Source organism: Podarcis filfolensis (assembly GCF_964270895.1).
Source record: "Podarcis filfolensis genome assembly, chromosome: 1".
NCBI lineage: Eukaryota > Metazoa > Chordata > Lepidosauria > Squamata > Lacertidae > Podarcis > Podarcis filfolensis.
The window spans coordinates 19,592,086-19,736,264 of record NC_139604.1 but is presented as its reverse complement, the minus strand read 5'-3'; the positions used below and the strand labels follow the sequence as shown (position 1 = coordinate 19,736,264).

Below are 144,179 nucleotides of genomic sequence, written 5' to 3'. Positions count from 1 at the left end.
GAACCAGACAGAGGGCCTTGTCAGTAGTGGCGCCCGCCCTGTGGAACGCGAACCCATCAGATGTCAAAGAGATAAATACAACTACCTGACATTTAGAAGACATCTGAAGGCAGCCCTGTTCAGGGAAGTTTTTAATGTGTGACATTTTAATGTATTTTTAATCTTTGTTGGAAGCTGCCCAGAGTGGCTGGGGAAACCCAGCCAGATGGGCGGGGTATAAAGAATAAATTATTATTATATTATTATAGTCATTTTTTGTTTCTAATCCCACCTCCTACCCTGATTTTGTGGAAGATGTAGTCAGGCTTAATGGTACTAAGTGGGTAGTTCATTTTTTTTCTCTTGTAAAAGTCATACAGAGAGAGATTGAGAGATCACCATGTAGCACAAAATGCCATTGCCATGGCTTTCTCTAACAGCTGATAATAAAAATAATACTATTTATGTACATTACCAGGTTAGCCAGAAATCCATTTCTAACCAGCAGTAAGTCCCATTTAATGGTGTTCACTCTCAGGTAAGTCGAGTTAGGATTCCACCATGATTGCATTTTTAAAAACCAACTGCTAAGTAAGTATCACATAAAAACTCAGCCACCTCTGCCCTCTTTGCCATTTTATTGCTTGTTTTGAGACTATAGTAAGAAAAATATATATTTGTGATTTGAAGGGCACGGGATTGCTCTGTTGGAATGGCAGTAAGCCGAGAACAAAGATACCACAATACAAACAAATTGCAACCACTGGGGACATGCAAATGGACGCTTGGTGGTGGTGGACAACTATCAAAAACAGTAGCAGGACTGCATATAGTGAAAGCCATCACACATGGAGTTCGCCCAGCTCAGCCTGGAGAATGGAAGCCAATTACATCATTTTTGCAAAATGCCAGAGTAAGCTGAGCTGATGTGCGTTGTACAAGTTGCAGGTGGAAACAGCCAAGTTCAGGCAAGGACAACGTGAGAAGAAAAAAATGAACAGGTAAATGAACCTCTTCACTAATGAGATGAAATATGAACAGTTCTCTTTTGACCCTTGATTCTCTATGAAGTTGACAAGGGGCACTCACTGCCTCCTCTACAACATTAATACAGGTCCCAATTCTCTGAGCAGACCTGCAGTTTGAGTTCTTAAACCCAGGTACAGTGGTACCTCGGGTTACATATGCTTCAGGTTACATACGCTTCAGGTTACATACGCTTCAGGTTACATATGCTTCAGGTTACAGACTTCGCTAACCCAGAAATAGTACCTCGGGTTAAGAACTTTGCTTCAGAATGAGAACAGAAATCGTGCAGCGGCAGCACAGCGGCAGCAGGAGGCCCCATTAGCTAAAGTGGTGCTTCAGGTTAAGAACAGTTTCAGGTTAAGAACAGACCTCCAGAACGAATTAAGTTCTTAACCCGAGGTACCACTGTATAGGGAAGCTTTGACCCTCCAGATCTGGCTGAACTATCATCCCTGACCATTGTTCATGCTTGCTATGACTGAAGGGAGTTGTGGTTTAGCATGATCTGGAGAGACAAATGTTCCCAGGGGTGCCAACTTGAATAAAATATTGGGGGGGACGACAGGTAAGCCCCACCCCATATAATTGTTCACATGCTGCAGCACACACATACCATTTGAATGGCAATGCCCATTAACGGGGGGCGGGCCCCTCAAATATTTTATTGGGGGAGCAGAGACCCCTTGACCCCTAGGAGTTGGCTCCTATGAATCTCTCCAATTCTGACACACACATCACTACAAAACCATCCTGCTCCGATCCAAAGGTCTGCATCGAGTCATGTTGCTGTAAGAAGAAACTGGAGCCCACCAAAGATGCTCTTAAATATGATCAACATCGTTAGCTGAGACTAGGGCTACCTCAGTTCAGTGGAGATTTCCCCTAAATTTGAGAATTGCTGTAGAATAAAAAGTCAATGTTTTAGCTGTTGGTATTTGTTGAAAAGCACTTTAAATTTAGCTGGAAAGAGCAGTCCTAGAGAGATTGAAAATGCCCCCCTATTGGCCAGCGTGTTTATGACGTTAGCACTCTGCTTCCCAGCAACTGTGAATACATTAATAGATATATCAACAATTAAACAATACTTAATCATTTCATTCAACAGAGTCCTTGAAATTGTCAAACCTCGCTCCTCTCTGCTTAAGTGTCATCATAAAAATCGTATAAAGTGACCTTCCCAACACCCATTTCCACACCAGTCCAGTCAGATTCCTGCTGGGTTGCGAAGGTTTCTTTATTAATTTCATTTTTTTATTAAACTGCTTCCCAGCCGTAATGCCTCCTGAAGCATTACATACAATGAAGTACAATGGGATCAAATAATGAAAACATTAGCAAAATATATACACATTACAGTTCCGCAAACCGTCAAATAAACTGTCTATGAATCCACCATCAGAGGACACAACAAAGACAAAGGACAACAGCAAAACATAAAGAGCATTGGAAACAGAAGTGAAATGGCAGGCTGGGTGAAAATATTTTAACTCCATCCATTTGAATACAAACTGAGCATGCACAAAGACAGGAGTTTTACCAGCATATGCACACATTAAAAAAAACACACCAAAAACCACCCTAGCAAGGGGAAATTGCAGAATCATTTAACAATTATTTATTTTCATTGCGATCCTGTTAATTGTTTTGCTACTTTATCATTTCTCCTAGTGTCTAACAGAGCGCGAATATATGAAGGCTTGGATGTGGAAGCACGTAGGCAGAAGTTAGCACAAAGCAATAAAGGGGAAAAAAGAATAACATTTAGCAGGCCCCACCCCCCAAGTTGGCGATTTCAACAATATTAAGCATTTTGCCGAAAGGAATGACAGTGGGACTGGGGGAGAGTGGGGAGGGGAAAAGATATGGTGTTTTATTAATCCATTCCACCCCCCCCCCTACACCTCCCAAAAAACCTGATGCATAGTGTCCACTTATCAGATTACAGTATTCCTGGATCAGGAAATCCACATTTGGGCTCCACATTTTTACTTACTACAGTCTTTTGTGTACATAAAAGAGACCGGTTCTGTCCAGCTCTGCCCACTAGTTTGGATGGCAATTGGTGGAATAGCAACAGATATTAATGGTTGAAAATGAACCTGCGGTAGGTCATGTGCCAGTTGCTCACTGGATCTGAGTGGCTCATTTGTGATACTGTCTGGAAGGACTTACAGCATTTGGACAGAACTGGAGTCTCTTGTAGGCACAGAAAAGGCTCCAGCAAGTTTTTTTAAAAAATGGAATCCACCTTGCAGCAGCAGATATTTCACGCAATGTCTGTGCTGATGTCCACCACATATACCTTCGTTGGTTCCAAAAGCCGCCAGCTCTTTCCAAGCACTTTCTGCACTTCTGCAGATCCTATCAACTGTATTAAAACTTCTGTGTCTACAAATAGCTCGGGGATATCCATGCTCATAACATATTTTCTCCATCATAATTTTATATATATATATATATATATATATATTACTTGCTCAAAAAGAGCAGGAGCTTCTTTTGTAGCACCCTGCTTGTGGTTAACGCTTAGCTGGAATGAAATATTCAACGCAGCAATAGAGAAATTAAAATAATAATTTATTTGTCAGACAAATAAATGTGAGGCACAGTGGTATAAGGTTACCAAGCTCTGGCCTGGCCTCCTGCCATTATGGCCAGCACTTATATTCCCTCAGCTCAGCCCCCTTGCTCCTCCTTTGGCTGCCTCTGTCCAATCAGCCTGGTTGAAATTCCTATTGGCTGTTTGCTAGAACCAATCATAAAAGATACACCCATTTCCTATTACCTTTTATGGGAGACAAAGAGCTATATTTCCTTCTATTTATAATTGGCAAACAGCCATTAACCTCTACAAGGCACCTTAATTTCCAGATAACCTTTTGCCCTAGACTAGGCGCCTTAACTAACATTTCATCTTTTGCCCTATTGCCCTATTCACTCCAAAACAGATGGTGGCTAATTTTATCTGAACAGATCTTTTTGTTCACCTTCCCACACATTATCAATGAAAGATCTCCTTCTTTGGAGGTCATTAAGCAGAGGCTTGACAACCATATGTCAGGAGTGCTCCGATGGCGTCTCTCTGTCTGGCAGGGGTCCGGACCCAATGGCCCTCGTGGTCTATTCCAACTTCTTCTATGATTCTATAATTTCTTACTTTCTAAATCCTTTGCATAATTACATTTAAGCCAATATTTCATACATAACATATATAGATTTTTAGAAGCAAAGATCTTGTCTAAGTAAAAAAAGAACTTAGTAAAAGCTAAGTTCTATAAGTTCTCTAAATTCTCTGAAGCTTCAAAGCAGCTTCAGAGAGAGAGGCCTCTTCCCTAGCCAGCTGCTGTTTGTATTAGCTCTTGCCCTTTTAACCTTAGGAAGATGTGGCTCAAGTTTAATGGGAGGCACAATAATTAATTGTTTTTGCAACCTTGATTGTATTCTATCATTTGTATGGTCAGTGTGACCTTTTGCTCCCAGCCTGTTTTATGACCGCAATAAACCAAAGGGGCCTCTGACAAAGACCTTGCCTGCGACAAAGACCTTGCCTGCTGGTTTCCTGTCTCGAAAGAAACATGTGAATTTAAGCTCATTTTTAGAATACAGGAATCTGATCAAAATATAAGCCTTGATTAAAATGCAGGCTATGATCAGATGCCTCACTTTCTTTCTTTTTTAATAGTCAAGGATGGACAGAAAGATGAGAGATGGATTTTCTGCCACGCGTCAGTTTGAAATGTCAAGGTGGGCTTGCCTTTCTCATCGCAGATGACAAAATTTCTAACATCGAGTCAAGAAGTGTGAGTCTGGCCCATAGCTGTCAACTTTCAGATTTGAAAATAAGGGATCAGCAGCCTCGAAAATAAGGGATCAGCAGCCTCACCTGTCCCAGGGACAGTCTACAGGATATCTAACAATCCGGGATAGCAGCGGGAAGCAGCGGGAAACAGCGCTGGAATAAGGGAATTTCCCGCAAAAAAAGGGAAGGTTGACAGCTATGGTCTGGCCCTCACTGCCAGATAAAGGACTTCCAAATCTAAAAAGCAGGTGCGGCCTGGTCTCTTTTGCTGCCTGAGGTGGAAGGGAAAGGTGTTGCCTCATCTGGCTGCTGCCACCTTTGTTTCCAGGTTCTGACTGTGCCCCCGCTACCATGGGAGAAGCAGTACAGTGGTACCTCGGGTTACATACGCTTCAGGTTACATACGCTTCAGGTTACATACGCTTCAGGTTACAGACTCCGCTAACCCAGAAACAGTACCTCGGGTTAAGAACTTTGCTTCAGGATGAGAACAGAAATTGTGTGGCGGCAGAAGGAGGCCCCATTAGCTAAAGTGGTGCTTCAGGTTAAGAACAGTTTCAGGTTAAGAACGGACCTCCAGAACGAATTAAGTTCTTAACCCGAGGTACCACTGTAGTACTTCTGAATACCAGTGACATCTTGCCGGAATGTGGAAGCCAATGATGCAACACCTTTTCTGGTGGTGAGGTGGGAAGGAGGCGCACATGACGGTGTTATGAGGAGAAGCGGCAACAAGATCTCACACAGAACTCTGTGAGAGCTCGTGGAAGTTCCGGGAACCCCTACCGCTGCCTCTCATTGCTTCTGCGGCTGCAGCAGTGGCAGCAAGGGGTTGGACTGTAACGATCGGCGTACTAATCTTGTGTTACTAGCAAAGTATAATTATCACCTCTTGTAAGAAAGAATGGAGTTCTGCACGGACAATGGAACATACCCTCCAACGCTTCTGCTATGAAAAAAGGGGTGCTCTGTTCAATAATAATAATTACAGTAGTACCTCGGTTCTCAAATGCCTCCGTAGTCGAATGTTTCGGAACTGGAACGCTGAAAACCCGGAAGTAAATGCCTCGGATTTCGAACGCGCCTCGGAAGTCGAAAAGGAAACGTGGCTTCTGTTTTGAGTTTTCCATATTGAGGCTTTGGTTTTGAGGCTTTCACTTTCAGTTTTCGGTTTTTGAACATTTTGGAACTTGAACGGACTTCCAGAATGGATTGTATTTGAGAACCGAGGTACCACTGTATTATTATTATTATTATTATTATTATTATTATTATTATTATTATTATTATTATAGGCTGCAACTATACCTTTGAAGCACATTTGATGCGCAGTTTGTTCATTGTAACTGTGAGGAGGAAACTACAGTCCCCAGAATTCTTTGAGGGTAGGAATGTGCTTTGAATGCGCTTTAAAGAATCTGCGCAGCCTGCATACAGTTATGTGGCTGATATTCAAATCTGAGACCTGAGGGAAATCCCCATTGTTTATAGCCCTGTCTAGTGTTTGGCTTGCATGTTACTGGAACCCAGATAACAAATGTTACCAGACCAGAATTCCTTCATTTCACCTCTGTTATCTGCAAAGCCTTCTTTCATGTTCTGACATGCCGACTTCACGTCCCGTTTTCTCCTATATTTTGCACACCAACCCATCAAAACACAGTCCTCTTCCTTTTCCTTAACTTTCACAGCATTTTGGAACCTCCCCTATCCTGTAGAGTCTAAGTTTGTACCAAAAAAAGCACATTCGGTCATGCACTGCCCCCTGGTTTGAATGGGATACCAAGGGTAAAAAACACAAAATTTGTGCAGGTGTTGTAGTATCCCACATTCTGATAAAAGTAGAATGAGGGGGGAAATAAATACAAAGAAAGCTTCAAAGTGGAAGCACCCATAGTCAGGAAATGAATAGCTGAGTCTTCTTCCCTACCAATCCTGTAAAATTTTCCATGACCTGCCATAAGATGGACACATAGGAGTAAGATATTTGCTTTCAGCTCACTGTGCTTTGCTTCAGTAAATTAGCTGAACTGACATAAGGAACGATGTGGTCTTCATTCTTGTTTTAAAACATTCTCTCTCTCTCCCTCCCCCTCTCTCTCTAATTTTATTTTAAAATATGTATTGTGATTGCATAAACATATGCAACATGGAGAACAGCATGAAAGTACAAATAATTTAGGCGAGATAAAAAGAATGGAGTCAGGTTGCAACTTGAAAATTAATCATATAGTAACTTAACCACCATTTACATATCTACCACGAAGCTATTGAGCTTTATTTTTTCTTTTTTAGAAACAAAAATGCAAAAACCCACAAATGTGCCACCATTCGGAAATTACCCCTGGACGTCAATTTCACCTTTGAAATCCCAGTAATGTCCAGGAAAATGCAGACGTACAGCAGCCCTACTATTTCACATATTTGTCAGGAGGCAATCTTTCGTTGTCCCTTATATTTGTAAAAGAAATTAATGTATGTGAAATATACTCAGAGTCGCAAGGTGATTTCATGCTCTTTATTCAGCTCATAGTGGTGAGGAGGAATGAATGAAAGTCCCCTCAAGGTATCTGCTTTATATACATTATTTACACAATGGGCTGCACATGATTGGCTAATTCCGGAATTCTACTGTAAGCCAATCAGGTTGTGGATTCACTTCTATCTGGAGCATGATTGGGTGGTTCCTGCCAACCAATCATATTGCTGCATTGTTCTAGGACCAATCTGACTGCTGCATTCTGAATCCTATTGTTCTAGGACCAATCAGACTGCTGCAGTTTGGATCCTATTCAACTCAGTACATAACACCCCTCCCCTCTAAGTTCCAGTCCTGCCCGGGAGGTCGCATTCATAGTCCTCGAGGTACGCCGGTGGCCTACGTGTGCGTTGCGGCCTGGGGTGTTCCCTGGTCCGGGGTTCAGGTTCTGGCTCATGTTCCAAGGATGCTGGCTGTGATGGGCCTGTCTGGTCTGGTGCAACCGGCTCGCTCAGTCGTGGTTCTGGTTCCGGTGTCCTTTTGGCTTCGCGGGTCCTCTCTGTATTTACTGATTCTGCCTCTCCTGCTGGCCCCTCCTGCTCTATGGGCCTCACTGCCCCTCTGTTCCCTTGGGACTCCTCTGACCTTTCCTCCTCCTGGTTTTCTCCCGGGAATCGTCGCCGTATCTGGTCGCAGTGGCGGCGCCAGCATTGCCCCCCATCCGTTAGCACCTCGTACGACACGGGACCAGTGACCCTGGTGACTGTGGCGGGTACCCATGCTGGGCCTGCCCCAAAATTCTTTGCGTACACTGGGTCCTGGGCCTCGAAGGTCCGGGGGTTCCTGCCTTCCCCCACCACTACCTCATCCTGAGCTCTATCGGGGTGAAGGCGGTCCAATCTGATTGCAAGGCGCCGACCCATTAGTAGTTCAGCGGGGCTCCGGCCAGTCGTTGAGCTGGGGGTGCTGTGTTGTGCTAGGAGGAATGTGGCAAGGCGGTACTCCCAATCCCCTTGCGTCATGCGGCGAAGGGTGTCCTTGGTGGTCCGCACCATGCGTTCTGCTTGGCCATTGGTGGCAGGGTGGAATGGCGCCGAACGGATGTGGCGGATGGCGTTCTGCGCTGTGAAGGTTTGGAATTCTCCTGACGTAAATGCAGTCCCGTTGTCTGAGACGAGAGTGTCAGGGAGCCCGTGGGTTGCAAACAGCCTGCGTAGTACCCGGATGGCTGCGGACGTAGAAGTGGACGGTACCAGTGCGACTTCCAGCCATTTGGTGTAGGAGTCCACCACTATGAAGAATGTTTTCCCCTGAAAGGGGCCAGCGAAGTCCACATGCAGGCGTGACCATGGTGCTCGGGCGGACTCCCAGGACTGGACTGTGGCCCTTGGGGGATCTGGGCGGGATTCTTGGCAGGCCTGGCAGTGTTTGACCCAGGCCTCTATCTCTCCGTCGATCCCCGGCCACCACACATAACTCCTGGCAAGGGCCTTCATTCTTACTACCCCTGGGTGTGTCTCATGTAGGGCTGTGAGGACCCTTTTGCGGAGGGGCTGGGGAACAACGACCCTGCTTCCCCATAACAGGCACCCCTTGTGGGCTGACAGTTCATGTTTGCGGGTTGTGTAGCCGGCGAATTCTGGCCCGGGGCTGCTGCTGGGCCATCCCCTCCACACCCAGTCCAGGACGCGGGAGATGACCCTATCTTTCTTGGAATGGTGTGCAACTTCTTGTGCCTGAATGGGGCGGTCGGGAAGCAGCTCCAGGCTCATAACCTCTTGTGCAGGTGCTGGGTCGGGGCCTGTTTCCGGTAGTGGTAGCCTGCTGAGGGCGTCCGCATGGCCCATCGCCTTCCCAGGGCGGTGAATCAGTGCATACTGGTAGCTGGCAAGGAAAATTGACCACCTGAGGACACGAGGAGACAGCACTTGGGGGGTCTGCTTTTCGGAGGCAAACAAGCCAAGCAAGGGCTTGTGGTCAGTCACCACGGTGAAGGGCCGCCCGTACAAGAAATCATGGAATTTTTTTACTCCCTTCACGATTGCCAGACCCTCCTTGTCGATTTGCGAGTAGTTCCGCTCGGTTGCGTTGAGTGTCTGGGAAAAGTATGCCACCGGTACCTCTCTTCCATCCGGGAGTTGGTGTCCCAGGACAGCGCCAATGCCATAGGGTGAGGCGTCGCATGCTAGCACCACCGGCAGCCTCTCGTCGAAGTGTGCCAAGACCGAGTTTGAGACAAGCAAGTCCTTGACTGCCTGGAATGCGGCCTCCTGGCGCTGGCCCCACACCCAAGGGGCCCGCTTGTCCAGGAGTCTGTGTAGGGGCTCCGCTACCGCCGCCTTGTGGGGAAGGAAGGAATGGTAAAAGTTCAATAGTCCCAAGAAGGCCTGAAGTTCAGTCTTGTTCTTGGGCGCTGGGGCATCACAAATGGCCCGTACCTTGTCCCCAGTCGGGTGGACCCCTTCTGCGTCCACCATAAATCCCAGAAAGTCCACCTGAGGCACTCCTAGTAGACATTTTTCCCGCTTCACCTTGAGACCCGCCGTCTGGAAACGGTGCAGAACGGTGCGGAGGCGGTCCTCAAACTCCTCTGGTGTGGGCCCGGCAATCAACACATCATCGAAGAAGGGGGTGACGCCAGGAATCCCTTTAAGGAGAGAGTCCATTAGATTCTGGAATATGCCTGGTGCCACGCTGACACCGAATTGCAGCCGCTTTACCCTGAATGCTCCTCTGTGCGTCACAATCGTCTGTGCCTCTGCTGTGGCCTCATCTACTGGCAGTTGTTGATATGCTTGGGCCAAGTCCAGCTTGCCAAAAATTTTCGACCCAGCCAGGGTGGCAAGGACATGGCTGACCACTGGCACTGGGTATGCATGGGCCGTGAGGGCCTTGTTTATGGTACATTTGTAGTCTGCGCAGATGCGGACCGAACCATTTGGCTTGACGGGTGTGACGATTGGGGTTTCCCAGGGGGCATTAGGCACCGGCTCCAGCACGCCTTGCTCCACGAGTCGGTCCAATTCCTCGTCTATACGGGGTTTCAGGGCGAACGGGACCCGGCGGGCCTTGAGCCTGACTGGTCGTACTGCGGGGTCAAGCTGTAGAGCAATGGGGGGGCCCGTATACTGTCCCAATTTCCCATCAAAAACCCCCGGAAATTCCTTGCATATGGCGTCCACGTCCACTTGTAAGCTCGTGTGGTTCACCCCGGTGACGGCTAGCCCCAGTGGTCCAAACCATGCCAATCCCAGTAAGCTAATGTAGGGGCCCTTGACCACAAGCAAGTCCAGTTGCCGCGTCCGCCCTCGGTATTGCACCCTGAAGGTCCCCACCCCCATTGTGGGGACCTTACGTTTCTGGAAGTCCCGGAGGGTGAATGGGGCCGGCCTGAGTTTGGGACCCCCAGTAGGACACAGTTTCCTTAAGGTCCTTGCCGAGATTATGGATAGAGTTGAACCCGTGTCAAGCTCCATGCGGCATGGGGCCCCCTCTATCTGTACCTCTACATAAATTTTCTCTACGTTGGGGTGGGGCAACTGGTATACCTGGAAGTCCGTGAGCTCCGTCGAGTTGCCTTGGTGTGTTGGGCCCCGGGACCTGGGGCTCTTGGATTGGTCATCTGATGCCTGGCGTCGGGTGGGCCGAGCTCGACACACCCGGGCGATGTGTCCCAATTTTCTGCACTGCCTGCACTCTGCGTTGCGGAAACGGCAGGTCCTCCTCTCGTGACTGTCTCCACAGCTTGCGCAGTTCCCTGCTTCTCGTCGAGGCAGCTGTGGTATGTGGGCTGCTTGAGTGCGCTGCTGTACTCGGTGCACCTCCTCCCTGTTGGATCCTGAGTCGTCGGTGAGGTCTTCGTGGTGGACCCTCGGTTGGGACGGCTGGCTCGGCCGTGCCTCTTGCGTCGACCTCTCGGCAGCTTCCGTTGCCAGGGCCTCCTCCAGAGCGACCTGGAACGTTAGGTCCTTCTTAGCGTAGAGGCGTCGTTGCAGCTTCTCATCCTTCAGGCCACCGACGAGGCGGTCACGAAGCATGTTCTCCAGCTCTGAGAAGTTGCAGAACCGGGCAGCTTGGCGGAGAGAGGTCACAAACCCAGTTATGGTTTCCCCAGGGGCTTGCCGCTTTGCATAGAAGGCATTTCGACGAGCCACCACAGAGGGCTGTGGCGAAAAGTGCCCCTTCAGCTGTTCCATTATTGTTTTGTATGGAACAGTAGCGACGTCTTCAGGTGCAAGGAGAGCCCGGGTGATTTCAAACGTCTCCTCTCCGCAGACGCTGAAGAATATCGCCCTCTTCTTGGCGTCTTCTTCATCGGTGACCCCTTTGGCTTCTAGGAGGAAGGTGAAACGGGAGGCATACGCTTCCCAGTCTCCAGATGCTGGGTTGAACGGCGAGAAGCTGCTGTCGGTTGCCATTCTGAGTTCCTTGTGTCCCGGAGCTGAAGCCTGGATACACGGTGCGAGGCAGCGGTGCGGCAGGTGGCGGTGCTGCGGTGCTGTGTGTGGCAGTCAGCTCAGCGGCATCCCACCTTCGTCGCCAGTGAAATATACTCAGAGTCGCAAGGTGATTTCATGCTCTTTATTCAGCTCATAGTGGTGAGGAGGAATGAATGAAAGTCCCCTCAAGGTATCTGCTTTATATACATTATTTACACAATGGGCTGCACATGATTGGCTAATTCCGGAATTCTACTGTAAGCCAATCAGGTTGTGGATTCACTTCTATCTGGAGCATGATTGGGTGGTTCCTGCCAACCAATCATATTGCTGCATTGTTCTAGGACCAATCTGACTGCTGCATTCTGAATCCTATTGTTCTAGGACCAATCAGACTGCTGCAGTTTGGATCCTATTCAACTCAGTACATAACAGTATGCTATGTGGCATCAAAGGAGTCCTTTACTTTTTGTCCATGGATTAACCGAATCTGAGTGGTTACTTTTTCTGATGTTGCCTTTATCCTGTATTCAAACTATTCCATTGTTTCATTTCATTACAAGGAAACAGATACCTCATGTTTCTTTACAGCTAGAAGAAAACATTATTCATGAGTGTGATTTTTGGAAGGAAAGTAAGAGTGAAATCACAGAATGAACCACATTCGGTTCAAAGCTAGTATGGTGATGTAAGGCGCATATTAAATCAAAAATAGATGTGCCCTGCCTGAATTTGAGGATGTTTTTGTTAGTTTAAAGCAGAGTCCCGTGCACAGCAGAAGGATGAGGAGTACGTGCTGCATACTCTATATTGCTTTATTTAAAGTTCAAAGCGATGATATTACAGAAAGACATCTTGCCTCTGCCGGAGCAGAGAAATGCATCCTCTCTCCTCGACAGCTCGGAGAGAATCACCAAAGTGAAACTGCAAAGAACAGTGAAAAACAGGAAACCAGTGTACGTCACATCCAGTCTCCCTTTCCCGTGAGAAACTCCAACAGTACAGACTGTGGAATGTAAACACCTGTCTCGTGACAAGCCCTTTCGCTGCACAGTGAAGGAAAGCAGAAACCAACATCCTCCCCCTTTCTGTGAACATCACTGGGCAGCGTGTTCGTACAATATCAGTACAAACCCAACTTTTGCACATAGGTACAGTGTTGATCCCTGGATACAATCTTGGACAATACATCAGCAGGAATTTCATTACCTGGCATATAGGACACCGTTACGAGTCCCTTCTGAATACATTCCCTAGCATGCTGCAACTTTAATTGCAAGTGCTTTGTGCTTTGCTTACAACCTTCAGACTTCAGCAAAGCTAAACATGCTTTGTTGTCCTGGTAAACCCGGATTGGACATTTGACAGGAATTTTCATATCTTTGCACAATTGTATTAACCATTCACAATCCTTAAGTGAATAAGACAGTGCATTCAGTTCGGCTTCACAAGAACTTAAGCTAACTGTTGTTTGCTTCTTGCATGACCAATCAAACAGACCCTGATTGTACATGTAGCAAACTCCAGACGTACTTTTCTTGTCTGTAGTGTCACTTCCAAAACTTGCATCTGCAAATATCTCAAGACCACCAGACTTTCGATTGTTAAATCTCAGTCTGTAATGCATAGTGCCTTTCAAATACCGCGCTATGCGTTTCAGAGCTTTCCAATCCTTGATACTAGGATTGTTGACTTGTCTGCTCAGCAAATTACAGCTAACAGCAATGTCTGGTCTTGAACATCTGGCAATGAAGTTTAGCTTGCCTAGCACACTTCTGTACAATGTAGTGTCAGAAAATGCTTCTTCAGTGTCATCTATCTGATAACCTGTTGTCATCGGTGTGTCTACAGGGTTAGCATCCATCAGATTTAGTTTGCTTAACACATCAGCAATTTTCCGTGACTGGTGTACTAGAATGATACCATCTTGATCTCTCTCTATTTCCAGAGATAGGTAGTTGTTTACCTCACCAAGATCTTTCATGTCAAAGTGCTCTTTCAGTTGAGCTAGGGCGTTATTGTACATTGCGACATCTTTCCAAAAGAATAATAAATCATCAACATAAAACAAACAGTACAGTTTCTTCTGCCCCTCCTCTTTGACAAATACACATGGATCAGCTTTCCCTTGCTGAAAACCTAGAGAAAACAATACTTCAGTGAGTTTTGTGTGCCAACACCGTGCACTTTGTTTGAGACCATAAAGGGATTTCTTCAGAGCACAAACAAATCCCTGTTTTACCTGTACGCCATCAGGTGGAAGCATATAAAGTGATTCATCTAGAGATCCATACAGAAAAGCTGTATTAATATCATGGTGACTAATGTGTAGATTTTCCTCTGCAGCTAGCTTGAGCATAAGCCTTATGCTTTCATACCTCACTGTGGGTGAGTAGGTCTCGTGATAGTCTTCACCTGGTACCTGTGCAAAACCTCTGGCTACCAATCTGGCTTTGTGTCTGACTATCTTGCCATTTTGATCTGTCTTCGCTTTGAAGACCCATTTGCTTCCAAGCAGTTTCATTCCTGGAACTACTGGAACTAGCTCCCATGTTTTGTTCCTTTCTAAGGAATCAAGTTCAGCCTTCATGGCATTTAACCATGGCTCAGCTTCCTTTGAATCCAAACCCTGGATTTCTTGGAAACTAGAAGGTTCAAATACCTTCTTGGAGCTTTTAACAGCTGTTACTGCTATCGTAGCAAATTCATCAGCAAATCTCTTTGGAGGTCTGCCTTTTGTGGCTCTCTGTGACCTACGAATTAGCCTTAAGTCTTCAACACTCTCCTCTTCCTTCTTAGGAGAAAAACGACCTATTGTGAACAATGGTTCCTCCAATTCTTGATCAGAGCTTTCAGAGGGTCGCATAGAGGCTTTCGCACTCTTGAAATCCTCTGAATCACCCGATTCAGTTTCAGATTCAGACTCAGAACCTTCATCAGTGGGTGTGGGTTGTTGTGGCTGCTTTTGACTTTCCTCAGTCTCATCACCGTCATCAGGATAACATTGGAAAATTCCCACATTCTCCCCCCACTTTGCATTGTACTCAACACTTCTCGTGAGCTTAATTGCCTTAGAGTCAGTCATCATTATTCTGTAAGACCCTTTCTGATAACCTAGAAAGATACCATGCAATCCACGCTTGTCTAACTTGGAATTTTGTGGTGAATGAACCCACATGTCAGAACCAAAAATTTTCATGTGTTTAATGTATGGCTTCTTGCCAAACATCTTCTCATAGGGGGTACAACCAATCGCTGAAGATAACCTGCGATTGTAACTGTAAACAAAACACGAGAGAGATTCGGCCCAATAACTCTCTGGAAGATTGGCATCATGCAGCAAGGTTTTTAACCCTTGAAGCAATGTCTGATTTGCCCTTTCCGCAAGTCCATTCTGCCATGGCGAGCGAGGACTAGACAAATCGTGTTGAATTCCTTTCTCAGTCAGAAAAGCTTCAAACTGCTGAGAAGTGAATTCTCCCCCGCGATCACTGAAAAGAGTCTTTATCTTCTTACCATGCACATTTTCCAACCAAGCACAGAATTCCTTGAACCTAGGAAAAGCCTCTGATTTCTGCTTGAGATTGTACACAAAAATATATCTGGAAAATGCATCAATGAGAACCATGAAGTACCTATTGCCACCCAAAGAGGGCGCTAGTGGTCCAACCAAATCTGCATGAACAATCTGGTATGGTTCCGTAGCTTGCCTACTAGACACCTTACCTTTCGCAGCCATTTTTACCTTGTTTGCTGCGCATGCTTTGCACTTCATGTGGTACCTGCAGGGTTTAATAGTCATACCTTCAACCAAGGCAGGCATTTTAGATACTGCCTCAAAATGCAAATGACCAAATTTTCTATGAAAATCATGAATACATTCTGCATGCAAACTTTTGTTAGAACCTGCAATGCAACAAGTGTCATCCTGCACAACATCATCATAATACAAAACAAACAAACGATCAACATATTCAGCATGCAATACATAATCATTTTTCTTTGTGATGATGCACTTCCTGTTCTTGAAGGAAACGTCAATGTTCCGCTCATTCAGCTGTCCAACGCTGAGCAGATTATGTTTGGCATCTGGCACGTAAAGCACATTCTGTATCGATAAGTCCAAACTGTGAAGAACAACAGTTCCGTAGCCTTTACTGGGAATTGTGTGGTCATCCGCCTGGTGAATCGCACCTTCCTGCGGTGTAAAAGACACAAACAGTCTCTTATCGTTGCACATGTGGTGGGTCGCCGCTGAATCAACAACGAAGAAAGATCTAGACGTCTTCTGGACCTCTGCAACCTTTGGAGTGAAGCGTGAAACCATAGCCTTGTGCTGCGTTGTCCTTGACACCGGACCTTTGCCTTTGCCTCGGCCTTTTCCGCGCGATGAGCTTTCGCTGCGCTGCTCTGTCTTGGCCCTGGGATATCTGCATTCCCTCTTCATATGGCCTAGACGTCCACACGAGTAGCATTTCACTGCCTTCAAAGCTTTGGCGCCATCTGGTGGTTCCACTGCACTATGGGACGACGTCTGTGAAGACTCCCCCTTGCCCATGCAGCTAGCACCCCGGCGATCTGCTTCATTTAAAATCACGGCAGTAACATAATCCACTGTTAGCTGAGCTGTTGGTTGCACAGCAATCTGGGTTGCAACAGACTCCCAACCTGAACCCAAAGATTGTAGTATCATGAAAGAATACACAGCCTCTGGAAAGTTGAGTCCTCTCTGTTGCAGCTCATGTCTCAGATTTTGCATCTCCATCAGATGTAAACGCACATCTCCACCTTCAGCAAGAGCCATATTATGCAGCTTGTTGAAGTAAAACATAGTGGATCCAGCTTCTGTCCTTAAGTGAGCCTCTCTCAAAGCGTCCCAAATTTCTCTGGCTGAGGTCTTATCACGCAACAGACAGAGCTCTTCCGGGGATACTATCAATGTAAGAGTTCCCCTTGCTTTGGAATCCTTAGCTGCCCATACATCTGTAACTGGAGCTGGGGGGTTGTCTGTAATCACCTCAAACAAACCCTCTTTCCGCAGAATTGCCTCTGCATACAGAACCCAGTCCGCGTAATTCTTCTTATTGAGCTTTGGAATCCCACAAGCATCCTGAAGGGCCATCATGACTCTGGCATTAGCCTTCAGCGTCATATATGCTGCTTTAAATCTTGCTGCGTCACTGCTGCAGCTGCCTTATTCCAAAAGCGCACTTAAAAGTTACTTTCGATTTCCCCAGCATAGTAACTTGTGCCTGGGAGCCTTTTGCCTATTCCCAGCAAAACGGCTTTAAAGTTAAAAGTCCAGCCATAAGGCCATTAACTAGAAGCTGGCAGGCTGCCCGGAGCAGTAGCACATACCTCATCAATCATCTTGACACGCAGAGCAGATTCTGATCCGATCTGTCCCTCTGCATTCCGATCCCTTGCCGGCACTCCGATTCGACTTCTGGGCCCATAACCACGTGTTAGTTTAAAGCAGAGTCCCGTGCACAGCAGAAGGATGAGGAGTACGTGCTGCATACTCTATATTGCTTTATTTAAAGTTCAAAGCGATGATATTACAGAAAGACATCTTGCCTCTGCCGGAGCAGAGAAATGCATCCTCTCTCCTCGACAGCTCGGAGAGAATCACCAAAGTGAAACTGCAAAGAACAGTGAAAAACAGGAAACCAGTGTACGTCACATCCAGTCTCCCTTTCCCGTGAGAAACTCCAACAGTACAGACTGTGGAATGTAAACACCTGTCTCGTGACAAGCCCTTTCGCTGCACAGTGAAGGAAAGCAGAAACCAACAGTTTTTAGATGTCACGTTGGAAGAGAGAAATCAGCTTGGGCTGCAGCCATTTGTAGAATTTCAATGTGCCAATTACCAAAGCTGACCAGAATTTTTATTCATATAAAGTTTCTATTACACAAATAATGAAAAGCAGATTTTTATTTCCCCTCTGGAAAAATGTACTGTTTGTGGCCATGGATCTTATGTTTTGAATTAGAATTCCTCTAGTTTACTGTCGTCTAGTCTCTGCGCATCCCAGAAAATATAAAACCAAGATAAAAGACCGGATTTTTGTTTGTGCATGTGCGAATGCGCATGCGCTTAGACACACACACACAAAAAACTCTTTTATATGCTTCCCATTTTCAACAGCAAGCTGAATTAGGATTTAATTGTTTGCTGGAATACTTGGAAGGCTTTTTGCAGTGCAATACGTTATAGACAATAAAACATTTGACATTCCAAGGCACAGCTCTCTAGGAGTTATAAGAAGATATGTGATGAAATATTCATGGAATGAGTTGCCTGGATAAAAAAACGTTGCCAAGCCAAATTGATAAAACAACAAGAGCAGAGTGGACACTCAACTGCCTCTGTGTTGATGTTCCTTTCTTATGAAAATGTATCATTGGGATGAAAGGGTGAGCCTGATATAAGCATACTATATGACAAGATACATAAAACACTCTGAGAAATCCTGTTATGCAATCGGAAATGACACGAGTGAGCCTTTCCAAGCTTCCATTGTGTATTCTCATTTACACCCTCAAACAAGGGAAGGTTTTCATCTCCTTTATTTTGATTTTGGCCAGTTTTTACGAGCTGCATCGTTTCTATCACTTTTGCATATTCCCCTAGAAAATGAACACTTGTATTTAACACCGGTCTTGAAAGACCTACGGTACATTGGCTCCCAGTACGTTTCCGAGCACAATTCAAAGTGTTGGTGCTGACCTTTAAAGCCCTAAACGGCCTCGGCCCAGTGTACCTGAAGGAGCACCTCCACCCCCATCGTTCTACCCGGACACTGAGGTCCAGCGCTGAGGCCTTCTGGCGGTTCCCTCATTGCGAGAAGTCAAGTTACAGGGAACCAGGCAGAGGGCCTTCTCGGTAGTGGCACCCGCCCTGTGGAACACCCTGCCACCAGATGTCAAAGAGAACAACAACTACCAGGCTTTTAGAAGACACCTGAAGGCAGCCCTGATTAGGGAAGCTTTTAATGTTTGATGGATTACTATATTTTAATATTTTGTTGGAAGCTGCCCAGAGTGGCTGGGGAAGCCCAGCCAGATGGGCGGGGTATAAATTTATTATTATTATTATTATTATTATTATTATTATTATTATTATTATTATTATCATCATCATCATCATCATTTCTGAAATGCAGATCTTTTTTGTTTGTTTAATGTTATATACACCCGCTGGTGTTTGCTGCAATAAGAGTCTGCAAGTTGGGTGTGTGTGGAAAAAATGGAGGGCACAACTGGGACACAGGGAGCTACTATATGGACAACTGGAAAACTCCTACTGGTTTGGTGCCTACATAGTATCTCTGAGCAGAATTTGACAGCTAGCACAGAGTCATAACTCAACCCTATCCATGTTTATTCTACTGTAAGCCTTGCTGAATTCAATAGGACTTAGGCCCAGGATTGCTTCATTTTGTTCAGGGGTCACCAACGTGGCAACTGTGCGCCCACCAGTACCTTCTGTGAAAGGCCTTGTCCACCAATAACTCTTTGTTCTTCCTGCTCAGTTCCTGTTTACACTGGCTCATCATTTCCTGGGACTGCTGGAGAATTGTGGGTGAGGCGGGTGCTTTGTGGAAGAGACCCATCTGGGACTCCTGACCGCATTTGAGACTGCTTTCTTACTTCTCTCGCCTCTCTATAAAGCTGGCATACCCTCCAACATTTCTCCGATGAAAATAGGGACACTCCCTTCCATAATGATAATTTTACTATTTATTCCCCGCACATTTTACTGGGTTGCCCCAGTCACTATGCACAGCTTCCAACATATATGTTTTTAAAAACATCCATATATATGTTTTTAAAAACATCCACATACAGGAGAAGTTTGAAGCGTTAGAATCGAGATGTGGAAAATATGGAAACAATGAGAAGTAGCAGGACTGAGATTTGGAGATATGCTTCAAGGTCCAGACTATGGGAAGCCCCCCAAAATTCATATTTATAATTTGGATGATAATTTGATCTTTTTTTATTTTTTATTTTTATTGCATTATGATTTGATATGCTACTTGGATGTTTTTTATTGGAAAATTAACAAAAACGATTTAGCAAAAAACCCCGTCCATATACAGGATTTCCTTCAGACTGTTAAGTTGTGGGTGAACATATCAGACGACACAGTGATTCTTCCAAAGCAGCTCTTTATTTGTAAGCTGGAACAGAACTGAACTGAGGAGCTCAGTCAGCCTGCTTATATAGAGCTCCACTAGAACACAACAGTAACCATTTTCTGTAACTAGCCAATCACTGAACGTCAGTTTCGATCCCTTATTTGCATATGTGGACCTGAGTGAAAACTATCTACAGTATCCCCCTGCTGGCCCAGGGTGAGAACTTCAGTACATAACACAGGCGGCTCAGGGGTCGGATAACTCCATACCCTCCAACATTTCTCCAATGAAAACAGGGACATCCTAAGGAAAAGTGGGACATTCCAGGATCAGATCAGAAACCGGGACAGCTTCTCTAATAGGGACACTTTGAGGGTCTAAGCTGGTACCTGGACAGGGCATGAACCAAAGGGTTTTCCTCCTGCAGCTCTCAGCTAAAAGTGAGCAGTTTGAAGATAAGGTGGAGAGAACATTAACAGAGTGTCAGTCCAGACAGGATGCATATGGAAATGGAGGAGAGGAAGAGCCCAATGGCTCTAGTATGACAGTGTGCCCCACTTCTGGAACACCCTCCTGGATAGCTAGCTACATGTTGCTTGGGAATTCACTGTTCAATGGAAATTTACTTGTGCCCCCCCCCCCAGCTTTTGGTAGTGTTATGTACTGAGTTGAATATGATCCAAAAGGCAGCAGTCTGATTGGTCCTAGAACAATAGGATTCAGAATGCAGCAGTCTGATTGGCCCTAGAACAATAGAGTCCGGAATGCAGCAGTCTGATTGGTCCTAGAACAATGCAGCAGTATGATTGGTCCGCAGGAGCCACCCAATCCAGCTCCAGGTGGAAGTGAATTCACAACCTGATTGGCCTACAGGAGAACCCCAGAATTAGCCAATCACGTTTGGCCCATTGTGTAAATAATGTATATAAAGCAGATATTTTTGGGGAACTTTAATTCCTCACTACTATGAGCTGAATAAAGAGCATGAAATCCACACTCGACTCAGAGTATATTTCAGGTAGCTATGCTCAGACTGCTTTTGAGCCTTGAGTCTGTTTTGATTCACAGTACTGATGAAGTGGTTTCGTTAATGATACAGTACTGTTGATGATACTGTACTGTTATCTTAATTGTATTCCGTGAGTGGCATAATTTATTTTGATGTAAATGGTTCTGAGGTCACTTCTGAGTCCTGGCAAAAAGTGGCATATAAGCGCATTGAATAAAATACTGTAATAAATTGGACATGGGGTGCCAGGGCTGGACTCTTACCCTGCTCTCCATTCTGAACAGAAGAGAGAAACATCCCCTCACCATTTTGTGGCTCTGTCTCTCTTTATGCTCTTTCAGGCATGGCAGCCATTTTGTATTCTGCCGTGCTGCTGCCATTTTGTGACTGGTGCCCAAAATTCCATATATGCTCCAGTGGCCCCAAGAAATTGGCACCCCCCTTTTGTTGGTGTATACAAAGCTTATGCTCCTAACTCACATGAATGTACTTGATAATTTTTGGTCCTACTTATCCTCCATCATGGAACTCAAGGCGGCAAACATGGAGTTTTTAGGCAGTCTCCTCCTATTCAAGCATGGACCAGACTTGGCTCTTTTGACTCAGCTTCACCAAGGTTACCATGTCAGGTGGGGTGCTGCTTGTAGATTACTCTTTCCTGCCTGCTGTTCCATCTTAGTCAAACCACCCACAACCATGGCAGATTAAAACGAAACAAGCGACTGAGAACATTACCGACATGGGTAATTTAATATCGTTCTTACCACTAATAACTTATACAGTCACTATACACATTCCATGGATGAAGCTAACTGCTTATTCAGTTTGACAGATGGCAAGAATATGTCTGGAGCATGTAAAAGCAGCAACAAGCTTTTCCGCGGCAATGGTAGATCCCTAACCGTGCTTGTACTCTGTCGGAAAATGGCTTAAAGAGGCTCTGTAATGAGTATCACTCATGGTTTCCTTAAATTCTTGCGAGTTTAATGTGTCTTTCCCTCCTCCTTTTTCATTGTTCACTTATCTTTGGCATGGCCCTGTGTGTTTGTTGAGCCCATACCCTCCAACATTTCTTCAATGAAAATAGGGACATCCTATTCAAGAAGAAGAAGAAGAAGAAGAAGAATTTTATTTAAACCCCGTCCATCTGACTGAGTTGCCCCAGCCACACTGGGCAGCTTTCAACACACACACACACACACCAAAAAAAAACCCACATTAAACATATTAAAATTTCCCTATACGGTGCTGCCTTCAAATGTCTTCTAAAGGTTGTATAGTTACTTATCTCCTTGGCTTGGGGGGAGGGTCACATAACTCCATAACCTCCAACATTTCTCTTATGAAAATAGGGGGGAAACAGGACATTCTGGGATCAAATCAGAAACTGGGACGGCTTCTATAAATCCGGGATTGTCCCTGGAAAATAGGGACACTGTGAGCCTTCTGGAACTGAGAACTTCATTAGCTGCTTTAAGGGCTGGAGACTGGGGACCAGCCGCCTTAGCAGTCAGAATACAACCAACTTTTGTTTAGACTATAGCATTTAAAGAGCATCTAAAGCACACGACATCCCCCCAAAGAATCCTTGAAACTGTAGTTTGTTAAAGGTGGTAGGAATGGTAGCTTCCATGATTCTTTAGGAGAAGGTATGTGTTTTAAATGTGCTTTAAATGCACGGTGTGTACACGGCCTTTGTTCCTGCTGAGAAGAATTTCACGTTCAAAGAAGCCTGGTGATTTATGTTGCAGTGTTTGGTACAGACATAAGCTGACGCAGAGAAACCATTCAAGAAAGTTTATGGAGATCTTGATTGATTAACTTCTGTAGAATAATAACAGAAACCATCAGTGTTGCAATTATATCACTAACAGTGCAATAATAATTAGAATACTTATGTATTTCTAAAGACTTAGAACAGATCCATCAAAACCAACAGATTTAAGTCAAATAGCCCTACTCTAAGTAGATGTTTGGATATATCACCCAAATATTATATATATGTCTTGTCTCCAGAACTCTCTGCTCCAAAGGAAGCCAAATCAAGGAATCCTACCTGAAATTTCTGATCAGGGCTGGAAGTGGGGAAACCATTATGATTATGCTAGCAGTGGGATTAAGTTTTATTGGAGAGAAACTGTGAACTGGTGAGACTGAGTCAAAGGGGAGGTTACAGCAGCAGCTACCCATGCAAAAGAAGCTTTCATTTGAACAGTAAATCAAGGCCTCATAGCACCACAACCAACAGTAGTGGCAGTAAAACCAATAGCAAAGAATAACATAAGGAAGTAAGAACATACAAACAGCTAGATGTGGATAAGAAGGCTGAGCGATTGTTTTTGGTGCCCCTCCGATTGATGGAGACGCATTCCCATGCCAATTTTGAGGTCCTGTCTCTTGTTTTGCTCTTTCGGGTGTGGCAGCCATTTTGTGCTCTGCCATGCTACTCCTGCAGCCATTTTGTGCCGAGTGCAAGTGGAGGACCTGAAAGATGGTGGCAGAACAGCCATCATGGTCAGTAGGCTTCACATCAACTGATGCTATGCTTGAAGTCTTAACATGAGACTCAAGAGCCCTTAAGGATCCAAGGCTGGCCAAATGGGAGCGTAATAATATCAAGAAAAACCGTAACTGTGGTTTGTAGCCAATGTAGCGCTAGGTTAAAGTCACTTGGCATTACTGTATACTTGTTGCACCGGTGGAACATTGTTGTGTAAGGGGAAACCCAAGTACATTACTCAAGATTATTGTGCAACAGATTGGCACAACAAGAACCAACTGTTGCACCAGTTTCTGCTAGTGCAACTGTTACGCTGGATTCCTTTGCTGCAGAACCTTTAAACTCTGCCGTCCACATTAGCATAGAAAGGTTGATGCCCACAATGAAATGATGGGAGCGGGCCAGGGAAAGCTACAGACTTGGCTTTCACATTGCACAAGAAGAATTATGATAGGAACAAAGAATTCGAAGGAGAGCTAAGAAGGCAGGAGAGGCTTGGTTCAGTTCCTGCTGTCTCCAGCAGGATTGGGAACAAACATCCAGCCAGTTTCATTTCCCTCCATAGGTGGGGAGTGGGCAAGAGGGAACTTAGGAAACTGACCCCAAACAACAAGTTTTATCAATTTTATGAGATGGAAGAGGTGAAAGCTTCTTCTTGGTTGGCTATTGGGAAATGGCTGCTTGAGTTACCATGCTTTGTACAGTGGTACCTCGGGTTAAGAACTTAATTCGTTCCAGAAGTCTGTTCTTAACCTGAAACTGTTCTTAACCTGAAGCACCACTTTAGCTAATGGGGCCTCCTGCTGCCGCCACACCGCTGGAGCACGATTTCTGTTCTCATCCTGAAGCAAAGTTCTTAACCCGAGGTACTATTTCTGGGTTAGCGGAGTCTGTAACCTGAAGCGTATGTAACCCGAGGTACCACTGTATACATAAAAAAATTTCTATTCCACTTTTTCATATAAAAGTTCAAGGCAGCTCTTTTCTACTGAATTGCTTCATGATGATATTTCCTAGTGAGCTGAATTCTCTCTAGAACCGGGATGGGTGAATCTCGAGATGTTGTTGGACTACAACTCCCATCAGCCCCAGCCAGCATGACCAGTGGTCAAGGGATAATGCATGTTGTAGCCCAACAAGATCTGGAGGACCAGAGGTACCCCATCCCTAGCACAGAACATACTTTTTCAGCTTGTAAGCCAAGACCCACCTGCCTGGGTGGTGGCTGCAGCATTTTGGAAATATCATGTGGTTAGCCAGAAAGAAACAGAGCTGAATTCTGCAGCTCACCTATAGTCAGAATAGCTCTGGAATTACAGAGCTCAGGCTGATACTTTCTTTAAAATGCAGACAGGTAAAGCCAGGCTTCCTCAACCTCGGCCCTCCAGATGTTTTGAGACTACAATTCCCATCATCCCTGACCACTGGTCCTCCTAGCTAGGGATCATAGGAGTTGTAGGCCAAAAACATCTGGAGGGCCGAGGTTGAGGAAGCCTGGGTAAAGCATTTTTCACACTCATAGCTGGCAGATTTGTAAGTTTGGGACAGGACTGGGTCCAAAATAGAAATCCTAGTTCCACCTGCGACAATAGCTCCAATAAAAAGGCAATTGCTGTAGGTGAATCAGGGACAATTCCCTCCTGCCCAGAATGGAGCAAGAATGGTGAGTGTGAGACAGACTTTCTCTGCCTTTGAGATTTGTCTAAACTCAGCTGGTTGGGGATGGGGGCGGGGAGAGAAAGTACATCTTGTCTGTATCTCTCTGACGGGCTGCTGTGATGGTTTTGTGAAATTATGGTGGGGTGGGGCTTTTGCCTGCATGTACCTGTCTCGGTAAATCCTGGGATCCGTAGCTTACCCTCCACAGCGCTACAATTCCCAGCAGCTTTAACAAGCTACAGTTTCCAGGATTCTTTAGGTGGGAACATGTGCTTTAAATATATGGTGCCTTAGTGCAGAGGTAACCTTTATAATGGTCAAGAAGACAGGAAAAGAGTCCCTTGCTGCCTTACCCAGTTGAGGCAGTTGTGGTCAGTAGGGCATAGGTGTGGCTAGGCCTCTCCAGCTTCAGACCTGCAGCATGAGGATGGAGGAAGGGAAGGCTGGCTGTGAGTAGGTTAGGCCCTAGGCTGCTAGGTGGAAAAGCAGGTGGAAAGAGAAGGATCGGTAGGTTAAAGAGACTGGTAGGCAGACACCGTATTTTTTGCTCTATAAGACTCACTTTTTCCCTCCTGAAAAGTAAGGGGAAATGTGTGTGCATCTTATGGAGCGAATGCAGGCTGCACAGCTATCCCAGAAGCCAGAACAGCAAGAGGGATCACTGCTTTCACTGCGTAGCAATCCCTCTCGCTGTTCTGGCTTCTGAGATTCAGAATATTTTTTTTCTTGTTTTCCTCCTCCAAAAACTAGGTGCGCCTTGTGGTCTGGTGCGTCTCATAGAGTGAAAAATATGGTAATTGCCTTCCCGCAACTCTGCATCCCGCAAGTAAATTTCTGCAGACTTTTAATGACTACTGTGAAGTTTGTGCATCACTGTAAGCGGTTGCACCACACATATCTGGTTGTGAGGTTCCACACAGCATGAATGCACATAGGTTGCACTGATTGCCAGAAATGTATTCTATCAGCGCAGGTTTGCCTGCTAGATGGCTCCATCACCTATTTGGTGATGTTGGTCCTTAAGTGGCAACTATGACCATTCTCATACAAAGGAACGTGACTGGCTAGTTCAAAAAGAGAATCCTCCATTAGCTTTTAACCCTTCCTAGATCCAGGACCCCAGGAATTAGAAGGGACCCACCCAGGCATCATGCAGGCTAAGTCCCCGTTCCTCCCCCTGCCCCCAGTGCACAACAGTATAGCAGTATATTTCTGTGTGTGCATACTGAGGTTCAGTAGCAAGGAATGAAGGTGTCCGATCTGGCTGGAGTTGTGCATATCTGATGGGAATCAGTAGGTAGATTGGGGAGGATCATCAAGCACAGGCATGTTAAGAGTGCAAGTATATAATCAAAATACTTGCCCACAGATTTCTTGCTCTAGAAGTCATTTTAACTTCTACAATGTAGCTTGCAGTACCTTTTATCATCAGCTGGGGTACCAACTGTTTACCTTCCTGGAGAGTGATAGCAATCTGTACTCTAGATTCTAGAAACATCCTTCCTGGATTATTGCCCTTGAAGACTGCCCAGAAACTGTCGCTGGTTGAAAATGTGACAGCAGCAGGACTGTTCACTGGCATTTAATGCTGCAAACATACTATGCCAGGAGGTTCACCGGTTATCAGTCTGCATCCAGGCCTGATTATAGTTACTGACTTTGCCTTTTAATTCCTTAAATGGCTTGAGATCAGGGTACCCAAAGGACTACCTTCTCCAATGAGTCTACCTTGTTATGCTATATATAGGGTACCAATTGGAGAATGGGTACCACCACTGAAAATAACCCAGCAGTGGAACTCCCTCCCAGCACCCTTTGTTATTTATTGAGTGTCTGGCAAAGTTTGTCCTGCACTTGAGTTTTTAATGGCCTTTCATTGCTTTTATGATTCTGGTATTCCCCCTTGAATTAGATCTGTGTTTTCTTTGCTGCTTTTTTTCATTGTCTTAATTTCAGAGGTGTTTATTTGTTTGTAAAGAACAAAATACCTAGCAGTCTGGAGGCTTTGACAATAGGATATAAATCTTGAAAACAGAACAACAGCTCCTTCCATTTTGGTGCAAGTTTAGTAGCGAGTCGAGTTGCTTTACTGGATGAGATTTTGCATCCTGTTTCCTGTGACAAGCAGGGCATGAAAGCGACAGCCTCCCTTTGCCACCCACAACATTTAGTATATGGTGCCTTTGGAACATAGTTCCACCTTTTCTTTTGTGAAAGTGTAGGACCCTCTTCAGGTCATTCCTGCATATGTTTATTCTGAAGCAGGCCCCAGGCTCCGTTCGGCACAGCTTGCTTCCTAGCCTCTGGAAAAAAACCACCCTGACTTAGAGCATCTGTGAAGTGCATCTGGTGGCTGCGGATTCCAAGACTGCTCAGTTGGTAGAGCAAGACACTCTTGACCTCAAGATCTTGGGTTTGAGGCCCACGATGGGCAAAAAGATTCCTGCATGGCAGGGGGTTGGACTAGATGACCCTCGAGGTCCCTTCCAACCAGAGGTGTACCTAGGCTCCTTTGCATTCTTGGCAAGGAGCTGTATCAGCACTCCCTCTGTCCCTTGTGCCAAAATACTGACCACCCGGAGCAGTCCGGGAAGTGGTGCCAACTTGAATAAAATATTGGTGTGTGTGCAGGTAATTGATCACGCACACCATTTGAACGGCAATGCCCATCAACTGGGAGGGGCAGCCCCCTCAATTTTTTTGGGGGGGGCTGAATGGACCCCAGTCCCTCGGAGTTGACTCCTATGTGCCTGGGTACCGGTGGGCTCCTAGCCACTCCAAACAGGGCACTGTGGCTGCACCGGGCGTTGCGCCACATGGGGTGCCCCGACAACGCTGTAGGACGGACCACGAGAGTCTGGGGGTGCCAAATTTTAGGGTGCCGCTGAAATTTTGAGTGCCCAAAGCCGGTCACTGCTCCAAGCCAGAGCAGAGGGGTGTGATTTCTGCACACCCCCCTGGACTGGCACCCTTGCTGGGGGGTATGCTCCAGGGGTATCCACTTGAATAACATATTGGGGGGGTAGGGTGGGAAGTAGTCCCCACCTCACATAACCGAACACATGACACTATCTGAATGGGAATTCCCCTCGAATATTTTATTGGGTGAGGGGAGCGTCAAAGCCCCCTTAGCTCCTATGATAAGTTGACGACGACTCTGGACACTTATAATGGGGTGATGGAACCGGCGTGAGGCGACCAGGCGGAAGATGGTTCCGCCGAGGGCGCCCATGGCCGTGTGCGCGCTGCTGTATTATGTGCGGCGTGAGGGGCCGAGAGGTGTAAACCGCCACCAGGGAGGAGGAGGGCCTTGTTGCCCTCTCTCTCTCTCTCTGCCGAGTGTGTGTTTGGGAGAGCGGGGGAAGGCCAAAGAGGGCGCGTCGCTGGCGGCGCTACGGCCTGCTGCTGTGAGGAAGGAGAGGCGGCGGGAGGAGGAGGAGCAGGTGCCCATGCCGGCTTGCGAAAGTGCCTCCTTCCCTCTCGCAGGCGGGCTGCGGGTGCCGACGCTGCCGCGGGGCGGCGACAAGGCCCCCCCCCTCGCCATTTGCCCGCCAACGGCGGCAGCGGCGTTGTGTGTGCCTGACCCCTCCCGGCAGGGGAGCAGCTTAGGCTGGCGGAGAGGCTTCCCCTTCCTCGCCCCCGCCTCACAGTGGCTCCTGCTGCCGCCGCCGCCGCTCTGAGGCGACGCAGTGCAGAGGTGCGGGCAGGTTGCTCCGGCCCGAGCCGCGGCTTCTCCTCCTCCTCCTCCTCCCGCTTGGAGGGCGCGGGAGCCCCTTTCCTCCTCCCCGCGACGCCCCACGGAGACTCCCCCCACCTCCGCCGCGTTCCCGCGCGTGGGGCCGCCGCTGCCCTTCCCTTCCCGCGGCGCCCCACCCCCGGCCATGACCACGGCGGCGGCGGCGGCGGCGGCGGAGACGACGGCGTCGCCTCAGCAGCGGCGGCTCCTGGTCTTCTCCGCGTCGCCCCCCTCTCCGCCTTCTCCTTCTCCTCCGCCGCGCCGCCTCTTCCTCTCCCCCAAGTGCTGCTGCCCCCGGCGGCTGCCGCCGGGCTCCAAGAAAGTAGCTTGATGAGTGTCCAAAGTAGCAGTGGAAGTTTGGAGGGGCCGCCATCTTGGTCCCGGCTCTCCTCCACGTCCCCACCGAGCCTGCAGGGCTGCTCCGCGGCGGCGGCGGCAGCGGCGGCAGCAGCAGCGGCGACGGCAGCGGCCGTGGCGGCCTCAGCGGCGGCGGCGGCCTCCCTGCTCCGCAGCGGCGCGCCGCTCAAGGAAGGTAAACAGCCAGAGACCGGGCAGGGGGAAGGTGCTTCTCGGGGCCTCTCCTCGGCCGCCGGGGGGTGGAGAGGGGAGGAAGGAGGAAGATGACGGGCTCGGCGGCGGCGGCGGCGGCGATGGGGGAAACGGGCCCTTGGGGAGGGAGGGGCACAGCCGTGTCAGTAGCGGCGGCGGTGGCAGCAGCAGCCGCCTCAGCAGCAGCCGCCTGAGGCCAGTCCCAGGCTTCGCGGGGCCGAGTGCGCGGCGAGGGCAAAGGGAGAAGAGCCGAGGCGAGACATGTCTTCCTTCTCTTCTGCATCCGACGGAGGAAGAAGGTCTGGGCGCCCCTTATCTCTTTCTCTCGACACCCCCCTCCCCAAATTACTCCCGAAGTCGGGGGGGGGAGCCCTGAAACCTTCCCCCCCCAGCCTTCTCGCACAAACTCAAGCCCCCCAACCCTTAATCTGTTTTATTTATTCGAGGCACCCCCCTCTTACCCCAAAAAATGTCGCCTTGAATTCCTCCCACCCCCGCCGCCGTTTACAGTAGCTGCTGCTGGGAGGGGAGGGAGGTGGATGTTCATAATGTTTTCCTAGTTCCACGGCGAATCGATCTCTTTTAACATCGATCTCTTTTCTCCTCTTTGTTTTTAAATGGCTTATTTTTTTTAATTTTATAGATGAAAATATTTCGTAGGTTTCCTTTCCTGGGGAGATGGTTAATTCTTTCCTTCCTATTGTAAAGTGGGGTTTTATTACTGGGAAGGAAGAGAAGCGGGTGCTCCTTTTATATATCTATCTGTAGATCTATATATAAAAATATACATATGTAATTTCCTGGCTTTTCCTGGTTGGTTATGATGATGAACGTGGCTGTTTTGCTTAAAATGAAGAAGAAGGAGGAAAAAAGGGTCGAGTCGCTTTTGGCATCATGGAGGTAGGATGGTGGAAAAGAGACAAAGATCGAGGCACTTATTTGATACAAGAAAGACACTTTCTTCAGCCATTGGCTTCCGACAAAAGTGACGGAGACACGTTAAAAGCCAGTACAGAATGACTGCAACTTTCTCCTTTTCCTCCATCGCATCTTGGATGGTTTCCCCCCTTCCCTCCCCCTTTCTCCCACCCCTCTTGTATTAGAACGACAGTGAGAGAGAGCAGGGTGTTGTGGGTGTTTTGCAGAGAATATCTGTATGAAGGTTATGTGCAAACAAGTCTTTTTTATTGTTTGTCCTTTCCTACCCCCCTTGTTCCTTGCATTAAACTATGTAGCCACAAGATGTAGCAATTATACAGTTTATGAAATGATTAAAGCTCTCTTATTTTACTCGAAATTATGGTTAGCGAGGGAGAGAGGGGAACTTTCATACAACATATGGTATTCTGGAAGAATGAATATTGCATATTCATGATTTTTGAAATGCGATTGTTCTTTGACTATAGTGCTTATCTCAGGGTATTGAATGGCTCTTGCCTTTTGTTTTCATTGTGGGGGGAGGCTTGGGTTCCCCTCCCCCTTTCCTTAAGCACTTGCTAGGCAGCATTAACTTTCCATATGAAAAATGTTAAGATTTTTGAGAAATTAGATGCTGCCAATCTAGAAGACACTTCACATGTCAGGAATATCATTATCAGCAAACATTCTTAAAGATTTCATTTTAAAATGCTTAGAGCCGTGGAAATATATAGTGGACGTGTTTGCTCTCTTTCTCCATTCCAGTACTCAGACTTGCATCACTCCTTGTCACTTTTGCACACGTTCCTAGATAGGAAGCTGACAATAGGAAGCTCAGATTGGCATGAAAACCAATACCTGAAATGGTTGGATATACAGCATATGTTAAAAACACTGATGTGGTAGGCATTTTGGTGCTGGCCGTTACTTTGGGAAACTTAAGCTCAAGGGAGAAGAGACAAAGTTTTATATGTGAACCAAGTTTATTAAGCTACTTGCTTTCAGATATTGTTTAACACCAGTAGTGTGTGCTACCTATTTTTTAAAAATACTAGGTCAGTATTTTTAGACTATGTTGTAAAAATCTGATGGGAAGTTTTTTGTTAAAGCTGCTTCAAATATATGAGTAGAAAAAATGCTCATTTTAGAGGTTATATAGCAGCTAAAGTCCAGTATACACTCTTAGATTGGGTAGAACAGATTGTCATTTATTTACTGTGCTGAGGTGTCAGTCCTGTGGTTTGTTAATTCACCTTACAAGGCTACCAAGGAATGCAATTGGTTTAATACTGTTTTAGAAAGCAAATTGGTATTTGATTTTTTAACTCAATGGGAAGCAAGATGGTATTCAGTAAAACTGAGAATTTGTATGTCACATGAAAAGTTTAATCCAGCTTCCCACAACCTTCAGCACTTGTTATAAAACTGTATGTTCTCTTGTTGTATTTGTTTTGGCTGTCTGATTTTATGTTGTAACCTCTAAAACAGAGCACCTCCAAAGAGAGAACTTTTTGCTTTACTGTATGAGAGCATGTGTAAATGTAGTACTTTCTGGCTGTATAGTAGGGATGTAGGATCTCAAATTTTCTGCTTTCACTTTTAAAGCACCTGGAAAAATGTACAGTTATGGCAAAACATGGACAAAGGCTCAGAATCTTAATATATGTGCAGATTTCTGATTTGCTGAGCCAGTGTTTCGTTTGAAGTGTTTGTCATCTTAATCTAGACAGTTGTCATTCATTGGAGGGCACTAGTTCAGCCTAGTTTGGAAGATGCAAACCCCTGAGAAATGTTTTCATGTGTTTCTCAACAGAAGACTATCTTCTTGAAAATGAAATACTTAATAAGGTACAGAGTTAAAGATTTCCTAGTAATTGAAACTGAATTTGAAGCCTTCACATTATCAAAAGGACTGTCATTGTCTGAATTACGTGACTCCATTGTTGAATAATCTCTGAGTATGTACAACCACTGCTCAAGATGGAGTTGATTGTTGTGTAATCATGATAAAGGCAGAATAACAAAGTTCATCGTTTAGAATCTACTCTGAGTTGTCTGAAATAGATAAACTTTGTGCATCTTGTTTAAGGTGCGTTTTGATTAATACAGATTTTAGCGGTATAGTTGGTGCCCACTTTGTATAAAAATCCTATGAATGTTTAATCGGAATTAAGTCCCAATAGTTTCAGTGGGACTTCATGCTGCAATCGCAATGCAAACTTACCTGAGAGTGTCAGGTAGCTGCAAAACACTGTAAGAACTGCTATGTGTCTTACACTGGAAGAGACATCACAAGATAAGAACAGTAAGTCCCCCAGTAAGCAATAGAACATGATAGCATATTTTATGTGACATAAATTTTGTTTACAAGTAAACAAATATGAAAAATAGTTCGAGCTTGCTGAAGTTCACTTTTTAATGTATGTCTTTTGGTGCTGAGTAAGACTTCTAGCTCTATGCTTGGTGTAAGCAGACAGTGGCTAGAAATGTGTTTTACTGTTCTGAGACTTCCAAAAATATCTTAGTACCTTGTGACGCAACTGCGTGTTACTTGCTTAATTTTCAGGTAAACCTTGGCTACTTATTTCCATGTTACCCATGGAAGATGCTTATGTTCATTTACAGTAGCGTTTACCGGTATATTTTTGTTTGGATCGCTGCAGGGCAGACTATCCCATTAACTTCAATGAAAACACTACACAGTAAGCTGTAGTCTTTTAAGGCTACAATCCTAAGCACACATACTATGGAGCAAGACCCACTGAATACACAGGATTCAACTTCTGAGTAAACGTGCCTAGGTTTGCACTGTAAGATGTGATATGTTATCCACTGGTACTTTTGTTGTTGTTGACCAGTCTTATGATTTAGTTGCTGTTGAAGACAGTGCTAATATTTCTTTATTGTATGCGGTATATCTTCTGTCTTGGTAACAAATATATTCCCACTTTCCTGAGAAATGATACCAGTTCTCAAACCTGATCATAATTGGTATCTGAGTATCAAGGTTCTCTGTAATCCCTGCAAGCAAGACTTGGGCTGGGGTGAGAGAATGCAATAGTACCTGACTTGAAGATACCATTGCTCTAGCGCAGAGATTCTCAAAACTGTGTCCATCAGATCCATTCAGGTATTCCATGGGAAGGTTGTAGAACAGTAAAAAATATCCACATTTGATCTCTCCCCCCACCCCACCCCCTGGACTTGAGATCAAGGCCATTCTGACTTGGGCCCGATTATCAAAGGGGCAAAAATATTCCCAGCCTAGGTCAAATGTTTTTGTAATGCATGCTGGTATAGAAGGAAAAAAGTTTTCCCTTCATATTCATTGTGTTAGACCATGGTTGTTAAAATATGTATGTGCTTTGATTAGTGGAATATTAATGGTATCCTGAGACCCCTGCCAATTTTCAAGTGATCTGTGGAGGAAAAAAGTTTGAGAACTGCTGTTCCAGAGGTATTGGCCCCCTGCCTTTCTATCTGCAAGCTGTTAAACTGCTAAGACTTAGTGGTAGTAGAAGCATGTCCCCTCTCAGAATTTAATTGGTGCTTAATGTTTGGGACATGAACTTAATTCATTGCATGGGCCGCTATTGCTCGTGTCAAAACAATAACTTACAAAAAGGTTATCTTTGGGATAAGGTGGGCTTGTGAATAAAACTCACATTGACAGAAAGGGTTAGTTTTCTAACAAGTAGATAATATGTGTTTAATAACTACTTCAGGCTCTTCTTGCATAACTGTTCCAAAATACTTTCTTACGCCAGTGATGGAAATGAAATGGGTTCTAGAGTATGTGCATAAAAATACCCTATTAAAACCGAGGTGACAATTACCTTGAGGTAACTTGAATGGGGAAATAAACAAATCCTCTAGAAGTATTTTTGGATTTGTGTAGGAAGTACCCAAATTGTCCTTTTTTTAATTTAAAAAAAAAGGAATGAGGTGAGTTTTCCCTCTGACAATGATGCTCAAGTTTCCAGAGGAAGGTCAAGCAATTTATTTTTGATTAGGTTCTAAGCAGCTGCTTTCTGCACTTAAATTAACTGCAAGAACTTGACTTTCACATTTTAATTGAAGTCTGGAAGAATTATCTGATTCATACAAATCCAAAGCTCTTCTGTGTGATAGCCTCTCTTTATCTTATTTTGAAAACTCTTGAGGCCTCAGCTGTTCCTGGAAAAGCTATACACCTTGAAAGCTATATTACTGTTTCTTTACTGAAATTCCAAATGTTAACGTTGTCTGACTTACGGTAATCAAGAAGTCTGACCCTTCCAATTCACCAAACCAAAGTGAATTGTAGCTGGCCATGTTTACTTAACAAAACTTAGTTTGATGTAGGTCATATGTTAGTTTGCCTCCCTAGGTTTCAGCAATGCCAAACTCAGCAATGGCCTCTCCATTACAGATGCTAGTTGTTGTTGGCATCTATAGTTCTCAGGAGGCAATGGAAGTGAAGTCAAAGCGTTGGAAACGGGATGAAGTCAAATTGTTGGCAAGTTGCAGTGTCTGCTTTGGCTGTAGAGACTGATATGGGAGAGCCATGTTTTGTTGCAGCTGGGGCAGATGAAAGCATCCAGTTGTGCTGCTGCAGATGCACCATGGTGTTTCTTCTCTCTGCACTCTTCCTAGTGGTCATTCTTCATCTGGCCAATACAATGGATATATGACCTGTCAGTCTCCAGGCACTGTGGTTGTCTGCAAGAGATGTTGCCAGCCTTCAGGTCACCTTACAGATACTAACTCACATTGCAAAACCCTTTAGTAATTCAGTTAGGAATTATTGTCCAGCACACTAAAACTAATGTTAAAGAAAGTATTAGTCATCAGTATTACTCTATAGTTATTAATGCAGGTTATACCACCTGAGTATCATTGCTGTGTTGGTGTTTCTGATAATATGCTACTCAAATAGAAGCCTATTATATGCATTGTACTTAGTAAATATAATAATAATTAATTAATAATAATAATAATAATAATAATAATAATAATTGCTTATACTCCACCCATCTGGCCAGGCGTGCCCAGCCACTCTGGGTGGCTTCCAACAGGATTATTAAAAACACAACAAAACATTAATAACTTCCCTAAACAGGGCTGCCTTCAGATGTCTTCTAAAAGTCAGATAGTTGTTTATTTCCTTGACATCTACCGGGCGCCACTACCGAGAAGGCCCTCTTCCTGGTTCCCTGTAACTTGGCTTCTCGCATTGAGGGAACCACCAGAAGGCCCTTGGAGCTGGACCTCAATGTCCAGGCTGAACGATGGGGTTGGAGACACTACTTCAGGTATACTGGGCCGAGGCCATTTAGAGCTTTAAAGGTCAGCACCAACACTTTGCTTGGAAACGTACTGGAAAGTGGCCCAGTTTAGATGTCTTGGGCTTTAGGAACATGCTTTATTATGTGCTCAGATTCCCTTCTGCAGTTTCTGGTAATTATAGTTTGATATCATAGCTAGAACAGAACTCACTACTTGGAAAGGATTCTCATGTTGGTTTGGAGGCAAGTTATTGAGTGCAGAACCAAAGTTTCCCTGATTTGGATAGCTACTGCAGGCTGCACATGACACAGGTAGCGTGGCATGGAAGTGGAGGAAGCCAGTGTGAAATCAAAGCATGTTTCCCAGCCATGGTTGTGATGTAATGTCTGAACTGAGTCAGTGGACTGGTTTGTATGTACCGTTAGGCCATGCCTAATAAAATGTGAGCTGTTCCCAAATCAAAACAAACCATGGCTTGTACCGTAAAAATTGGGTTGGTTTTCCAGCTGCTTTTGTAGCTTGATAATCATGTGGGTATGGTCAACCCTCACCCTAGAAAACTTTTTTTAAAATGACATTGGAAGTTACAAGGGGTAGAGAACTATCCCATAAAACTGGCAATTTAGTATAACATTGAAAAGGGTTGTATTACACTGAAACTCACATAATAGTGTAATGGAATATTTTCTATCCCAAGCCAATTCAAATGTGTATTGATGTGGTAAAATGTTACAAAACAAAGCCATTCTGTGTCAGGAGGACACTTATTTGCCTCCCCTGGATAGTGTTCACTTGAACAGCAGCATGGGCATATCTATCTATTTTATCACATCCAACTGGGAGGGGTAGTCAGTGCCACTAAAAATGGAATGTGGATTCAAATTGACTTTAACAGATTAGAGGTCTGGGCCCAAACTACCAAAATGAATTTCAATAGGGACAAATGTAAGATTCTGCACTTAGGCAGGAAGAACCAGCTGCACAAATATAAGAAGGGGACACCTGGCTTGCCAGTAGTGCATGCAAAAAGGAGCTAGGGGTCTTAGCAGGCCACAGGCTTAACTTGAATCAACAGTGTGATGCAGCAGCAAAAAAAGCTAATGCTATTCTAGGCTGCCTCAGCAGAAGTATAGGTGTTCTGATCAAGGAGATAAGAGCTATTTGACAGTGGAACAGACTTCCTCGGAAGGTGGTGGACTTGCCTTGCTCGGAGGTTTTTAAGGCAGAGGTTAGATAGCCATGTCATGGATGCTTTAGTTGAGATTCCTGCATAGCAAGGGGTTGGGCTAGGTGACCCCCAGGTTCCCTTCCAACTTTACAATTCTATGATTCTGTTATATCCTTTGAGGGAAAGGTGTGATTAATAATAAAAATGAATATAACTATGCCTGTGTCTCATTGAAACACTACCTATTTACTCGATGGTTCTCTATAGTGGTGCCCAACCACTGTAACTAAATTTTGAGGCCTTGCCCAGTGATTCATTGCTTCCTTTATTCCCACTCCCTTTCGCAGGTGAGGTGGGGACTCTGTCTCTCAGTCAATCTCTGTCTGGCTCTTTTAATGAATCTGTAATTGACTTGTTGAAGATTTTGCAGGCTGATAAGAGATTTATGTAGGTTATGGTAGCTGCATCTGCACATCACAATAAAGCATGGTGCCAGGCCTATCATGGTTTTATTATGAATGGGCGGCCTGCAGATTCTTGCTGCCTGATTGTTCTAGTTTCATTCCTTCCCTGGTGCAAGTGGGAGAAACAGAGGACAGAATTCACCGAACGAACCCTGGGGGGGGGCTTCTGCTTGTGCTTTCCACCTTCTCCCCCTGCATGGACCCCCATGTTGCCCCTGAAACTGGCACTAGAGGGATCAGGAGAACCCCCAAAACAGCACATGGGGGGATTGTTCTATTTGGCAAGCTGATAAGTGTTGGACCCCAACAATTAAACTCTGCTTCCTGTTAATAGTTAATATCCAGACATCATAGTTGGTTGCTTCCTAACAAGCCATGGTTGATAACCAGCCTTGAAACCATGGTCTGTAGATTTAGGAATTATGACTTGTTAGGAAGCAGCAAACCATGTCAATGCAGAAACCATAGTTTATTGCAGTAAGAAAGCAGAGCCATTGTCATAGGAAAAATAAAAGTGTGTTAAATATTGATTATTGTATATACAGAGTGTAGAATCATAGAATCTTAGAGCTGGATGGGACCCAAGGGTCATCTAGTCCAACCCTCTGCAATGCAGGAAACTCAGCTAAAGCATCCATGACAGATGGCCATCCAGCCTCTGCTTAAAAACCTCCAGGGAAGGAGAGTCCACCACCTCTTGGGGGAGTCTGTTCCACTGCTGAACAGCTCTTACTGTCTGAAAGTTTTTCCGAAAGTTTAGCCGGAATCTCCTTTCTTGTAACCTGAACCGTCTAACATACAATTATTGGTTACAGAAACTAAGTAGCATTATATATGTCGCTTGATAAGTTTGAAGCCTGAGAGCTGTTTTTATTGCTAGTGTACTGAAGTGATTGGGAAGAAATGCACTGTAATTCTCTGTGTGAATTAAATTTCAATTTCAAGTATGCTTGAATAATTTTCTGCTGTTTTCTAGTACTGTGACTTATAAGAATTACATAGTTCAACAGCTACATACCAAATACAATGTTTATTGTCCATTGATGTCTGTTGCGATGAGTTATACTGCTGGGGTGTGCCTTTAACTGTTCAGTTGTAATAATCTTTGCTGGACTGCCACAAGTGTGATCCAAAGTAGTTTGAAATGTGAAAAAATTAGAACCAATAAAATGTTCCTGATACTACTTTGGCTAGGGTCTTTGTACCATTTGCATGCATAATACAGCATACTGATGACTTCTTTTTCCCCTCTGTGACAAATGTCCACCCAGCCATTCATTTAAAGCTTACTGTATGCTAGACATTGACATAGTCAGTGTAAACTACCGGTAATTCACACTAAGTCACAGAATTATTGAAAGATGTCTGAAGGAACCAGTTTCAAAAAGTTCCTTAAATATGTATTTAAGAGTGACTAATTTCTTCATGTACTGTGATTCATCTAATTTTTTGTTTAAAATCACAATTACATGTTTGTTCCTAGTGTTAAGTCGTATAAAGGTTACTGTAACTTGAATGCATCTTCTGTTTTTCTTACTTAATAACATATTAAGATTTGTCATAATATAGAACAATAGCAGAAATGAAAAGGGGTTATAAATAAAATGACTAAAAAACTACATTTTGAAATTAATATATTGGCTTACATCCTAATTATTTGATCCATGAGTAGGAAAATAATGCTTTTAAAGAAATTTTCAACAAAACATTGGTATCATTGGACCTTTGGGGGTTAAACATGATGACCAGGAATAAAATGCATGTTCATATCATATCAACATCTCAGTTAACATTTCAGTCCATTACTTTGGAAAATGTTGGAACAGAAGATTCTGCTATCTCCTTGTAACACAGTTTCTTTGGGATGCATTCTGTTTGATTATCTCAATACTCTAAATATAGTTAAATGAATACTACCCTTTTCAGCAGTTAAGCTCTTTTGCAATGTATAGATTAGTTTGTATCACTTGCAGTTTGGATTAATATAGATCAAGTGATACATAACTGACCAAACTAAAATTTCTCACTTTTATTTGGTATTGGGCGCTGCTTTACTGAAGCTTCATTTTTTTCTTTTCAACAACATGTGACCACTGCTTCTTGGAAATTTCATTTTCTAGCTGAAGAAACCATTTTGCAAAGTTTTGGAGAAATGGTTCCAACCCATTCTGGAATTTGATGAAGGCAGTTATTACACATTTTGGTTAATACAGAGTTGAGTCCAATAACTAGACACTTCTGCTGACTGAAGGAGATGGTGGCGAGAGAGCGAGAGGTGGCTTTTGCTGATGTCCCTTGCAGTTCCTAAAAATCTGCTCCAGACTCGCAGGCATGTCCAGAGTTCGTTTCGGGGGCCTAATCTGGCCTGCCGTGGCAGTATATGTTCTGGGGTAAAATCTTTAAAAAGGCTCAACAACTTTGGTTGGCCCTCACTCATGTTTACGTTATCAAATCTGGCCCTCTTTGAAAAAAGTTTGGGCACCCTTGCGAGGGTTGGCAGACCCTCCAGAACAAGGTGTGAGGTGGCACAAGGGGCTGCAGGGGGAAGGGAGAACTGGTAAAAGCAACTCCCCCCCCCCTTTTCCTCTACCAGGAACATTTGCTGGATCTGATTGACTTCCACAAATGGAAGGAGCTTTTCTCTTCACAGAACACCAGGTCTGGATCCAACTCATTGTATAGAGGTTCTGGTAGTTCTGGGCTGGTTAGTGACTTTAGCTGTTGGTATTACACTTGTTTACATTTGAATCACATCTTTCAGGTTTGTTAAAATCAAGGAAATGCCTAACCTTTTAATGTGGATGGGTGGGCAGGTGCGGGGAGGTAGCTAATCATACAGTTGTGACCGTGATTGCTGTTGGGATGTGAGTTTGTCATCTGTGGTCAGTTAACCACAGCATGACTACTACTCCCACACTGACCAGTTCATTTACAAGGATATGAAATTCTGTTTGACATCTTTTTAAATGGTTCATGGGAATTAAATCCTTGCATCCTCCTGAATGGCACTGGAATGGAAAAGTTGATTATATTGAATAGCGCCTACTGGTTTTGTAAACTTTAGAAAATGATGCATATGATGATGCCAGGTATATATTGGTGCTTTTGAATGTGTTCAAGTGTAGTGTGACATACTGATCAGTTTTGGGTTTAGTTTCAATTTTAAATGCTAGAATGGAGTTGTTATAATCAAAGTACTTCTTGATTATTGAAAATAATTTGTATACTTTGTTGTTCAAAATGGTATTGGTTAGAAATAAGAGAAAAGGCTTTTAGCAAGTAGAAAGAACTTGCATCCAGAATTCTTTCTTAAGTAATCTGTTACTCTTCCACTTCTGACAAATTGAGTTCTACATAACTCAAAGGCTTGCATATTCTTATACAATAGAAACCATCAGTTTTCAAATATATATAAAAAATGAAATTAATGTGGCAGCAATTGTTCCTATTCCCTGGAGAGAGAACCCAGTATAAAATTCCTGAATTAGAATGTGTTTTTTTAATGTGACACTGTGAAATTTTGTCTCCCTAGGAAAGTGTAGCTTCTACAGAAATTTGTTGTCTCTAATTATTGTTATATTACTGAATTATGGTTATTCAGTATCGGTATAATCAGGAGTGTTTGGATTCTGGTTTTGAGTTGTGTTCTGCATAGCACTCTAACAGACCTAATGCTGTATCTTGTAATTGACTGATTTTGGTATCATTTTGTGTAAAATATATTTTTATTTCTCTTTACTTGGTTTTCAGTCACTTGATGGAAGTACTCTTTGACCCTTGGAAGCTTATGCCAAATTAAGTTTAATTTAATAATACTATTTAGTTAAACATTACTATTAGCTATTTAGTTTTGATTCTGCAATTTAATTTTGTGTGTGTTTCTGTGCTCCCCAGATTATTTAGTAAGCCTGGTTCTAACTACTCAAATATTTGGTGCATCTTGAAAGAGTCAAAGGATATGACTGTCATAAAAGAACATTGTGATGTCAGCACATTAATGTCTATTGCCCAATGTATATTTCAGTGAAGGGAATTCATCATCATTGTGATAGTTGTCTACAGGTATGCTGTTTTATTGTGCTGTTAAGTTTTTCTAAAATGCAAATTCTGTAGACTAATACACATGCTAAATGCCATCAAAGTGAGGTTAGTGTACAACATTTTTGAAGTTTTATATGTTCATTTCTCAAGCTTGAAAAAGTCTAGTTCTATCGTATACTTCTGGGCCATATTGAAGCTAAACACGTTGACTGGTATTTTAAATGCTCTTTATGTAGTACCAGATGTGGACATGCTTTATAAAGCAACACATTTAAAATAGGCCCTTGTCTTGAAGCTTACAATATGAGTGAAGCAACAGGAAGATGGGGACAAGGGTAACAGAATAGGAATAAAAATTCTTACTTTAAAACATTAGATTCTGCCTGAAATACCAGAACATTGTTGCTCGATTCAGATGTAATATCAAACTGTGGTTTGTCCAGGAGTGCCGCTCATGGCATGTGGGATCCCTCTTCCACTCTTGCAAGCTGGTTGCACCATAAATTGTTTTCCCTTCTTCCCTAGCTGTTGTTTGCATTGTGTATGCAAACTGGATTTGGGAGGCTAGCAGTATGTAAAGTTCGCCAGTTTGGACATCATAGAAAAATGATGCTTAGTGAAAACTGAAGCAAGGGAAGGAATATTTGTATCTCTGGGGGTACTCTGGACCATGGTTGTACAATGTGTCTCATGTAATCAGGTGTTTGCAGCAAGTCAGGGCCAGTTTGTGAAATCTATTGGTTCTCCTCTTGTGTATGCATGCAGGTGTCTCATATAGTCTGTACTGATTATATGGGAATCTCTCTGTTCTTGATTATTTTTGACATTATTATAGAAGTTTTAAATGAGTTGAAAATCCGAAAAGTACCAGTGTGGTTCTCAAATTTGTGCTTTAAAAATAAGGTTTTAAAAGGATTTGGGGTGGATAGGTCACTAGAACATTATGAAAAGCTATGATGTGCAGTTTTTTGTACGATTCCTAAAAAAAGCATATAATTATTTTGAGGTGAATCAAAATGTGGGTATAATATGGAATTAGTATGTTGGCAATGTAGACTTTGCATTGCTGGCTATATTAGCTGCCTTGGAATGTATTGAGGCTTTCTGTAAGCTGAGCTTGGTTTAAGAATCCAAGTTATACTGTAGTTGGTGGCATCAATCAACAATCATTCATAAGTAAAGGGGGGGTTTGCGTATAAAATTTGTCAATCATCTAAAAAGATAAGTGCAAAAGAATAATACAGAATTTATAAATGTGACCACAGGTGGCATGCAAGAAGGTGTGCAACTGTGTTGAGCTGTAACCTAATTGTTGTCTCATTTTAAACTTTTCTAAGAGGCAGAACTGTTCAGGAGTTTTGTAAGCTCCCTTGAATGCCATTTTGGCAGAATAAAGTACAAATAATAAAATATCAGAGTTTCTATGCATGGTAGAGGGTGCCTGAACTCAGGGCTTGCCCTACTTCCTGTTACATATTTGCAGAGCAAATGTCTCAAACCAGGAACACATTAAGTTGTCAGAACACAGTTTGCTTTAAAATAAAAATTACAAAATCTGTCTGGCTTCAAATATCTCTTTTGGAGAATGATAAATTATTATTAGTGTCTTACCACCCAGTTTCGAATCTTTCGTACCTGGGTAAGGTAATTGAGAGTGGTTGCTGAACAGCTTGGTAGGTTTCTGGAGGAAACATCGGGTTTGGATCCATTCTAGTCCGGCTTTCACCCTGGTTACGGGACCGAGACGGCTCTGGTCGCCCTAACAGATGATCTCCGTAGACAACTGGACCGAGGCGGGTTGGGACTGCTGATTCTTTTAGACTTGTCAGCAGCCTTCGACGTGGTTGATCACGATCTTTTGGACCACCGCCTTGCCGACGTGGGGATTCAGGGCACAGTCCAACAATGGCTGCATTCCTTTATCTCAGGTCGGGGACAGAGGGTGGCGCTAGGGAAGGAGATGTCGTCGCGGCATCCCTTGGTGTATGGAGTGCCGCAGGGTGCAATCCTTTCCCTGATGCTTTTTAACATCTTTATGCGCCCCCTTGCCCAGATTGTCCGGAGTTTCGGGCTGGGTTGTCATCAATATGCTGATGACACCCAGCACAATCTGTCGATGGATGGCCATCCTGAATCAGCCCCGGACACACTGAGCAGATGTCTGGAAGCTGTGGCTGGATGGCTGCGTGGGAGCCGGTTGAAGTTAAACCCTTCAAAACAGAGGTCCTCTGGCTGGGTTAGGACGTCATGGGGTTGTGGGGCCAACTCCCATCTCTTGTGGGGTCTCAACTTGTGCCAGTGCCTTCTGTCAAGAGTTTGGGTGTAATCTTTGATGCCTCCTTCTCCATGGAGGCGCAGGTTGCAGCTACTGCAAAGGCGGCATTTTTCCATCACTGCCATATCCAACAGTTGGTCCCTTACCTTTCCCGCCCTGATCTGTCCACAGTGATCCATGCGACAGTCACCTCCAGGCTTGATTACTGTAACTCGCTCTACGCGGGGCTGCCCTTGAAGTTGTCCCAGAAACACCAGCAGGTGCAGAATGCCGCGGCAAGGCTCCTTAAGGGGGTCCTTGCCGCGGGACCACATTCACCCAGTGCTTTTCCAGCTGCACTGGCTCCTGGTGGAGTACAGGGTCAGGTTTAAGGTGCTGGTTTTGACCTTTGCGGCCTAGGACCCTCGTACCTACGGGACCGCCTCTCCTGGTATGCCCCACGGAGGACCTTAAGGTCCATAAATAGCAACACTCTAGAGGTCCCGGGCCCTAAGGAAGTCAGATTAGCCTCAGCCGGGGCCAGGGCCTTTTCAGCACTGGCTCCGGCCTGGTGGAATGCTCTGTCTCATGAGACCAGGGCCCTGCAGGATTGATTTCTTTCTGCAGGGCCTGTAAGACAGAGTTGTTCCGCCTGGCCTTTGGCTTGGAATCAGCCTGATTCCCTCACCCTCTTTCCTTTTCTTTCTGTGATGGAACCCCTGTTTGGGGACTACCCTGGCTTTTCTGGCCCACGTAGGACCAGTCTGGATAGTTGGCCTTGGTGAAGATTTGACGTTTTCTCCCCCCAAACAGTTTTTGATCTGGGCTTCCACTGTAATAAGGCTGCATTTTAAGTTGTATTTTAATCTTGTTTTTCAGTTGCATTTTAATCAATTGTTTTTATACCTGATGTTAGCCGCCCTGAGCTCGGTCTTGGCCGGGGAGGGTGGGGTATAAAATAAATAAATAAAATTCAGATATTATGCATATGGAACTGTGTTTAAATTATCCAGATGGTCACTATAGGTGTGGTCATTGTATATGTTGTCCACAAAGTTTGAAAGATTGTTTTCCTCCTGTTGATAATAAAAAAGTATATTGAAATCTTTAATTATTACATCTCTGTGTTGTATATGCCATTATGTGTCCATGTTCAAAATTATTTGTTGGTCAGACCACAAGACCTCTTTTTGAGGATTACTGAGCACAAATCTGAGAGTCATACTAGAAATTCAGAAACTTCATTAACCATGCATTTTCTGGAATATTATCACAAGCCTTCTGATTTAATTGGTTGTTTTTAACAGAAATAATTTATTCTGTTAACATACAATATTCTTGAACTTTCCCAATGAGTAGTCTTTTGGATGCACAACTTAAACACAATTTCCCTTGCTGGTTTAAATGACAAAATGAATTTAGCTGTATTTGCATTTTCATAAACAATTTTATCTCAAAAATAGTGGATATAAAGATAGAGTTTCTTTTCAGGTAGTAGTTCTACTAATGTATAATTTTTCTGCTTGAGTAATAGCATATTTGAGAGACACATCTTTTGGTGAGATATGGATTGGCAGCTGATTCCCCCTATATTGAATTTCAGTTATGCTTCATTTTGTGAGCAGCAATGGCATATTTTGAGCAACAACATAGTTGGATTATAGGTTTGTATTTTTACTTTATACAAACTTTTTATTCTATGCTAGAAGGACTTATAATAAACTATCCTTTTAAATTACAGTCTTTGGAGCAACAAATCCCTTGTGGTGTAGCTCTAGTCATTAAAGGTCTTATATAAGAACTATATCATGCAATAAATTTATAATGGTAATTTATTCCTTTATCATTTTTGATTCCATTCAAATGAATGACATAATAGACTCTATTATTTATATATAATTAAGTTGAAAAAAATGAATACAATTTGGAAAAATCAAACGAGAGGCTCTAGGGGGATCTACAGCTGTCAACTGCAAGGCCAATTTTGTTTCTGCTGAAACATCTCTAACATCTGTACTGTTTGGAGAAAGTGTAATCGTAACACAATAGTGGCTACCATTCATGTTTGTTTATGTTCATTTTATATGTAGTCTTAAACTGTTGACTCATAAATCACTTTTTATACATTTCCATTGCTTTAGGGCAGTGGTGGCCAAACTTGACCCTCCAGCTATTTTTGGACTACAACTCCCATCAACCCTAGATAACAGGACCCAGTGGTCAGGGATGATGGGAATTGTAGTCCCAGAACAGCGGGAGGGCCAAGTTCAGGTGATCTTGTTTGTTACTCATATGCTTTGGGACCTTCTCCATTGTTTTGGTTGCTTTTGGAGAATAACTTCTTAAAATAAGCCAATTGTTAGCATAGCAGTGCCAGACCTGTCTTTTTTATTAACCCAGGGAAAACATCATAGAGGTAAATGTGTTGAAATGTTCACCCATCTACTGCTTTTCTCCCTGCAACTCTTTCTCAAGCTCTGCTCACTTCCATTAGTAGCAGGTGGGGATTGTGAGGCGGGGGTGGAGGGTGCTCACCTGCTGCTTTTTAAATGGAAGTTGGTGGGGGGGAGGCTCTCTAGTTTAATGGCAAGTTCAGTCTTGTGCACAATACGCAGATCTGCTGTCAAATAGGTAGGTTCTTCTCCCCATGTCTTTCTAGATTCATAGCGTATTTGTAGTAGAGAATCCACAAAACACTTGAGGGACCCAGAACCAATCTTTCCCCCATACTTTCCTGATCAAGATTCTAAGGAAGATTGTTTAAACAAGTGATTACTCAATGTTTCCTTCTGTGCTCTGTCCGTGGTCCTATTTCAACGTGAGACAAAATAGCACTCCTATCTCTTACACATGTAAAGCGGGATCTAGATTTAAAATGCTGGTTAGGAACAAACTGTGTAGCCTTAAGTGTGCCCAACCCTCTATCAACATGTGCTAAAATACCTTTGCTCCCCTAATAGCACTGGGGGGAAACTCCTAATAAAACTTCCACAATTCTTGTTCCAGGTAATCCTCAACCTTGATGAGGTATGAATTGCTATGTGGTGTTTCTCAGGGCCCCTCTGTTTAACTTTCTGAAAAATAGATGTTTTTACACTTGCAGTTTTTGGAGTCAAATCTACCACAATTGGAAAGGCTGAGGGGGGAAAATGCATATAAAGGGCCTTGGTATTGGTTGCCCTGCATAATGCAGTTTAAACCTCTTAGTGACATGCCATATCTACAGATGCTTTACCCAGAGCCTGTTCTGTCTATTTCAACAGAGGAGAAGAGCATGACCGGTAAAACATCCCTCCTCAATATTTAGCCTATTTTCATAATAGACTGATCACTCCCTCCCTTAGGATTATGTGCACGAGCAAAGACACTGGGTGGGGGAAGCCTGGAGTCAGTACTGAAATGACATTAAGCATTACTTGAAATCTTGCTCATAAGGAGGAACAATTGTCATATTTTATTTAATTATTTGACCTGAATGAAGTATAATTACACTACCATCAAAAGTGTGTAGCATCCTTGCTTTTTCTGTTTGGATAGCTAGATCAGAATACAGACCAAGACCACAAAGAAGAAAACCTATTTAGAAATGATGGCACCTCCAGTTTATGTTCCATTGAAATATTTGGTTTGGTGGATCACTCTACAATTTTTACTTAATTCCAAAGTTTTTGCTGAAATGTCTTAAGTTAGATTTTAAAAACTGATAGGAAAATGCTATGTGTTAATCCTGCTGTAAATAGTGCATGCTATTTTCAGACTTGATATTGTATAGCTTGGATTTTGAGAGCCATTTTCCAGATTTTGGCAGACTGAGTTTATTTCCTTGCGGTAAATATTACTGTTGCTAAAAAACACTACCTCAGAAATGCCATTTATCTATTCTTATATTGTGCTCTTAACCAGCTGTATCCCTTTCAGCTACTTTTAGCACAACATCTTAATAGTATTGGTATCTTACAAGATGGTTGAGAAAATCAAAGTGTTCATAATGGGCAGAGTAATTCAAGGTTTTCTATTTTTTAAACAAATATTTGCAGTGTCACAAAATGAAATGCAGGTAGTCTGTAAATCTTCAACAGAGGCAAGCTCTTTAAGATGTTAAGGTAAAACTTATGAAGGAAAATCTAAGTAAGAACTTCAGAAGCTGCAGCTAGTCAATTTTTGGGTGATAGAACATGCTGCTTCTACAGGCCAAATATGGTCTTGCAATACATGGGAAATATTATGTTTACAGGAAGAGATTGTCCTACATTTTTGGCAAGGACCGCTGATAAAATTGAATAATCTATTCTAATAGCCATGCAACTTAGAGGAATTTTTTGGGGGGCCCAGTAGAATGTCCATTCAAAGATTGCAATTTCAAAGTATTGCTTGTCAGATGGTATAAATTAACTTAGCTTTCTGTCTGTGCTTTGCTTTGAATTCCAAAGAGATATACTTTGATGTTTATAGGGCATCACACCTTGCTCTCTGACTTGTGGCAAGGAAATATAAATAAAGACAGAGCACAGATAATCTCTGACTTGAGTTCTTACATGTGCTAATATTTCTAGAAAAATATTTTTAGGAACTAGTGTGTCCAATGAGCTTATACCACTTGCCCCCCAACCTGTTTAGGGAGTCCTCAGGACTCTTTAGTTTCAGAGAGGGCACTCAGGAGCAGTTATGTCAATGTGCCTGGCTGTCATTCCATACCAAACCAAGACCTTGACAGTATTGCTGGTTCTGGATTTTTGAAAATCCCCAAAGCACATTCAGTAATACCTTTGACTTCCTAAGTCTTCATGGGTGGATCACCCTAAAGGGTACCCTACACTTGCAGCAGGTGGGTGAGTTTGTAATACCCAACTTCACCAGATAATAATCTGACAATGGCAACAGGGTTAATTCACCCCCTCCCAATACCCAGATGCCCTCCTTCACAAGGTGGCGAAGTTTCCTGGTGAGCAAAATGGAAATATTACAGACCACATCCACTTCTCCCTCTCTGATCCTTCAATCAAGGTTGATGCCTTCTGGACAAAGCTGAGTCAAATCTATTTAGTCCAACACTCCCAGGTCTCAGTAATACAAGCCAGATCATAGAATCATAGAACTGTAGAATTGGAAGAGACTGCTAGTGTTATCTAGTCCAACCCCTTGCTATGCAGAAGTCAAAGCTCCCTCATCCACAATCAACTCATGGATGAACATGGTTTTATTAATCCCCTGGCAATAATGGATTAGCCAGTTGTGTTTGACTTGAGATGCTTTAAAGACATTTACTAATGGTTTACCAGTGTATTTCCAAAATAACAGTTTATTGAGTTTTCATAGGAACCTGGTTGAGCCAATGTTTTATTTATTATTTTTAGTTACATCTTGCCTTTCAAATACATAATCAGGATGGCTTTCAGTAAACTATTAAACACATCTGAAGCCTTGATGTATGAAATAATGTGTTGACCAAACCCGTCCTTCATCGGTTGGTATGTGAAGCACTAAACTTTGCTTCAGGAAGGAAGTTAGGTATTCCAGGAGAATGAAGTAACGTATTTGCCCCTTAAATAAGTGACTGCAGTAGTAATGTCCCATTGCTGTTGCACTTTCGTAATGCCTACCATCTCTAGCTGTGAGGACCAAGATGCAGGATGAACCCCAGTCTTGAACTTTGTGGGAAGCAATCGCAAGGCTCATGAACTGAACTTCTGTCAATGTTTGTTTGGCCTTTTGGAAGGCTGTGGGAGACTGGTTTTCATTTCAGTAGTCAAAATGTCAGCAGGTGAAAGGTGTCTTAGGAGCTGGTTGGTTCAGGGATATTCTGAGGCAGAATGGCTTGGAGTTTATACTAGTGTTCCTTCTTACAGGAAAATGATTTTTATGAGCAAAGATTTGTAAGTATTTCAACCAACATGAAAACAAAAGCTGCTTTGTATTGAAGCAATTCCTGGAGCAATAGTGGAAACGCACTCATTACTGTACTGTATAGGACACGGACACACCACAAAAACACACACTTGGAGCTGTTCCCAAGCAGTTCAGTGAATTTCCAGATACCATTTGTGTCAACATTCCGTAGCCATCTACATCAAAAGTTGCAGAAAACTCTAATATATGTATATGTCAATACTTGATGTGCATTTCAGAAGATGATGTATTGCAAAGTATGTTGTGGTTCGTTCATGTTTAAACCTGCCATTACCACTTTTGCTCTCCCATTAGTTGGCGTTTGTGAGAATGGCTTTATGCTTAACTAGTATTTGTAGCAATCGAGCTTTGCATATATTTTCTGAGTTCCTAAAATACGTTAATAGTAGCATAATCCACCTTTGCAAAAAAACTGAGAAAATTGCAGTAATGATCTTCGATTATTTTAGAGAACAAGGCTTTAAGACCTTCCTTAACTGCTCTGGATAACCTGTCATTTGCTTATTTGCTCTCTAGAAAAAAACCAAAACCATAGAATTTTAGAGCCTTTGTATCTCTGTGTGTGAAAGTGGGAGAATGAAACAACTGGATATGTTTTTGCCTGCTTCTCTGAATTCTAAGGGAGGTCAAATAACTTATTGATATTTATTATTGATTTTTTTTTAAAAAAGAGTCTCATCAGTGTGGGAATGCAGTAAGAGTTGCATAAGAGAAAAATATTGGCACCCTACCTTGAAGAGTTTAAGGTTCTAAATTAGAGTGACCAGGAAAGTTCAAGGGACAAATTTTAACTGTGTGCCAAATCTCTTGCATGAAGTTTGCTCTTACGGATTGCCCTTGAAGCTAATATCACAGTCCTGTATAAAATAGGCATTTCAGTGTGGAGAGTAAAATATTTTTATTATAAAAACTTGGAATAGGTTTTTTCATTGTTTGGAGCTTTATTACAGTGGTACCTTGGGTTAAGTACTTAATTCGTTCTGGAGGTCCGTACTTAACCTGAAACTGTTCTTAACCTGAAGCACCACTTTAGCTAATGGGGCCTCCTGCTGCCGCCGCGTCACTGGAGCACGATTTCTGTTCTCATCCTGAAGCAAAGTTCTTAACCTGAAGCACTATTTCTGGGTTAGCGGAGTCGGTAACCTGAAGCGTATGTAACCTGAGGTACCACTGTACTTAGATATTTTTTTACTGTTAGAACTTGGTCACCAGCAAGTTGTCTTTTATTTATTCTCTTTTATTTATGTTAATACCACATGTGGCTTTGACAAAGTACAAAGTGGCAAGTATAATGCCTTTGCTAAAACTTTCATGCCCAGTAATGTACTCAGTAATGTTCTATAAGTATGATAAATAAAAATTGCACCATATTTTGAAAGTTGTGCATGATTATTTTTTAAAAAAAGTTTAGATATGGCTTCATTGTAGTTTTTCTGAAGTTTTAGTAAGTCTAATGGAGGCTGTTATGTCTTCTGTGTTATCTCGTAAAGGGGTCAAAAACTCTGACCACTCCGCAGGAAAATCTTGATAAAATTGAGTGAATGTATATTGAAACAAGTCAAATTCTTCCCAACCCAGTCTCACGGGTTTTGGTGCCATTTTAGGCTACTGAGAGTTGGAGAATATTGAGGGGGTTTTTTGTTTGGTTTTTTTGCAAGTAACATACCTGGGTTAGGGTGGGAGCAGAGAACTATCAGCCCCCCCCATGTGTTGCTTAATTCTTTATATATATATTCTGGTAGGTGTTACCTGTGTCAAAAAACAATAATAACAGAAAATAATGTTGATACAGAAAACACGCTGCTTCTGATTTTTATTGCTGTTTCTAAATTATAAATCACATGTAACATTTTAACCAATATCATTTTTAAAAATACCGTGGTACCTCGGGTTAAGTACTTAATTCATTCCGGAGGTCCGTTCTTAACCTGAAACTGTTCTTAACCTGAAGCACCACTTTAGCTAATGGGGCCTCCTGCTGCCACTGTGCTGCCGGAGCACGATTTCTGTTCTCATCCTGAAGCAAAGTTCTTAACCCGAGGTACTATTTCTGGGTTAGCGGAGTCTGTAACCTGAAGCGTATGTAACCCGAGGTACCGCTGTATGAGCAGTTCTGATTGATAGTCTTCAGAGATAATGATTATAGTGGTACCTCGGTTTACAAACTTAATCTGTTCCGGAAGTCGGTTCTTAAACCGAAACCGTTCTTAAACCGAGGCACACTTTCCCTAATGAGGCCTTCCGCCGCCGGTGCCCTTCCACCATTTGGATTCCATTCTTTTCGCAAACCGGGACTCTACTTCTAGTTTTGCGGAGTTCTTAAACCGAATCGTTCATAAACAGGACTGTTCTTAAACTGAGATACCACTGTAAAAAAGGTAAAGGTAAAGGACCCCTGACAGTTAAGTCCAGGTGCAGATGACTCTGGGGTTGCGGCACTCAACTTGCTTTACAGGCCGAAGGAGCCGGCGTTTGTCTGCAGACAGTTTTTCCAGGTCATGTGGTCAGCATGACTAAGCCGCTTCTGGCGAAACCAGAGCAGCGCACAGAAACACCGTTTACCTTCCCACCGCAGCGGTACCTATTAATCTACTTGCACTTTCTGGCGTGCTTTCAAACTGCTAGGTTGGCATGAGCTGGGATCGAGCAATGGGAGCTCACACCGTTGCAGGGATTTGAACCGCCGACCTTCTGATCGGCAAGCCCAAGAGGCTCAGTGGTTTAGACCACAGTGCCACCCAAGTCCTGAGGTACCACTATAGTTGCCAGTGTATATCCCTTACTAGTCTTCCTTGCATAGAATTCAAATCCTGATGACATTGAACGTTGAAAAATTCATTGAGTTAATAAAAATCTAGGTATAGTAATTTGGTCATATCAGGTTTGAGAACCTTGAGTTTTCTCTCTCTGTGGTGCATCACCTATATCACGTCTGCAGAAATATTGTAGCCAATCTCTGGTATCCAACTGGTAGCCAATCTTTAGCTGCCAGTAGCTCTATTTTTAGTACCCAAGTCACTAGGGTTTCCCCTCTGTACTATTAATTATTCTTACCGGTATATAGTTCAAAGTCCAAGGTCTTTGACCTATGGGTCTCAGATGTAGGTGATGAAATGCAGTGTCTTCTCTTGATTCAGGTGTAGCTGGTCGGAGGGCATAGTTGATTTGTGTATTAGTGAATAGATAACGGAGGCTAGTCGAAGTGTCTTTACAAGCAAGTATGAATAAGCTGTTGTGGGTAAATGATTATGTATGAACAAACACCAGACTAATACTGCCTGCCGCATCAAAAAAGGCAATGTTTTCCTTGGAAGAAGTCATGTTTTTATCTGGATACAGTAAGGTATTTAAAAGCAGTTGAGACAGTATTGATCTTTTTATTGGTGCCTTGTGTTTCCATTGGCAGTGGGGATAATATATCAATGAAACGATATCCTGCTGACACCTTTATGAGCCAGTTTTGCTAATTCTTCTGATCTGCTTTCCCCCTTTAACTTGCTATTGTTGAACAGATTGAGGGAAATACTTTTTTATGATCCTTTGATTCCTGAGATGCTGCTGCTGCTTGTATCTAGTATCAATGCAAGGTATTTTGAAGTTTGGTAATTCAGCAGATGTCAAAGGCACCAACTAAAGACATGTTGCTAATGAAACAGTCACCTGGGGGCAACTAGACATGTTGGTGGCATTCTTACATGTTAGAATTCCAATCCCTGCAGAATTCTTTTAAAGTGGAGGGAAGAGATAGCAGTATTTGAAGCACAGAAAGGGTAGAGAGATTTCATGTTTACTGAACCCTCAGGCTTCCTGAGCACTTCTCCCTGACATTTCCTTCTGTCTGTCTGTCTGTCTGTCTGTCTGTCTGTCTGTCTGTCTACCTGGCCCAGGTCACCCAGTGAGCTTCATGGTCAAGTGGCAATTTGAACCCTGGTCCCCCACGTCCTAGTCCGACACTCGATAACCACTATACCACACTGGATCCCCTGTTGGGGATCCAAGATAGAAAATAATTCTATGGATAGGAAAACACTGTAGCTCACACCTGGAAATAATTTATCCAAAGGCAATGCCACATATTTCAGTTCTGGGTAGAAATTGAGAAAATGGTTCATTATGATGGTGCAGATCTCCATATTCACTCACTGATTTTAAAGAGAGGAGAAATTTACATGTCTTTTGGCACAGAAGCATGCAGAATGGAGAATTAATGCTGTAAACAAGATGATTAGCCTGCTCTCTGGGTGTGTACATGCAGAGAAATGAAAAGAGCTAGCAAGGAAAGATACTACAACCTTGATTTTTATCAAGCCAAATTAGAACCAAATATTGATCATTTCAATGCAAGCTTCTATAGTCTTATTGACAGTGGGTAGTGATTAACTGTTGGTGTGTATGAAACATCTGTCGTTGCATTATATGAAACAAGTTTTTTATATTATACGACTCCTGAAATTGTACAACAGTGAAGACGTGTGTAAGAGGATGCATGGGTGATATTTATAAAATTAAGCAGCTTGCTTGCCCAAAGTTGAAGTGCAATAAAATACATCTGATTGTTTTTGAACTTGTTCCCTGAGTGCTGCAAATTCAGTGGAAGGGTGGGCTATAAATACTCTTAGTAGATAAATACGCCCCCCTTGTACTCATTTGGATAAAAGTCAAATTAAATTTCAATATTTTTAGAAAGCAAAGATAAAATTTGGGCTTATTTCTTACAATTTTTCATGGCACAATCTTAGCACTGGTAGATGATATGGAAGCACAAGTCCATCCATTGGAAGAACATATATACTGTACTTTCCTTCTCTACATACCTGAGGTAATAAGACCTATCCCAGTACTTATTATTTATGCTTTTCCTGAAACACGAAATGGCCCCCTTGGCCATTGGCGGCACAGCAATATCCAGCTATGCTTGTACTCGTAACAAAGATTACGGCAGTTCTGAGTTCATGTAAGCAGATGTATTCATTACTACAGGAACTTGATTATACTATTCAGGTTTTTTGAGAATACTTTAGAGTAGTCCAAGTTTAGTCATGAATCAAATTGAGGAGCTGTTTGATATTATTTGTAAGGTGCATAGTTCCGCAGTAGATAATAGTTCCTGTTATTCTTTTGTTCTGCATGGCTTTAGTTAGATTCCTGAGCAACAGCACAAAGATTGGCTTGTAGATTTTATATAAACATAGCTTGCATTTACAAACTACTTCTGATGACAATGAAACACTAAATCTAAACTCCAAACATTTTGCTTTAAATGGGTTGTTGTAGCGTGAGCTGCCTTGAGCGCAGATTCTAACAGCTCAGCTTAACTGGGTTGTTCTGTTGTTTTAGTCTGCTTGTCTGGATTTCAGATAGAGTCGTACCTTGGATCCCAAATGCCTTGCAAGTCTAACGTTTTGGCTCCTGAACGCTGCAAACCGGTGAGAGTTGCAGTGAGTGTTCCTGTTTGCAAACGTTCTTTGGAACCTGAATGTCTGACACAGCTTCCAATTGGCTGCAGGAGCTTCTTGCAGCCAATCAGAAACTGTGCTTTGGTTTTGAAACATTTTGGAAGTCGAACGGACTTCCAGAACGGATTCCGAGGTACCACTGTACTTCAAATTTTAAAGACCTTGTGTAGAAATGGCTGGCTCTTCAAATGCTCATTTCTGTGCAAAAATTCATGGTTAGACAGTGCCTTTTATTTGTACCAACCAAAACGTAGATTAGGCTCTACTTGGTGCTATACAGATTTTTCAGCGAGAGCACTGGTCTGTTCCTCCCATTTTTGTAAATATAAAATGCAGCTGGACCACCAAAACATACAGGAGTTTGGGTAGGCGGAAAACAAAAAAGAATTCGCTAGTTTTAAAGTTGACAAAATTGCAGATTACTTTTTTAAGATGTGTCAGGTAAAAAAGTAAATATATTACAATTATTCACTAGCTGAAGAGAGAAGGTAAGAATTAGAGTCTTATCTTCAGCAAAGTTCAGTATTCTCCAAGACATAGACAACGGAAAGAAAGTCAGGGTATTTGTGAAAAAAATCTGGGTAATGACTGGATTCTACATTTTCAGAAATGGATCAGCTATTTTTTTGTATGCCCCAGCAGCCTTTTGTGCACATTGTAACCTGTGTAGTACCTAATAGAGCCTAATCTAATTAAGTCTGCTATCTTTTCCTGTACTCCATCTTTAGACTGTGACTAATGCAGACACCATGGCTTCATTATCACAGCAGCTTTTTGACTATTTAACATCCAACTTAATGAAGAGCACTGGAGAACTTGAAAGATATCTCACTATGCTGTGACATTTTTCTTGGTTCAAATGAAGGTATTGCCTGATAGAGGATTTTAGATTATTTTCTCATGGAACAAAATGGCCTTTCTTCCTTTTCCCTTTTTTTCTTTTTCCTTTCTGAATAGTATGTGTTAATATTCTACAAGCAGTCTGTTGTTAGTATTGCAACTAGTAGAGAGCTGGTTCAAACTGGCCACTTTTCATGCATCTGCCCTTTACTATTTCTTTTCTTTTTGTTGCATGTGTTGAAGTAGAACAAAAGGTTGTGCTGCTTTACTGTTTGGTGCTGCAACTTGAAGGATGCGTAACGGGTCATTAGATTTTCAGTGTGTGTTAAGCATCTAAACTTAACATGCTTTGACTTAGCATGCTTTGAAAAGTGATTACAGGACTGAAATGCTGTCTCTTCCACACTGGAATGGACTAATAGGCAGTCTTTTGGATGGCAGTAAAAAGGAAAAAGCAGGCAATTTTGGTTTAGGAGGGCGATTATCCAGTGTTGACAGTGCAGTAGAAGAAAACACTGGTAGGGCACCCAATTTTCATCAGCTTACCCTAGCTACTGTTGAACTTTGCACCGTTGCCACATATTTTAAATCCAGAGAAGAATCTAAATTTATTGGTAAAAGCAAAAGCGTTTCTGATAAATAAAAGCTGTTCTGTTTTCAAGGGACAGTTAATTGTAATAATTTAACAAAAGCTACCAATATGACTGTGCCGTTATAGAAATCTTGAAAATGTATGAATATGATGAAGTAGGCTGTTGACTACAAAAGCTTTTGTAACAGTTGGATATCCTAGTTAAGACAAATTTAAAAATAAATTCATATAAACTGCTTGTTTTCTTAACTAAACTTTACTGATTTAATAATGTAAAACGAAACATTTATAACCATGGAATATAAAATTGTTCTGTTTGACATATTTAAGAAATTTAAATCCATAAATGCCTTAGTTTAATACAAGCAAAATTTCAAATATATCTGGTTGGTTTCTACTTCCTTCTGTGAGTCTCGGTTTGTTGGAATTTAGTTGTCACCCAAACTTTCAGATTTTTCATCTGAGGCTTGGGCATCCACAGCAGGTATTTTGCTCTTTCTGCTGCACCTACTTCTATCTTTTTATTCTCTCAGCAAGGCAATAAGCTGCTTCCCCCCTAGTCAGTACCAGTGAATTGTGGGGAGAGGTGAAAAGGTAGACCAGGGGTCAGCAGACGTTTTCAGCAGGGGGCTGATCCACTGTCCCTCAGACCTTGTGGGGGGCCAGACTATATTTTTTTTGGGGGGGGATGAACGAATTCCTATGCCCCACAAATAAGCCAGAGATGCATTTTAAATAAAAGGACACATTCTACTCATGTAAAAACACACTGATTCCTGGACCATCCGTGGGCCAGATTTAGAAGGTGATTGGGCCAAATCTGGCTCCCTGGCCTTAATTTGCCTACCCATGAGGTAGACTATGAGGGAGGGGTCAGGCCGAAACGACAGAAGAAGCAGGATGTTCTCTTCCAGCATCTCCATCAAGAGCAGAGGTTACCAAAAGAAGGCAAGCAGCAATTCACAAACAATGAAAGCCCTGTACAGCATGTGTCTTATGAAGATCTCTAGGATTGATGTATATGTCAGAAAAGTACAGTGGTGCCTCGCAAGACGAAAAGAATCCGTTCTGCGAGTCTCTTCGTCTAGCGGTTTTTTCGTCTTGCGAAGCAAGCCCATTGACGGATTAGCGGATTAGCGCTATTAGCGGCTTTTAGCGGCTTTTAGCGGCTTATCGACTTAGAAAAGGGGGGGGGAGGGAAAAAAACCCGCAGGAACTCGCAAGACATTTTCGTCTTGCGAAGCAAGCCCATAGGAAATTCGTTTTGCGAAGCACCTCCAAAACGGAAAACTCTTTCGTCTAGCGAGTTTTCCGTCTTGCGAGGCATTCGTCTTGCGGGGCACCACTGTAAATCTCTAATTACAATACTTATTCTTGGCTAAAGTTCATGGTTAGCTAGGAGAGAGCTTAACCATAAGTTCAGATGGCACACTGGGTTCAGATGGCATTCTAAGCCAACCCTTCGCTCAGCACAGGGTTGAAGAAAGCAGCTGACTTACAATGTGGTCTTGCGTACAATGTTGTGTGAACAAGAATCAGTGGCTACTAGTCAGGATAGCTGTTGCTATGACTTAATTATCATTTTTTACATTCATTTCAAGGCAATTTGCAAACATACCGTGAAACAGCTAAAATGTTATTTTAAAAATAGAAAAACAGTAACTAGAGAGAGGTTTAAAAACAATAAAAAATGAATGCTTAAGGCAGGTTTTCATTCGGCTGGAAAAACAAAAATGTCTTCAGTTATAGAATCTTAGAATTGTAGAGTTGGAAGAGACCCCAAGGGTCATGTAGTTCAACACCCTGCGAGGCAGGAATCCTGGGTGGGCTCGAACCACCAACCTTATGGTTAAAAGCCAGACTCATTGTGCCACTGAGGGCTCCAAATTGTTTCTGGAAAGTACAGATATTGGGCACTTTTCATATCACAACAGGGATGCTTTCCTACAAAATGGGCAGTGCATCTGAGAGACTATGGAGTGGGCCTCTTCTTGAGACGTTAAGGTGAAATTCCTGCCGAATGCAATGACCTACTGGGAATATAAGGGATAAGAGGTTTTCTCAAGTAACCTGCTCCTGAGCTGTATAGAGCCTTTTGAGTTACCACCAAAACATTGACTTTGATGCAGTAGCACGTTGGCAGCCAGTGCAAATCTCACAAGGCAGCCCTGTTTAGGGAAGTTTTTAATGTCTGATGTTTTATTCTGTTGGGAGCCGCCCAGAGTGGCTGGGGAAACCCAGCTGGATCGGTGGGGTATTAATAATAAATTATTATTATTATTATTATTATTAGTTGTGTGCAGCTGGTAGTTTGCGCCTACAAGCAATACAGAATGCATAACATAAACTTTGCAGCATTTTTGAGGCCTAGTGGCTTTGCTTATCTTCTGAAAAACATTGCTATTGAGCATAGATATGCAGTTCTGTGTAATTTCTTTCCCACTTTAGGATAGCATATATGGCAGGTATATCTTGGATTGTGCTCAAGATGGGCATCTATGCAGATAGAGCACCAGTGACTTTACTTGGAAGAAATAGACACTTTTCTGAAGGAAGACTGTGTAATGTAGTACATGCGAGTCCCGCTATCTGCCCGTTCAGTGTGCAGAAATTCACTTATCTGAATGCAAAGAATTAGGCCTAGACCTTGCTATACAACCCACTGGAAGTTGTCCAGTTCCTTACTTCCTAGCTTGTTTGTGCTTTGCTGGTCAGTGACAGCCATTTTCGGGCAGAAAACATGCAGGGAGGGAGCGAGATCAGGCAAAATAGAGAGCAGGAGAGATCAGACAAATCAGTTTTCCCTTTGTCTCTCTTTTGCTGGTTGGCTGCAGCCATTTTAGGAAGAAACCGTGAAGGGAATGGGGACAGACATTGAGCAAATCGTGGATTAGATTTATTCGCATAAGACTCAGTGGAAATCATGGACTCGTTATGCGAACTTTCACCTAACAAACGATTTCCAGGGAGCACATTGTGTTCCGTAAGCGGGAACTGCATGTACTGATTTAAACTGTAGGAAATCTAAGATTGCACGTGGTTGCAGTTACACATTCTATAACATATGAAATGTTTTCTTCTAGGTGCAATGGATGAGCTTCATAGCCTGGATCCAAGAAGGCAGGAATTGTTAGAGGCTAGATTCACAGGAGTAGTGAGTGGAAGTACTGGGAGTACAGGAAGCTGTAGTGTTGGAGCAAAGGTAAGTAGAAATATTAGCTGTACAACATAAAGTGTTCTTTTTCAACAGAGTGGTGATGATCTACCTCAGCAAGTGTATTAAGCAAAATGTCACAATGAGGTACAAGAGAAAATGCTGAAGTTCATTCAATACCTGGAGTTCCTTTTAGCAGCATCTTCTGGAAGTAGTTGCACAAGCTATTGGCTATGCCAGAACCTCTAATTATGTTCACATGGTGACCAGAATATGCATGTAGGTGGTAGTTTCTGGAAACATAGACTCTGATACTATCTTAATATTACATAATTTCTAACTAGCTGTTTGAAACATATTATGCCAAATAGTGTCTCTTTTTCTCAACAGGCCTCAACAAATAATGAGAGTTCTAATCACAGTTTTGGAAGCTTGGGATCTCTAAGTGACAAAGAATCAGAGGTATGAAGTAGTTAAACAACTAAACTGACACTTCTTATGTAAGATTGTTGTAACTCTTTTTCATACTTGTGTACATTAGGCCTCATTCTTGAAATGTGCATGCCCGTGAGATTTTCCTGAATGGTTCTACATTGAAGATCTGGAAAGAACCAATATTTTAATGTTTGTGCAGGAAGATTATAAATGCTGTGCTGGTCATGTATGAGTAGATTTGGTTCTATTCAAATGGAAGGTTTGCTAACCACTTTTAGTTTTCTGTCGGATAACGCTATCTGAAATATTAGGATATTGTCAATAAAACACTTTTTTAGTTAATGCAGATCAATTATTCATCTTTAAATTCTTTCAGTGCATAGTGGCTTCCAGAATTACAGCTGCACTATTATGTGTGCAATTTTCAGTGATGGCTTCATTTCAAAGACTAATCAAATGTCTGTCTATTTTATTATGAGATTGGAGTTGATTGGTAATACCTTTTATTCCTAAGCTGTGACCCTTAAATAGGACTATATACTATTTAGCAGCTGTACTGCTAAAGGTTCCTTTCAGTTCTTGGAATAGCCAATTCTGTACACCTCGGAATTTCTCCAGCTTGCGAACCTTTCCATAAATCTACGTGGAAATGACATGTAAAACTTCTGTTGGTGAAATTCAGCTGTACGTATGTAGACGCCTGCCCGTGTAACGGGAATTAACTGTCTTCTCCAACTCCCTGCAGCCTCCCTGGGTGCCTCCAAAGTCTACTCTTATGGGGCCCAAACCCTCTAGAGCAGATGCTGAGCGCACATGGAGGACTGCAAGGAGGAGGACAAGAAGGTGAAGTCCCTGTTGTGTGAGCAGATGCCTGTTCTGCTAATGCACAGACAACATTGGTGCGATGGCTTTTTTGCAGTCATACAAATAGCTGTTTCCTTCTGCCTATATATAACGTACCCAAAGAGTCCCTTCATCGAAGGCCCTGATCACTATGCCATCTCAAGTGAAGTGTAGCAGTGGCTATAAAAGGCAGGGCCTTGTCAGTTCTGGCACCCTGATTATAGAACAGCCTCTGCAGAAAGATAATTGCCTGGCACCTTGCTTATGATCTTTGTGGCAACAGGTGAAGAACTTTTTATTCACCCAGGCCTGGTAAACTTTTGTTTTCAAAACAAACCATAGGGGCCATATCCAGTGTTGCAGCTCCACTGGCACAAGGGCTTGAGTGTGCACAATGGAACTCCTGTTCCTCTCTTGTCCCCTCCAGCCTCACCCCCCTGCATTGTCAAAATCGGCTCCAGATGATTGACAGACCCTCCAAAGCACATTTGGGGGCACAAAGGGAAGAGAGAAAATGGAAATCCCATTGCTCCTGCAGAACCCTGCTGGTGCAGCATTAAATACAATCCTAGGTGTTTCAGTACATTTTCAGATAAACCTTTTGCCCCCTGCTCTGTAAGCTGTTTTGTTCTGCCTCTGCTAAGAATTTTTTTGTTTGTTTAATTGATCTTGGTTGGTTTTAATAACTCTATTTTTAATTTTTTTAATGTGTGTCTCAATTTCGTAAGCTGCCTAGATACGTTCGCTGGTATATTTGAGCTCTAAAACTTTATGTGTGCATTCTCTTTTTCTCAAGATTGTAAAAAAATATTTGACAATAGAGCTTCTGTTAGGATGTGGTTGTAGGGTTGTAATTTCAAAAAGGCAACAGCTTTCTGATTACTTGTGATTTCTCCAAAGTACTTGACTGTAAAATGTAGGTTATGCCTGGGATTCAAAGAATGGTGCAGCTAGTTTCATGTGGGGTGGGGGTGAGGAGTGCGCTTTTTCAAGCAGCAGCCTTCTACGTTACATGGCAACTACGTCCGAAAAAAAGGGATTTCTAAAAAGTTGAGGACCCATCATATCATATCAGCATAAGAATTCCCACTTGACACCTATAATCCCTTGTGCATGCCTAAAAGTAGATCTTTGCATCAAATTCTTCGCATGAATGTAAAACACACATTTGGAAAGATAAGGTTTTTTTTAAAAAAGCTTAACTCAGAAACAGGACAGACTTCATTTCTCCTTCACTTTGTCACTGTAGTTGTCAGTGCACCTAGCAATTCATCCAGTACATAGATTAGATTTGGCACAACAACTTCTAGCTTGAAATGGGCTTGCTTGTATTCAGGAGCGTTCCAAAATGATCGAAGGGTCATCTGTTTTCGATCACATTGTTGGATTGTGGTTGAAATGTGAAGAATTCAGAAAATGCTGTTTTGACTCAGAATTACTTAGCAGTACATTTCCCCCCCAAAAGCTATACTTGGATTTCAGCTGTATATGGGAAATAGTAATGACTTCTGCCTACTGTTTTATGAGCAAATTGATTCCAGCGCCTTTTGGCTTCTAACTTTTCTGTGTTAAACTGTGATTAAAATTTGCTGACTCTTTATATTACACCATGGGTTGTTTGATTGTGCTAACCCTATCCAGCAGCTTAACTTGGGTTACAGGCAACAAGCCACAATCTGAAGCCATGGTTTGTTGGCTCACAAACTTGCTTTGTTTTTTAACTATGGTTTGGTGTTGTGTGCAAACTGAGTATCCTTTCTTAACAATCATTTTTTTGGCCTCTTCACCCCAGATGCTTGTTGAACTATAAAGACATATAGAATAACTCATGATTTGTTAAACAATGGCTTAGCATTATGTGTAAACCTGGCCAATAAGGAAAATAATCTTAATGTGTAATTGGGAAATTGCAGTTTGCTTTCTTTTGAAACTTAGTGGTGGTGGTTTGGAGCTTGTGTCCTAGGAAAGCATGTATTTACCGTAGCTTTGATCCAGAGTTATCCCATCTGTGAATGGAAATGTTCATTCTGTTCACAAAAGGGGTTGAGATCCTTTGAAGGCACAGGTTGGAGGAAGGCAAGGAGACTATTTTTTCCAATTCCCCCTTGCCACCATGAACACTGCTCACCCAGTCCTCTGTAGCAGCTCTTGGGGGGTGTTGCTGCTGCTGCTGCTGCTGAAAGAAGGAATAATTTTGCAAGAAACACCTCTCCCCGCCCCAATTCCCTTATTCCACCTGGAGCATCTCATGAGTGGAGCTTTTTGTGTGGGAATTCTCTATCCAACTCTGTGCTCTTGTTTACATTTTTAAGAATACTTTTTAACACTACCTTGAAAGTCAAATGAGAGTGTACAAAATTAATGGCTTGTATCAATTCCCACGCCCAACATACATAAGCACAAGGCATTTCACATCTTCACAAGGGTTGCTGTTGATCCCTCCATTCCATTCTGGAGGGTCTCCTGTTTATTTTGGCGGGGGGCTGTTATGGCAGATGTAGGGGTTGCCTCGGAAAGGGAGTGTGTGCAATAGGAAGGTCATGTGACAGTTCTTTAACCCTGAGCCAGTCTTTTCTTTAGCTCGTAGTTGTTACAGTCAGCTTGTAGAGATGTTTTCAATATTTATATGCAAGCAAATTAAAGAATAAAATAATATTAAAACAACCTGGTTTACTGGGGCGATAGAATGAAGTAGCTGCAGTAACTTGATGCGAGTAGGGATTTTGTACAATTCCTGAAAAAAAAAAACATTTTATGTGTCACCTTGGAGATAAGTGAAGCTGCCTATTGGTTGAGCATCTCTTTTTAATGCACATTTGTGCGTAGAACTGTTGCTGGCTCCTTTTCTATGCATTAAACAGCATGATTTTGTGTCTGGCAGACTCCCGAGAAAAAACAGTTGGAACCTTCTAGAGGAAGAAAAAGGAAAGCAGAAAACCAGAGTGAAAGTAGTCAAGGTATGATATATATCATGTACAGCTGATTTTTTTTTAATTGAATCATCTAGTAACATTTCAACTTCTTGGGAAAGAAGTCCTCCCTTTTTGAACGTCACACCGTTGCTTTGCATTGTCAGTGGGCATCTAGCTGCACTGAGTAAAAATTCCACTAAAAGTTGAATTTGGCTTATGTGTAATTATGGTTTTCTGCTTGCCAAATTGTAGTCTCTAGCAGCACTTTACACAAATATGGCCCTAGGAGTTAGTTTCCTTCTTGAAAAGACAGGGTGGAGTCAATTTTGTAGTTATGCTGTCTTCAGCTGAACAGTCATCCATTATGGTTGTTTTAAAAACCAGCATTCTTCCTTGTTGCTCTTTTCAATTCATATCATTTTCAGTCTGTATATCACTTTTCCACATTACTGATCTCGAAGCAGCTTACAACCTGTTGAAATGACAAAATATAGAACAAAAAACACTGTGCTGTTCTACACACATTCAGAAGATAATGAAAATTAACAAAATCCAAGAATCTACTTTACATATAATAATACATATAATATTCAACAAAATATTAGCAAACTCACCCTGTCAGTTGCAACAAATTAATAATTGCAAGTATTGTTAACGAAGCAAACAGCATTTTTTAAAAAATAGTTTTATAAAAGTAACAAATTTCGCTTGATTTTGTCTTAGGGCTTTTCAAAGTAGTCTGGAAGGGACATGCTGCAAGTTTTATTTTGTCTTTTGACAGACACTCGAAGGATCAACGATTCCCTATGGATGTCAGTAAATACACTATCTCAGTTTGGAGATGTGTTCACTCGAGAGCAAATAGAGTGTAATAGAAAAATGTTTTAAAGTTGAGGTGGTCTATTAGAATTTTTAAAAATAAACTAGCATTGGAATTGATAAATAGCACTCTGTATTGCTATGAAGATTTGGAACAAGAAATAATATCTGGTTGCTTCATTTGCTTATATTTGATTCAATTGCTGTCAGTAATTAGTTCTTCAATCCCTGTCCCGTCATTCTAAAAGGCTCCCAGCCCTCCTTTGGAAGAGAAAGTGCTTGGTCCTGGATAAAATGCTATTTTTAAATTACATTTTCTTATCTTTGTAGACTTTTGTCCAGAGTACAAAAGTCAATGTGCTCAATACACATTGATACATGCACATGCAGAGTAAACATGGCTGCTTGTTTAACTTTACAGATTTGATGCTTTTAAATTAAATTCAAAAATATCAGAAGTTGATTTGCATTGTTTAACCATAGCACAAGCTTTGAAGTGTGTTTGTGTGGGTGCTTCACAGAAGTGCTGCTAAACAGAAATTGTATAATAAACTTGTAAATGGCTTATTGTTCCTACTATCTGAAATAGAAGAGAAATGTATTTTAAGAGCAGTCCACAAATTAGCTTTAAGCAACTGTTTTGTTGGAGGACTTATTCTACTAGCTCTAGTGACTAATGTGTTACTTTATCAAACTTGTCTGAATGGGTTTTGCAGAGCCCTATTTTATTTTCGTTGGAAGAAATGGTAGCTGCTAGTTAAATAAAGAGGAGTGAAGGACCATCTTGCTTTATTGTTTAGATAAATAGGCATTCCTTTCATAAACCCATTAGAGATGTGCTGTTGTACGACACACCTTAGAAGTGAGAATAGTTTGAGGGTTATAGTTGACACACAAACAGCCACACCTCCTAGTTCGTTTCCTGCTTGGCAGGGGGTTGGACTCGATGGCCCTTGTGGTCTCTTCCAACTCTATGATTCTAGTCTATGATACCTTCTTTTGGACTGCTGCTGTTGTGTCTTAGATTGCTGTCTTGTCCGTCTTCCCAAAAGATATCAGGGTGACAGGCTCTGCTAGATGTTATTGGCATAATTTTGCACTTTACAGTGGCTTGGACCCAGACACAATTTTCTGCCATCTCACAGAGAACACTCTCCTGGAGTGTATGGTTGGTGGTGCTCCAATGCTTATTTTGGGGTGCACACCACAACTGCTAATTCATGGTTCAAATAATAATAATAATAATAATCCATAGAATGTCTGGTAGACATTTTGGAAAATGATTTCTGTAAACTCCATTCCAAGCTATGGCCAAGTGGAAATTGCCGTCAGTAATGAATTTTCTATGGAAATAGGCATGAGACTAGTGCTCTGGAACGGTCTCATATTACTCTTCATGTGATAACTTTAGACAAATTTACGGCTTTAAATAATATTTTGGAGAGGGAAGAAAGCATTTCATGATAAAAGGAAGAAACACTACTTTTTAAAGCCAAAGCCTGTGTGGGTGAGAGACATTCTCGGTCTTTTTTTTCTGTACGTGGGAGATGGTCGTAATGACTTTGAAAGCTGTCTCAAAATTTCATAGGCCAGTATCAACAGCATCTTGCAAGTACAACTGATGATCCTATACTTGACTTACAAAGCAGTAAAAACTAATCTAGGCTGTGTGCATTGTTGCGAAGTGTAAGATGTTATCTATACCATATTTATATGTAGAGAGTGTTCAGAAAGTTGTCTGTCTTTTCCATTCCTTGGAGATGCATCAGAGTGTTTTGTGTGCGTTCAAAGAGCCATATGGCCACTTTATTTCAGTCGACTTTTGGTCAGGGGTGTTAAGGCACCAATGCACATGTTCTTAGCTTTAAACTTTTATCTTTCTGGAATTTGGGGTACCTTTATCTTCTAGATTTGTTTTCAAACTATGGTGATTGGTCTTTAAGGTCTTGCGCTGAGCCATCAGGATCAAGCAACTCAGAATGGTAAATGGATATAAGTTGCTGTGTTTCCTTGTTACTACAATGGTCATACAACTGCTCAAATGTCTTTTGCTGACTAAATCAGTCCTATTAATTATTCAGCCTGTGGAATTAGGATAAGAACACAGATAAGTAGGCTCTTACTTACAAATCCTCAGGCCGCAATCAATCTGCAACCATAAGGTGTTTAAAAGGCCTTGTTTACTGCAAAAAACCTAGTGTGGCTACCAGTGAGATCTTGTACATGTCAGCTCAGAAGTAAGTTCTATTGAGTTCACTAGGTCTTGGTTGGAGTTACATGGCTATAGGATTGTGGTCCTCATTATCCAGGATTCAGCAAACATTAGTCACGAATAAGTCCGCTGAAAACAATGGGACTTTTCAGTAGTAACTAAGTATAAATCTGGAGAAATAAGGTTGGTCCATATAGTCTTTGAAAAAGTGATTGTTTAGACATTCCTAAAAGATTAATGTAAGGAAACAAAAGTACTTGCCAAACTAACGGGAATCTGTGAGAAGCTAAAATTAAACAATACCTTACAGCCTTCATATTGCACAGCAGAAATTATGCTTTTTTGTCTCTCTAATCTTTTTGACGATGATTTTTATTTTTTAGGGAAAAACATTGGTGCACGTGGGCACAAAATTAGTGACTATTTTGAAGTAAGTGCTATGATTCCCTATATTCTAGTTAAGCTGTTTCTGTTTCATACATCAAATGTAGCTTTTTCTGAGGGATATAAACTATTGTATTTGGTTGTTTATTTTTTATTTTGTATATAAACATTTTTTCTTTTCTTCATCCCAAAGTGCATAAGGTAACAAACATTTATTTAATCCCTTTTTGAATGCCCTCTCAGACTATCTATATGTTGATTTACCTTGATGGGGAGAAGATGGTTGTCACTAAACCTAGTGCAGGTCTTCTAAAACTGTGGTAAACTGAATAAAACGGGGTGCATTTTGACTTTTTTTTGTACTTAAACCATACAGTTCCAGCTAGAACAGGGGTCAGCAACCTTTTTCAGCCATGGGCCCGTCCACCGTCCCTCAGAGCATATGGTGGGCCGGACTATATTTTGAAAAAATAATAACAATTGAACGAATTCCTGTGCCCCACAAATAACCCAGAGATGCATTTTAAATAAGGACACATTCTACTCATGTAAAAACACGCTGATTCCTGGACCGTCCGCGGGCCGGATTGAGAAGGTGATTGGGCTGGATCCGACCCCCGGGCCTTAGGTTGCCTACCCCTGAGCTAGAAGTTCCAGCTGGTGTTGCTGTCCTTTCACCTCCCAGCATATGCCAATTGGAAATTTATACAGAGCTAAAAGAATATGGATTTTGTGACCCAGTCATGCTATTGCTAGTTTTCTTACATCGTTGCTTTTGTGAAAAAGCTCCAGACATATAGTCATAACTGGAGACTAATGAAACCTAGTAGGAAGTGTGAGACTATTACAATGTGCTTTTTAGCACAAATGAGCAAAAGGTGTCATCAGTAGAAAAATGGGCTGCTGCTAATATCCTCAGTTTTAGTACCATGTGTATAAATTATCAGCAGCTTCCTGAATTTACATATTTAGACTCGATGGCATTCTGCACTATTTAATAGATTTCTCAGTTATGGAAGAATTGCACAACCTTTCTACCGTTAAATTTTGCATGCCTTTCCTGTGACATTTGACAATCCCTGGTTTCCTAAGTGTAATACTGTATGCATCTTCAACAGTTTAGTTTTTTGCTTTCAACTTAATTTACTTAGAATTTCACAAAATATCGAATTAAGCACGTTAGGAAGCAAAAGCATTACCAAAGACTTTCACCCTCATTTGTGCTTGTTGCTAAGCTATGCTTGCTGGGGTAGCTTTTCCAGGGTAGTGTCCCTCAACAAGCTATTGTGTATGTATTCTATGCTAGCTGTTTCTAGAGGCCCTTGATATTTTAAAATGTTTTAAATGTGTATTCATTTTATTTTAATAGTATTGTTCTATTACTTTGTTTGCTGCCCTGGGCTTCTTTCAGGAGGATGGATGGGATACAAACTTAATAATGTACAAGCTGGAGATTGCTCCTGCAAAAGTGAACACCTTTGCCTTAAATCTAAAGTTATAATGGCAGTAATACTAAGTTTTGCTCAAGCATCAGTTAATGGGCAATTAGTTTTTAGACAGAAATAAAAATGAAGAATTGTTGAGTGTTGAATTGCTGTTGTGATAAACAAGTTTGTCTCAACACACCCCATGCAAATCACTCTGAAGGGTATTGCATTTGATTACATAATCTGAATTTTGCTTAGTACATTTCTGTTAGAATATAATTGATTTGTTCTCTTTTTTCCAGTACCAAGGTGGAAATGGGTCTAGCCCAGTAAGAGGAATGCCTCCTGCGATTCGCTCTCCTCAAAATTCACATTCCGCCCCTTCTTCCGTAAGTTTACTCTGTATAATTATCAGCTTATGATTCAGAAACGTTCATGATAGTTAAAACTAATCTTGCAGAGGCAGTGGCTTGATAGATTGTTCCCTTAGAACAGGGAACGTTTGACCAGGACTGATGGAATTGGAAGTGTAACATGATCTGGAGAGCCACCGTTTCCCCAACCTTGCCTTAGAACACACGCAAAAGCACCAACAACCGCTTTTATTGTATTGTTACTTTTTGTTCGCCTCCCTATTGGTAGTATGCATGCATAGAAACCAGCGGTTGAGTCTTTCTGCCGGGCAGTGTGATAGGAGTGTTCTGTTTCTCCTTTGTGCAGGTCCACATGTCGGGGGTGGGTGGGGAGCCAGATCGTAAATAACAGTGTAATGTTAGAAGTTATTAAATGGCCTTAATGGGGGATAGCCAATGATGCTCATGTGATTGAGAAATGGATTTCTGTTTGCATGAAGGGACTTATCCCTCAACTCTCTGGAGCAGATTTTTGTGGAGTGCAGGAGGTGTAGCATCTAGGAGAGGAAAAAGAAGTCCCATTGTGTGAGCAGACATACCTGTATGTAGTTGAATGTTGCCAAATAAAATTAATCAAAGTGTTAAACTTCCATGATTTGTCAGTTCTTATGCTTGCACCTTTTTGGAAATAATTGGCAAGAGCATTTGAACGTGGGAACAGGTTCTTACTGTTGGGTTGCCATATTTCAAAAAGTGAAAATCCGGACACAAAAGTTGTTGAGCTTTTCTTAGTTTTGCCCAAAGTTATTGAGCTTCCACACACACACCCTGCAAAATCGCAAAACAGAGGGGGGAAAATTCAGTGATTTCCGCCCAGACACTGTTTCCGACTGCCGTATTCCAGTTATGTCCAGGAAATTCTGGACATATGGCAGCCCTGTCTTGCTGAGCACTGGGGTAGAATATTGCCAGAACATTTCCAGCCCCTCTCATTATACGATCTGAAGAGAAACCAGAGTACTCCCCCCTCCTTATCTCCTTTGAAAAATATTGCCTATTAAATTTTTTAATGTGGAGAGGGATCTGCAGGTAGTCAGCTGGGTTAATGATAATTCAGCTTGTAAAAAGGTGAAGGTCCAATCTAGAATGGTAAAATAGATTTCTCACATCCAGTTGTACCCGGTTAGAGAAATGTGAGACATTTTTAAATCTCAAGTTACTATATCTCACTGAGGAGAATTTTTCCTCTCTCCTCCTTCCCGGTCCTACTCCAGTACTGACAGAAGCTTCAGACTTTATCTTCTAGTAGCTGAGAAAATGGAAGCACTTCCAGTTAAATACCTCTGCACGTTTAATCTAATGAAGCAATGGTTTCTTCAGTGGGTCTGGATTACTCCCTTGGTATTTCTCCCTCAATTCTGCTATAGGCAAAGAGCTAGCTCTTGGGAATCCCGTTGAATTAAAACAATTACATGAAGGTGGAAATGCTACAAAAGAAATGTTTTCCTCTTCTCCCCATCCTCTTGCTCCTTCTTGTAACTATATAGAACCCACAGGCATATTCAGTTTACAGAAACAACCCCCCCCCCATACAGGTTGGCTTTTTCTTTAAAACAGAGTGTTTCCTCCTAATTCTTTTTTTACTAAAAGATAATTGAGAGGGGTTTCAGTTATGCATATTTGCGAGATTGTCAGTCCTCTTTTTCCAAACATTTCAAGACACTTCCCCCCACCCCCCAGTGGATTTTGGTTTGGGGTGTCTGGGGCACATCTTTCCAGGCAAAGACGCAGTGCTGCCATGAGCAATTTTCTTCCCCATACTTCTCCTAGGCGTCTGCGTCAGAGGTGGGAGAGAGCCACCTTCTGCTGTGTCCCCACAAAATAGTAGGGAGAAGCAATTCATGCTTGTCCTTGGACTGTTCTATTAAATTATTTCTTAGAAACCTCTAGGTAAGGTCTGCCATTGCTTAACTGTTCCCTTTCTGATACAGCAGTTAGGGAGGCTGGTGTTTTTGTGTAGTGTTGCTTCAGAAATGAAGCGTTCGAATAGGGTTGCTATATCTTGAAGAGCAAAAAAGAGGACAGCCTCAGCTCAGGTTGGTCACGACTGTGGCATGCAGAGCAGCTTGAGCCCAAGCCAACACCCCCCCAAAAAACCCCCAGACATTTCCATTAAAATGTAAAAATTCACCCAGATGTTCATGCTGGCCCCACAAAAGAGAACGTGTCCAGGTTTCCCCAGATGTATGGAAATTGTATCCAGCCATTACCATCTAAAGGAAGAATATTCCCTGATCATTTGTGGGATGAAATATATTTTTCCACATACAGTGGTACCTTGGGTTACATACGCTTCAGGTTACAGACTCCGCTAACCTAGAAATATTACCTCGGGTTAAGAACTTTGCTTCAGGATGAGAACAGAAATTGTGCTCTGGCAGTGCGGTAGCAGCAGGAGGCCCCATTAGCTAAAGTGGTGCTTCAGGTTAAGAACAGTTTCAGGTTAAGAACGGACCTCCGGAACGAGTTAAATAACCTGAGATACCACTGTACCCTGTCTCAGCTACAATCTAGTAGTTGATGCGTTGTTGCCTGTTAAAACAGCTTTACCAACGAAGTGTCTCCAAGCATATTTTTTTTAAGAAGAGCTGTTAATTTCCAAAGCTGTAATTTGTAGTTTGTGTCTTTGAAATAATATTGTGCACCAAAAGTATTAGAAGATGCAGCAAAAGCCACCAGTGGTTCCCCTAATTGCCTTCCTCCCTATTGTCTGGAAAATCTCTGCAGTTGCTGAGACAAGTAACCGGTTGCTAGAATTTGGATAGTGATACAGGACAAAAATGTTTCCATTAAGAATTAGCACATTTACAAACACAAGTCTCAAGTCTATTGAAAAATAAATTGGTACTACCTGAGGATCTGAACCTGTCCAATGCAAAAGGGGTGAGGTGTAAGATACAGAGGTCCCTTGGTTCTGTGCTGTCTCTCAGAGACCAATTTATGTTGCTGTATCCATGCAGTTGCCTTATATGATAGTCTTACTACCCCCTTAGAGACCGTTTGAAATGGTATTTTCTCTGAAGGTGCATGAAATGATTTCCCCCCGTTCATTATAAAATAAATAAATTGGGGACAGTTCTGACATTGGTGGCAGAGGCAAATGGTGACTTCGTAACATTCCCTGCAGACGATATTCTCATGTACCATGAGGAAGTTTCTGTCCTCTTGAGATCTGAATAGTGTAGCTTTTAGTACTGGAGAATGAAGAGTCATGTGTATTCCAATTGTAGGTACTTACTCCTTTTAGTAGAAGAAATAAATGGCTGGTTTTTATTCATGGTCTGGCTACCGTGGATTCCAAGCATTTCAGGTTGGAGGGTGAAAGCATTTCATAGGGAGGGTGAAAGAGGACAATGTCTGACCAGGCAGTTTCCCTTATTTTAGCAATTTACTTCGTTCTTATTTCTGCTTTACAGTTACATGTAAATCTTATATTTTATCCGTGCACATTTAGGTTCGACAGAATAGTCCTTCTCCTACTGCGTTATCTTTTGGGGACCACCCTGTTTCACAACCAAAGCAGTTGTCATTTAAAATTACTCAGGTGAGCACTCTGGATTGTAATTCTATGCTTAATGCTGAAAATACATGAAGCCATTCTGTTTCATTATTCTACACGCATACACATTAGTTCTGATTTGTAACTGCTGCTTAGAAAAGGTGGCACGTAGTTAAAGCGAAACTTGAAGTGTTTGTTACAGTGAAAGATTGAGAGTAAGTAGAAGCAAGCCATTCTTCTCTCTCTGTATTTTACACCCATTCCCAGCATAACAACACATGATCTTCCTAGGGAGATTACAAAAATATATATATGGAGTACAGTTTCAGGACGGATGCTTTGGGATTTAAGGTCTCGAGATTCTGATAGATGGAAATGAAAACATTATTATTAAAATTTGTATACCGCCCTTCGTAGATCTCAGGTCAGTTCACTACACAAAAATGCAAGGTAAAAAACACAAAATACATAATAACGAGATTAAAATGGAAAAGCAGGGTGCGGGTAACCTTTATCAAGGCTGTGTAAAGGTAAAGGTACTCCTGACTGTTAGGTCCAGTCACGGACGACTCTGGGGTTGCGCGCTTATCTTGCTCTATAGGTCTAGGGAGCCGGCGTTTGTCTGCAGACAGCTTCTGGGTCATATGGCCAGCATGACTAAGCCACTTCTGGCGAACCAGAGCAGCGCACGGAAACACCGTTTACTTTCCTGCTGGAGTGGTACCTATTTATCTACTTGCACTTTGATGTGCTTTCAAACTGCTAGGTTGGCAGGAGCAGGGACCGAGCAACGGGAGCTCACCCCGTCGCAGGGATTCAAACCGCCGACCTTCTGATCGGCAAGCCCTAGGCTCTGTGGTTTAGACCACCACGCCACCCACGTAAAAATAACACAAGCTAAAAATTCACAGGAATGTAAGCTGCCTTGTGCTGATTCAGACAATTTCTCCATTTAGTTGTGTTGTCCACACTGACTAGCAAGCAGCTGTCGAGGCTTTTAGTCGGGATTCTTTCACAGCCATCTCTGCCTGTGGAAGGGTTCGGTTTCTAGCTCCTCCAAAGTATGTGTTCTACCACTGAACTGTAGTCCAATTGTACAGAGTTGACCGACCCAGTGCCCTCTAGGTTTTGAACTCTAGCCCCCATCAACCAACCCCACTCAGCAAGAGCAATAGGCAGGGAGCATGGGAATGTTGACATTTCCATTCCACCTTAAGGAGCAGACATGTGGAATTGTTGCGTGTCACATGTCTGTTTACATTCCAGCACAGCTTGCTGGGAACTTCCGTTGTGTATAGCTTTTGCTTTTTCCCTGTACTCTCTGAGACAATGAGAGAGAGAGAAACGACATGTTTCTTTGTCCTGATTTATGATTAATAAATCTGTATTTGTAGTATGCTTCCACAAGCCTCACGCCTATTCTGTGTGTGCAGTTATCTTTGGTAATAGTGTGCCCTGGCTTTGAAGCCCGGGTCGCTGATTTACATTGGAGCAGCTGCCAATGGTCTTCGAAGCAGGAAGACTGGAAGGAGATGGTCCAGCTGGGGCTTGCCAGCTGGCCTCCCAGCCTTCTGCATTCTGACAGGGCGTTGTAGTTCAGAACACCTGGTGGGCACCACATTGGCTCTCTGTGTTGCAATTTAACAGATTCCCTTAGGTCCAGAATGCTTGTGAAGCAGTGGAAGTGTGTGCTAGGTGAGATGTTCCTCGCTATGGTTTTCTCTTTTAACTTGCAGGACTCAAAACAGAAAGGTGGCATAGCCATTTGTGCAACCTGGCATGACTGTGACCGGTGCTGCCTCTTCTCTTGAGTCATGCATGCACCCAGTTCAGCACAGTCTGGATTATACAAAAGGCATATTGCTCATTTCCTTCTTCTAAGAAAGGGAAGAATTTAGAGCTGCCGCTCTTCAGGCTTCTGACAGTATTTACTATTTTGCCTAAGCTGATTGTTAGTGGTAAATTACCGTATTTTTCACTCTATAAGACACACTTTCCCCTTCCTAAAAAGTAAGGGGAAATGTGTGTGCGTCTTATGGAGTGAATGCAGGCTGTGCAGCTATCCCAGAAGTCAGAACAGCAAGAGGGATCGCTGCGCAGCGAAAGCAGTGATCCCTCTTGCTGTTCTGACTTCTGGGATAGCCGTGTGAAGCCTCTTCAGGGCAACGGGAGGAACACTCCCCCTTCCCTGAAGAGGCTTGACTATCCCAGAAGCCAGAACAGCAAGAGGGTTCGCTGCGCAGCAATCCCTCTTGCTGTTCTGGCTTCTGGGATTCAGAATATTTTTTTTCTTGTTTTCCTCCTCCAAAAACTAGGTGCGTCTTATGGTCTGGTGTGTCTTATAGAGCGAAAAATACGGTGAAAGACTGCATTCTGATGGAACTTAGATGGAATTTGATAAATGTTTGCTTTCCACTTCTCTACTATTTTTTTTTTTAATGTAGACTGATCTCACAATGTTGAAATTAACTGCACTTGAAAGTAATAAAAACCAAGACCTGGAAAAGAAGGAAGGTCGTATAGACGATTTGCTCAGGGTAAGTATGATAACGGTAAGATTAAGAGAGAAATATAGGGTTACTTACACTGCTTTTAAAATGGCAAAATACTTGTATTGCATTTGACTTAAGCTATCAGAATGCTTACCAACGTACTTATAATACTGTATCCTCCAAACTCTAGGAATCTTTTTTGGGGGGTGGGGGGTGGACTGATACTATATTTTTAATACCTGGGGAAAGAGAAGGCACAGCTTTGGGTCTATGTGTATACAATTTATAATTGGCACTCCTCATTTCCTGTATTTGTGATTTGTTCAGGCTCAAAAAATCTTTAGGAAAAAAGCCCTATGAACTCAGTGGTATAGAACTGAGCAAGGTGGGTGGGAGACATAGCTGTCAACTTTTCCCTTTTCTTGCGAGGAATCCTATTCGGAATAAGGGAATTTCCCTTAAAAAAGGGGAAACGTTGGCAGCTATGGTGGGAGATGATTAGGTTGGGAGGCGAACTGAGTAGCTGGAAAAGGAGGAGGAAAGAAGACACACAGAGAGATTTTAAGAAAGTTAGAATGTACCACCTCATTAGGTCACTTCCTGGTTCACACTTGAAAGCTATTTTAATGTCATCAAAGATGGAAAGGAGAGTTGCCCAAAGATATGAATGGAAAAGTGAAATATTTTAATATAGCTGGGATTTGGACACAAGTGTGTCACCCAGCCTAAGCTGGGGAGAACTCCAAAACAGGCCAATGAGTACTGAGCCTGGAATGCTGTTTGTGTGTGTGGAATGGATGGAGAATAAATGAGAAATGGAGATGGAGGATGGAATAGGGCGGCTGAGACCCTATTCCAGAAGCTTTCGGCCTTGCAGCATTTTATCGCAGGGCCCCACTGGTTACAAATACAATTTCATTTGATTCTTAGGCTAATTGTGACCTACGACGACAAATAGACGAACAACAAAAGCTACTTGAAAAATACAAAGAAAGATTAAACAAATGCATTTCAATGAGCAAGAAGCTTTTGATTGAAAAAGTAAGTTGGATTTTTAAAATATATTTTTTGTTCAGTATCCACAGTGAAGAATACTCTGTCCTCCTAATCCTGTAGATCAGGTTAAACTGCAATGGCATGAGCTGCAGTTTGTGTCATTTCAGTAAAAACCCGATCCAATCAGCAGTAAAGGTGGGTCAGATACCTGTGTCCCCCTCTTACTGTAGCAGTGCAGGAAACTGCTTCTCTGGGTTGATTCCCACACAGCAAGAGAGAGGCACTGTGTAAGGTGGGGGCAGATGTATGGATTTGTCTCATAGGTAGATCTTCCCTCCAGGATGAAATAAGGAGATGAATTAACGGACAAGAGGAGGTTGTTGTGGTCATATGTAAGAAGAGGTAGAAGAACTACTACCCTGATGGTGCTGTATTTAAACACAGAAATAGATCCCTGGGTCCTGGGATCAAATTCCAAGCTGGTATGAGGGAGAGTCATTATAAAATAGGCTTAATTGGGAACTATTTAGAAAACTGGAAGAGGTTTTTCCCCCCTTCTGATGCAAAGTGGAAATAGCACTCTTTCCTCGCCTCCTTTGAGAGTAGCAAACCTGTCCAGAATACAGTCTTTTTTTCAGGAACAGGAGGAGCCTTTAATAAAGAAAGCAGAAGGTTTCAGCTTTCAGCGCTCTCGTATTTGCCTTGCTTGATACCGCAAGCACAAACCAGTAAGGCACTCGCAAAGATACGCAAGCAACTGCATTCTGCTCGGCATTAGCAATCTCAGCTGATGTGCTAACTGGGTGGGTGGTGAGCTGCTTCTCTCTCCCCCCCCCCCCCCTGCTGAGGAAAATGCAATACCCTCACAAAATGGAAGCCTTGAAGGGAGGTATCTTGGATCCTTACGCAACAAAATAAGCGTCAGTGTTGCATTTCTTGTGGCAAAAATCCGCTGCTGAGAAGGAAGGGCTCTAAACTTAACTGGTGATATTTTTGATTTCCTTAGAGCACACAAGAAAAGCTGGCAAGCAGAGAGAAGAGTATGCAAGACAGATTACGCCTTGGGCATTTTACGACTGTTCGACATGGCGCATCGTTTACCGAACAGTGGACAGATGGCTTCGCATTTCAGAATCTTGTGAAGTTAGTCAATATTGTGTTTTTAAATTGTTCGTAATTACTAGCTCCAAGGAGTGGGTGTTTTTATGTAAAACTGCCGGCTTTGGGATTACTTTTTACACACATCATGGTATTCAGGCTTTTTAAAAAAAAGAAGGGGGGGGGAGGAAATCCCAGAATACAGTAGAGAATTGACTTAATCAGTTGTCTGTTGAATTTCTTACATTTGGTGATTTTGAAAGCAAACACATGAGTAGGTTTGCATGAGTTTCTCAGTGAGTCTTTCAATTTCATTGTTCTGCATGGGACAATGACAATAAAGATATCGTATATCGAAAAAAACAAAGCAGACATTTAGAACATGGACACTGTGTAGATAATGACTCTCAGCTTGACCCATGCATCTACAATATATGAAGTACTTTGAGCTATTAGTGTGCTTGTTTGCCATAAAGAAGCAGCAACAAGTAAATGAGAACCTAGTTGACTTGACTGCACTTCCACTAGCATAAAATAGGGAATAGGAGAGGGAGAGTCTGTAGTTGCTGGTAAAAAAGAGTCACCTCAGTAACATAATTTAGCAGAGACTTGGCAGAGAAGGGAATGACTGAGAAGGTGTATAGGTAGAATCAGAGTGAAGAAAAGTAGAATTCTTGTGTTTTCATTTCATGATTTGAATAGAAGGATGTCATGTGTAGTCCGCATGTCAGAGAACCCTGATGAACTAAATTACTACTTTGCATGTTGGATTCTACATCTTATATGTGTCTTGCACAAATTCTTTTTTTAACCAAGCCTGTGGAACTATTTGTCTTGTAATTCAGTTATTTGAATGAAGAAAACATGGCTTATATATACAGTGGTACCTTGGTTTGCAACCGTTTTGGATTACAACCGTTTTGGATTACAACCGTTTTGGATTACAACCATGTCAAACCCAGAAGTGCATGTCCCTTTTTTTGGATTACAACCCTTTTTTTAATTACAACCCCCCCTTTTTCGGAGGCCTCATTGGCGAAAGCATGCCTTGGGTTATAACCTGCTTTGGTTTACAACCGGACCTCCGGAACGGATTATGGTTGTAAACCAGGGTAACACCGTGATGGAGATGTGGAGGATATTGGGGGGCCTGTGACCTGTGCCAGGTCAAATTTGGCCCACAGACTAGAGGTTCTCCACTCCTGCTTTAGGGAATCAGCTTAAATCCACAAGAGTTAAAACGTTTTTTTAAAAAAAATATAAAAAATCAACTTAAAACAATGCTTTGGCTTTGCAGGCAACAGGAGTGGGTAAATCAACAAAGGGAAGATATAGAGAGGCAAAGGAAACTTCTGGCAAAGCGAAAACCTCCTGCTACAAATAATTCTCAGGCGCCCTCTGCCAATTCAGAACCTAAGCAGAGGAAAAACAAAGCTGTCAATGGAGCAGAAAACGATCCGTTTGTTAGACCCAATTTACCACAATTGTAAGTTCATACTTCTTTTCTAATTATGTATTGAGTATTTGTCATGATGGTGCCACAACCACCTGTTTGTAGTCGTTCAGAAAGTTGGAAAGCTAAATCTTTCTCCCTGCTTGTAGTGGCCCTGGTGTTGTGGCTTGGGGGGTGTTCCAATAATGTTTGTCTTCCAAAAGTGTTGTTAATTGCAGCTTGCTTGTTTTATCCCACAGAGCTCTATAGGGCCATTTCCGAATCCTTCCGTCTGTGTTCTGTATTTTAGTTATGACAAGGGAGGGAACTGATTTTTGTATATGATGCTTATTTTGGTTTAGAGTCGGCAAAGTATTGTAAGATATGTAGGTGTTCCAATGAATACTAAAGCTTGGGTCCCAGACTGGTACTTGCTGAATCTAGGACGTCAATAATTCAGACTCTTCTGGCATCAAATACCCTTTCTATTTAAGAACATCACTGTGTAATCTGTTGCTCGTTCCTATAAATGCGACATGACTTTGCACTTTATTCTAAATGTGCAGTCCCACATTATTACAAATACCTAATATCTCTTTGTCATCCTAATATAAGATGCCTTGTCGACCAATAGCATTTAGCACATACTGCAATATCAGCTGCGTTTGATTCAAACACCAAAGAGGAGTTACGGGAATTGCACTGTTCTTTGATACCTCCCTGTATCTTTTAGGTAGGAGTGTGGATACAATTTTGGTATCCGAACATTTTGTTCCACATTAAGCTTCTGGTCATTCAGAATGTAGCGGATTCTACAAGATGCTGGAGGAATTGGCTTCCTGTGTTATGAATCGGAAATAAAATACGTTTTTTCCCATTCAACATTTAGTAACATGTACTGTGACTTTTTGTGTGCAACTTTTGATTAAAATGGTTTGTTATCTATGGTAATTCCTGCAGGCTAACACTAGCAGAATACCATGAGCAAGAAGAAATTTTCAAGCTTAGATTAGGACATCTCAAAAAGGTATGTTTAATAGTTTAAACTGGATCTTTTTTCTGATCACACAGTACTGTAACCATAGACTCTACCCCATTGGTTATAGATATGATCCAAGTAAGCTGTTTAAGATTGAAAGAACCATGCCTGTAGCAGGAGCATGCTTTGAAATACTATATAGAGCTGCTCAGATAGTCAAAAGTTGTATGTCACTTTTAAATGGTGATTTTGCATCGCTTGTGAAAACTTCAGTATTTTGCATTATACCATGAAAAATAGCCATTCTGTTAAATGTCTAGTTTTTAATCTAAATTCCATGCTGTCATTTTGAATGACAGTAGGAAGGTATACATAAATTACACGCTGGTAATGTTAACAGTTGCTATAAGAATGTGTCAGTTAATATTATAAAGTCAGTAATCTGCATTTTTGGGACACACAACTACACTGTATACTCAGTACTTGTACTTCTTAAAAATTAGCAGTGGTAAACTTATTGTTCAGTTAATAAGATCAGCTTGATTGACCTTTTTTAAGAATACTGCTCCTTTTTGGACAGTGGAAGCCTGTAGTTTGCTAAGGAAGGTATTATTCAGCAGAACATTCTTCAGGAAAAATATTGCTATCTGTTTTGTTGCTCTTTCAACTCTGAGAAAAATGCTATCCCATAAGAGAGTAGATAAAGATGGATTTTTAAAAGTGAAATATTTCTTTAAATTCAAACTTCTATTTTTAAATGTAAATAACTTGTTCAAATTGTGTGTGTGTGTGTGTGTGTGTGTGTGTGTGTGTATGTGTATGTGTGTGTGTACCTTATAGTCAGTCTCTAAACTGATTTAATGTCCTCTACCAGATACATTAGGGACATGGGTGGCGCTGTGGGTTAAACCACAGAGCCTAGGACTTGCCGATCAGAAGGTCGGCGGTTCGAATCCCCCCAATGGGGTGAGCTCCCGTTGCTTTGTCCCAACTCCTGCCAACCTAGCAGTTCAAAAGCACGTCAAAGTGCAAGTAGATAAATAGGTACCGCTCTGGCAGGAAGGTAAACGGCGTTTCCGTGCGCTGCTCTGGTTCGCCAGAAGCGGCTTAGTCATGCTGGCCACATGACCCGGAAGCTGTACGCCGGCTCCCTTGGCCAATAAAGTGAGATGAGCGCTGCAACCCCAGAGTCTGCCACGACTAGACCTAATGGTCAGGGGCCTCTTTACCTTTACCTTTTACCAGATACATTGGCTTAAAGGAGGTTTTTCTTATTGAAGAGCCAATTTGATAAATTCTCAAATATGAAAATTTAAATAATTTGCAGATTATTGGATTTACACCACCATTAAGAAAATATATGAAGTAGAACACATAGGAAACTAGATTTAAGTCAGTTCTTTTGCATGAACCAAATTGAACCCCGCATTTGTAATCTGAGGTCTTTTTCCATATGCCCCCTGCAAGGGAGGTGTGGAAGGTGACAACAAAAGAAAAGGCCTTCTCAGTGGTGGCCTTCCCATTTGTGGAATGCTGTGCCAAAGGGGGTGACACCATCACCATTTTTTATAGAGTTCAGACAAATCCCCCCCCAATGGTTTTGTAGCCTAATTTTCTGCTTATCTTTTATACACATCACCTGTCTCCACATACATATCATTTATACATATCATTCGCCTCTACATGACCAGGCAGGCACAAAAGTTTTTGAACTTGTTCAGCTATGAAACTGTTTGTTTGGGTACTACCCCCATTGTTGCAAGGAAAAAATGGAATACATCAGCTAGAGGCTTTGTAGGAGGAAATTAGGTGTAGGTCTTTCAATCTCTCTTTCAAATGTTGAGATCCTGAAACAAGCAATTCCCTGGTTATCAGCTGAGAGAGGGATAAAAAGTAAACAAACCAACAAACCTTGAGATTTCATAAATTATTTGTTTTGATTTGCAGGAAGAAGCTGAAATACAAGCAGAACTTGAACGTCTGGAAAGAGTTAGAAATCTTCACATACGAGAGCTCAAAAGAATAAACAATGAAGATAATTCTCAGTAAGGCACTAGATTTTAATCTCGCGTACTTACTCTTCTCCACTTCACTCGCTCTGAAATAAATGACACACAGATATCCATGCCTCAACTCTGCAAAACCTGTTTTTTGTTTTTATACAAGCAGTACACTTATAACAACAACAACAACATAGAATGTATTTTAAGTTGAATCAGTACTGCTATGATCCAGAATTATAAGAATGAAACACTGCACTCCAGTATTTCTTTTTTTGTATACACAAAAATAATTAGTATTAAAATTAAGTACTTGCCTTTCTTATTGACCAATGTTCTTCCTTCTTTTTTTTTAATAATAAGGTTCAAGGATCATCCTACGTTAAACGAGCGATATTTGTTACTTCATTTACTTGGTCGAGGTGGATTTAGTGAAGTATATAAGGTAATGTCCTCTTCTTGGCTGGTAATATTTATTTATTTTTTAAATGTATGCCTACCGACATAAGTGACCCTCTCTAGAACCAATTCACTGAAAAACATTTTAAACAACAAAACTATATCAACTTAAAAGTATAAAAATAACCTCTCCAGGTTTTCCTGAACAACTAAAAACTGGTAGCTGGATAGAAAAATATAAAAGTCAGTCTGTGTCCAGAGAATACCCAAACCTTTCAGCTCAAGCTTGGGTTGCAAAGAGCTGTATTGGAATAATCATAGAGAAGGCAGAATGCCTTTTCTAAGCTGGTGCCTGCTTTTCTTTAAGTGATCTGTACATACATTTGAAAACTGTGTGTAATTTTTCTTGAGAAATATGGCCTCGTTTGAACAGTTTAGAGTTCCCATGGTTTAGTGTTACAAGGGAAGCTACTTTCAACAAAACATAGTTAAGATTAACCACAGTTTAGAGTTTGAGCGACATGCTAAACTGCAGGTTATTTGAAACTGAAGCTTGGTGACCCCTTACAGTTGTGCTGAGATGGTTGTGAAGGAGCGCTCAGCTTGCTGAAACATGTTCCCAGAATGCTAAGAACACGTGTGAAGGCAGCTGGTGCCCTTGGTCTGCACATTGCAGTAAACCAGACCTTGTCTATAGCTTGTCGCTGGCGAGGAGAGAGCTTAACTAGTTCGGATGACGCATTAAGCCAAACCTTGCCTTGGCTTGGCTTACCACAGTGCAGGAGGAAGAGCAAAATGACTGTGGGGGCCTCTCCAGGAACCCGCAATCCTGGTAAACTATAGTTTGGTTTACCTACCATATCGCATGAACCAGGCTACAGCGGTACCTCGGATTACATACGCTTCAGGTTACATACACTTCAGGTTACAGACTCCACTAACCCAGAAATATTACCTCAGGTTAAGAACTTTGCTTCAGGATGAGAATAGAAATTGTGCAGCGGCGGCGCAGCAGCAGGAAGCTCCATTAGCTAAAGTGGTGCTTCAGGTTAAGAACAGTTTCAGGTTAAGAACGGACCTCCGGAACGAATTAAGTATTTAACCCGAGGTACCACTGTATTATAGTGTGTGTTCCTCTGCAGTCTGAATCAGTCAGAAAAGGGGTGGCCAAAATGGTCAGGGTGCTGGGGCAACTCTCCTGTGAGGAATGGTTACAATGGTTTGGGCTTTGAAAAGGTTGTGTCAGGAAAATATTTGAGGTCTGTAGGATTTTATGCACGCTCTTTCATAAAAATAGAAGAGGACCAAGCATTATCCAGTGAAGCTGAATGACAGGAGGCACCGAACAGACAAAAGGAAATACTACATCATGGTGGATACTTAAACTATGCAATGAGCCAAGACAAGATGTGGTGACAAAAAGGGGATTAGACAAATTCAAGGAGAATCAAGCTATCCCATCAGGATAGTTGTACACTCATTCCAGGCTGCCTGTGAATACCAGTTGCTTTAGAGCAAAAGCAGAAGAGGACTGTTGCATTCATGTTCTGCCTTTGTTGCCTTCTCATAGACTGTGGGAGGTTACAAATCTGTAAATTTTAAATAATGTTTACCTGCTTTGAGTATTTGATCTGGGAACGTTCAAGGAAAAGCTTGTGGGCCAATTAATAATAAGCAGTATTTATTCATTATGACAACTGCTTTTTAGTATTTTGAATTAGTAAATGCACGAGTACTGATCACTCTATTTGAAGTGAATGTTCAGACTAGGAGATAGTTTAAGAGCAGGTAACCAGGCCATCTCTCAATGTGTAGGGAGTGATAGGGAGGGCAGTTTATTTGGCCCCAAAGGCAGATTATGAACAGTGTCCTGGTTGTTGAAATAAACAAAAATTAGAAAGGTGCCAGACAAATTATCTGACTCTTCTGAGACCATTAGCAATCGTATGTTGGCTCCTGAAAAGCTTCTGAGAAAACAGTCAATTAAAAATTCAAGGTTTTTTTCCAGTATTGGGCCAGATATGATGTATTGCACTCTCAAGCTATATTGAAATGTTAATAAATACAGTTCTCTGTGACTCGTATTTTACAAAATCTCTTTCTACTACTTCCCCCCCCCCCAACCTTCCTTGCAGGCTTTTGATCTCTATGAGCAAAGATACGCTGCTGTGAAGATACACCAGCTCAACAAAAGCTGGAGAGATGAGAAAAAGGAAAACTACCATAAGTAAGCGTTTCAAGAAAACACTTTTTTTTTGGTCTTTGTAACAAATTAAAACTGTTCTGGTGGTCGTGATTATTTTACCTATGTCTTCTAGGCACGCCTGCAGAGAGTACAGAATACATAAAGAACTTGATCATCCAAGGATAGTAAAACTCTATGACTACTTTTCCCTGGATACAGATACGTAAGTCTCTCTCTCTCTCTCTCTCTCTCTCTCTCTCTCTCTCTCTCACACACACACACACACACACACACACACCAGTTAGAAATTAAGACCACCCTTCAGGAACATCTTTGGTTGGACATAAGTATGATTTAAATTTCATGGTGTTTGGCCTCAGAGGCTCAGTATTTTCTCTAGTTGCTGTGGCATTGATTATTGTTCAAGTACAGTGGTACCTTGGTTGTTGAACGGCTTGGCTCCCGAACAAATTGGCTCCCGAACGCCGCAAACCCGGAAGTGAGTGTTCCAGTTTGTGAACGTTTTTCGGAAGCCGACTATCCAACTCTGCTTCCGTGGCTTCCAATTGAGTGCAAGAAGCGCCTTGGTTTTCGAAGAAATGATTAAGTTCTACAACCAAGGTACCATTGTAGATTGGTCCAGTTTCTTTTTAAAGTGAAAATGTGATTTCTCCATTTGTGCATATTCCAAAAAGTTTTTGTATCCATTCTTCTCTCATCGAGACCTCGTCGTCTTTTTTCCATTTCTGGGCCAGTAACATTCTTGCAGCTGTTGTTGCATACATAAATATGTTTCTATACTGTTTAGCTAGTTCTACCCCTGTAATTCCCAAGAGGAAAGCAAAACTTACTGGAAGAATTAAGAAATCAAGATAACAAACTTTTTATAAAAGAATGGACATGGTTTATTGAATATTTACAGACAATTGGAAACAGATAAAGACATTGGCAGGATTATTGTAATAACCTGCTGTTTTAAAAAGAATATAGAATTAAAAGAAATAAATAGAAGGATAAGTTAATTTAGGATATGCAGGAAATGATAAAAGAAATTGAAGGAGCTGCAGAAAGAGGAAGAAGGAAGTTGAATTGTTTGAAATGTTACAATTTTTGTAAAACTATTGAAATGTATACAAATGAAAACTATAAATAAAAGTTAAGTGAAGATGTGCAATTAATACAAAGAAATGATGTTCATATTTCCATTGTATGCTTGAATAATTAAATAGCCTTTGTTTCCTTATCTAACTTTTATTTTTTCCCTTTCTAGGTTTTGTACAGTATTAGAATATTGTGAAGGCAACGATTTAGATTTCTATCTCAAGCAACATAAACTAATGACAGAAAAAGAAGCTAGGTCCATTGTAATGCAAATAGTAAATGCACTGCGATATCTCAATGAGATTAAGCCACCTATAATACACTATGATCTTAAACCAGGTAAATAAGAATTGGGGGGGGGGAATCAAACATCATACATTTTATATTATATTTCTAAAACACATTCTTCTCTTAATTCTTAACTAGTGTAGCGCATGCCTCTGTCTTTCTTTATTAAACCCATTTGAGTTCACATTGGCCTTGATTTTCTTTTATGGTATGAGTGCTTGGAATACAGGAGAGGTGTCTCTTTTAATCTCTGTTGTCTCTAATCCTTAACAAAAATGTGAATTTAGTTTTATCACACTGCTTCATTTAATCACACTCTTCTTTTTTCTAGCCTCACACACCTATTCTCTCTTTTCTGCTGTTTGCTTTGAAGGCAAATTTGCACACTTTGCCCCCTCACTTAATGCTTTGGCTTCTACACTGAGCTATTTCGATGGATGTCTTCCATATTCTGTATGGATTTGGCTTCAATAGGATTTTCTTGAATCTTAAGCCACTGTGTGTGCTTAATTATAATTAGAAATGGATTGAAGTAGCAATAAAACATCATCTTTGAATGTGGCTTGAAGTATATATTTGAGCGTTTAGCTCCATGTGCCATGTGCTTGACCTCACAGTCTTTATAATGAGGTGCAAAATCTCACATGCAATCACATGCATGATTTGCCTTCAGTAAACCAGAAGTATAGTTAATTAGGTATTTTTCATTTGAATATGCAGGTAAATAATACTGCACACATGCCTCTTTCACACAGTTTTTGAGTCTTTTGTTCTTGTGTAGATCACTACCTAATACATTTTTTTTATTTGGTAAATGAAAAAGCGTTCAGGCAGCTTCAGAAGTCCAAGCTTAGCTAAGGCAAATGGGATAGTACTGGGAAAATACTGAAAGAGCCAGCATTGCAGAAAACACACAAAGATCTGACGCATCTGCACGATGCAGAGTTAGCACAGTACAGTCATACTGTGCTGGTCCCAGGGGGAGGTTACCGTGGGGCGAGGTCCAGGACCTGAGTTGAGGGTCAGCAGACAGTCCTCCACGGGCGAAGTGGGGTCCAGGGTGAGGAGCAGGGCAAGGACAGGAACTCTCGAGGAACAGGACAGGGTGCTGGCCGAACCAGCTCTTCAACGACGTTGCTCCCGCAACCTGGGACCGGGCTGACTCGCCTTTATCTTCTCTGAGGCCAGGGGCGGTCCCGGCCCCCAGGAGATCCGCCTCTCCTGGCCTTAAGGCGAGCACTCCTCCTGGGAGAAACCAGTTCCCTCCGCCTCTCTGCCCTGAGCCTCTGCAGCTCAGGAGAGGCTGGAGGGTTAATGGACCCAGGCGGAGACTCACCTTCCCCTGACAGGGCTGGGAGAGGCGCACCTGTAGGCACTGTGTCTTCAATCACCTCCGGAGCCAGAGAGGATTCACCTGGTGCCTGCTCCTGAAGTTCCGGCACAGGTGCAGGTGCTTCAGATCCAAGGCCCTGCCCCAGTTCAGCCGGCCCTGGAGGCGGGGACTCCTGTGCAGGTTAGGGTTCTTCCGGTTCAGCCTCTGAATTGGATTCCCAGACCATCACACATGCCTTGGATCCAGAACGCCTTGGTACTCAGACGTTTTGGCTGCCAAATTCCACAAACTGGAAGTGAGTGTTCCGGTTTGTGAATATTCTTTGGAACCCGAACATCCAGCGGGGCTTCCACGGCTTCTGATTGGCTGCAGGAGCTTCCTGCAGCCAATCAGAAGCCGCGTTTTGGTTTCCAAATGTTTTGGAAGTCAAATGGACTTCTGGAACGGATTCCTTTCAACTTCCAAGGTACGACTGTATTATGAAAACTTGGGAAGAATTAACTTTAACCAAACTGTAGCTGTCCTTTGAAAATCCATGGCTCAAATTCTCCAAGAGATTGTTTTTTTTTTTTTTTAAAGATCTTTATTAAAGTTTAACAATTACAGAAAAAAGAAAAGCAGACAATAATAATAAAAAAGATTACAATACTTCAAAAATAAAGAAAAATACAATACTAAAATGAAAAACGAAAAAGAAAAAAACCCAAAAAACAGTACAGCTAAACAATAACATTTAAAAACACTAACATCCAGTATTTTCATATCTTTATCTTTCATTTACTTATTTCCTTGACTTCCTCACGCCTCCCTTTTTGTATTCTAATTCAATTTAGTTGTTTCAGCAAGTCCTTTCCCTCTTTCTCAGATTTTGTTCCATAATTTATCTTAACGCAATTTAACCTTAAATTTTACACTTTAACCCATTAACAATCCATTTTTACTTAATTCTTTGTAACCTTTCTGCTAAAACCATGTAAATTCATTCCAGCATCTTTCTAACATTCATTAATTTTACGATGTTTTTTTAAATATACTTTAAATTTTTTCCAATCTTCTTCCATCGACTCTTCTCCCTGGTCTCGAATTCTGCCAGTCATTTCCGCCATTTCCATGTAGTCCATCAGTTTCATCTGCCATTCTTCCCTGGTGGGTAGATCTTGCGTCTTCCAGTACTTTGCAATAAGTATTCTTGCTGCTGTTGTGGCATACATAAAAAAAGTTCTATCTTTCTTAAATTCTCCAAGAGATTGTTGAGACACAACTGCCTCTGCTCACAGGATGGGGCAGTTCTGTGAATATATGAGGAAGATGGAACCATACGCAGCACCTTGAGTCCCTTGGAGGAAATATATAATAATAATAATATAATAATAAATATAACAATAAATGAATGAACCATAGATGTGCCTATAACTAGGGTGTTTCTGTTCTATAATGTCTTCATTTAAACACAGTGGAGAAATTGTGAACCACTGGTGGGGGTAGACTTGGTTATTTTAACAAACTCTCTCCCTCTTGATAGGAAACATCCTTTTGGTAGATGGAACAGCATGTGGAGAAATAAAAATTACGGACTTTGGGCTGTCTAAAATAATGGATGACGATAGCTATGGTGTGGATGGAATGGACTTAACTTCACAAGGGGCTGGGACTTACTGGTAATATTATTACTTCCCATTTGGCAAATGTATTTCTTACTTGTGTGAGAACTGTTTGTAAATGTCCACCGACGGATGTAGTTGATGGAAAGAATGTGCTGTCGTTGGTTATTTGAGCTTATAACCTGACGGTAGAAGTCTGGATTCAACCTACGAGTCCCGCTAGTGAAAAAGCCTGCGCAGTGACTTCTGCTAGTGTGATGGGACTTTCCACCCAGGTCCCAACAAATTGCATTTGTGGGGTCAGGCGAATCCTAAGGGGATCAGGGGGGATAGTTCTGCCTAGCGAGATGAAATGTTTGTACTGCTGGAACAATTGCTGTGGTTCTGTGTTGAATTCCTTCTACAGAATTAATCTTCTCTAATGCATGGAGATTAGTAGTTATTTTATCTTCAATTCATTTATTAATTATTATTATCAAAGTTTTATTGTCTGGTTTCTGGCTGAGGAATGATCACCTTCATTTAGTGCAAACTTGGTGTAGTTTAACATACAGTATTGGTCACTGATGGAAGAAGGGGATAGTGGCGGAAATGTAGGGGTTTTTTTAAAAAAATCTGGTACAGTAGTTAAGGTTTCTACTGGAAATATGGGAATTGTTATGTACTTTATTATTATCAGAAACAGCATCTCTCCAATGTAGATTATAGTGAATGAATTATTTCTGTTTATTGAGTAGTATATGTTTGCTTATATGTGTTTAGGAATTTCTAACCTAACTTGTCTGCTTTCAAGGCAGCTTAAACCACACTACAGTCATCTGGTCCGAAATTCAGGCTCCTCACTTTTTTTTATTCTGTTCCATAACTTCCTGGTTGGGCATACCATAATCTGTTTCACCTAAAGTCGCTAACTGTGATTTGTGCTTGCTATCCAAACCAGATGTGGGTGGCGCTGTGGGTTAAACCACTGAGCCTAGGACTTGCCGATCAGAAGGTCAGTGGTTCGAATCCCCGCAACGGGGTGAGCTCCTGTTGTTCGGTCCCTGCTCCTGCCAACCTAGCAGTTCAAAAGCACGTCAAAGTGCAAGTAGATAAATAGGTACTGCTCCGGCGGGAAGGTAAACGGCGTTTCCGTGCGCTGCTCTGGTTCGCCAGAAGCGGCTTAGTCATGCTGGCCACATGACCCGGAAGCTGTACGCCGGCTCCTTTGGCCAATAAAGCGAGATGAGCGCCGCAACCCCCGAGTCCTCCGTGACTGGACCTAATGGTCAGGGCTGCCTTTACCTTATCCAAACCAGAATTGGAAGCCATTTTTTGAAGTGGGGTTCCAGTCCTGGTTTGTAGAGCAGACACAAATCACAGCTTGTCAGTTGAGATGTAACGACAAACAGTGTTTTGCCCAAACTGGGAAGTGTTTGAAAATCAGAGTGCATAAGTGAAGGGAGTCCATGAACTTAACAAACAAGTTATCATGTGAATTGACCAATACCACGTAAATCTATAAAAAAAATAATAATCCTGGAACAAATAGAAGAATGTGAGAAAGCCACTAGATTCTTGGCAATCTGTATCTCTCATAAATACTTCCAAAAATCAGCCTGCTTCTGGAGGGGGAATGTTCTTAATGTGTCTGTTTTCAGTGACTGAGTTTCTATTTTTTTCTATCAGGTATTTGCCTCCAGAGTGCTTTGTTGTGGGCAAAGAGCCACCCAAAATTTCTAACAAAGTGGATGTGTGGTCAGTTGGAGTAATCTTTTTCCAGTGTCTATATGGTCGAAAGGTAAAAACAAACCCTTAAACGTAAAGTTTTCTAGTGCATTTCAGTACATCTTCAATGTGGTCTTTTTGAAGGGGGGAAAAACCATTTCTGAAAGTAGGTATGGTTCTTCAGCCTCCACCATTTGCGTTTTCCTAACAAGGAGAACTTCTTTTTAAGTGGAATAATTTTAGAATAAAAAAGGTGATGTTGCTGATTTCTTTTACTGATATTTGGACATTTAGCAATCACTGTCTGAACTTTTCCCTTTCTCCAGCCATTTGGTCATAACCAGTCCCAACAAGATATACTTCAAGAAAATACAATATTAAAAGCCACTGAAGTACAGTTCCCTGTGAAGCCTGTTGTGAGCAATGAAGCCAAGGTAATATTCATGGACTCAAGGTATACATTCTGCTAGAATATGATGTAATCAACCTTGAGATGGATTTTGCTTCAAGAGATAACGTTGAGGCAAATTGGAACAAAATTTGTGTTAAGGTGGTTTTTTTTAAATAGCACACCATATTTCAATTCATGTATGTCAATAAATAAATTTGAAAGTAAATGCAAAGTATCATTTGCATTGCGTATATATTAAATTGGTCATACTTTAAAATGTAAGATACTAAAAGTAATAATTTCCTGAAAATCTTGCTCTCAGACTCTCATACATATTCTTGAATTTTTTTGGGAGTACTCGTAACTAAATTTACTAATTACCCATGAAAACAGACAAATTCCAGATTGTAGTAGTAAATATTTAAAGTTTCTTGACTATTTCTGAAATCAGTTTTGATATTCCAGCAGGACTAAGCGGATGAAACAATTAATTTCATCCTTTAGCATTTGTTAGTGCTTCTCCTTTCTCCGAAAGTGCTTTGAATCAGTTTCCCATACGCTGTTGTCATTAATGCCATCTAATTTTAGTGTGTATTTGTCATTGTGAACTAGCAAGGCCACAATGACCACGTTAGAACCATTGTTTAAGTTCCCATGATAGATTCTGAATGCAAAATTTGAGATTTCATTAGCACAAAACGTGATGTGAGTGCAGAGGATATCAGTAAATGCACATTCTGCACCAGAAACTCTCTCAGCAAGTCCCATGCTCCAATTTATGCACATGAGTACTTAATTATGGGAGTGATTCTCTCCCCTCCTCAGTTACTGGTTTACTTAAATAATGCAAATATAAATCTTGCATTTTTCTGTTGATTCCAAAAAAGAAAAAAGGTCAACCATTGCATGTAGATTATAATTGTGTGTCAAAAATTACCTTGCTGAATGGGGGATCCAGTGACATCTGATCCAGTCCTCCAGCTGGGATCTAAAGAGCCCCATCTGTGTACAGGAACATTCTGGTTTTCAATTCTGGCCTCGGCCCTCTTTTGCTGGATCGGACACCATTCCACTGGATTCTCGGACCTTCAGTAGCAATTGTGGCAAGAAGAGGCCGCTGTAGAAAAGAGTGTGCCAACCAGATGCCCTAAGAAACTCGAAAGTAAGACAGAAAGAGACCACTGCCACCTGCAGTTTGGCTGGCATTTGGTAAATTGGAGGAGAACCACCGTATTTTTCGCTCTATAGGACACACTTTTACCCCTCCAAAAATGAAGGGGAAATGTGTGTGTGTCCTATGAAGCGAATGCAGGCTTTCACTGAAGCTTTGAGAGCGAGAGGGGTCGGTGCGCACTGACCCCTCTCGCTCTCCAGGCTTCAGGAAGCTATCCGCAAGCCTTCGGAGCGCAGCAGGAGTTCCCGCTGCGCTCTCCAGGCTTGCGGATAGCTGCCTGTTCTGGGGGCTGGGGTCAGGGGAAGCTCGGGCTCCCCCCGCCCCAGCCCCGCGGCTAAAAACGAAGCTGCGCGCAGCCTCTCCCAGCTGGAGAGGTTGCGCATGGGTAAAGAGGAAGCCAAGACAGCCAGCGGCTTCTTTGCTCTTTGGGGCTGGGGGGGGGAATAATTTTTTCCCCCCTTTATTTCATCCCCCTTAAAACTAGGTGCGCCCTATGGTCCGGTGCGCCCTATGGAGTGAAAAATACGGTACCTCCTCAACATGGAGATTCTGTTCTTTACTGCAAAGGCTACTAACCATTCATAGAGCCTGTCCTTTGAATTCTTCTGGTATGCTTTTAATCTGATGGTTAGCACAGCCACCTGTCAAGAAGCTGGAACTCTTTGTGCTTGGCACCCTCCCACAACATCCTCTGCTTAGGAGACAGATAGACACGCGTGTGATAAATGGATAATGCCAGTTTACTCATTTGGACTTACCTCTGACTCCTGCTGTCATGCCTTTCTGGGTTTTTATTTTTAGCGTCTGAAAATTATATTCCATGCATTTCACAAGGCAAATCGTAATTGCTCATCTTTTGCCCGTATGTGTTAGCAAAGGATGCTAGCGAGGTATGATTCAGAGCAGACATTGAAATATATGGAGGAGCAACTTGCAAGGCATGAGCTCTCGACCCCTTAGAAGGTGGGGCCTTGTGCGTAGAACGCCTGCATATTAACACACCTGCAATCATGAGATCAGAAACTTGCTTTAAAAAAAATCTGTGATTCTGTACCAGCTTTCAGATTCTCCCAAATTCCAGGCCTGGTAAACCACCAGTCCCATTTCTAAAGGTTTACTTTTGTGTAACATTTAAAAACTCCTATTTTTATTGATGTTTTCATGAAACTTTATTTCTGCTTAGTTTGGCAAGTAATCTGCAGTCTCCCCTCCCAAATGTTACGGGTTAAAGATGTAGAACAGACAAGCAGGGAGGGGCTGGTGGAAAGGTGAACACAACATTAATTATTAAATTTGCAAATATAATATAAGTAAGGTTCAGCAACAGAATTTTTATCTCCCTTTTCAAAGATGGATGCTTAGTGAACAAAGCAAGAATTCTGTTGGAAGCTGGAACAATAGCACTTTCAGTTTATTGCTAACTGTACTCTTTTAATTTGACTGTTCAGAAATGTCTGCAGTTCACAGTGGCTGCGTACATTTTCAAACATCAAAGGGCAGTTCATTTATGGTCACACATTTCTTTGTGTAATAAAAGTTTGGGAGAAAAGTGTGTATAAATTAACATCTCTAAGCATTCACATATTATCTCAGTGCCCACATCTTTGCAGATTAAACAAGAATTTGAGTGGCACAGGATGGAGGTTCAAACTGAGAATGTCTCGTGCAAATTCTGCACGAGCTAAAATCTGAACTAAATCAGAAACTTTTAGCTCATCCTTCTGACGACTATGCTAGTTCACTCTGTGGTGTTAGTGGGTATCAGATGATGAGCACATCTCCATGTTGAATCAAAAGCCCACTTAACCACTTTAACTTTTATTTTTAGTACCTTAAAGAGCTCAGATCCCTCACCAGAAGAGGTGATTCAGACCTCGTTTACTGTTAAGAGAATTTGCTCAATATTTTCCCCCCCTCTCCCTTTCCGCAGGCATTTATCAGACGTTGCTTGGCATACCGTAAGGAGGACCGGTTCGATGTTCATCAACTAGCTAATGATGCTTACCTACTCCCGCACATGAGAAGATCAAATTCTTCAGGAAACTTGCATATGACTGGACTGGCAGCATCTCCTACGCCGCCAATATCCAGCATTATTCCCTACTGAAGCTTCTTAAACATGGAAGGCTTGCATGATATCGTCATGTAGTTTTGCTGCAGCGGACTTTCATCTGAAAGCGTTGGATTAGTGTTTTGACACAAGTTTAACAAATGGGGTGTTCAGACTGTGGCTCTTCTACAAATGTCATTTCTATGATTGGACTGGATCATGGTCTGTGAAGGGTACATTCATTTCAGACTCTCATATTGGAAACATTGAAGGACAGCGTTACCTGTTGCCTCCAAGCAGATGTACTGTGTTTTTAAGACTGAAGAAAATGCGTGTTTTCAGGTTGCCGGGAGGGGAACACTGTAAATAGCCTTTTTAATACTTAACAACACTTTTGGTTGATACTGGAGAGCTCTAATAAGGGTAGTTTTTCTTTATTTGAATAAAGAAGAAAATGAATGAAGCACGGAAGAACAGCACAGTGCCTGGACAAAAAGCTAAATAAAGAATCTTTCTTCCCAAGAAGTCAACGTTTCAAAAACCAAAGTAAAAATGTGAGACACAGCTGTGTATTGTTAATTTCTTTGGATAGAAGTGATTTAGTATTCTGGGGGCTGGGGAGAAATCTTTAAAATAACTGTTACGTTGGTTGAATGACTGTATTTCCAAAGGGATAAAAATAGCATTTTAAGTAAGGTAGCAAAAGCTAGTTTGGAAACTAGTTCAATTATTTAAATGGCATTTTGATACTTAGCGGACGTGTCAACTGATATCCGCTGCCCAGGCTTTTGAAGAGGGATCTACAAAGGCCATGTATGTAACCAAAAGCAAACAGGTCATATTCAATGTTTCTATGCAGGATAATGACAAAATTCCCTTCTAACTGTATTGTAAATTGTTGTACAGAGGTCATATTTTCAGTTTAAAAAATTTCAGCAACTTATTCCTGTACAAATGTTTAAAGTATGGCTTTTCTAATTGGATATTGTATTTTTTTTAAGTCTCATTGAAGGCGCTTTTAATTGCTGCTAAATGATGTTGCTTTTGCTTTTGCAAAAAATAAAAATAAAATAAATCAAATGACCTCCTTAAGGTGCAAGTCAACTGTACGTCCTAGAGAGACTGAAAAGTAGATAATTCATTAACAATCAAGGCATGTAAAACTGATCTGTGTTGGAACTATACAGTGCAGTTCTAGTCAGTTTCCTGAGCTGGAGCACGTTGATAATAGATGTAGAAGTTGTTTATGGTTATTCACGGTTTCTGGAAATTCTGTCTACAAGGTGGGAAGATGTTCCTCTAAAGAGATGTTTCTTGTGGCCTGTACAGATATTTTAAAATGTGAAACATTTTCTAACTGCCTTGTACGGTAGAATCTTTTTTTTTTCAGAATGCAGTATCTCTCCCATACAAGATTCCTTTTACTGTCACATTCATAATGCTGAATACCTGTACGTAACTTTGTCCATGTTGCAGAAAGGAAGGCTGTATTACCACAAGGTTTTATTTCCCCATTTAATATTGTACAGTTAAACTGTGGCTCTTGTTTCTGATGTTGCAAGCCATTTTGTTTTCATTGTACATAAGGATACATTAACTGTCTCTTCAAGATGCTGCTGAAATTGTAGAGAATGTAGCCAAAACAGTAATAAAATAATGACAGTTGGAATTTCAAGTAGTTCTCAAGTTATTGCTTTGGATTGAGAAGGGCATTGGCGATAGAACTTGGTTTGTTTTCATATCGGACCACTAAGTTCTAATCTTGGAGGCAGTCTATTTATTATGTGGGAACAATGAAAAAGACACAGTACAAGTGACAAGGGCTATTATTACTTTCCCCATGTTCTACAGTGGTGATGTGTGCATTTTCTTACATTGAGATCTGTGCGTTTCAATGTCACCTGGGACTGTCTGATCCCCTTGCAGCTGACATGCATGAGACCCACATCTCACATTATTGCAGTTGGGGACAGGAGTCTTTTGCGCAGCTTCTCCTCACTTCTAAGTACAGTCACACAGATGCTTCAGATTGCGTTTTTTTTAGGTTAGAGACCGCCGAAACCTGGAAGTACTGGAACAGGTTACTTCCAGGTTTCAGTGGTTGCGCATGCGCAGAAGCGCTAAATTGCACTTTGTGCATGCGCAGAAGCGCTGAATCGCAACCCATGCATGCGCAGACGCACAGCTGCGGGTTGTGAACGTGCATCCCGCACAGATCATGTTCACAACCCGAGCGTCCACTGTACTATGTTTGCTTGGGGGCATATAAAGAATCTGGATGCTAGGAAATTCAGGAGAGAGACAAAGGCAAAATTAAAACAGTGGCATTAGCTTCCATAAGATGAGGTGATGTCTACCAACTTGGATGGTTTTAAAAGAGGTTACACATTTACGGAGGATGAAACTATCACTGGGGACTAGGCATGGTTGCTATAGACTATCTTTGCATTGTTTGATTTCAGTGGATTTATAATTTCAATAATCCCATGCTTGAACACCAGATCTACATCTGCATAGATCTCCCTTGCTCTAGTTCATATTGTAATTTTGATGTTTTTGGCTGTGCGGAGATTATGAACCAGTCTTACTTGGAGCTGAATTAAGTTGCAACTATTTTTTTTTTCTTTTGCATAAAATTTCACTTTGGCTCCATGCAGGATGCACTTCAGAATGTGTTGAAGACTTTGTAATTGGAGCAGCAACCCCAAATATCCATTTGCCCCTTCAGTGTGTGTGTCTTTATTTTACCTACAAAAAACAAAAGCAGGGGGTTATAGATCTTTTAAAGATGTATTTCTTGAATTCCCCCACTGATCTCCTGAAATGTGCATGTGGTTAATTTGGAACGTGCAACCTGGACAGGTAAGGATAAAAGGCAGAACACAGGAATCATGACTAGTAGCCACTGGTAGGCTTTAATGCCATGAATTTGTCTAATGCTCAGATAGATGCTATTTGGGCCTGGCATTTTGTTTTGTTGGTTTTTATTTTCCCTATTAGACCAAGTACTTGGTCTCTCATCACTATTTGCCTCAGTTCCTCAAACTGCCTTCCAGCAAAAGTTAGTTCAGCCTCAGGAATATGCCCTCTTCCTCTCTGAAGCAAATATATATATATAAATTTCATTCAGCTTTTCTGCAATCTTTTCATTCTCCTTTAGCATAGTATTCGACTCATTTGTCTTCCAAGGGTCCAACCATGTCTAGCTGATCCCCTGCCACTAATATATTTAAATATTTTGTTGCTGCCGTTCTTCAAGGGGCGCATTGTGCTTTTAGAAAATTCTTAGCATCGCTTATTGTCTGCATTCCTTTTGACCAAGTTTGTGTTCCATTTTCTTCGCATTTACACATGACTTCCATTTCTTGAAGGAAGACTTCTTGCCTCTAATAGCTTTCATAAATCACGCTGACATCCTCTTGGCCCTGATCTGTGGTATACACTCCAGCTGAGCTTTCTACATTGTGTTTTTAAACAACTCCAAAGCATTTTGGAGTGATTTGACCATCTTGACACTGCCTTTCAACTTTTTACCAGTTCCCCCCATTTTTGAGAGGCTACTTCTTTCGAAGTCACATGCAACCATGTTTCATTTTCTTGGCAACTGACAATTTACTTGGTCCATTTAATTTTATTAAATTTAATACCATTTAATTTAATAGCACTTGGTCCATATTCCCAATTTCTTCAGCTTATATCTTGCACCAAGTCCTAGTTGCTTCTCAAGATTAATATCCAGGGTTACCAACCCTCTGGGTCTGTTCCATGGCCAACTGTTTCAAAGCACAATTGTGTAAGGTACATGGGATGCGGGTGGCGCTGTGGTCTAAACCACTGAGCCTCTTGGGCTTGCCAATCAGAAGGTAGGCGGTTTGAATCCCCACTACGGGGTGAGCTCCCATTGCTCTGTCCCAGCTCCTGCCATCCTAGCAGTTTGAAAGCACACCAGTGCAAGTAGATAAATAGGTACCGCTGCAGCGGGAAGGTAAACGGCATTTCCGTGCGCTCTGGTTTCCGTCATGGTGTCCCATTGCGCCAGAAGCAGTTTAGTCCTGCTGGCCACATGACCCGGAAAGCTAGCTGTGGACAAACGCCAGCTCCCTTGGCCTGAAAGCGAGATGAGTGCCGCAACCCCATAGTTGCCTTTGACTGGATTTAACTGTCCAGGGGTCCTTTAACTTTTTACCTGTGCAAGGTACCTATAAATTATGCCTCTTTTTTAAAAAAAAAATTAATTGCGTTTCTGATATAATTCCATGTCAACTAAATATGGACAAAAATAATACAATAAGAAAAGAACCTCTGAAATAAAAAAGAGGTTGCAATTTAAGATTTCCAAGAGTAAAACAAACATTCCTTAGCCAACTTCCTCTCCTCTCCTTCCATGGTTCCCTTAATCTCCTCTCACGTTTCCTTGGTTCACCCCGTCTATCGTAGTAACTATTTTTTATAAACTTTAGTTATTTCTTACACTGCTGAAAATCGTACCATCCTGCTAGGTGGATTGTTTGCTTATATTTTTTTTATTTATTTATTTACGGCTATTAGCCCATAAAAGTTTGCTTATAGTACTTTTTCATTTATTCAATAAACAATATCCACTCCTCCTGAAATTTTACCTCTTTGTCATGACTGGAAGACAACGTCTAGCGAGCCCATGTGAGGGCCATTGAAATCACCTGTCATTGCAACATTTCCTCTTTGGGCTGCTTCCTTGATTTCATTTGTCTCAAGATCTCTCTGAGTATTTTGATCAGGGGAACAATAGCATGTACCCAATACCAAATCACTCAGAGCCCAGGGTCACCACCCACAACGATTCTGTGGAGGAGAACACCCCTTTGGGGATTTTTAGCTTACAGGACAGAGTGCTCTCTTTGATGTATCGATGAACAGCACATTCTTCACCTGTTTCCTATACAGTTTATATCCAAAGATAACACTGTCCCACTGATTCTCTCTGTTCTAGTTATGTCCAGTTATGTTTAATATTTCAGTGCTGTTCTCTTAAGACAAACCACTGCACCCATCTTGGCTCAAGAGACTTCTAGCATTAGCATAGAAACCCTTGTATACAGTGTCTCTTTTCCAATGCCTTTGGCTCTCTGAATCGTTATCCTGTGCCCCTTTACTCTCAATGCCTAATTCTACACCTCTCTTATTTATTTTTTCATCATTTCTCCCCCATATTCATCCCAAGGGGGGAGTTTGGTTCTGAACTGTACCCTCCTCAAATCCTGTCAACTTCCCTTTTTAATCAGTTAAAAAAGCTACTTGGCCACCGTGTTGATTTGAAGAACAAACAGTCTGGTTCTTATCCTGGTTCATGTGGAGCCATCTCTTCTCTACAGGCTTCCCTTATCCCAAAATATTCCCCCATGCTGAAAATCCAAACCCTTCCACCTAATACTTTTTTTTTCCAGCCGGAATTCACCGGAACTCAGTTCTAGCACCTCACAGTTGGGTGCCATTGCCATTCTAAGAGAATGAGGGAATCATTCATGGTGAGTTAAAGGAAGGTGAGTTGGTCAATAAAAGGTAAAGGGACTCCTGACCATTAGGTCCAGTCGCGGATTACTCTGGGGATTCGGTGCTCATCTCGCTTTATTGGCCGAGGGAGCCGGCGTACAGCTTCCAGGTCATGTGGCCAGTATGACTAAGCCGCTTTTGGCGAACCAGAGCAGCGCACGGAAACGCTGTTTACCTTCCTGCCTGAGTGGTACCTATTTATCTACTTTCACTAGCGTGCTTTCGAACTGCTAGGTTGGCAGGAGCAGGGACCGAGCAACGGGAGCTCACTCCGTCGCGGGGATTCGAACCGCTGACCTTCTGATCGGCAAGTCCTAGGCTCTGTGGTTTAACCCACAGCGCCACCCATGCATTGGTCAATAGGGGGGAACAAAAAGCCCCGAGGAACAATATCCCAATATATTTATTAGAATTAAAGTGCCAGAATGTTGTGAAGAAGCTTTTGAGCTCCTCTGACCTCACCAGGCAAGATGTTTTCTTACTTTATTTATTTATTTTATAGCTGCCCCATAAAATGAGTTCTCTGGGCAGCTCACAAAGAGTTCAAGAAACAGTAGGATCTTCAGGGGTGAAGAGGAAAGAGAGGGGGGGTGCTTTTTTTGTTTGCCACAAAACACAATTCCAGCAGCATTGATGGAATTGTGGTTGCCTTCTTCTCCAAAGGCTATTGATGGTGAATTGTATAATGAGCTGAACTTCAAAGACTCGCTGGGACTACTGAATTTGTTCAGTATGCAAGTCCAGTATTCTGCTAACTGAAAAATGCCTGGACAGAGTATCTGTGTTTCTGCTTGCTCTATAAGTTTGTGAGTGAGAATGATCAGCTTCTTGTCAAGTGTTATGTTTTCAGAGCCTTCTATATAAGTGGTTGCTGGTTTTTTTTTAAGTGATGGGGACCTCTTTTTTAAAAAAAGGTTTAAGAATTATATTATGCAAGCATGGGAGCTGGGAATTGTCAGAATAACTTGCAAGGTTGCAGACATCAAGTTGTGGCTCATCAGGTATGGGGTATTGATCCATAAAGGTGAGGGCTGCATACTATAAAGGTATCACAGTACCAAGCATTGTACTCTTCTCTTTAATTGTATTAACATCAACTTTCTTAAGTAAAACAGGCTTCATAATTGGAACAATCAGCAGCTTGAGTGGCAGCTCAATTAATCAGTGGAATTGGCAGTGAAATCTCTGATTAATTAAACGCTTAACAAATTTAATACTGAAATGATGCCTTTTTAAACTAATGCTTTCCCACTCAGCAGGCTTCTGTTTGTAATTAAAGTTGTCTTTAACATAATTGGAAATGAGAACCTCCGGTAGAATTTGTCTTTGGGAAAGATGATAGTGAAATGGATGTCAAAGCTGTGGTTTACTAAACCAAAAAAATCATAAAATACTTTTCAGATAAGACCACTTATTTTTCAGCAACCTGTAGCTGGCTGGAAAGAACTGTGTCCCTGAACATGTGCAGAGTACCTTTTCCAGATCGGTGGAAAATTGCAGTCAACCACTGTGTGTCTGGTAAGAGCGGGAAAAACTTTTGGCTTCAAAGGCATGATTTTCATATTCCGCAGATGAAGTGTGGTATAGAAATTTAACTCACCTAGACAGAATGATCAACTTCTATAGAAAATTTATGTGATTCCACTGATGTTAACTGTGTCTGAAGCGACTTAGTGACTTGGGTTAATCAAATATCTTGAATTTCAATTGGTCGCTTATTTTTAATGTGATGCCCAATGGGAGCCAAACTAGACATGATACACATTGCATAGTTTGTCCTTTTGTCCCCTTTTGTGGTTAATTTTAACTTTATATTTCCAAACAGGTAACTGTACAGATATAAGAAATGAAACCAAGTAAGGAAAAATCAAACTGATCCCACTTCAACATTAATCCAATCACCTTGAGCAGACATATAATCAAGGTGTTAACAATAATAACAAAAACCTGATAGCTTGTCAAAAGGGCAGTTTACATTAATTAATTTACATGGCAAGAACAATACATATCAGGATAAGTGGAATTTTATGATTTCCAGATCCTTGCCTAATGTGATTGGGGAATCTCTGTTGCCATCTTTTTATGTTAGCAAAACTAATAACATCCGACCACACTTTAGAAACTTTTATCTGGTTCTGAGAATCCTTTTAGAGCCCTTAGTTTTGCATTAATCTCTCTGTTAAATGCTAGGTACCATACTTGGTGGCACCAATATTCCAGAGTTTCCCTCTTCAGTTCCTTCAGTCGTTTTTATTCCAACTGTCATCAGCAAAAAGCTTTGCTATCTGTTTCTGAGTTTGGGGTTGAGTTGAGGTCCATCAAGGCTAGCTGTGGGTTTTTGTCCACAGACTGCTATATAACCTCCTAAGGTAAAGGTAAAGGGACCCCTGACCATTAGGTCCAGTTGTGACCAACTCTGGGGTTGTAGCGCTCATCTCGCTTTATTGGCCGAGGGAGCTGGCGTACAGCTTCCAGGTCATGTGGCCAGCATGACTAAGCTGCTTCTGGCGAAACCAGAGCAGCACACGGAAACGCCGTTTACCTTCCCGCTGGAGTGGTACCTATTTATCTACTTGCACTCTGACGTGCTTTTGAACTGCTAGGTTGGCAGGAGCAGGGACCGAGCAACGGGAGCTCACCCCATCGCGGGGATTCGAACCGCCGACCTGCTAATCGGCAAGTCCTAGGCTCTGTGGTTTAACCCACAGCGCCACCCGCGTCCCAATATAACCTCCTAGTTTTCACCAAATGCACAATTCCAGAAATGGTGAGCCCATGGGCAGGACCACCACATATGGTGATAGGTACCAAGTTCTCCAGTATAGCACTGGAACACATTAAATACAACCATGTGGTATACGTGCTATCTTTAGCATAGATTATTTGACCGGGGTTGATGCTGTTTATACAACTGATTTATTCCACAAATTAACTGGGTCAACTTCCTCAGTTTATATACCCCAATAACACCTGTTCCCAATCACACTCCCTTACCATTTAAGAACAGGCGCACCCCAAACTGTTGTCCAGTAATACAGTATACAGTTTGAAAAACATACCCTTTGATTTCAGCAAAAAAAATTGTGATCCAAAAGGGGTCCACTGTTTTGTGGGCTTGATCACTATTTTAGGATGCACAAAAAGGTTGTGTGCCTGCTTCTTTGTTGTTGTTGTTTAGTTGTTTAGTCATGTCTGACTCTTCGTGACCCCATGGACCAGAGCACGCCAGGCATTCCTGTCTTCCACTGCCTCCCACAGTTTGGTCAAACTCAAGCTGGTAGCTTCGAGAACACTGTCCAACCATCTCGTCCTCTGTTGTCCCCTTCTCCTTGTGCCCTCAATCTTTCCCAACGTCAGGGTCTTTTCCAGGGAGTCTTCTCTTCTCATGAGGTGGCCAAAGTATTGGAGCCTCAGCTTCACGATTTGTCCTTCCAGTGAGCACTCAGGGCTGATTTCCTTCCGAATGGAGATGTTTGATCTTCTTGCAGTCCATGGGACTCTCAAGAGTCTCCTCCAGCACCATAATTCAAAAGCATCAATGCTTCAGCGATCCAAATGATATTGCCTAGAATTGGTTGCAGTTCTGGACTCCTATGTTTCCAGCATTTCACCAATGTGTTTGTAAATCGGTTCTCTGTCATTTTCTGCATTTGCAGTGTAGCAGATGTCTTACTTAGCACAATAGGAGTCCTCCTGTCAATTTATTCTCCTTCTGTATCCACCTTCTATGTGAACTATCTAAACAGAGAGATGTTAGATAATAACATTGATTAGCTTCATACAATGCTTCCAAGTCTCGATTGCCCTAAATTTGTGGGAGTTTGGTTCAGTGGGAACAGAACATACGCAATGTAAAGACGAAATAATAAATTCTGTTAAAATGTTTGCAGGTCTGTGCTTGTAAACATGCAATAATATATTCATTCAACTGTTTTCTGACTGTAAACTGTCTCTCCAGGGTGTGGCAATCATCCATTTGTGGCTATGAAGAAGAAAGCATTATTATTATTTTTACCTGATTTGTACATCAAACGATTCAGAAAATGGGTTTATTTTGGAGTACCTGTCCTATCGGCTTCCTCTGCTTTCTGTGGGTCTTGGAGAAGACTGTACAGTGGTACCTCAGGTTAAGAACTTAATTCGTTCTGGAGGTCCGTTCTTAACCTGAAACTGTTCTTAACCTGAGGTACCACTTTAGCCTATGGGGCCTCCTGCTCCCACTGCACCGCCACCGCACGATTTCTGTTCTCATCCTGAAGCAAAGTTCTTGACCCGAGGTACTATTTCTGGGTTAGCGGAGTCTGTAACCTGAAGCGTCTGTAACCTGAGGTACCACTGTATTCACATTACAAGAGAGAGAGAGAGAGAGAGAGAGAGAGACTCAAACTGAGGAAGCTTTTTCTAACCCCTAAAAATGGAGCGCTACTTTCTGTGCCCTTCAGCCACTAAGCAATGCCGCTCAATTTGGGCTCTATTGAATTTCTGCTTAGTGCATGATCTAGGATTTGTATTTTGATCTGGATTAGGGCATGCATGTGTGCTGCTGAAAAATCATTCTCACCACCACCACATGCCCCCAATAGTGATGTTTCTGTTAAGCTCTAGCTTGGTTCATATAAAAACGACCATATTTCACTGGATTTTTGTTCTTTGCCTAATAAACAACCTGCGAGCTTTGTTTACAGCTGGATGGAATTGGTTGCATTTTTACTTTTATAGAAAAAATAAGTGTATTATGGCTGCAGGATTAGGGGCAACCTAAGATCTACCTCGGGACACGGGTGGCGCTGTGGATTAAACCACTGAGCCTAGGGCTTGCCGATCAGAAGATCAGCGGTTCGAATCCCCGTGACGAGGTGAGCTCCCGTTGCTCAGTCCCTGCTCCTGCCAACCTAGCAGTTCGAAAGCACGAAGTGCAAGTACAGTGGTGCCCCGCAAGACGAATGCCTCGCAAAACGAAAAACGCACAAGACGAAAGGGTTTTTCAGTTTTTGCGTTGCTTCGCTATACGATTTTCCCTATGGGCTTGCTTCGCAAGACGAAAACGTCTTGCAAGTTTGTTCGCTTTTTTCTTAAAGCCGCTTGAAGAGGCGCAGTTGCGACGGACCGTGCTTCGCAAGACGAAAAACATCGCAAGACGAAAAGACTCGCGGAACGAATTAATTTCGTCTTGCGAGGCACCACTGTATATAAATAGGTACCGCTCTGGTGGGAAGGTAAATGGTGTTTCCGTGCGCTGCTCTGGTTCACCAGAAGCGGCTTAGTCATGCTGGCCACATGACCCGGAAGCTGTACGCCGGCTCCCTTGGCCAGTAAAGCGAGATGAGTGCCGCAACCCCAGAGTCGGCTGCGACTGGACCTAATGGTCAGGGGCCCCTTTACCTTTACCTTTAAGATCTGCCTCACCTAGTTGAGCGATAGCCAACATGATGCTCTCTAGATGTCATTGGACCTCAGCTTCCATCAGCTCTTGACCACATGCCCAATGGTCAGGAATTATTTGAGTTCCTTACTTCTGGCCTCATCTAATCGAGACTACATCGTACGATTTCTGTTTTCAACACCAAATCTGATCTCCCCTTCACTTCATCTCCCCCCCTATCCTACCCTCATCTTGTCATCCGGCCACATGAAGAGTTCTGTGGTCTCAAGAGCTTGCTAGCTTTTGTCAGGACAATGGGGAGGACCCAGAGTATCCCAGTGAGGCGTGTAGCTGGAATTGGGACACACTGGGGCAAGCTGGGGATGGGGAAGGAGAGGTTGGTGTAGGGCAGGCATCCCCAAACTTGGCCATCCAGACGTTTGGGGATTACAACTCCCATCATCCCTAGCTAACAGGACCAGTGGTCAGGGGTGATGGGAACTGTAGTCCCAAAACAGCTGAGGGCCGCGTTTGGGGGTGCGTGGTGTAGGAAGTACTCTCAGGGAGACAGAGGACAGCAAGGGGATGGGGTTCAGTGCACAGGAACCAGAGGATCAGGACCTACCACTAGGGCCAGAGGGGCGCCTATTTCTACAAACACAGCCAGCTCTGAGGTGTAGGGAACAGTGGGAGGGGTGCTCCAGGAGGCTGAGGCAGGCAAGGGCCCACAGCCCAGCTCCCTAGCTGGCCAGGTGGGGCTCGCTATCTCTGGGAGGAGGGGTGTGATTCCTCAGTTGGAGAAGACTCGGAGCAGGTGAGGGTCACTTGCCTCATCAGGCCCAGGTGTTGCAATCAGCCTGCAAAGTCCAACAGAGAATCAGAGCTGAGGGGCTGTGTCTCCTCAACTGCCCATGTTGATGGGCCTCAGCTTGTAGGATCTCTGCGGGACTAGACTTTGGCTCAACCCTGGACTGGGACTTGGACCTACTGACTTGCTACCAGGTAAGTCAGGGTTTCAGGACAGTTTGGTTGCTCCTATGAAGCCTGACCATCGGTTTTGAAATAATCCTCGAATTATTTGTTACATGATGGTAACAAGGAGAAATAAATCTTGGAAGATGGAAGCCTGGCCTGAATTGGAAAGTGAAAAATGGAGGGATCCCCTATGTGGAGACCAGATGACCTTTGGATTACAAATCTGATCCAGGTGGAAGTTGGAACTTTGGGGACTGTTGGATCTGAAAGGAGAATGAAACAAGATTTGGAATATTTTATAGGCCGTATTTTCAATTATGGAGATTTGGCTGGAAGGAATGTGGATGCTGTTGGGTTGGAGCTTCCCCGAGATTTGGCTTTTAATACTAAAAATTATCAAAAAGACTGGCAGAGGGGACATGAAAGAGATTTAAGAGCCTCGGATTTGAGATCTCCGGGCTGATGGCTTGCTGAGATTGATGGACTTGTGCTGGGGACTGAAACCGGGAAGGGGTTTGGGTGGATTGGAAATTGGGAACTCAATATGTATATAATATAATTTCCTTTTTGTTTTTCTTTTAATGAGAGTAGGGAAATCCGTGGAATGGAATCTTTTTCGACCCTAGGGAAACATATTAAGAATAAGTATTTAAAGTATACCCTTAAAAATATCGCAAAATCAAGGATTGTTAGAAAGATGTTGGAAAAAGAAAACTAGGTGGTTTTGGCAGAAATGATATAAAGGATTAAGTAAAAATGAACTGATGAAATTGATGAAAGAGAGAGCGTAAAACTACAATATATTAAAATAAATTATTAAGGTTAAAAAAAAAGGTTGGAAGGATTTGCTGAAATGAAAATTTTTGAACTAGAATACAAAAATGGGAGGTGTGAGGAGGTCAAGGAAATAAGTAAAAGAAGAAAGTTATGTAAAGGTTTAACTTGCTTTTCTTTTTTCCCCTTTTCTAAATGATTTTTGTACTTTTTCTGTCTTTTGTATTTCTTTTTTCTTTTTTTTCTTTTTTGTAACCTTCAAACTCTGAATAAATATTATTTAAAAAAAAAAGAAATAATCCTTGAATTGTTTAGTGCAGGAGAGGCCTGTCTGTTTGGTGTTCCTGTTGGGTACGTTCTGCATAATAATTTCGCAACCCTGCAGCTGGAGGGCAGTTAAGACACCTGGCAAACCTTCTGACATAACGCAGCTTTGGAAAAAGATCCAAGCCACTGGTTGATTCAGGCGATTTAACAAAACATGTTTAAGTAGGTACACGCATGGAAAACTCATGATGTCATGGAGGAAGCCCTGCCAACTCATCTTCAGAGATTCCTCCTTCATGCTCGGTTGGAGCCTGTGGTGAAATAAACTTTAGCAGTCTATGGTGGGACGTTTTTTTGTTGGCACCTGTCTGTCTCGGGAGACAATAGAGGAGTGTGTCTTTGCGGGGTGGGGTCAGATTGTTGGAAGAATGCAGCTCCCGTTGTGGCTGTACAGACATGTTTAGTTGCAGCTGGGGCAGATGAAGGCGTCCGGTTGTGCTACTGCAGATGCACCATGGCATTTCCTGCATTTTCATGAGGTTTGATGACCATCGTGGTCCCTTCTCTGATTCCACATGCAAGGCTCACACAAAGTGAGACAAGGCGCAGGTTGACTTCAATTAACAATAATAATTAATTTTATTTATACCCCACCCTCCCTGGCCAAAGCCGGGCTCAGGGCAGCTAACACCAATAAAATTACAATAAAAACATAATAGAAAAATAATAAAGCAATTTAAAATACAGGCTAAAATACAATTTAAAATGCAGCCTCACTTCAAAAGTGGCCCATAAATCAAAACCATAAGGAGAGGGAAACATAAGGGTCAGACTGAGTCCAAGCCAAAGGGCAGGTGGAACAGCTCTGTCTTGCAGGCCCTGAGGAAAGATGTCAAGTCCCGCAGGGCCCTAGTCTCTTGTGACAGAGCGTTCCACCAAGTCGGGGCCAGTACTGAAAAGGCCCTGGCCCTAGTTGAGACCAATCTAACCACCTTGCGACTTGGGACCTCCAAAGTGTTGTCATTTGTGGACCTTAAGGTCCTCTGCGGGGCATACCAGGAGAGGCGGTCCCGTAGGTACGTGGGTCCTAGGCTACATAGGGCTTTAAAGGTCAAAACCAGCACCTTAAACCTGACCCTGTACTCCACTGGGAGCCAGTTGGGGTTCAGTACGTATTGTTACCCAGGGAAGTGCAGGAGCTAAAGGGGTTTAGCTCCAGTTGCACTAGAGACGTCGCTGGGTGTCTTTGTAATTTCTCTTTCAGTTACAAATAACCAAGCAGTGCATATCAGGAGCAAATAGGCATGGCTAAAGGATCCTGCAAATCTGTCAGAGCTGCATCAGATTCCGAGAATGTGTCCCCCATCCTCTGCCAGCACAATACGCTCCCGCTTCCGCCAATCCAAACTCTCTTTCCAAACTGCAAAAGTGAGCTTCAGGTTGTTTCTCTGCCCCTCTCGCTTGTTGCTCCTTTCTGAACTCTGACAGGCATCATATTTCAAACACAGAAAGAAGTTCCTGTATCACCATCTCTCGTTGACGAAACATCAACCATCACAGGCAATATTGACTGCACAGATGCACTTATGCAGTCCCAACCTCAGCACCGTCCTAAGTAAGTCAATGGTCCAGTAACATTAAAGGTAAAGGTAAAGGGACCCCTGACCATTAGGTCCAGTCGTGGCCGACTCTGGGGTTGCGACGCTCATCTCGCTTTATTGGTCGAGGGAGCCGGCATACAGCTTCCGGGTCATGTGGCGAACCAGAGCAGCGCACGGAAATGCCATTTACCTTCCCGCCAGAGTGGTACCTATTTATCTACTTGCACTTTGACGTGCTTTCGAACTGCTGGGTTGGCAGGAGCTGGGACCGAGCAAGGGGAGCTCACCCCGTCGTGGGGATTCGAACCGCCGACTTTTTGATCAGCAAATCCTAGGCTCAGTGGTTTAACCCACAACGCCACCCACATCCCTCCCTGTAACATTATCTTTATCCAATTATCTTTCAAGCTTGTATAACAATGGTCCCACACGAATGCCTAGATTGGCAGAGTAATTTGCCTGGTAGTATACAAACCCAGCACCTCCCCTCTTCCAAGCATCTGCTCTCTTGTAACTGGGCTACAACGAAAGCAAAACATTTCACCCATCCTTTCGTGTTAGGGACCGTGGGTCTCTAAAGCCATTAAACTCCTTAATTTGCATAAATAAAAACATTTTAATATAGCAAAATAATAGATGTGAATGATGACTCGCTCTCTAGAGTTAAAAGAAAAATAGGCTGGGCCAAGCAGCTGCATTTAAAGGCAATTGCATTTCAAAAAGTTAATTTCTATTGCCGTTATTGACAAAACATAATAGGTGATATTTAGTGGTTCTGCAGGATATGTGGTTCTACGGGACAATAGCAGCTCCCCTTTTATGTCACCAGTGAGGAGCCACACAATACTTAATAAAATTAATAACAAACCCTTCAGTGAGTACACAGTAGTAATTAATTGGATAAGGGTAGGGAAAAATTAATTGTGCCATTAATTTATGCAAAACATTCAGCTTGGCATACATTAATTGCACAATTAATTTTATTCCTAAGCTCTTCCAATTAATTACTAAGCATGCTTGTTGAATGTTTTATTATTAATAATATTAAATATTGTGCTGCACATAATTGATAAGACAAAAGAATAAAAAGTACCGGTAATTTTTAAAAAAAGAAATAACATAGTTGCACAGGGAGAGTTAATGATGGGGGTCTTCTGATACAAAGCCCATTGTTCTGCTGTTTTCACTTATGTAATGAATGCTTTCTTAGGGATAAGACGAAGGCTATATCAAAAATTCATCTTGAATATATTTCAGATTATAATGGTTTCTGTGTGGAAGAGCACCGCGTAACTTGGTCTTTCCTAACCTGGTGCCTTCCAAATGTTGTTTTGGACTACAAATCCCGTTATGTAAGTAAATACTACTTTTATTTATTCACAAAACAATGTGTGTGATTGTCATTTTAAGGGGGAGAAAAGATGCAATCCAGTCTGCCTTAAACAAATCTTGGATTATTTGTTTCTAGAAGGTTAAAACAACCTTGTCAAAGCTTCCAAATTTGAGCAAGGAAGGATAATAACTAGACAATATATTCTCCCCTACTGTAGCTAAATTCATTCCTACAAAGGGGCTGATGGGAGTTGTAGTCTGAAGGACACCAAGTTAGGGAAGCCTTGCATAACAGGTTCTCTGTTCTTTCTAGGGCATTTAGGCTGCAATCCTATGCACACTTACCTGGGTGTAGGTAACTCAGTGGGGCTGATGCATGAAGGACCTCATTGTTAGTCACTTGGCTTCCAAATACAGTCAAACTTCGGTTCCCAAATGCCTCTGTTATCGTACATTTCGGCTCCCGAACTCCGAAAACCCAGAAGTAAATGCACCAGATTTCAAATGTTTTTCAGAACCTGAACATCAGACGTTGCTTCTGCTTGAGTGCAAGAAGCTCTTGCAATCTTGGTTGTCAAATGTTTTGGAAATCTAACGGTCCTCTGGAACAGATTACGTTCGACAACCGAGGTTTGACTGTACATGGTTACAAAGGCCTTGAATAATCCCTGCAAACTGTAAGCGAAGGCCATTTTTGCCTAATCAGCCCGTCAGATAAATTGGTATGCTTTTTAAGTATCCGACTTAAATCAGTGGGGTGCAAATGTTTACGGATCCAGAATTGGCCTCCACAGTCACTTACGGACTCATTGTTAAAACTGTGTTGAGGAGGAGGAGGAGGTAGGAGGTAGGAGATAGATAGGAGATAGGAGATAGATAGGAGACAGGAGACAGAAGATACAAGATAGGAGATAGGAGATAGACAGAAGATAGGAGATAGGAGACAGAAGATACGAGATAGGAGATAGATAGAAGATAGGAGATAGAAGATAGACATGTGCCACCTGTTGTAGCTCACCTGAGGTGTACTTGAAGGAGACTTTCAGAAGGTACCGGTATCTTGTTGGAGGGTTAGACTGATTTGGAGGGAAATCAATCCTTCAGCCACCCAGGTCTCAGGCCACAAAGGACTTCTTAAGTAAGCATTAGCACTTTTCAGAGACAAAACTAGATGTCATCTTTGCCGTGTAGCATGCAATGGGACACCTGTTCCTGAAAAGCTCAATAGATCTGGCAAGCCAGAAGTCTGTCCAGTCCTTTGGCATTATTATTTATTAGTATTAGTGTTATGTACTGAGTTGAATAGGATCCAAACTGCAGCAGTCTGATTGGTCCTAGAACAATAGGATTCAGAATGCAGCAGTCTGATTGGTCCTAGAACAATGCAGCAGTATGATTGGTTGGCAGGAACCACCCAATCATGATCCAGATAGAAGTGAATCCACAACCTGATTGGCTTACAGTAGAATTCCGGAATTAGCCAATCATGTGCAGCCCATTGTGTAAATAATGTATATAAAGCAGATACCTTGAGGGGACTTTCATTCATTCCTCCTCACCACTATGAGCTGAATAAAGAGCATGAAATCACTTTGCGACTCTGAGTATATTTCAATTAGCATTAATATTATAGATGTATTATATGTCTACCTTGCCCTTCTTCCCAAAGGAGTTTTAAATTGCATTTGGGAGGCCCTTGTTAGCATAGAAAGGTGACAGAACTGAGTGCTTAACCTGAAACTGTTCTTAACCTGAGGTACCACTTTAGCTAATGGGGCCTCCCGCTGCCACCGCACGATTTCTGTTCTAATCCTGAAGCAAAGTTCTTAACCTGAGGTACTTTCTGGGTTAGCGGAGTCTGTAACCTGAAGTGTATGTAACCTAAAGTGTCTGTAACACGAGGTACCACTGTATTTATATATATATATTTTAAATAATTTTTATTAACTGGCCAATCACATCAAATTAAATCACATCGCATAAATTCCAAATTACGAAGCCAAATTTTTAAATTTTGTTGGGGGAACCCATACTTCTAGATCCAAAGGGGGATTCAGATCATCTTCTTATTACTGCGTTAATGTCCAAATCAGTCCCAATCAGTCCAAACAAAATTCATAATTCTATCCAGTCTTATCTTGGTGTTTCCACATCATATCTTGTTCATATAACTTCTATTTTTCCTTTATGATCTCTTCTGTTAGTCTCCTTAAGCCGATAAGCAAAATAATAATCCTGTGTGGATTTCCCGTTCCTCCACTAAGTCCAGATGGTTTCCATATATCTCCTTCGTAGATAACATCGCTCTTTCCATCATAAATTTGGCATTTGTCGCTCTTAAGTCCCACCGAGAAGTTGATCCACGATATGTAAACAACTCTATTTCTCTCTTTCTCCTCCCAGACCCAAGAGCTCCAACAATGCCTCCCAAAATGGCGACGGCATTTTTAACTGCGTCATTCCAAAACTCTTAGCTTTCCAGCTTCATCTTGAAACATTGCTTTGGTTCGAAAGTTTATCTCCACACAGCCTTAAATCCACAGCTTAAGTCCTTAGTTCACTGTATTTATAAAAGCACTTTTTATGATTCAGACCACAACAGAGGCAAAGGATTAACCTTCCCACAAGCCACAATTCCAATAATGCTCACCCCATCCTGCTGTGCTGGCTGTTTCATTTTTTAATAAGCAGCAAAAACGAAGAGTATGTTTACTTTGGCCTTGAAGTGTACCTAGAAATGGACCAGGCAACAGTGCCGCTGTTGAATGAAGCACTGCCAAAGATACAGTGGTACCTTGGTTCTCAAATGCCTTGGTACTCAAACAACTTGGAACCCAAACACTGCAAACCCGCAAGTAAGTGTTCCAGTTTGCAAACTTTTTCTGGAAATTGAATGTGCTCTGTTTTTGAGTGTTACGCTTCCGATTTGAGTGTTACGCTGAAGTCTTTGTGCTTTTGCTATTTATTTTGTGTTTTTATTTTTGCGGCTCTTTTTGTTTTGTTTTTGTGACTGTGTGGAACCAAGTTCAGCTACTGATTGATTGGTTGTGTGACTGCAATACATGGTTCATTGCTTTCATTTTATGGATCAATGGTCTCGTTAGATAGTAAAATTCATGTTAAATTGCTGTTTTAGGGGTTGTTTTTAAAAGTCTGGAACAGATTAATCTGTTTTGCATTACTTTCTATGGGAAAGCGTGCTTTGGTTTTTTGGAATGCTTTGGTTTTGGAATGGACTTCCAGAACAGATTAAGTTTGAGAACCAAGGTACCATTGTACTCAAATCCCCTGGTCCCAGTTAGCAGTGCTAGTTTTAAAACTAATGTCAGTTACCATGGCAGCCCCACAAATAACGCATTACAGTAGTCTAACATGGAGGTTACTAAAATATAAATAACTTGAGGCTCAGTTCTCAGTTGAGCTGTGGTGCACCTAGAAATTTCTTTGGATTGTTCAGCCGTGAATGCAAATGACTACCTGTTTCAAACAACAAGTGTTGTCAGATGGAGGGATTTGCTTGCTAGAGGACATTGTTGACTCATCTGTGATTCCCTTATATGCACAACATTTCCAGAACTGCTCTCTCTATCGTTTGGATTTATAGAGCGGAACTTTCTACCCTACGAGGTAAGTTTTTAAAATCTTAACAATAAGCTCTGTGCGGTGGGGGCTGAGGGAAGAAAAGGCCTCCAATATTTAGAAACTAATCCTCTGGTAAGAGGGAGATTTCAATTGTCTGTTTATATAAATACCGCAGCATGTTAAACCTGGCAAATTATTCTAATTAGTGGCTTTTATGCTTTCAGCCTTTGTATCGTGGAGCGCGAGGCATTTTAAATCCATTATTTGTTTGCGCAGCAGCCGCACATGACAACAGATCCCAGGGAAACAGTGCATTAATGACAGCAGGTAGAGGTTTCCCACTCGCTAGACCTCCAGAGCTATTTGTTAAGGAGCCTCACTTAGCGCCATTCCACTGGCGGCTAAACAAGCTGTCTCTAAATCCCTTCAGAAATCTTATCGGTGCCCATCAAACGGGGACAGCTGTTTTGTTACTTTGCATTAGGAAGGCAAATGGCAATTCTTAATTCATTACTAATACCACAGAGGCAGGAATGGAGGGATGGGGAGAGGCAGAGCAGAATTATAAGAGCAAAATATTATGATAATAATAGTGATTGTGTTATTATTTATACCCCACCCACCCATCTGGCTGGGTTCCCCACCCACTCTGGGCAGCTTCCAGCACATATAAAGAGATATAGTGGTACTTCGGTTTTTGGGCGTCTCGGAAGCCAAACGTTTTGGTTTTCGAACGCCGAAAACCCGGAAGTAATTGCTTCTGTTTTCGAACGCGCGCCGGAAGTCGAATGGCTTCTGCTGCGTATTTTTCAATTTTCCCAATGGAAATTGCAGACGGCCCTTTGCGCCTCAGATGTCAAATGTTTCGGAAGTCGAACGGTCTTCCGGAATGGACTACGTTCGACAACCGAGGTTCCACTGTATTGCCGTTTCCTCAATTGCTTTATCTTTCCCCCCATTTCCCTACTCTCATGTGTAATCAGAGGATGCACCTATTGCTCAGCAGCTCACAGATTATCCTTAGCTCAGATCTTAAATCCAGCCCGCCTCTTCCTAAGCAGAAGGTGGGATGTACCTCTCAGGAAAAGGACACGCAATATGCCTGTAGTGAGCTTGTTCGCCGAGTGACGGTTGTCATGAAGCCAAAACAACACCATCCCCAGACAATAGGGAGGTATCCGTCTTAGAGTAGGGTTACCAGACGTCCCCGGTTCCCGGGGTCAGTCCCCAGATTTGCAAATCTGTCCCCAGGAAACGTGGCAGCGGCAGCCTCAGCAGCCCAGAGCCAGCCTGGTAGCGCAGTTGGCTCTGGCTGGCTTCAGGAACCGCTCGCTGCTTGCTGCCGCCGCCACTGCTGAAGGGGAACCAGGGACATATCTCCTTCCCCCTTTGTTTTAACAGGTCGGGGGAGGCTCAGGAGTTGCGGGTGGGCGGTCGTTGCCCAGGAGGGGCGCAAGGCAAGTGGTTTCTCTCTCAGGCAAGGGGCAAAGCCCTTCAGTCAAAACCAAGGGGGAAGCGGGGAGGAGATTGGGGGAGGCTCGGCAGTCATGGGCGGGTGGCAAGCAGTTGCCCAGTTTTTCAAAAACTCTGTGCATTGATGTTTCACAGGGTGCGACAGAAGGGTTTTGCACAGCAGCGTAGCGTGGGTTGTCAGCACCCGGGGCAAGGCAAATAATTTGCGCCCCCTAACCCGGGGCAAGGCAAGTAATTTGCGCCCCCTAACCCGGGGCAAGGCAAGTAATTTGCGCCCCCTAACCCGGGGCAAGGCAAGTAATTTGCGCCCCCTAACCCCTATCCTGCCGCTGCTGCCAGCTTCTTCTTGCTGCTGCCTGGGCTGGGATATTTACGGTAAGGTAGCCACGGTGGCGGCGGCGGGTCCGTGTCAGGTGATCTGAGGCGAGTTGCCGCTGGCGCTGCCGCCCAAATGACGCCGCTTGCCCGGAGGAGTAGGAGGGCAGAGAGGCGAGGAAAATGCAACATGGCCCAGCAGCTGCAGCAGCGGCGGCAGTGGTGGGGCTGTGAGGAGGGGCTGCCTGGCGCACCCTCCGCGGCGAGCACTGAGAGCCGCTGCCTGCCGGACGCCTTCAGCCCGGACGCGCGCACAGCTCGTCGGTTCCGCGAGACATGGGGCTCTGCTACAGCCTGCGCCCGAGGCTCTTCGGCGACTCTGGAGGTGGCGAGCGCGCCCCCCAGATGTTGCGCCCGGTGCGGCCGGCCCCCCCTGCACCCCCCCCCACTACACCACTGGTTTTGCACCTTTATGCAATATGCATGTGTGCTTGGGCCTAGGGTCTTTTGCCTCACCATCCCCACTACTGACTCCCTGCTGCTACTCCGCTTCAAAAAAGGGAGGGGGAGTGTCCCCGGATTCATTAAAAAAAATCTGGTAACTATATCTTAGAGGATGCCCAAGGTTTGGGAAAAAAATATTTGGGCGGGCGGGGGGGGGGAGTCTTTAATGTTACAAAAGTTGCACGGCACCTCTAATCTCTACCGTGAGATAGCAAATTAGGGTTGTGTTTTGCTGATTTGGAAAAAAAAATTGCCTAAGGGTTTCTACTGCTGGAGCCCTTTTTAAATATCCAGGAAAAGTGGGAGAGTCTCTGTTGCCGGGCTCAGGGCCTTAACTCCTAACCCTGAGAATCTCGGAGAAATTTCTAACAAAGTCAGCCTTATTTCTAGTTCAGCATGTTTAAGGATGGTGTGTAAGCGTACACATAGACTTTGCACCATCCAAGTAAAGGTAACAAATGTAAAAGCAGATCCAGCAAAGCTGGAATCTCCTGGCCCATGGCTGAGTCATCTAAAATGACTGGAAAGAAATTCAGTCGAGACAAACACAGCTAGGAAGATCTGCTGACCAGACTCATTAGGTGGTACTTATTTAGAAATTACAGCTGGCAGCAAACAGCCGAACTTACTCCTTTTGGAATTAGGAAAATATCTCTTGTGTTAATTTAACGTCGGCTATTGCATAAACGCAAACTTCTCTCTCTCTCTCCATGTTAATTAAAAACAAAACAAAACAATGGCATAACTATCTGGATAGCTTAGTTCAGGGATGGACAAACTTGGCCCTCCCAATGTTTTGGGACTACAATTCCCATCATCCCTGACCCCTGGTCCTGTAAGCTAGGGATGATGGGTGTTGTAGTCCCAAAACAGCTGGAGGGCCAAGTTTGGCCAACACTGGCTTAGTTGGTTAGAGCGTAATGCTGATGACGCCAAGGTTGCAGGTTCGATTCCCATACGGGGCAGCTGCATATTCCTGCATTGTAGGGCATTGGTGTAGATGTTCCTCAGGGTTTCTTCCAATTCTATGATTCCAAGTCCCAGCCACCTTGCAGTAAATTCATATATTTTTACTGCCTGTCGACGCAGCAGCAATCTTTGAACTTAACATGCTTACAGGTGTCAATTAAACTAAAGAGGCCAGAGTTCACTTGCGTTCAGCAAAACACAACGACTATTTTCCTTCTCGAAATGATGACGGGCCTAAGTTTCCTCAGAAATCCTTGATACATTATTCTCCATAGCCTCATTTGATACAGATTTAAACGCAGCTCAGGTTTCTGAGGAAAAACCACACACCACCAGTCTTTGCAGATGGAGGTCTCCTTGCAAAGCAAACTATGCAGCGCCACCTAGTGGTGTGATAACTTTTTACTCTTTCTCTTCTCCCAACTTTCTACAAGGGACAAAGATTAGAAGGAAAAGCACCCCTAGCTCACCAGCAAGGTGATTGTATCCTGCAAACAGATCCACAGCACCTTTTGCTTTGCAAGCTGCAGTGCCCACTGCTTCCCTAGGCGCATCTTTCAGCACCAATGACAATTTGAATCTGTGACTTGCCTCCTAATGAGATCTGAAGTGAAAATTACACAGCTGCGTTACGCAATGTGCCAGAAAGGTGCAGCCTCCCTTGAGAATTTTCATATAAATTCTCAGTATTATGAACATGTAAACCAAGGTATTCAGGAACAGATTTTTTTTTAAGCAAGTGATTGAGCCACAAAGCAATGGTGGTTGGGTTCTTGTGAGGAGAGCTGCGTGTGCGAGGTCCTGTGTTTTTCTGCAAGCACGAAAAACCTCTAGATTTGGCATTTATCACTGAATACCCCCCCCCCCAAAAGAGAGAGCTTGAATCCATATGAAATCATGGGAGAAAATCCTGCCAAACCTCCTGGAGCTAAATGGTGACTATACAGATTTCTTTTACTAGGTGGGCAGGAATTTAGTGCCTGTCAGAGCTACCCTAGGTCCCAGCTCACAAAGGACCAACGCTGCTTCGTTGTTAAGTATAAAAGTCTTTATTGAAGTTCAGTTTCACTTCCAGAGCCGCAGCGCGCAGCTCCACGTCTCAAGTGTCAGACCGCTGATGCTCCGTCTGAGTCTCCTCCCCCTTGACACCAATTTAAGATTCTAGCCTTGCTCCACCTTCTCCGCTGCTCCTTCCTCCTCTGGGTCCGCCTGCCCGCCGGGGTTCCGCCCTTTCTAGCCTCTTCTCCCGCTGATTCCCCTGAGCCTTCTCCCTCCCTCCGGCGGGCTTTAGGAGCTGGTTCCCCATCCGGGTCTCCTGCTGTCCCGCGTGCCTGCACATTTGAACTTGGCGCGCGCGCCCAGCCAGCAGCTTTCCTCCTGACCGTTCCACTGCTGCTGTCACTGCTTCCCCCTTCGGGGGGGCTAGCTGCAACTGACCTCCCCTCCGTTGGAGGCGTGGTCAGCCCTGACTCCCTCTCTGGAGGAGACACTGCCCCTGACACATGTGACTCTTCCCCCCCACTACGCTCTGGTGGGGAAACTGGTCCCGATCCTCCACTGCTGCTTTGGGGTTCCCCTCTGGCTCCTTGTTTCTGGTGCGTCCCCCCTGGGACCCCCCTTGCCCTGACCATCGGCGCCCCCTTCTGGGAATCTTCTGATTCGCTGGAGAAGCTCATGGAATCTCTCGGGCCACTGTCATACTCCCCTACGCTGCCCTCGGATTCTTCCCCTTCGCTCTCCCAATCCTCTCTCCCCAGTGCTCCTGCTCCTGATTCCCTGACAGTGCCTCTTCAACGAAAGCAGACTAAATGATGGAGAATAGACCGAGTGCTTTGTTAGCATAGTTTATACAGGGCCGCAAAGCTTCCCTTGGGGTTAAATTGTGATAATGTGTTTAAGTAGCAGAGACTGCAGGACTCATGTTAAAACCCGTATGTTTTTAACAATATATGTTTTACTAAATATATGTTTTCTTTGGTGAAAGCTGCTCCCCTCTTAGAAACAGAATGCTGCTTAGACTAGTATGGAGTGATTTTAGAATATAGGAAAATAGCAGATATTATCAGCGTTGAGGGAGGTTTCAATGGTACATTATCGCATCCAGTCCAGCACCATTTTTTCCAAATGTTAAAAGTGTGGCACTGACTTATAACAATTTTGTGGTGAGTGGAGGCACCTTTTTTCCTTTTAAGAGCACTGATTGTATCTCTACCAAGGAAATCCACACCCCTCTGCAAAAAAAAGTACGACACATTTGTTTCTGGCTCCCACAGAATGTACCGTATGTATAATCTGAAAGGAAGCGTGCAGCATGTCTTAAATTGTGTGTCTGTCGGAGGGGAAACTCTGTAGAAAGTTTATTCTCTGCAAGTGTGGCAAAACTGCCTTTACCAAATAGATTAGTGAAAATATTTTGACCCACTTCATGGCTGCCCAACAGCTTAAGTATACAGTGTATTAATAGGGTTGCCATATTTCAAAAAGTGAAAAGTTGTGCCAAAGTTGTTGAACGGTTTTTATTTGCAAAATCTCCCCCCCCCCAAAGTTTTCCTTTTTAAAAAAAAATAATTTTTTTAAATTGCCAAAATATATACATTTCTAATTTTAACCACCCAGACACAATTTTTGGTGCACAAATTCTAGTTATGTCCGGGAAATTCTGTACATATAGCATCCATATGTTTTAATCCTGATAATGTACTGTGTATGAAGATGGAAAGGATCGCCAGAAGGGCATGTTTGCACCATGTCTCCAGGACATATGCAAACCTGTTACTTTGCAAAACATCAGGTTGAAATGCTGCGTAGAAAGATGATGGGCTGCTTGGTAAAGACTCCAAAGCCTCACAGGCAAAACTATGACTGTACCTAACAGGATGCAAGCTGTTAAACCACCTGGCCTTCAGAACCAGAGGACCAAAGGACTTTCTGGTACTCCACACGGCTCAAGTGGAGGAACAAGCAGATAAGGCAGGCCCTTTTCGGATTGCACACTAATTTATAGAGATACGCAGAAGCCCAATGGGAGGTTGGGGGACCTGGGACCTTGGAGAAGTCGCTTGCCCACAACTCCTGCCACCTCTGACTGTTGGCCGCTGCTGAGGGGAGAGGCAATGCAAGGCCTTTTCATTGGGCAGCCATTTCAGAGATGCATAGTGGCTTTGCACAGGGGATTACCTCAAAATATGGGACTATGGCAACGCCACGATTGTGAGAAGTCTCCCTTGAGAAAGGATTTTTTTTTTTAAAGCACTGCTTGGACATGAGGGGACGTGAATGCACACACATATACACACGACACTTTCTCCCCATTGTTTGTGTAACTGTGCATCATTCTTTATAGGCCTATTCCTGACCTGAGTCCACCTGTAAAGGGACCCCTGACCATTAGGTCCAGTCGTGACAGACTCTGAGGTTGTGGCACCCATCTCGCTTTATTGGCTGAGGGAGCCGTCGTACAGTTTCTGGGTCATGTGGCCAGCATGACTAAGCCGCTTCTGGCGAACCAGAGCAGCACACGGAAACGCCGTTTACCTTCCCGCCGGAGCGGTACCTATTTATCTACTTGCACTTTGACGTGCTTTCAAACTGCTAGGTTGGCAGGAGCTGGGACCGAACAACGGCAGCTCACCCCGTCGCGGGGATTCGAACTGCCGACCTTCTGATCGGCAAGTCCTAGGCTCTGTGGTTTAACCCACAGAGCCACCCGCATCCAACAGACCTAATGACAGCACTTCCTCCCTCCAGATTAGCTTTCAGAAGCAATTCAAGACAGAAGCGTGGGGGTGGTAAAAAAAAGTTTAACCCATCCCTGCTGTGCAGGACATTAGGTTGTGCTCCTATGCAAGCATAACTCCCCCTTAACTTAAAGGGCTTTGAAGCAAAAATGCAGAGGCTCAGGCCTCTAGTAAGTTAGTTGCCTATTGGACCATAAGGTTAAGGCTCACCTTGTTACTCAACTTCCAGAGGTTACCAGCCTGTATTTTTTTTTTAAATAACTTTATTTTAGTCATAAGAATTTAATTTTTTTAAACTGCAGGCTGCAAGTGCATCTTTCTCCATTTCTCCTTACTAGACAGAAGCAAAGGAAATGAGTCCTTAATTTTTAATTTTATTTTCTGTTGTAGGGAAATACTGCAGCTCCAGTCCAGTGCATCATCTTCACTCAAGTAGAGTGGCTTTGGGTCCATGGTTGGGGCAGCACTTGCGCAGAAGCATATCAGGCTAGTGGAGTGGATAAAAGTTCTGTTTGCTACCCGGATCGGCATCTATACTGGCTGCGGAGGAAGCCAACAAGGCTGGCAAAGCAGAATGTCTTTTCTACTTTGCCAGGGGGAACCAACCATCTGGAGGGCCTTCCTGACTGCCAATGGTAACCAGGCCAATTGGGTGAAGACAGGGTAAGTTACACATTGGCAAGCTGCATTATCTTTTCCTCCTCTGTGGAGCTAGTGGTAGTGTTAGCACTGAATGATCTCTGCAGCTGAGACTCAAGAGTTTGTTATTCATTACATGCCGCAGTCTGTTTGAAAGGAATAGATGTGTGACCTGGACAGCTCAGTTGGTTAGAGCGTGGTGCTGATAACACCAAGGCTGAAGGTTTGATCCCCGTATGGCATGGCTGTATATTTCTGCATTGCAGGGAAGTGGACTTGGAAGGGATCCTGAAGAAGATCTATGATTCTATGACTGGGCAGGCAGAGGATCCTTTCTCTCTGCGAGGTAACACCCCTTCCTTAAAAGAGCAAAAGCTGTAAAGCACCTGTTTGCCCAACAAAGGGGTATCTGCTGGAGTAAGGGGAGTCATTTGGCGTGCCATTCCTAGTTTCTGCTTGCCACGGTCCATGCAACGTCCAAGCCAAGCACCTCAAAGTTCAGGTCAGCAAGTGTAGTCAGCATCTACTGAACTTATTGACACAGCCTTCCTTTTACATGAACCCTTTAAAAAGGTGGCATTTACACTCCTATTTGGAGTAGACTTAATTTGCCATTTGAAGAACTGCGAGACTGGTTTGCACTGCAGACAGAAGGGACACAGAAGCTATTTATTCAGCAGTTAGTTGTCCTCCCACTTTGCAAAGCGGCAGTATTTATTGCCTAGAAATCAATTTAAGGTGGACATCCTACAAATACTTACTTAGGAGCATGGCTCGCTGAAATGGTGGTAGGCTTGGACTTTGCAAATCAGTCACTGGGCTTTAAAGAGAACAGATTCTCCATCTTCTGGACACGAGTCCAAGTTAAATCCAGCTATAGTGAAACGTTTCTTCACCCCCAAAGATACAGTTTGCTGGTCCTAATGTAATAAAAGGTCTCGTCGTGTCAAAAGATAAAATTCTCAGAATTTATTGCCATTATGTAAGCTCTCTCCATACAACTCTTTTTGTTTTTACAAAAGTTAAAGTTCCACCCCTCCTCCCTTTAAGCTATGTCCAATGTTAATGGGAACATTTTCCTTCTGATTTCTTCAAAACGCCTTTCGACAGTGGCAAAGCAGCGGAGGTTAAGGGGTAAGGGCTGGCAGAAGCTCAACAGAAAGTCTGTGTACAGGCAGATTTAAAATGATGCTGAATTGACAAGTCGCACTCTGTGACATTTTTAATATAAACAGCTTTAGTTCGAAGGACTTTATAGAGCTAAAATGTACAACCTGGACAAAAGACCTCTGTCCTCTCACAATTCTTGCAAAGTACAAGAATAATGGTTCTCAAATGCCACAAGCATGAACTGCTTCTTCCTTTTTACAGAAGCAAAACTTGGAGGCAGGGGGCAGAAGCAAGGAGGCCTACAGAATTCAGATTAGACTTTTTAAAAAATACCTCAATTTTTGGCAGTTGAGGTCTGCATATTCTTTTACCTTGATATTTTTTTGTTTTTGTTTTAAATATAAGCACTTCCTTCCCGTCTCCCCATCCCTACCACCAAGCTCCCTGTAAAAACCCCAGACCCTTAGTATATTTACAGGAAACCTAACCGCAAAATACAAACTAGCATGAAATTAATGGTAGTTTGCATTTCTTTTAATATTTATCCCACAGCTGAATAAATACACCAAGCCTGATCCAACTAAACATCTGAAGTTATGATGATTCAGAAGCAGCTGCCTCCGTCACCAAGGATGCTGGTTTTTCATTGAATGTGGATGACCCATCCCCTCGGTCTTCAGGAGTGGACGCCATGGCAGCAGGAGCACTGAGAGGAGGAGTGGTAGTAGCCATCGTCGTTGCAGTAATAAGAGGAGGAGGAGTATCCAGGATAAATGTGGAGATTTGTTCCACGCCTACTGTAGTGCCCGGATTAACAGGTAAGCTCCCTATCTGAGGAGCGGAGGATAGTAGATCTGCAGGCCGGGTAGACACCTCAGTCACCATTGGAAACTGCGCGAGAAATTCTGGTGAGATTCCAGAAAGGTTTAGGGAAGGCAAGGAAGGAAGCGGTGGCAAACCTAAGAACGTGGAAAGGGAAAAAACAGATCACAAACACACATTTTACACTAGGGTATTATATGCATATGCATTTCCTCCCTTAGTTTATGAAACAGATACAGTGGTACCTCAGGTTACATACTCCGCTAACCCAGAAATAGTACCTCAGGTTAAGAACTCTGCTTCAGGATGAGAACAGAAATTGCACAGCGGCAGCGGGAGGCACCATCAGCTAAAGTGATACCTCAGGTTAAGAACAGTTTCAGGTTAAGAACGGACCTCCAGAACAAATTAAGTACTTAACCCGAGGTACCACTGTACTTAATTCGTTCTGGAGGTCCGTTCTTAAGTACAGTGGTACCTCGGGTTAAGTACTTAATTTGTGGTCCGTTCTTAACCTGAAACTGTTCTTAATCTGAGATACCACTTTAGCTAATGGGGCCTCCTGCTGCTGCCGCGCCGCCCAAGCACGATTTCTGTTCTCATCCTGAAGCAAAGTTCTTAACCCGAGGTACTATTTCCCGGGTTAGCGGAGTCTGTAACCTGAAGCATATGTAACCTGAGGTACCACTGTATTCTAATTGGCAGAACATATTTAAAATGAATATTGCATGCCGAGAGCATTCAAAGCACTTTACATGTTAGTAGTAATTAGGCCTGGGCAATGTAATTGACACATCGCCCAAGGCCGGTTTGGGAGCCAGAGTGTGATGGTGCCTTCACCGGGTGGGTGGGTGTGCTTGCCTGCAACTCCCACTGGGCGCTGGCAGCAGAGGGATGCGGTCGCGCCCGGTGGGAGGAATCAGCAGCATCAATCCTGGCCCCATGAGGCGCCATGGTGAAATTGCCGCTGCTCCCGCCGAGGCAGTTTCGCCCCAGCACCTCGCAGTTTGTTCCTCCCTCTGCTTTTCAACACTGTGATGTTGGGCTGGTGGTACATTGCAATGCTGAAAAGCTGACATTGCCCAGCCTAGTATTAATCCTTACAGCAATGTGGTATCATCCCCAATGTTGGAGATAGGTGGCGCATGGATGCCATGCACACAAGAAAAAACAGGCTTAATTGAGGCGACCTGCCAATGTGAAATTTTGGGGCGGGGTTCTTTTGCTTCACAGCTTGGTCCCCTAGCCCTTTTACTGAACTAGACATCTACCATCCTATACAGAGATGGTCATGTCTCTTAACCCCATGCTGCATAAACTGTAGTCAAAATCTGCCATCGTATGGAAGAGCAGCTCCCCCCCCCCCCCGCACACAGATACTTTGTGTGAGAAGGCTTCAACTTTATGCCAAAGACATTCCTATACAGATTTCACATTTCCTTTTGCGGCTCATGTGGTGCAAGTGAACAAACGACCATTAGCCCTCATAAGTAGAGTAACGTGCAAACAGTTTATCATTCCATGTCCACAACTCTCCTTTTCACACAATGACTAGAAAGCAAGGCTGACTCTTTTTTTCCTGCTTCAGCACAATACAGAGTGCACAGGTCATACGCTATTTCCAGTAAATGTGGCCTAACTGGTTATGATTCACAATACACAAGAGTGTCACACCTAGTCCAGTTCTAGAAGACTTTTTTAAAAAAAAAACTGTATGGTTGTTTTCTATCATTCCCCAGCCAGGCAACCCCAAACTCAGCCCTCCAGATGTTTTGGGACTGCAATTCCCACCATCCCTGACCATGTTAGCTAGGGATGATGGGAGTTGTCGTCCCAAAACAGCTGGATGGCCAAGTTTTGGGGTGCCTGCTATATGTCAACAGAAACTGTATTCAACTAAACATCAGTTTCTATTCTTTAAAATATGCTTCCTGAATGTGTTAGCCTTTTAATCAGTGCAATTCTTGCTTTCAATAATACGCTTATTGCACAGGGTGAGAATGGTGACTTTTGATCTTTCCTCGAGTCCAAATCCAACCCAAGTGGTCAATATTAACATTCACAAACATGTAAAGTCTGTATGCAGTTTTTTGCTCCAGCTTTTTCCTCTCTCCCAAACCGCCATTTCAGAGCACTGCTATGTTCAGGGCTATGAATACTCTGCACACAAGGAAAGAAATCAAACAGCAATTTTAACCATTTTCCATTAATAGGCCTAGTTTTGCTAGAGGGCAATGTGGTGTCCAACCCACTGGTTACTTTTTTTTTAGCAACCCTGCTGTCTTTCTGTGATTTTGGCAGGCATTGCCTGCACACTTTCAAACATATGTACTAGAAGCTTGAACTTTGTTTTAGAAAGGAAGTCTGAGATTTTCAGGAAGCTGAACTCTGCACCTCATGCTGCATAAACTGTAGTCAGGACCGTCTCTCCTGGTATGCCCCACAGAGGAATAACAATAGTTTAGAGGTCCTGGGCCCTAAGGAAGTCAGACTATCCTCCACCAGGGCCAGGGCCTTCTCAGTGATGGCTCCGACCTGGTAGAATGCTCTGTCCCATGAGACCAGGGCCCTGCAGGATTTAACTTCCTTCCGCAGGGCCTGTAAGACAGAGCTATTCCGCCTGGCTTTCAATTTGAACTTAGCCCTTTTTTATTCCCTTTCCTTCCCTCCCCCTCCCTTTTACGAAGATTACCCGCTCTGGGATCCCACAGCTGAATCTCCCCTGGTCTCCTCGCTGGCCCAAGTGGGACTAATTTAGCCAGCTAGCCCTGGTGATCATCTAATGTTTATTGGATGGATTTCCCCCCTAAATTGATTTTTGAATTCTGAATTTATTGTTATTCACATTTTATACTGTATTTTATGCTGCTTTTTTGTTGCATCAATTAAGTGTTTTAAATTTGCTGTTAGCTTCCCTGAGCCCGATTTTCTGAACCGGGAAGGGCGGGGTATAAATAAAAATTTATTATTATGACTGTACTTATTATCCTGCTTTTTCTGAACTCTTTGCAGAACTGTGGACTGTCTTCATATCAAATGTCACGACACTATGCTCACTGCACTTCAGGCTGTGCGGTGGTGAGCTGAAAGCACTGTATAACTGTACCATACTTGTTAAGATTTGCTTTATCAAAAGCCAATAAACAAGTCTGCAGAAACTTACCAGGATGTCCTATGTCTGCTAATCCAGGACCAGGAATTAAGTGTGGGGCAGGTAAGTTAAGGTTTGGGATATTACCCAGGTTGGGAAGTCCAGTGGGTAATGGCATCAGTCCTAAAAATGTATAGGAAAGGAGAAAGGGAAATGAGTAACCAGGTACAGTATGGCCATTAAGATTTCAAAAGCTTGACAAATCAGATTCAAGGCAGAGCAAAAACCCAAACTTTACGAGACTGAATTTATGTGTCCAAAAATCACTGGGTCAAAGGAAGCATGTTCAGTGCATACATTCTCAACTGGATCAGGAACCACGTGGATCAGATGGTAAAAATTTAGCTCAACAAAGACGACTGCTTCAAGGGATGAGTGTTTCTTTGAGGGGCTATACTAAGAGCTCCCCACTGGTTCTCGTGAACAGGCAATTGGAGCTGTCGGAGTTGACATCCTCAACTATCTGATGGAGATGCACATAAAAAGCCAACGTGTATCTGCGCATCAGCTTAACAAGCAGTGTGCAAATCTGTCTACCACGGAAACAGCTGCATTCTGGGAATTTTTTTTGCTGGATGACTTCTGTGTGAATGTCATACATACTGTTTTAACTCATGTCGTCGGGAAGGTACCGTATTTTTTGCTCTATAAGACTCACCTTTTCCCTCCTAAAAAGTAAGGGGAAATGTGTGTGTGTCTTATGGAGCGAATGCAGGCTGTGCAGCTATCCCAGAAGCCAGAACAGCAAGAGGGATTGCTGTTTTCACTGTGCAGTGATCCCTCTTGCTGTTCTGGCTTCTGAGATTCAGAATATTTTTTTTCTTGTTTTCCTCCTCCAAAAACTACGTGTGTCTTGTGGTCTGGTGCGTCTTATAGAGCGAAAAATACGGTAGTTTCCTTTGTGGCTGTTGGAAAATTATGTGCGTAGGCCAACAAACAAAATCAAGGGTTAACGGTGTACAAGCCACACAGTTTTGACTCCCAACTAAAGCTTGATGGATGGCAATGTGGTCCTGGCCTTCTCCGTAGCAACATCTCCCCTCGTGCAATTCCCTGTATTTTAGACAAAACAAAAAAAAATTTTTCCTTCCAGTAGCACCTTAAAGACCAACTAAGAACTAACTTAGTTGGTCTTTAAGGTGCTACTGGAAGGAAAAAATTTTTTTTGTTTTGACTATGGCAGACCAACACGGCTACCTATCTGTAACTGTATTTTAGAGTTTTTAAACAACAGATTTTATCTTTTTATGAATTCAAAAATTTAAACACATTGCAGGAGCACCAGGAACATTTCATTCAAAAGCCAGTTAAGTGTTCTTACAAGCTTCGCTTCACTGCAGACCTGTGTAAGACAGCAAGTTTGAATTGGGCCTAAACGGTGGAGCAGCTAAAGCTTTTCCTCATCAGTCGGTAGGTGCCACTATCAAGTGGTGTGACTGTGCTTAAGGGTCTTCGTATTTTTACGGTTATTCTGGTTCTGGCGAATATCAAATGAAAATATTTATTTTCCTATTTCTGAAAATCAAATCAAATATTACCATATTTATTGAAAACAGGCTCTTACTAAAATTACAATTTTGCATTTCCCAGCACCTCAAAAAGGTGCCTATGATGCGGCAATACGCAAATGTACATACATTTAATTAAAAATCATATATTGGGTTACTGCTCTGATTTTTTAGAAATATTGTGCGCATCACCGACATTAAATTAGAATCAGTATACCTCTAGCCCATGGATGTGAAAACCTGTACATTTAAAACTACAATTGTAGAGGGGAGGAGATAATCTCAAATTTAACCACCTATATTTGCCAGTTAGAGAACTGGCAGAATTAGTGACTGCAATACACTTGTGGTTTGAAGTTCTAGTACAGCTTCTGCCTACCCGCAGTAGACAATTTCCATCAGGTTGGAGAAGGTTGCATGAATGGACCGAACAAGGAAAACCCCACACACTTGCGCCTCTTGAAAAGATTGCTTCATTTTCATTGTGTTACCACTTACCTGGCAAAGTTACTGCTGGGTTAACTGGAGGAAGAGTCTGACTTGACTGAGGAGGCAATAATGGTACTGTAGGAACACCTAAAGGGGAATAAAAAGACCAACTTTCATTTCAGATGCCACCTAGATTATACCAGACAAAACTATTTGTCTATCCAGCCTAGCATCATCTGCTTCAGAACTCTCTGGGGTTACAAGCAGAGGACTTTCCTATCACCTACATCAGGCATAGGCAAACTCCGGCCTATGTTTGGGACTACAATTCCCATCATCCCTAGCTAACAGGACCAGTAATCAGGGATGATGGGAACTGTAGTCCCAAACATCTGGAGGGCCGGAGTTTGCCTATGCCTGACCTACATGATTTCTGCACATTGCTCCCTGTTCTTTCACTGTTCTTTCACTGAATTCCACCTCTGGGAATCAGGATCCCACCTTTCGTGAAGAACAGTTCCATTCCGCAGCCCCAGGAATGTCCCACTTTGCAATGTCTTGGCACAAAGGTTCGCGAGGTCTTGGGTCGTTGCTTTTTACCCCACGGATCTTGAGTAATTGGAACAATAAACTAAGCTCATCTCTGCTTGCTCTTTCATTCGGAAATATCCTAATGACATAAAAAGACAAACCTGTATTGAGAACGTTAGGGACGGCAGGAGTCGAGCTAATGGAAAGCCCAGCCAGAGCCTGTTCGGTTCCTGTGGTTCCAGGTGGTAATGAAGGTGGAGGGTTCACCGAAGACAGCTGAACCTTATTAAAAATGAACAAAAGAAGCCATGTTGTAGAATTGCTGCTTTAGTGGGATTCCCAAGAGCATAAAACTCTCAGTAAAGATTCAGCTTCAAGAGAGCAATAGCAAATGTATATACTTGGAAAGGGACATGCAATTGTGTGTCTGCAGTATCACATTTTACACTGCTCCTGCAGGGTTGGAAATCTAACACATCTGTTAAGGACTGGAGTGCAAGTTACAAAAATAAAATAAATCGATGCAACTCACTTCTGTAAAACCATCTTTGAGTGGGGTAATAGGTGAACTAGACAACTGTCCTGGAAGAGAAATCTTCTTTCCCTCTTCAAAAGGGCGCGTCGGTATTCGATGCAAGTAACCATAGCCAATGCCACAACCGAGGCTTTTAAAATAGAAACATATAAGGTATTAGAAAGTACAAAACAAGCCGTTTTATCCTGGGTCTTTTACCAAAGAGTTGCTGCTTTGGAAATATACATGGTGCTTTGTCAGGATTCAACTCTAAGTAGATCTAGTTCATTTATGAAGCTAGTGCACAATGTATGTTTGCCACTGCAAGCCATAGCTAATTCAGTGGCTGCTTCTCCAAGCCAAGTTCTCAAAGAGACATATAAAGGACAAGAAGGTCAAACAATATGAAAAACAACTATTAACACTAAAAAGAATGACTAGGGTCAACTGAATGTCTGGATGTAAAGCAACTCTTGACCTGAGCTATGAGCCAGATGAACAGCCTTCTACAGACAAGGCCTTCTCAGTGGTGACACCCCATCTCTTGTCATTGCTTGCCTAATCTCAAATGACACGGGGGATCTGAAGGAGGACCTCAGATCTGTAATGCATGCATAGCTTCTTGTAGAAGAAAGCAGTTACTGAGGTCTCCAAGCAATGTATTCAATGATTAACTGAGAGACAAGATTCTTGAAATCACATGCACACACCCATTACACTGGTACCTCTAGTTACAAACTTAATTCGTTCTGGAGGTCTGTTCTTAACCTGAAACTGTTCTTAACTAGAGGCGTGCTTTCGCCAATGGGGCCTCTTGCTGCCGCTGCGCCGCCGGCACACGATTTCCGTTCTCATCCTGGGGCAAAGTTCTCAACTCGAGGTAACTCTTCCAGGTTAGCGAAGTTTGTAACCTGAAGCGTTTGTAACTCGAGGTACCACTGTATATGAAACACTGTTGTACAATTAAAAAGGGACCCCTGACCATTAGGTCCAGTCGTGGCCGACTCTGGGGTTGCGGCGCTCATCTCGCTTTATTGGCCAAGGGAGCCAGCGTACAGCTTCCGGGTCATGTGGCCAGCACGACTCAGCCGTTTCTGGTGAACCAGAGCAGCGCACGGAAACGGTGTTTACCTTCCCGCCGGAGAGGTACCTATTTATCTACTTGCACTTTGACGTGCTTTCGAACTGCTAGGTTGGCAGGAGCAGGAACCGAGCAACGGGAGCTCACCCCGTCACGGGTATTCGAACCGCCGACCTTCTGATCAGCAAGTCCTAGGCTCTGTGGTTTAACCCACAGCGCCACCCGCGTCTCGTTGTACAATTACAAGAGTTATAAATCGCTCTACCATTTTGTCTCCGTTTGGCTCAATATACAATCCCCTTTCCAAGTTAGATATCCCAGAGTATGCAGATACCACAAGCGATTGCCAAGCTATCTGTTAACCCAATATGCTGGGGGGGGGGGGAATCCCTATTATTACATTATCTTCAATGTACGTGAAATATGTGTTAATAAGTGTTTAATAAATGGAAGGGCGTGGGTACCGCATCAATCACTCATGTTTCTATACATTAATCCAGGGAGAAATTCTGGAGCATATGAGAAATTTTGCTATGCAGCAGATTTGTGCACCTGCTCTTTCCTCCCACAATTGTAACTGCACACCTATGCAACAAGCGTTCACTTAGCATGGAAACAATCCAGAAGCTTAATATTATTTTTCTATTAAGTCAGCTTACCTTCCTTCTCCACCCCAGGCCGAGTTTGGGGTAATGACCACTTCCCGACAATTATCAGTATCTGTGTTGTATACGTAAAGTTTTAATGGTTTGCCTTCATGAGTTTCGATAAGGGAGAATAAATCCTCGGACTGGAAAGAGAGAAAAAAACTGGTTATTTTTCTTTAACATAAGCTAGTGCCCTCAATATCTTAGGTCTACTATGGCCCTTCTAAACCCACTAAGCAATGCTCTAGATTCCGAAGCTGAGAACTGAGCCTGCCGCTTATGCGAAAATAGAGACTGGAATGTTGCAAAGCCGCAAAATGAATCTCCTCGGGAGTTTGCGCTAGCTCCACACAATTACAGAGAAAGAGCAAATTTCGAATTCCCAAGTTATTTATGTCTACTCAGAGGGAAAGATCTGTACTGCAGGACACAAGGCAATGCTGCAACCATTCTCAGAACGACTTTTGAGTTAAAAATAGCCCCCGCCCTGGTTCTTTAATAAATGAAATATGTACTTACCTCATTCATGACAGTATCTGCACCGATGATGTAGTCACTATGAGGTCTGAGACCTGCAAGAGCAGCAGGTGAGTTGGATTCAACTTCCTGGTTTCAAGACATAAAATTGAGAGAAGCAGTAGAAGTTAAAACTAAAGTCGGAAAAGTTACAGAAGGCACCACCAATCTTTGGTTAAAAAACAAGAAAACCGAAACTTCAGACCGATTATGTGGGTTTTATTTTTTTTGAGGGGGGGGGTCCTCCCTTCTCCCTTTTCCACTCAAACTCCCTGGGCAACCTCTGGCTCACAAGTTAATGGGGCCCTTCAGTTCATGCAAAGGTGTGTGTGTGGGGGGGGGAACCCTCTGTTTGAAATGTATTTTACTAAAAATGTATCCTAGACCTGCTCTGGGTACTGATCTGTTGCCATTGCTCACCCAGTTATCCAACAAGATTTACTACACTATCCTTAGCAGTAACGAGAAAAATGGGCACATGCAGGGTATAAAAAGCCGCCCCAATATACAGAACCATGACAGCAACTGAAAGCCGTATGCACATAGACCTCTGCATGTGGAACCACACATGGGCAGCACACTCCGTTTGCTGAAATGATGTATTGTTATCGGTTGCTTGCGCACAGTCTTTACCCACAAGAACCGCATATGGAAACCTCATTTCAGCTCAGATGCTGTCTGCTTGCCCTGGGTGTGCATTAAACCGAAGGATGAAAATCCCCCTGGCTTTGACGACCGATAATTTCACTCAGTGAAGAAATAATTCAAGGAAATGGGCCTAATTCAGAGAAAGCTGTTGAGCTAAGTGGATGGAAGTTGCATGACACTCCAACTTCCTCTAGGACTTGTGCAAAATCACTCTGGACTGCTCCAACAGCAATCCTACTTGCTATTAAAAACGTGTAAATCCCGTTAGAACTAGAAGCATCTGCACATCCAGATTTGCAGGGAATTATGTTTGCAAGCAAAGCAAGCGCTCTGCTACTGAGCCACAGAGAGAGCCATGGTTCAGTAGTAAAGCACACACATCCTTTTACATGCCAAGTGTCACGGGTTCAAGCCCTGGTCTCTCCAGGTAGGAACAGGAGAGACACCCTGCAGAGCTGCTACCAGCAGACAATATTGAGCCAAGAATGTCCTCTTGCCTGACTTTCTCTATGGCAGCATAATGTAGAAAAGCCTCTACCTGCTTCTACTTACCAGCACATGCCACACGTTCTCGTTGGCCCCGTCAAAGCTGCAGAAACGGATGCTGACTCCCAGTAGGCCTTGCCCGCCCCAGAGGTTGCTGGGAGTTACCGATGTCTCTCTGAGCTCCAGGGTTTTGCTGCTGTATACGAGCATCTTCACGGGCTTCTCCACATTCGCTTTCAACAGATCCTTGAGCGTGTCATTGTCTTTGTTCTAGGAAAGGCATATAGGTATCGTTTTCAGAGTTCCTTTGCAATTACATTCTTCAATTGTAGCAGCATATAAGCACTTTAAAGTTTCAGATTGGAAAATTATAAAGGGAAAAAATGATTTTTTAAAAACACATTCGGCTATTGGAATCCTTGCTCATGACAGCAATGTGGAGTCTAGCTCAATGCCATGAAAAATGATGGGACATCTGCGCAACCGGGGAACTCTGTGGCACAGCAAGAAACATACTAGGGGAAATATTTAGAGCTGAAAGGGCAGGCTACTTCTATGTTCTTTGCTGCTGATGGCATTTGGTGCCACAAGCATGTCACGGACCCCACCCCAAGTTCCCAGTGCATAAGGTTCTAGTGGCAGAAGTATTAAGTTCCCGCATTTTAAGAACTCAGTCCTCTAATTAAAAGGCTTCTTCTTGGACTGCAATCAGTCCTCTTAACATTTTGTCAATTCAAATTCTCAAGTTCATGCTCTGAGCTTGAATGAGGTAAAGGTAAAGGGACCCCTGACCATTAGGTCCAGTCATGGCCGACTCTGGGGTTGCGGTGCTCATCTCGCTTTATTGGCCGAAGGAGCCGGCATACAGCTTCCGGGTCATGTGGCCAGCATGACTAAGCCGCTTCTGGCGAACCAGAGCAGCACATGGAAACGCCGTTTACCTTCCCGCCGGAGTGGTACCTATTTATCTACTTGCACTATGATGTGCTTTTGAACTGCTAGGTTGGCAGGAGCAGGGACCGAGCAACGGGAGCTCACTCCATCGCGGGGATTCGAACCGCTGACCTTCTGATCGGCAAGTCCTAGGCTCTGTGGTTTAACCCACAGCGCCACCCGCATCCCTTGAATGAGGTAGATGGTCACAAAAGTTGTGCTCTGGCGACAAAAATATTGGGTTGGATCTAGACTAAATTAGATGAAGTCCCATTGGCTTTGAAAGGACAATCCATGATTCTAGCTGTAATGATTTCAAAGGGATTTAAGTGCAGTTAAGTGTGGAGCCAGTCAATTCTCCCGGTTTTGAAGACAGCTATTATTTAATTTGTATGCTTTGTTGTGCTTTACATTAAAGACATAATACAATATGTACAAAGAAGTCCTAATTGAATATTTGGTGTCATTAAAAAATACCTCACTTAACATTCCTGGAAGGGGGATGAAGCGGTAATACTGGTTATGTTACAAAGTAAGTAAGATATCACAAGTTCATCGTCTATATCTGTTGTACATGCACAAATTCTTCGCTGCTAATTATTCCCAATATCCTTCATTTCAGCTTCCCTGCTTCTTCCTGCAACTTTCACTGGTATAGTGAAAATGAAACTGGGATACTTCAGTTCTGCTTGTCTCTTCCTCTCCAGAAGGCATAGGGAAAAAATCCAGACAGAACCACTGTCTTTTAATCAGACACCCCAACTTTGTTCTAATACAGGCTTCCTCAACCTCAGCCCTCCAGATGTTTTGAGACTACAATTCCCATCATCCCTGACCACTGGGTCCTGGGAGCTAGGGATCATGCGAGTTGTAGATCAAAAACATCTGGAGGGCCGAGTTTGAGAAAGCCTGTTCTGATATAATCATAAGAAAGGTTCCAGGGCAGGAGCATAGGAACCAAAAATATCTTCTTTCATCAATGACCCACTGTTATGGATTTATGCCTGGAGTGATGCGCTTCTGTTGGCTACTCCACTTCGAAAGCCATGGAGAGCCTAAAATAGCTAACATAATTTGAACCTCACTCAAAAATATTTTTAAGGTGGATCACGGCCTTCTTTTTTTATTGCAAGGAGCTCTCCCTGGACTAAATCCAGCAAAAAACATAAAATATATATTATACATTGTAAAGTTAAGAGAATTGATTTCTGGTTCTCAGATATGCACCCTACAAGCCTAAAACCCACGGCAACTTTAATTCAGGAATTAACTTACCAGTCTCGAACCATTAATTGAAACAATGAAATCAAAGAATGGCTCCAGTCCAGCTCTATGTCCTGGTGAATTTTCTTGCACCTGCAAAAACAAACACATTACAAGAAAAATTAGAAAGACAATTCAATGGGTTTGAGAGCCAGTGGAAAAAGCCTGAAATTTCCAGCCAGGGACCCCATAAGGCAGTCACTAGATCGCTGGAAAAACCACCAGTAAGGTTACTACAGATGTAAATGCCCACCACTCTTTCTCATGTCAAACCCTTCTTCCCAGGCGTCCACTATTAAAAGATACTTCACCTCAACAGAGGAGGCAGCAAGAAATCCAACCTCTATTGTTTGTTAGAAAGTATGGCTGACTACCAAGCCCGGCCAAAATGTACGGTTCCCTATTCTCAAGCCACCAATGTCACAGCGACCTTCGTAAATCCAGAATTGGAGATGGCTGCTCAAGGATACTGGCAGCCTTTGAAAACCAGCTCTAATTAACTTTTAAAGAAACGTGGCCTGTTCTGTGCCTCTTCCATCATCAGGCCCTGACAAAAAGTTACAGTACTGTAAATTAAAGTAGTGCAAACAAAACACAGAAGGCTGTTGGTATTTTGTGTGCCACACTACAAACTGTAGAATCCATTACACCCCACGGAATCTTTTAAAAATAAAGAACAAGCTTCTCTCATCTGAATAGCTGTTCATAGCAAAGGAAGGCAATCTCAGGGAACTTCCTAGGATCAGGAAGTAGGAAAATTAAAAGCAAAGATGGACCCAAATAATTCATTTTGCCAACCCACAGTGTATGCAGGAATGACAGGACAAGGCTGGCTTGCATGTTAAATCTATTCTAGGTAGATTATTTTTAAATCTCACAATTCAGTGAAGCAGCTAAAGGGACATGACTAGCAAAATACTGACCTTAATTAGACTGAGCAAAGTGTTGCCCAGAGAACATTTTCAATTGAAAAACAAAGGGATCTAATAGGGATAGCAAAATGTTCCCTGAAAAATGGACAAAAGCTTACTTTCAAAGTGTTGGTGCTGACCTTTAAAGCCCTAAACGGCCTCAGCCCAGTATACCTGAAGGAGAGTCTCCACCCCCATTGTTCAGCCTGGATACTGAGGTCCAGCTCCAAGGGCCCTCTGGTGGTTCCCTCACTGCGAGAAGTGAGGTTACAGGGAACCAGGCAGAGGGCCTTCTAAGTGGTGGCCCTGTGGAACGCCCTCCCATCAGATGTCAAGGAAATTAACAACAATCTGACATTTAGAAGACACCTGAAGGCAGCCCTGGTTAGGGAAGTTTTTAATGTTTGATCTTTTATCACTTTTATTGTTATTATTAATATTCTGTTGGGAGCCGCCCAGAGTGCTTGGGGAAACCCAGCCAGATGGGTGGGGTATAAATAACAACTTCTTCTTCTTCTTCTTCTTCTTCTTCTTATTATTATTATTATTATTTCTTCGCTGGTTTACTTGATATTACTCAAAAGTAGCTTCATTAATACTGGCTGCATGATGACATCCCCCAACCACTAGGAAGTCTGCTTGGGTTCCTGAAATTTCTCCAGCTATTTCTGACATACTTTCAAGCCTATCTTCACAACAAATTCTGTTAGAACTGACAAGCTGGTAAAGTGGATTTATTTACATATCTGTCTTAAAGATGTTTTCTTAAGAAACAGATCTATTAATTTCAATGCGACTGTGTGTTAGAGCTTTAGGGTTTTTAACTGCTATGCATCTAGAATGTGAGAATTTGGAGTTCAGTTCAAGCTACTCAAGTAACCACCTTCAAAAAGCTTTTAAAAGGAATTTTCCAGAACATCTATCAGCTGCAAATTGCTGAAGAGAGTTTTTTTTTTTTTGTAGTGCAGAGGAAGCTTAGTGTAATAAAATGTTTCAACAAAATATCTGCAGTAAAGGCAATTCTTCAGTTAGTACCATGAAAATTGATTGTCAGATTGGTTAAAAAATATATTAAAATATTATAGGATTCCAATGAACACTTTCAGAAACAATCTATTTTTTTCAGGAGAAAAGGCTTTGTAAGTGAATTGATCCAATGGTTACAAGAAAATAAATCACCTATACTGAGCAGTGATCCCCCACCCCACCAGTACAGCTAGTCAATTGTTTTAGCTTATTTTATAACCATTCCTTTCTAGACCAGTTGTAACAGAAGGGCTGATGAAAAAGCAAAAAAACAAACCAACACAAAAACTTGCATTAATGTCCTTCTTCTAAACCTCTTCAGCATAAAATCACTTTACATGCAAGAAACCTGAAGCCGTCATTTTTTCCCTACCGTTAAGTAATATTGCAAAATCAATATAGAATATACACATCACTTTTTAACTACCACAAGCAGGTCTTATGAGGACCTCTGGTTGCTTCACTATTCCATTTGCAAAGTGCAGATATGCATATATTTCAATACTGTACAAGACTGTATATGCAGGAATTAAATATCGCATACAAGCGAAATATTCTGCAACCACTTCTTCCAGCTCCTCCCAAGTTTAACAAGTTTTATCCCTAGCTTGCCAAATAAAAACTTGTTCAGGCTTTGGTGGACCTCCAGAGAAAAGCATCAAAGGTAGAACATATACATGCTCTCTCTGAAAATCAGCTCCTTGCTCAGCAGGAAGCTGGTACACATTTTGCAAGCATGGATGGAACAGCCTTCCAAACAGCTTACCCCAGTTATACCTATTTTAGATGTCTATGGGACAAAAAGTGGGAAATCACTCACTAAAAAGGACGGACAAAGAGTAAAAAGGTAAAGGATGCCTGACAGTTAAGTCCAGTCATGAATGACTCTGGGGTTGCGGCGCTCATCTCACTTTACTGGCCAAGGGAGCCAACGTTTGTCCAGAGATAGTTTTTCCGGGTCATGTGGCCAGCATGACTAAGCTGCTTCTGGCGAAACCAGAGCAGCGCACGGAAACGCCGTTTACCTTCCCGCTGGAGCGGTACCTATTTATCTACTTGCACTCTGATGTGCTTTCGAACTGCTAGGTTGGCAGGAGCAGGGACCGAGCGACGGGAGCTCACCCCGTCATGGGGATTGCAACCACCGATCTTCTGACTGGCAAGCCCTAGGCTCAGTGGTTTAGACCACAGCGCCACCCGCATCCCGGTACTCCTGGTTAATGCCATGACTGAGATTCCAGAGCAACTGAGCTGTGAGCTCCGTCTGATATGACAAGAGTAAGAACTGCTGAACTCCTTCCATCCACTTTACAGTAACATTTCCTTTTCATGGTGCCACTGCAAGAAATGAAGCCTCTCCACAGAGCTGAGCTGGGGGTACCATATTAATGCCATATTAATCCATAACTTCACTCAGCAGCTTCACAAACATGAAACAGTAAAGGATGAGCCTCCAGTAGCGTAGGGGGTGCAGGGGGGGCCGGCCGCACCGGGCGCAACATCTGGGGGGGGCGCGCTCGCCGCCTCCGGAGTCGCCGAAGAACCTCGGGCGCAGGCTGTAGCAGAGCCCCATGTCTCGCGGAACGAACGAGCTGTGCGCGTGTCCGGGCTGAAGGCGTTCGGCAGGCAGCGGCTCTCAGTGCTCGCCCGGTCCCCGCGCGTCAGGGCCGCAGAGGGCGCGCCAGGCAGCCCCTCCTCACAGCCCCGCCGCCGCCGCTGCTGCTGCTGCTGAGCAATGTTGCATTTTCCTCGCCTCTCTGCCCTCCTCCTCCTCCTCCGGGCAAGCGGTGTCGTTTGGGCGGCAGCGCCAGCGGCAACTCGCCTCAGATCACCTGACACGGACCCGCCGCCGTGGCTACTTTACCGTAAATACCCCAGCCCAGGCAGCAGCAAGAAGAAGCTGGCAGCGGCGGCAGGTTAGGGGTTAGGGGGCGCAAATTACTTGCCTTGCCCCGGGTGCTGACAACCCACGCTACGCCGCTGTGAGCCTCCCCTTTCTGTCCTGACCAAGTCTTATAACTGATTCCCAGGCACTAACTGGAACCTCACTGCCAACCTCACTTGTTTAAGCAGAAGCAAACATTGCCTTCCAGGTTCTACTGTGTTGTTAATGTTTCAGTCTATGAAACTTTGGTAATGTCTATTCAGTTACTGCCAATTTCTAAGCAAAAGCACTCCAGATCTGGAGCTGGAAAGCAGCAGTTGGGAGAACGTCCAACTTCTTACTCTCAGGGAAATGCTGACAATCGAGAGCACAAGAGACAGGGCGCCACCTCGCAGCTTTCCTGCAACACACCTCTTCGTACTGGTGTACGAGCGCTGCAACCCCATAGTTGCTTTTGACTGGACTTAACTGCCCAGGGGTCCTTTACCTTTTACCATATTGTAGAAATATGTACAACTAGCAGGGCTAAGAAGTTACTTCTGATAATTTCTGCGATAAAACACAAAATCAGATTTGGTGTCTTAAAGAAAACAAGTAATGTGTTCAAGAACACATTCAATAATGTTCAGTAATGCATCAAGATTGCAGGCAAGAATTCACCTGATAAGTCCCCTCAGCGGAAGCCTTGAACAAGAACTTCCGTTTGCACAATGGGGTTCTCCCCTCCCGGTTCCCACTGGCTCGGCAGATTTATGGGTCTGGATAATCCCTGGAACAGTGTGCAGGGGTAGAAGAGTTGTGGCAAGCAAAAATGCTTGCACCAATGAATAGTGCAATACTGAATTCCTCCCTTTCTCTTTGCCGGAGGGAAAATAATTAAAGAATGCTATCATCCGGAACAAAATGTAATATTTTAACAACATATGTCCATATGAAAGAAATCAGATGAACATCAGAAGCACCTTCAACAGTATACTGTAACAATAACATTCCTCAAATTATTATGCATTATAAAGGATGAAATTAAATACAGAACTATAGCCATTAGCGTCCGACGTTACGGCTAAAACAACACATTAAGATTACTTCTTGCTATCTCAAGGGCTCAGGGCAAATTATAAGAGACCCTTCTCACTTCATTCTAAGGAGGCGATGATATGCATTAGGTAGTAACCAAAGTGGCTTGCTCATATCTCAGGCAAGGCTATGAACCTAGTTGTTCCCCATCCACTACACCACATGAGCTCACAAACACACTGTGAGCACCTACACACGCTGGGACAAGACTCTAGGTATTACTCTTCTACAGATTCTAGGTATTACCCTTCTACAAAACAAAACTTTACTATGTGGCAAACTATTTTGGTGACTATCTACAGTACCATACAAGTCAGGCAAGAACATCTTGGTAGGGGAGATCACATCAGTAATTAAGAAGCAGCTTTCAAAATGTGACTCAATGAATGGTGAGCCATAATTTCTTTCGACAAAATGACAGGCCTTGAGATGCTGTAAACTGTCAAACAACTATCAAAGCAGGTAAACAGAAGCGCACATCTGAGTTGCTTGAATGCTTTATTTATGGTTTATTGGTGCTGTTTTAAATTTTGTTTCTGCCTACATTTCAATAGTTACATTCCCTGTACCACATATAGCTAACAAGGGACACAGATGGGACTGTGGTCTAAACACCTGAGCCTCTTGGGCCTGCCGATCGGAAGCCCAGCAGTTCAAATCTGTGGTACGGGGTGAGCTCCTGTGGCTCTGACCCAGCTTCTGCCAACCTAACAGTTCAAAAGCACACCAGTGCAAGTAGATAAATAGGTACCGCCGCGGTGGGAAGATAAAAAGGGTTTCCGTGTGCTCTGACTTTCGTCACAGTGTTCTGTTGCGCTAGAAGCAGTTTAATCATGCTGGCCACATGACCCGGAAATCTGTCTGTGGACAAATGCTGGTTCACTCAGCCTGAAAAGCGAGATGAGCGCTGCACCCTATGGTCGCCTTTGGCTGGATTTAACTGTCCAGGGATCATTTACCTTTCCCATATAGCTAACAGCTATGGGTTTCTTCAGGTGGAAAGTGATTATTCCAAATGTAAAAATAAATGAGTTTCTGCAGCACTGCGACATTCCTTTTCACACTTCCAGCTTTTCTTCAAGACTCAGGACAATACAGTATCAAAGAGTCATTGGTCATATTTGAGTGTGCTTTGAAGCACCAAGGGTAAAATGCTATGAATACAGCACACCAACATTGCTATATAAATTATATTCATGTACTACCAATTAACTTTTTCTGGGAGAGTTGCTTTTAAGTTAACTGGATTCTCCACAATCAAAAATGTGATTATGGCTTACCTGGTCTGCATTGGACTAGAACAATGAAGTAGCAAGGATCTTACAAAAGATCCTTATCTCTCTTATACTTCCTCACACAGTGAAAAATGAGTAACTGATACCTAGTAAAGTTATTCATCTTGAGATGAAACACCTGATAAGTGAATCAGCCACTATTTCCAACTTTCATAGTTAGCTTGAAGATAATGAACTAAAAACTGGACATTATATTTATCTTCAAATACACCGTTATTTGTGCAGGAAATAAAGCAAGATTTTCTATTATGAACAAATGAAATTTTAGAAATATAAAGATGCAACTTCTCCATTATACTCATGAAAAGAACACTCATGATGTTCACAGTGGAGAATTTGAGTTCTTCATATTAGTAAACAACTAAGAAAGTGGATTAACTTTTCAATCTTCAGTGATGAATATTCACTTGTATCACCTTAATGACTAACAAATCTATTATGGCATAAATGTCTGTGAACTATAGTCCACTTCATCAGATGCATTTTTTGAGTTACAGATATATCTATACACACACAGTTTGGAGGGAATGTAAGCAATGATATCAGAACAAAATGTTATGTAGAAAGCACAGAGAGTGGTAATTACATTATTAACAGTGGTCACTGTTGAAGGTTAATAACATAATCATCACCATTTGTACTTTCTGCATTTCACTTATTTCATACCAGTGTTTGCACACGCCTAAACATACCCCAAGCATATATATACACCTGAAACTCAGGATGACACTTTATGCAGCTAATGAAGTTGCCTGTAACCCAAAAATGCTTCTTATATCATTTTTAAAAGTGTTAGTTGTTAAGGTGCCACAATACCCTTTCTAGGGTTTTTGTTTTTTGCTGCAAGACTAATTGCTTCCCCACACTTCTGCTTGTCCTGTGGCTAGAAAGCATGGGTCCAAGAGATTTTGTGCTTGTCTCGTTCAGGTCCAAGCCTATGACAAACGTCAATCCCCCAAAAACCTATTGATATTTGTTCTGATTCGGCAGTAAACAGCGGGTTTTCCCAAGGGACAAGTGTGAGGACGAATCCTACCAAGGCTATCCCTCTGGAACGTATTAGCTTTTGACAATTCTACGAGATGTTCTTTTTGGTTCAACACTTCCCCAAGAGAAGGAAGGCATATCACGCTGGACACTTCAGAAGTATCAAGGTCATAATTTTCCTTACAGGATCTCATGACTACAGCATCAGACATCATCTCTTTCTAAATACAGTGGTACCTCGGGTTACATACGCTTCAGGTTACAGACGCTTCAAGTTACAGACTCTGCTAACCCAGAAATAGTACCTCGGGTTAAGAACTTTGCTTCAGGTTGAGAACAGAAATCGTGCAGCAGCTGCGCGGTGGCAGAGGGAGGCCCCATTAGCTAAAGTGGTGCTTCAGGTTAAGAACAGTTTCAGGTTAAGAACGGACCTCTGGAATGAATTAAGTACTTAACCCGAGGTACCACTGTATAACCATTGAACGACACCGTGAAGTTACTCAAGTGATGGAAATAAAGATACCCGACATGTAGACTATGCAGTAAAACAGAATGCATGAGTAGCACAATCAAAATAGGGACTAAGGCTAGACAGAAGCAGCATATCAAAGGTGGGCTAGTTTGGCCTAAGAAAACTCTGAACTATTTAAGTATATAAATAGAAATGGTGTGGGAGATAGCACGCCATTACACCCCCAATCCAAAATGTACTCAACAAGCAGCGCGACCTGCTTCTGAAAAAGGCTATATAGGAGCGGACTGGTGGTCACTGTTCAAAGTGACTGTGCCCCAATAGTTACAGAGGTGCAGAAGGCTGGCAGGAGATTCTCTCCAAGAGAATCATCAATGTAATTGATAAAATCCTGCTTGCAAGTTCTTTACCCATGCGGTTCCCTCGAAGCATCAATGTGGGGTAGCATGCACAGAATGTCCAACTAAGGCCTGGAAGACCAGGGTTCAAAATCTCTCCTCTGCCACGAAGCTCACCAGAGTGACCTCGGTGGGCCAGTCCTCTATCTCCCTGCCTTAGCCAACCTCGCAGGGTTGTTGTGAGAAGAAACCGAGGGAAGGAGGCATAGCTGTCAACTTTTCCCTTTTCTTGCGAGGAATCCTATTCGTAATAAGGAAATGTCCCTTAAAAAAAGGGAAAAGTTGACAGCTATGGAGGGAGGCAGGGAGAGAACCACTTACCAGCTTCTTAGGACTGAAGGTATAATACAGTGGTACCTCGGGTTAAGAACTTAATTCGTTCCGGAGGTCCGTTCTTAACCTGAAACTGTTCTTAACCTGAAGCACCACTTTAGCTAATGGGGCCTGTCGCCGCCACCGTGCTGCCAGAGCATGATTTCTGTTCTCATCCTGAAGCAAAGTTCTTAACCCGAGGTACTATTTCTGTGTTAGTGGAGACTGTAACCTGAAGCGTAACCTGAGGTACCACTATAAACACAGCAACAGCGACAACGTTTCAACCCACCCAAACCCCCTTCTCTCCCCAGCAGCACGTACTCGACCACGCAGCCCAACCAAATAGTATTAATAATAATAATAATAATAATAATAAATTTTTATTGATACCCCGCCCTCCCCAGCCAAGACCGGGCTCAGGGTAGCCCTCTCTTCCAAGTTTAAAGGAGGGCAGCTCCCCCCCTCCGCAAAAAAACCCACACCCTGTTCTGGAAAGGCAAATTGGAGAAACGATCAGCTTTGCAAAGGGCCGGGCTGGTGCGGCGGTGGCGGGAAAGCCATTTTTGTTCCTTTGCTTGTCTAACCCCGGAGGGCACAAGGAGACGATTGGCTGTGGTGGCCACGATTCCTGCACTGCAGAGGCGGCGGGGGGTGGACTAGATGACCCTCGGGTCCCCCTTTCCCAACTCTTACGGGTCTGCCCTATTTTATCCTCCTCAATCGCCCCGTTCCCAGCCAGGCCGAAGCCCACTCCCCACCCCTGGGTGTCTTCCTCCCGCGCACATTCCCACGTACACGCCTCCCCCGCCCGCGCGCATTCCCACGTACACGCCTCCCCCGCCCGCGCGTATTCCCACGTACACGCCTTTTCTCTCCCCCCCTCCCCTTGCGCGCCCAGCGCCTTCTCTTACTCGCAGGACGTGGTAGCCCTCGGTGCCCCCGCCGGGGATCTCCACGCTCTGAGAGGAGCCCATGGCTCAGGCCCGGAGGACGCTGAGGAAGCGGCGGCGGCGGCTGGAGCGGGGAGGGGGCGGTTGTTCTCAGCACACACGCCCTCGCCCGGCTCCTCCTCCTCCTCCTCTTCGCCGCCACCGTCACAGTATTAAGGACGTGGCACTCCGTCGGGCCGGGGCCGCCGGGTGCGCAGTTTGCTGAGGGTGGGGGGAAGGAGAAAAAGGGCACACACAGAGAGGAGGCGCCGCTGCGGCCGCTCCTGCGACAGCGCCACCTGCTGGGCGCAAGCGCGCTCGCTCGCTCTCTCTCACACACAGAGACACCTATGCACACCAGCAAGGCAGGAAGGAAGACGGCTCACCCGTCTCGGCCCCGCGGTTGCTTATGGGAAGTCAACCGGAAGAGGAATTAAATAAAAGGAGCCGTTTCTACGGATCCCCGCGAGGGACGGAATTCTCGACAGCTGCGTCGCCGCTTCGCTAGCCGGAAAGGGGTTCTTACCGTAAAATGCCGTGGAGCGGCGCGGTTACCGTAGTTGCTGCTGCCTCCGCCGCTGTTGGCTGGGACTACTAATGGACCATAACTAGGATCGCTTCTTTTCGATTAT

General features: G+C 42.9%; 2 protein-coding genes and 1 long non-coding RNA gene across 8 annotated transcripts; 2 read left to right on the top strand and 1 right to left on the bottom strand.

The window, feature by feature from the left end:
* The first annotated feature begins 28,397 nt into the window (after positions 1-28,397).
* On the top strand, positions 28,398-95,229 carry TLK1 (tousled like kinase 1). 6 transcript variants are annotated; one of them, XM_083628597.1, is made up of 22 exons: positions 28,485-29,305; positions 32,054-32,088; positions 59,314-59,432; positions 59,775-59,846; positions 63,544-63,619; positions 66,989-67,035; positions 68,719-68,805; positions 72,284-72,373; positions 74,773-74,865; positions 75,751-75,861; positions 76,823-76,959; positions 78,212-78,400; positions 79,307-79,373; positions 81,273-81,370; positions 81,689-81,770; positions 83,860-83,951; positions 84,043-84,132; positions 85,180-85,349; positions 88,154-88,289; positions 89,901-90,012; positions 90,266-90,373; positions 93,435-95,229. In XM_083628597.1, the coding sequence occupies exons 3-22, from the start codon at positions 59,319-59,321 to the stop codon at positions 93,609-93,611; spliced, it is 2,148 nt and encodes a 715-aa protein (XP_083484723.1). In that variant the 5' UTR covers positions 28,485-29,305; positions 32,054-32,088; positions 59,314-59,318; the 3' UTR covers positions 93,612-95,229. The 6 variants fall into 6 exon arrangements, with proteins under 6 accessions (XP_083484721.1, XP_083484723.1, XP_083484722.1 ...); XM_083628598.1 differs by lacking the exon at positions 28,485-29,305 and adding an exon at positions 29,477-29,621; XM_083628595.1 differs by lacking the exon at positions 32,054-32,088 and having other exon boundaries at positions 28,398-29,305.
* Positions 95,230-107,948: 12,719 nt separating this feature from the next.
* LOC310743703 lies at positions 107,949-121,437 on the top strand. The gene is made up of 3 exons (XR_014539178.1): positions 107,949-108,076; positions 109,320-109,414; positions 120,365-121,437. It is a non-coding gene; the product is annotated as an uncharacterized lncRNA (long non-coding RNA).
* Positions 121,438-121,567: 130 nt separating this feature from the next.
* GORASP2 (golgi reassembly stacking protein 2) lies at positions 121,568-143,951 on the bottom strand. The gene is made up of 10 exons (XM_083631412.1): positions 143,530-143,951; positions 134,265-134,345; positions 132,123-132,326; positions 130,926-131,012; positions 130,419-130,549; positions 128,697-128,829; positions 128,326-128,446; positions 127,703-127,780; positions 125,709-125,819; positions 121,568-122,682 (listed from the first exon to the last, which is right to left on the bottom strand). Exons 1-10 carry the CDS (start codon positions 143,590-143,592, stop codon positions 122,318-122,320), a joined length of 1,374 nt encoding a protein of 457 aa, XP_083487538.1. The 5' UTR covers positions 143,593-143,951; the 3' UTR covers positions 121,568-122,317.
* Positions 143,952-144,179: the final 228 nt, after the last annotated feature.

What these genes read in the sequence shown, in the direction of transcription:
- TLK1 (XM_083628595.1), top strand. Translation starts at nt 29,104, where the DNA reads ATGAGTGTCCAAAGTAGCAGTGGAAGTTTGGAGGGGCCGCCATCTTGG. An exon ending in AAATTAGTGACTATTTTGAA is followed by an intron (nt 67,036 to 68,718) that starts GTAAGTGCTATG and finishes TCTTTTTTCCAG; the next exon opens with TACCAAGGTGGAAATGGGTC. An exon ending in AAAAAGGAAAACTACCATAA is followed by an intron (nt 83,952 to 84,042) that starts GTAAGCGTTTCA and finishes TATGTCTTCTAG; the next exon opens with GCACGCCTGCAGAGAGTACA.
- GORASP2 (XM_083631412.1), bottom strand. Translation starts at nt 143,592, where the DNA reads ATGGGCTCCTCTCAGAGCGTGGAGATCCCCGGCGGGGGCACCGAGGGC. An exon ending in CAATTAATGGTTCGAGACTG is followed by an intron (nt 132,327 to 134,264) that starts GTAAGTTAATTC and finishes TGCCTTTCCTAG; the next exon opens with AACAAAGACAATGACACGCT. An exon ending in AGAACGTGTGGCATGTGCTG is followed by an intron (nt 131,013 to 132,122) that starts GTAAGTAGAAGC and finishes TCTTGAAACCAG; the next exon opens with GAAGTTGAATCCAACTCACC.